Below are 134414 nucleotides of genomic sequence, written 5' to 3' on the forward strand. Positions count from 1 at the left end.
AGTCTTGTAGGTGTGAGGCGTAAACGTCTTGGATTTTACGAAGCTGCGATTTACATTTTCAGCCTGTCTGTTCTCTCTTGCATTTCATCTCAACCTTATAAAAAAGAAAATGTGATTTTATTAATCCACTTCAAGTATTCACCGGGCATTAAATCCACAAAGCACCCTACAGGGTTTTAATTGTGACAGAAGAGCCAGCGACAATTGGGGCCTCCTGCCCACCACTGAGGCTGGCCCACCCTGGCTGCTGGGCACAAATGCTGGTTTTTAAACAGCAATACCCGGCCGGTCATGATAGCCACTTTGTCAGCTGCCTGGAGGGAAGTTGTCAAGTCTGGGACCCCGCTGCTTTATTCCTATAACTCTGTTGTAGAAACACCTCACAAGTGGAATTGTGGTTGCCTCATCCAGAAAATGTGGAAAGGATTAATGTGGCATGTAAAACAAATCACTCTTGAGCTCAGCTGAGAAAGTGGGTATTAAAAGCACTCCAGTCAAAAGGGCTTTTAGTAAAAGGGTTGCTGTGATATACAGTCAGCATATGCTGGGCTGGTAAAGCTGCAGGGTGTTTGGAAATGGTAATGGTCCATGGGTGTAAATTCTTTCAAGACCTCTTAAAGGCACATATGTTTTTTGAGCATGTTCCTCAAACAAGGACCTGTTATGGTTTAGAGTCAATGGCGCTTTTAAACTTTATTGATTGGCTTGTGATATTCCGAGGCCACTTAACCATCTTTCTAGTATTGCTGGACAAGTTGCTTTTAAAAACCTGGAATCTCATACATTCTCCTGCCTATGCAGTTGTGTGCATTCTGAAATTAGCGATCTCTAGAGGTCCAGTCATCACAAGGAAACAGTGACATCTTCCCGGGGTGTGTGTGTCTGTGTGTGCCCTTTTATTGAGCTTTGTTTATTCTTACGCAGATTTAATTATTGGTTGATATACCACTTTTCTGGTCCCCAAAAGCCCTTAAAGATTGCTTACAATAAAAATAAGTAAAAACAGTGAAATACCTTGTCCCCATTTTGCAATGCATAAATACAGGATAAAATTTTGGGAGGTTGTTTTCACTCAGTTATGCATATACCTGCTACTTCTTCTGAAGATTATGGACTCCTTTGAAAGCCACTTTACCTAGACATGTTACAAATGAAGAAGATCAGAATCATTCCAATGCAAATCTTTTTTGAAGCCTAGATTTCACAAGTATGGGACATTGTACAAATTAACCAGGAATATTGATCTGGCGGGGTGGGGAGAGGACTCACACCTTCTGTAAGACAAGGTATTCTATTATTGACTTTGTTTAGACAATTGAACATGGTTTTGATCCTCCCCAGACCCATGGAGCCTTGTGGAGAGACACTTTCATTTGACTGCCTTTCTGGGAAGGTCTAAAACTGCAACCATCAGCTGCTACTTGTCTTTCTTTTCTGAACAACTACTAAGCTCTGTTTTCCTTGCATGCATATGTTTTGCTACTTGAAATTAATAGATCAATCAAACAGCAACAACAGCATCTCTCCAGGGCAACCCATCACCAAATGCACACAGAGGCAAATGTTCACCATACCATGTTGTAAAAACACACACCCAAGCACACATTTAAAAGAAAAAGCTCAGAGCGATGGAGAAGGAGAAGGAGCCAATATGTAGCACTAATAACCTAGCAGGGTAGCAGTAATCAGAAGCAAGATGAAAATGGGATGACGAATGGCCCAGATATTCATCATGTGCAGGAGCGAACCTTATAGTGAGGCTGTGCTGCTCAGCTGACCACCCTCTAGTTGTGTTGCTACTGCATAGTAAAATACAGAGGAGGAGTCGGAGTCAGACAGCAGCAAGATCAGCCTGCTACAAACACACCAGCAGAGCTGATCTGGTAGCCCTCTTTCTCTCCATTCTGGTATGCAAAGAGAAATACCTGATTTAGGTGTACAAACTCAGTGTAAGTTCTCCACCTGTCAGATGGGAACAAGTAGTTGCCTATATAGATCACAGGAAGGTATTGCAGGTAAAGCTGCAAAGGGAACAAGAATAAACTGAAGCCGAATACGGTGATACCTCAGGTTAAGTACTTAATTCGTTCCAGAGGTCCGTTCTTAACCTGAAACTGTTCTTAACCTGAAGCACCACTTTAGCTAATGGAGTCTCCCACTGCTGCTGCGTCACTAGAGCACGATTTCTGTTCTCATCCTGAGGCAAAGTTCTTAACCCGAGGTACTATTTCTGGGTTAGTCAAGTCTGTAACCTGAAGCATATGTAACCTGAAGCATATGTAACCCGAGGTACCACTGTACTGAAAAGACAGAGGGGTTGTGTATTCCAAGTTTTCGAGTTCAGGTGGTGGGAACATGATCCGTGTTTAAAGTCCTAAATAACCCAGCACCCCAACACCACCTCCTTCCCTATAGACCCTCCCAGTTGGTAAGATAAACAGAGAGAGGGTCCTTTTGGTAGTTCCACCTGGTAGTTCCCCCGTGGGGTAGTGGTGGTGACATGGGAGAAGGCATTCTCTGTGGTAGCCCCTAAGTTGTGGTGTTGCCTCACCAGAGAGTTGTGTCCAGCTCCTTCACCATATAGCTTTTGGCCTTTGACACCTGAGATGTGATTTCAGAGCCCACCCTATTCCTGCAGGTGCAATCAGCTTAAACTGTTTTAAATGTCGAATTGTGAATTGTTGTAACCCACCATGGGACCTGCTGGTGAAGATTTAAGAGTAAGGAGCACATTGTGTAGAACCATTTCAGTGAGGTAGTCTACTGGCTTGACCTTCTACTTAGGGACATATGATTGCGTTATCCATACTTTAAAGAAGAGAAGCCATAGTTCAGTGGCACAGCTCATGTGCTGCACAAGGTCACAGGTTTAGTTCCCAGAACCAATAATAATAATAATAATAATAATAACAACAATAATAATTTATTTATACCCTGTCTATCTGGCTAGGTTTCCCCAGCCACTCTGGGCGGCTCCCAACAGAATATGAAAAACACAATAAAACATCAAACATTAAAAACTTCCCTAAACAGAGCTACCTTCAGATATCTTCTAAAAGTCAGGTAGTTGTTTATCTCTTTGACATCTGATGGAAGGGTGCTCCACAGGGCAGGCGCTACTACCGAGAAGGCCCTCTGCCTGGTTAGATCCCTGTCCAAGATCCTGGCCATATTGAACGAGATGGACCAGTGGTCTGAGTAATGATAAGGTTCTTTGAGCATGTTAAATTTGTTTGTGGACTGAAATGATTCAGACTTATCATCTGTTGAGTAGTTCCGTTGTTCTTGAAAACTATGCCTGCTACTTTGTATGTAAACCTAACAATGAATTTAAACATTAAAATGAACATAAAATCAGGGAGCAGCTGCATAGACTTCTCTTGCAGGTAATCACTGCATCTGAACACTGGCTTCACTGAATGGAGCTCATGTTACAATTGCTTTTGAGCTGTACATGCCAGATGTTTGTGTGTGGGTTTTTTGTTTTTTTGTTTTGTTTAAAGAGCATGCAAGAGACCTTGTTGTATTTCAAAGTGGGAAGTGGCTGAAATGGAAATGAAGAACAATGCTGCATCTGGTTGTTAGATTTTATTTGCCATTGCATTCAGCAACTTTGCAATAACATTTCCTTCCACTGTCCCTGCACATTCACCAATAAATCTGTGATTTCTTTCAAAACATTGCTATTGTATCTGGACTCATTCTGGAGTCTTGAAATCAATTAAAAGTACACTGTTGGCTTTGATGGTGTACAGGAAAGAATGGGCACAGGAAACTGGGATGGTGGGTCCCCGCTACCTGCCAGATTCCTACCTGAGTTTCAGCAGGAAAGTAATAAAAATATATACTGTATTTACTGAAAATGTGCATAGATAGTAGGAATGAACACACACAACAAGGACAAGTTTAAGTTTTTATCTGTCCAGAATATATCTCCATGGGTAATCTTGGGAAATAAATCATGGATACATGAGCAGCAATTATGTCAGAGTTGGGGGGCAAAAAAAGAAGAAGAATATATATGTGTGTTTGTGTTTTGAATCACTGTATATAAAATTACTCATGGATTGCTCTTATTTTTGTTAATCCTATAAATCACCAGGACCGTCAAGCAGAAAGGTCATGGTTTCATGATCAAAAACGTACTTAGCTGAGTTAAAACAATCGTGCGGAATCCTGTGTGAATGTTGAATATTTTGGTTTCCCTTTCAGGTTCTGGTTCAGTGCCCCAGACTCTGCCTCTGACTGTAACCATGACTGAAAATATTGTTTCACCCGTTTCAGCAATGACACCATTTGTTACTTCTTTGCTTTACTACAGGGCTGGTAAAAGTCAAGATCAATCAACCGCCTTTAATATTTCCACCATGCAGAGAACTTTGCAGCCAACATGCAAAAAGAGATACAGTTGAAGTGAAGTCACGCTCTGGCATCTTCATAAAATGGAAAGCCGAACATGTAACTTCTGCATACCAGGACCGAAACGCCTAAATTTCGCTGCCAATGCCCTGAAGTTGAGAAGATAATTCATATATATATTTGAATAGACAGGGGACAGGAATATCACCTTGAAACACTGGTTAATTATTATTATTTTAATCACAAGCTGATGTGGAAATGCAAAGAACTGAATTTAAGATAGGAAAAATGAAAAGTTGAGTGAAATTGACAAATATTCCCATTCTTAGCAGCCCCCACATCCTGCTAAATGGGAGATAATTTGCTTCAAGGGGTACCATGAAGGCAGTGGGAGGATAGATACAAGAACTAATGTATTTAAAATTGTGGGGGGGCATTTGGACTCCACTTTGGGTATTAAAATTCAGTGGGCCAGCACAGATGTTGAGTAGCACTAATCAATATGTCATCATTAGATGTATGTGCTATCCCATATATTTTTGCATTTCTGTAGTGAGAAATGGTACATGGAAACGAATATAGGCCCACGGAGAAAAGCATAATATACGGAAAAGAGACAAGCTATATAAGGATGTAGAAGGGGAGACTGAGAGAATGAAAAGAGGAAGCAGGAAATGAAGGCAACATTTGAAAAAGCAAAACTGCCACACCATAATTTATTAGGCAAACCAGGAAATGAATTACAGTTAAAGAATGACAAGAGACATTTCGGAAACTATACATAATAAAAAGTAAATTCTGGACTGATGGATCATGTGCTTCTGGAAATAAAATCACATTGCCATTTTCTCTCGCCAACTCACCAAAATGTTTTGGGTTTTTAAAAAAATGTTTTCCAATTGATAAATATGACTAATAAAAACGGTATGCTGTAGAACTGACTGCATTCAGGCAAACAACAACAACAAACACCTTTTTATTTTTGAAAGGTCAAAAAACCCCTCACGGATTACCTTTCACAAAATTTAAAACAGTCCCACTCTGCCTATAACATGATGGGCTGCATCCAGCTAAGATCTACTGCATCTACTCAGAGGACCCATTGAAATTAATGCACTCAAGTTAGTTAAAAGGTCTACTCAGATTATGACTAACAGTGGGTCATGTTAGCATTTCACTCCTCCGTTGCTGGATGTGTGATTGTTATATCACATGTCTGTGTTTACTGTCTAGTGTGAGAATGGAAACTAGTCTTATCTCTTCCACTCTACTGTACTTTTTTACTTTCTTTCACCTCCTTCGTCTCCAAGAGAGAGAGAGAGATCATTGGTCCTTGATCCAGTGAGCAGTGTATGCATAGCTGGGCATTCTCAAATAGAGGCCAAAGGCAGCTCTAGCCAGCCCTAGACAAGACTCCTACCTGCCCTTGCTCTGCTCTCCCTGGTCACTTTTGCCAGGCTGGAATAACCTTTTTAATGCATCTTGTTTGCCTGAATGGTGGGTGGAGAGATTTGTATGAGTGCAAAAGCCTCTCTATGTGTTAAAACCTCTGGCGGTTGTATGGCTGGAATGTAGCCTATGCAGCAAAGGACAGGTTCATTGCTCTAAACTCTTGGGCCTCTGGCCTTGCCAACTGGGGCATAGGATCCCCAGAAGAGTGTCCATGGAGGAATGTATATGTTTCCCACGCCCAGGGATGGGGGAGAAATTCATTTCAGTTCACACATAAAGGCATAAATCCACACTTTACAAAATAATACACAAAAACCAAATCAGAGCCTTCCAGAATGCGGCAGCTAGACTGGTAACTGGGTGTGGTCGCCGAGACCACATAACACTGGTCTTGAAAGACATACATTGGCTCCCAGTACGTTTCTGAGCACAATTCAAAGTGTTGGTGCTGACCTTTAAAGCCCTAAATGACCTCGGTCCGGTATACCTGACGGAGTGTCTCCACCCCCATCGTTCAGCCCGGACACTGAGATCCAATGCTGAGAGCCTTCTGGGGGTTCCCTCACTATGAGAAGCAAAGTTACAGGGAACCAGGCAGAGGGCCTTCTTGGTAGTGGTGCCCACCCTGTGGAACACCCTTCCACCAGATGTCAAAGGAAAAAACAACTACCAGACTTTTAGAAGACATCTGAAGGCAGCCCTGTTTAGGGAAGCTTTTAATATCTGAAGGATTATTGTATTTTAATCTTGTGTTGGAAGCCACCCAGAGTGGCTGGGGAACCCTAGCCAGATGGGTGTGGTATATTATTATTATTATTATTATTATTATTATTATTATTATTAAATTCACACTTCCCTGAATTTTGCAATTCTCCAGCAACATAATGTGTACAAAAATCTATATATAGTACAACACTAATGGGTTCATATAAATGCATCTGTTGGTGGAAATAGCATACTGCACAAAAACACATTGTGCTGTGGGTAATTGCTTTGCCAAAAAATGCATATATAAGGAAAAATTGAATATAAGCATGTGCATATTAGGAGAAATTTGCACTAAATGCTGGTGAAATTTCACGAGAACTTTTCCCCACAAAAAATAGACTTAGGTAGAATTGTGGAGAGCCAAGCTTAATACTGGGGCAAGTGGAATCAGAGGTATTGAAATGCCTATATTTGCCCATCCCTACTCGCCACAGGCATAAAGAAGCAGGTTTCTGGCCACAGGTTATCCCCTCCAAGCCCCTGTACATATTTCAAGATGTGTTTCTAACACAGCTATGCTATTGCAAATAGGGCCACATTAAAGCACGGGTGGCACTGTGGTGTAAACAACTGAGCTTGCCAATCGGAAGGTCGGTGGTTCAAATCCCTGTGACAGGGTGAGCTCCTGTTGTTCGGTCCCAGCTCCTGCCAATCTAGCAGTTTGAAAGCATGTCAAATTTCCATGCGCTGCTCTAGTTTTGCCAGAAGCGGCTTAGTCATGCTGGCCACATGACCCAGAAAAACTGTCTGCTGACAAACGCCAGCTCCCTCGGCCTGAAAGAGAGATGAGCTCTGCAACCCAGAGTCGTTCGTGACTTGACTTAACTGTCAGGGGTCCTTTACCTTTACCTTTACCTTTTTAAAGCCAGGCAATCCTAAAGCTTAAGATTTCTGTCTTTAAATGTATACTGTGAGAGTGACAACAGTGTTGTTATTGTATCTTCCTGATGAAAGTTGTTGCAGTGTTGGACAAAATCTTTTGCCCCAAAAGCTCATTGCATTGGAATATCATAGAGGGTGGAATTCAATGTTGTTTATCATGTCTATAAAAATGCATGTTAATGAACAGTACACACAAAAACGTGTGTATTCATGAAAATGTACAAAAATGCATCCTATGATGGAAAATAGCTTGCAAAAATGCATATATAATAGGCAAAATTGTTGTAAAACGAATATATATTGGGAGAAATGCACAAAAAGGCATCTGAATGTCCATACAACCTTTAAAAAAAAGCTAAAAATGTGGCGAACGGAATTTAAGATAAGAAAATTGTGAAACTGAGAAATTGATAGTTTGCCCATCCCTTCTTTGAAGTAAGGCTTAACGTTAACAGCTATAACGTTAGCAATAATATTAATTAGACAGTGCCCCCTTCCATGGCTCTTATTCATGATATGCTGTATAGAGCAATAAAATGCACCTAGTGCATATAATAAACATAAAGGTGAACTAATATGGAAATATGGATCCCATGCCAATATTTCTAAAAGTTTTCAACACATTTGTTGTTGTTAATGGTTTATTAGGGTTTCTTTTTTAAAAAAAAATCTTACAACTAACAAGAGTTTCCCCTTCAATTCCCAAAATTCCCTCCTCCCTCTTATTCAAACATATTAATTCCAAAACACTTTAATTCAATGCATACACTTAAAATACTAATAATTTAAGGGAGAAAAAAACACTTCTCAACACTTTTAAAGCTGAATTGGGCAGCAACAAAGATGAAGAACCAGCCAAACATGCTTCACATCTTATCAAATTCCTATTATCATTTGAATGCATCTGACTCCCATAGTTTGTATTCAAATTACAGACCCTTGCAACTTCTGTTTGGCTGGCACCAAATGCTAAATATTAAGGTTCAATCTATATTGGAAACTGAGCTTGAAACGGGTTTATAGCCTGGAGGCAAGTTGTGAATCCCATAAAGCATTGTTAGAGGCACCTGGTTAGTGTTCGGTACACCTGCTTAATGTTCCTCTCCCCTCCCCAAAGTCGCAAACGTCAAACGTCTTGGCAACGTAATGGGGTTTGAATGACAGCCATGCGCTTGAACAGCAGTTATGTTTTTTCACTACCAAATTGGATCATAAATGATGAAAAAGAGGTCAGAAAGGAAGTATGGAGGCAAACAAATTTGAAAGGGGAAACTGCTAATAGCCATAAACCGTGCAAAATCAAAGGGGCCGACAAGTCATTGTGGATTACCTGGCCCATGAATTACTGATCAAGCTGCATTATGATATGGAATTTTCTGGCTCCTTTCATCTGCAGCGCAACACTTTCTAATGGCTCCCAGATTAAAACGCACAGATTTGCCTGAAGAATGCTTTCTTAGAAAGCAACCCCCCATTGCTTTGCATACGTAACATGCTTTATGTGTTGAGTATTTCTTAAATACGAAGGTTAGACAGCTAGGCTGCTTCTTGATTTGATTACAAGGCATGCCGTAAGTGCCATCCTCTTTGACACTTCTGAAATAAACTCAACACAAAATGTTGCATTTCCACGACAAAGCCATTTTGAATGTGCAGTAAAGTCACAGATGATTTGACGTGCCTTCACGGTTATTTCTCACCAAAGGAGAGTGCTGAATGCAAGTAGTCTGTCAACGCCTAGTCACATGTTTTAAGACTGATATACTATCAAGGCCCAATGTGCATATTTACACAAACACACCCCGCACACATATTGAGGCATCACTGGCATGGGACGTAGCCATATCTTTGACCTCACTGGGGTTGTACAGGAAATGGCCGCCTTTTGGCAGCTTCCATGCAGTCAGGTCCGCCATAAAACAAATTATGGAGCACACATATGTGATTAAAAATGAACCATGTGATTGTGGGCCGATCATTCTTTAGTTCACAGAACCTGATCTTTTTTATAAAAAAAAATGGGGACCACACCTGTCAGAGAGGGGAGGTTTAACCAAAAATAGTCACCCGCAATCTGAAATTTGCAACAGAAAAAAAATAACCCACTAATATAAGGGGAATCCCCCCTCCCGTCATTAATTGTTGTATTTTTGCCCGGGTTTGTTTGTTTTTGTTTTTGGTCAGGATAATGGTAGAAGAGGAAACAGTAAAGTCTCTTCTCCCCATGAACTGGAGTCCCAATTCAAAACAGATTCCCACACCCCATGTATGTGCTTACTGCTAAATTTTAAAACCCAGACAATACTGCAGGCAACAAATTGAACATTACATGTAGCAAGGCCTCAAATGCCTAAAGATTGTAACCTTCCCTAGTAAGGGAGACGTTCCAGTCCCCTTTTCTGCGCTCTTCCCAGCCCTTCAACATCCTACTTGAGATGTTGCTAGTGTGAAAAGCTGTAAGATGCTTTATACAAAAAGCTACTAAATCTGGCCTGAAGCCTTATTTCAAAAATAAACCAGGATTTGGGGGTCAAGGGGGGGAGGAGTCTTTACCGATATTCCTATGTGCTGGGGAATGTGCGTTTACTTTTCTTACCTAAATCAGCCAACGAGGGGCACTATTGGATCATGCTACAGAAGTTAACAAAATCTTTCTAATTAGTATTTTGGCAGTACAAATGATGTTGCTGTTAATCTCTTGAGGTGACACTCTTTTATTTTAATTCCAAAACGTACTATTTTGTTGTCATTGTTGTTATTCTCTTTAGTAATACTATTATTAGTATTAGTATTGCTATTAATAATGCTATCATTATTAGAAACTACATGAGAAGACCTAAGATTTCTGTTTGCTTTGAAGAATATCGACACTGTACAATGCCATGCGGCTTTTAGGTTGTCGGTTTTGCATTTGTCAATTGCAAAACACATCGGATATAGCAGTAACTTGACCCAACACAGGTGAAAGATGAATGAGAGATTATTTCTCTTCAGAATAGGGACAGAGAAATCCAATGTTTCTGCCACACCAACAGTCAAACTCCCAGAAGATTTGGAAACTAGAGAGAATATAATGAAACTGGCAAAACACTTTACCCAGGTCCTTGGCAATGCTGCCAATACACACAAATCAGAAAGCAGCATGTCAACACCCAGGGCCAGCCTACTCATGACACAAGGCGAGACAATCGCCTCAGGCAGCGGCATCCACAGGGGCAGCAGATCCTGGTGTAGATCTTCATTTTCCCCCTTTTTCCTATTGCACCAGAGTCACATCTAAGTAAACTGCAGCAGCTCTGGTGCTTTGACTAAGGTGGCTCTGCTTCACCACATCAACCTCTGCTACGGGTCCTCCTTTTTTGCTCTTGTCATTGTTCAAATGCTTGCAGAAGGCAAGCAAAAAGGTAGTTGACACCAAGCAGGAGGAGGCACAGGGTACCCTGAGGATCAGCAGGAAGAAGAAGAAGAGTTTGGATTTGATATCCCGCTTTATCACTACCCGAAGGAGTCTCAAAGCGGCTTACATTCTCCTCTCCCTTCCTCCCCCACAACAAACACTCTGGAGAGACTTCAGAGAGAAGTGTGACTAGCCCAAGGTCACCTAGCAGCTGCATGTGGAGGAGTGGGGAAGTGAACCCGGTTCACCAGATTATGAGTCCACCGCTCTTAACCACTCCACCATGCTGGCTCCTTTGCCAGGCTGTGTGGGCCTCAGGAGGTGTTTAGTAATGATGATTCCTGAAACCAGTGTATCTCTAAGGACCACCAATGCAAGGGACTTGTCAGGATCCAGCTGGCAAATGGATGTTGCCCAAGAGGAGTTCTAAGACAAGAGCAGCAGAAAGGCAATCAAGCCTTCCACACCTTTTGAGTGGTGGCTCTCTGTTCTAAGAGGACGCAAGCTTTTGTGTGTCTTCTTGCTTTGTTTATGACAAGACTTGATCCATCAACCAATGGATATTTTCAGGGTCATGAGTAATGCAACTCATATCACAAGCAGGATGGTTTATAGGTATGGAATTAGTATTATACGAGGGAGTTGAATTACATGCCTAGTGAAATGGAGTGGCTAGAAGATCAGCAGATCCATTGCAATCCTCCAGTTTCATAAATCTATAATGGGGGTGGAGTTTACTTCTACTAGAGTCCACAATACACACACACACACACACACACACACACACACACACACTTTACAGCTCAGACTTAACAGTTCACTGCATGTTGACAGGCTAGACATCAAGCCTAGTTTTCCTAGATCGCTGGTTAAAGGTGAATTGGCAGCCACAACTGGCATGTTGGAACAGCCATTTTCCTGGTGTCACCCTCAAAAGCCGTGATTCTCCCCTCCCCGCAACCTGCAATATTGTAAAGTCCCACTTCTAAAATCATATAAAATGAATGCAACCACCACAAAGAATGGCTCTTTCCTAGCAGAAACCGTGGCCCCACATTGCCTTTGAGCGAGGAACACAATAGAAAAATATAAAAAGGAAGGGGGGCAGGCTAATTTGTCCTTGTTAGCAAAGTTTGGCTGTAAATATACAGAACGAGTTGCAGGGGAAAATGAAACGAGAGAATTTGCAAAGCTGGGGGATGAGATCATCCTCCAACAACAAGCCCCAAATTCATAAGACACTTTTGAATTCATGAGGTGAGAATGACTAGCACAGAGGGCTGTAAAATGCATTTGAAGTGCATGGCTTTTTTTTGGGGGGGGGGAGAGAAATATATACATTTTACAAACTATCTCCCATTAACAGAGATGTGGCTAAGTTGCCCTAGAAGGGGGTTTGGGTGGAAAGATAATATGATAATTGTTTGCATCCGTGAATGTTCTCTATAAATATTAGAGGATCAGAGCAAGCTACAATGTGTTATAGCATCAGAGCACTATTTTGAAAAGGGCTGATCTGGAATACATAAATTCCTATGCGTGTGATTATGCTTAGGACCAAAAGCCGACTAAAGGTAAGTGGCGAAACGGGGTTTGAAATTGATTCTACACATGACATAAAAACAGCACGTGGTGCTCTCCCTCTTCCTTTTAAATGCATAAATTAATGCACTACAACCAAAATGGCAACACTGAATCCTGACAGGACAGCAGTGCATTTGGTTCCTGGGTAAGATGTTGGGAGATCAACAGAAAATCAACAGATTTATGCTCGCCATATCTATTGCCCAGGGTGACTAAGGAAGTTCAGACCCCAAGACGGGCTGAAAACTGTATTGGATGGGATTTCAATGAATAATTTCACATTTATTTATTTATTTAAAAACCACCTCCCAAAAAAGACCTGCAACTGACATACCATCAGGCACCTTGCTCCGAAACAATAGCTGTTCAAGTTGCATAAACCTAGCCAAAGTTTGACAAACTCAGGTGTTTACATTTTATAGTCTGGTTATCTAACTGGTGTAAAATAAAAACAAAAACATAATAATCAAGTTATAACAAAGAGGGCCTTCTTGGTAGCACCTACCCTGTGAAACGTCCACCCATCAGATGTCAAGGAGATAAATAACTATACAACTCTTAGAAGACATATGAAGGCAGCCCTTCATAGGGAAGTTTTTAACGTTTTGTTACGCTTTTATATTTGTTGGAAGCCACACAGAGTGGCTGGGGCAACCCAGTCAGAGAGGCGGGGCACAAATAACAAAATTATTATTAATGTTGTTGTTGTAGTAGTAGTAGTAGTAGTTGAGGTTTTCAAATAAACATTATTATTATTATTCTATTCATTTCTATACCACTTTATATTTTTAAGAAAAGAATCTCAAAGCAGTCTACAACACATGAAAACATCAAAGAGGACAATCCAGAATAAAACATTGCTGAAGAAAGTCACATATAAAATGTACATTCAAAGCAACATAATTAAGAGGAAACTAAAATATTCTCTTCAAGTTTTCAAATAAAACATTGCAAAGGAGGTCAACGACAGAATGCACATTTAGCGCGACAGGGTTAACAGAAAGAAATCTTAAACATTTCAAAAGAAAACATTACTAAAGGAAGTCAAATATAAAAACCACATTTAAAACAGCATAATTAACAAGAGAATAAAATATTGCCATAAGCACAGAATTTGTCTGCCAATGGTGGTTCATGGTGGAAGCTCAGGCTTGATGACCTGGGTCTGCATGAAGAGGCAGCCAAGATGGTCTACTAAACATTAGGAGGAACTTCCTGACTGCATGAATTTCTTGGCGGTGGAATAGACTGCCACCGAAAGTGTGGGGGCTCTTTTTAGGCATGATAGATATAGATATAGATATAGATGATATAGATATAGATATAGATATAGATATAGATATAGATATAGATATAGATATAGATGATAGATGATAGATGATAGATGATAGATGATAGATGATAGATGATATAGATATAGATATAGATATAGATATAGATATAGATATAGATATAGATATAGATATAGATATAGATATAGATAAGCCCTAAAAACAAACAAACAAAAAGTCAAACACAGCATCTCCAAGAGTCAGTTCTTCTTTGAGCAGGGAAAGAAAAATGCAAAAAAAGAGAGAAAACCCAACACAGCCCCCCCACCTTACTTTCCTCTCTACTACACCCCACCCAGCTACTTACCCCCGCCCAATGACCCCTCAGAAACATGTAGTGAGGTGCTGCCACCTTTCTCCCCCCACAACCTTGAACTTACCACAGCTAGTTTTGTTCCCCTTCCTCACAGTTTGCTTCCCTCACTATCCAGGCCTATCCAGGTCTCATTTGAACTCTTCCCTGTGCACCCCCCACTGTTACCTGCCCAGCCCCCATCTCTGCCTCGACGGTGTTGCAGCTAGAAGGGGATGGTGGCCCTGAGTGGCTGCAGCCCGTCCTGACAACACGAGGAGGTACATGCCACCATGCATCCGGCGGGCCGGGCAAGCCGAACCAACATCACTACCTCAACCCCTTGGACAAGGTGGCTGTACCAGCAGCTCCTGCAGACCCTGTCTCGCTATCTCCACTGTCACAACTGAGCCGCCCACGGGGTGCCCCTGGCATGGGGTCTCTTTTTCAACATGCTTGGGACAGCTAGGCTGCTGCATCACCTTCCTCCCTTCTCTGTCTCCTCTCCACCGGCCAAGAAAAGTGACCTCTCGTCACTTCCGCTGCCACCAGGGCACAGCCTCCTCTGGAAACAAAATCCAAAAAAACGGGGGGCGGGGCGGACAGAAAACCGAGAAAACCTGGGTTGTCATACGTTCGTGAAATTCCAGAGATCTCTTAACTTTCAAAAAATCCCCCTGAATGCCATTTTAGGCATCCGATTTCTATACATGTCTGGAATTTTCCAGACGTATGGCAAGCCTAGCTCTTTTTGGCTAGAGGTTTTGAAGCAGAGGCTGGCAGGCCACTGATTTCAGGGATTTCGTAGCAATGAATTTCCGGCATTTGCAGGGACGTGGGATGGGACTCTATGGTCTTTGACTCCCCTTCCAACTCGCAGGCTGCATTCAGATGATGGCACTTTATTCTGCCTTCCTGGTGCTCCCTTACCTGTAATCGTTATGTTTTATGTGATCTTTCACGTGACATAAAAGCCCGTTCTGGAAATCTAGTGGATTGCTTCCAGGGAGAGAAAAAAAAATTCTGTTTGCAAGCCCATTAACTCAGAAAACCACAGGAGTTTTCCTTCATATTTTTTCTATGGTTCTCATGGTTACACCACCATTGCACACGTGACAAAATTTGAGATTAGTCCCAAAATAGGGGGGTGTTTTGCCCTTTAAAATTGAACGCAATATGGTGGCATATCAATAAAAAAGCCACAGTTCTGTAAAGCAACAGGTACAGTGGTACCTTGGTTCTCGAACTTAATTCATTCCAGGATTCCGTTCGACTCCCAAAACCATTCAAAAACCAAGGCATGGCTTCCAATTGGCTGCAGGAGCTTCCTGCACTCAATCAGAAGCCGCGTTGGATGTTCGGCTTCCGAAAAAAATTGCAAACTGGAACACTTACATCCAGGTTTGCGGTGTTTGGGAGCCAAGCCGTTCAGGAGCCAAGCTGTTCGGGAACCAAGGTACCACTGTACTGCAGTGTAAAAGGAAGGTTAGAAATTGGAACAGAACTGCTAGCATTATAGCCAATAAAATGAAATAAACTCTATGTCTGAAAGCTGCCAAAGATTCTGTGAGTAACGCAATGTCATATTCTACGATACTTTGCATTGCTCATGTACACAATATGTAACTCCAAAAAATTATGTTAATAGTGCATTCGGGCTCTCTGTGGGTTTAGTTACCATTACCTGCTCTGCTGTGGATATAGTAGCTGCTCTGTTTGTTTGATGGTATGTTCTAGTATGTACTGTTATTTTATGATTTTGTTGGTTGTTTTTATTGCTATTTAGTTAATTAGTGGACATTCTGATTGTTTTTCAGACAGAACAAAAAACCCCAAACTTCTCAAGGTGGTTTACACACCAGATGTCAACACCTGCATGATAAAATATAATCTTAAAAACATTATAAATATTTATAACAATCCATTTCCTTATTGAGAGCCAGAATAAACCATACAATAATGACAACCCACCTCGTATTCCAGAGCCAGATACTACTCCAGCGAAATAATGCCAAGATTTCGGAGCCAGACCACAATACCAATTCTACAGCCCAAGTCATGGTTACCCTCTACTTGCCATGATAAAAAGATGGGGTTTTTGTTTTTAAAAAAGCATTTAGGAATTGAGGTTTGCCTGATCTCACTCGGGATCTAATTCCACAGCTGTGGAATGTTAGGTTCTACACCCTGCCTTCATATCTGTATAAATCAGCTTTTCAGCCTATATAAACCTGGTGCCTTCCAAATGTTTTGGAAATGAATGCTCTGTTCTGTGCCCTGCCCATATATCTGTATAAATCAACATTCCCCAATCTGGTCCCATTAGGACCAGTAGGGTAGAAGGCAGAAAGTCCAACAGTAGAGAGAGACAGACCCAATGACCTGAAAATGAAACTTTCATAGATTTTTTTTAAAAAAATAAACCACAAAACTCAACTTACTTTTTTACGTGTTGGAGTTTCCCAATATAACTGACTGTATATCATACAAAGAAATAATATATTTCAAACCATATGGACCAGACATATTTCCCTCATCTTAATTGCAAATATTTGGTCTGAGGGCATCCCATTTCAATCAATAGTGGGATGGCTCGGTAGATTATACCAAAGAATAAAAGTTTAAATCCGGATTGAAGAATTGTAACAAGCCTGGAAATTATAACCTTGCAGGCTCTTGATTCCAAAGCTCCAGAGATTCCCCCCCTTTTTTTGTATGCCAGCTCTCCCAATGATCTCTCAGGTGTCATAATAAAGAACTCTGCAGTATAATTATCGCCGAAATATAATTGGACTAATAGATGTGTTAGTCAGTCCAGAAGGACCAATCTCCCCAAAAATAATCACCTGAAAGAATGTAAAGTAACTTTTATGTCAGGTCAATGGAAATGGTCAAATTCTCCCCAGGGAGATGTCTTTTAAAATAATTATATGCTTTTTCCCTTCTTCTGTTTGGTATTTCCTGCAGCACTGGCTGGTTAACACAATAGCACCTTGGCATACTATACAGGGCTGTGGCCCAATTAAATATTTTTAAAACCCAGCAAATTCAGTGTGTGGCAGTTACACCACTGTCAGGAGACTATTGTTCTGCCTCCACACCACTGGGTGATGATCTGGGATCCGTCCTGGCATACACACTAAGTCCTGGCATTTAAAGCACATTATTCCCCTCAAAGAATTATGAGAGCTGTAGCTTATCCTTTACTGACCTACTGTTCCCAGAATCCTTAGCCAAGTACAATTCCTGGGGGAAATAATGCAGCCTCTGGCTCCCAAAAGACTGAAAATGAGCCAGACACCCTTTGGGGTCTGTTGCCACTTATAAAACACTGCTTTAGAAACTCCACTCATCAGTATACATGAAGCTACCTTATATCAAGTCTGGTGATTGGTCCATATAGCTCAGGATTATCATCAAATCATATTCCAGACCCCAAAAAATGGGGTTATGGGTCTTGCTGCTTCCAAATACTTGAGTGTCTGCTTTTCTTCTCATTCATTCTAGGGGGAAAACCCAACACTCTTTTCACTTTGGTTGAATTGCCTCAGGTACTTGAGACTCTTTTGGGGGCTGACTTGGAAAAGAGACTAAATATTGTACACTATGGCAGACAATTCCAGCAGACTGGGTCGTCTTGACAAAGGGTAATGTACAGTACTTGGGGAAGGGGTGGAAATCTGGCCTTGGGCCGCCAAATTGAATCCCTGGACACAGCAAAGGGTAGGGGGAAAAGGGAAAGAGGGGGAAGGGAGGCGTGCACTGCTATGGATCATCCATTAAGCTGTCTGTTGAATCTGCTGTAATGTTAAGCAGACCAAAGAGAGGCTGCTATTCAAAATTATGCAGTCTGAACTCATGCATGCACTCAACCTTGTCCACAGAGTTCTAGTGCTACATAAACCTATTTGCTAAGGCCCATATTTCTCTTTTTTATTTTATGAGTGTGGAGAAAGAGAGGTTGCTACCTTCTCACCTGTGTCCCACTGTGAGCCCGAACGTCTATTGAGAGCAGTCCTGGAGCACATTTAAACACGTGCCACGAAGAAAGGGCCTCAGAGCTTCTGCGTTGTGCTGCTTGATCATACATATGTATGAAATGAGGATTTGACAGTGTAGCAAACCATTGGAGGAAAAATCAAGGAATTCTCAGGAAAGTGGATTTTTCAGTCACCAGCTCCCATCAGCTCCAGCCAGCATGGCCAGTTGTCAAAGATGATGACGATGACAATGACGACGACGACAACAACAACAACAACAGTTTATTATTTATACCCCACTCATCTGGCTGGTGGGAGCTGGAGTCCAAGAGTGTCTTAAGGGTCTGCACAGCTTCCCTATCCCTGCCTTAGACTACTGGTGTGAGCTGTATCAGGTCCGACTATTATATGCAGGGCTTTTTTTCAGCCGGAGCTCACAGGAGCTCAATTCCGGCACCTCTCAGGTAGGTGTCACTGCCATTCTAAGAAAACAAGAGAGAAGTTCATGGTGAGCTTCGGCACCTCTTTTTCTAGGAAAATAACACCAATTATACGTAATGTATTTCTTAGTGGCTGACCCACAATTATAGTTTTCTTTCAGGTATATTATTTAAAGAAGCCAAAGGCCAATTTATATACTTGTAGCTGGGCTAGAAAATCTCCCGATGCCATCCATCAGGACAATCAACCCACAGAAAAAAGTCAGTTAGGGACTGGGCCTGATAAGTGAGCAAAATGGGAGTCTAATATCATCTTTTTGGCACCCTGTTTCCCTGAAACATGGTTCGAGATCTGCCTGCCTGCCTTCTTCTGGGCTCCCCCCTTCCCCTGTGCCCCCACTTCCTTGAGCTAACATCAAGTTATCTTTCTCTTTTGCTCCTCATCTCACTTTGAATGCTAGTTCTCTCAAGCCTGTGTTGGACTTGACAAGAGAGACCCAGGGATGAAGCTCATTAGGTGATCATTGGGCAAGTCACTATCTCTCTGTCTCTCCAACCTACCTCGCATGATTGTGATATGGATAAAATGGCATGAGGAACCCACCCACTCCCAGCTCATTTGAAGAGCAGCGCAGTTTAAATGTTTTATGTCGTATCTTGCAATTTTTAGTTGACTTGCAATCTGCTCCAAAACTCTTCTGTATTTTTTACACGAAGGTTTTGTGTGGTTTTTAAATGTGACTAGTCTACATCGAATGCTGTAAACTGAATCTAAGCTAGATAAATGTAGTCTATGATGATAGGTAGGGGGGGGGGAAGGAACTGAAGGCATCTTGGATGCTTTGAATATGTAGGTTTAGCATAGCAGGGAGTGAGCATGAAAGACGTTTGTTAACACATGTGGAAATACTTAAGCAAAACACAGTTACTGACTAGTGATGGAAAGCACAATTCCTGAACTTTCTGATAAACACCGCCTCTTTCACCAACTTCAACCTCTATACCTATAGTGCTGAGATGGTCAAATTGCAGCCCTTGGCGTGAGGCCTTCAGAGAAATATCATTTCAGACCTTTGGCAAAAGGAATGTGTATCTCCACCAGTGGTATAAAATGCATCCTGTCCTTCTAGGTAGGGAGGGAGAGGGAGAGAGAGGAAAATATGGGGTGGCAGAAGTCAAAGAAGTAATAATAATAATAATAATAATAATAATAATAATAATAATAATAATATATTATTTATACTCCACCCATCTGGCTGGGTTACTCCAGCCACTCTGTGCGACTTCCAACAAAAGATTAAAAATACATTAAAACATCAGTCATAAAAAACTTCCCTAAACAGGGCTGCCATCGGTTGTCTTCTAAACGCCAGATAGTTGTTTATTTCTTTGACATCTGATGGGAGGGCGTTCCACAGGGTGGGCGCCACTACCGAGAAGGCCCTCTGCCTGGTTCCCTGTAACTTCACTTCTCACAGTGAAGGATCTGCCAGAAGGCCCTCGGCACTGGACCTCGGTGTCCGAGCTGAACGATGGGGGTGGAGACTCTCCTTCAGATATACAGGACTGAGGTTGTTTAGGGCTTTAAAGGTCAGCACCAACACTCTGAATTGTGCTCAGAAATGTACTCGGAGCCAATGTCAGTCTTTCAAGACAGGTGTTATGTGGTCTTGGCAGCCGCTTCCAGTCACCAGTCTAGCTGCTGCATTCTGGATTAGTTGGAGTGGACCACAACAAATTTCCCTGAAGGGAAAGTGTCCCTTGACAGACAAATGATTGCCCACTCAACTAATACACATATGAATGTAAGTAACACCAAAAAATGCAAAATATAAGGAGGATTTTTTTTAAAAATGTGTATATTAGGCAAAATTGCATACAAAACTGTATTTATTAGGAGAATTTTGCACTGGTATTCTGATGAATTTTCATAAGGATTTAAAAATAATTATAATAATAATCACAAATTATGGCAGGGAAATGGGAAACTGAGAGAACTGAAATGGATAGATCTGTCAATACCTACTCCAGCTCAAGCTCCTGTCAGTCATATCTACAGGCATAGGACGTGCATACCATGTCAATGCAGCAGTGCAGCAGCACTTATTCATTTTGTCCTCCCAGATCATATCATCTATTTTCTCCTTGTCCTCAACACGCTCCAGAATTCCGCAGCCATTCCTTTTCAACATAGCACTACTTGAAACACAACCCTCGGCTGGTTCTGCCAAAAGCTACACCTGCGAGTCCTCCTGTGTGTCTGTGCTGTAATAGAAACTTGGCAGCGCAAATGTGTTGCTGAGGAAGACCTGCCGCGTCAGTGTGTTGCTTCTCCTGTACCGGTACACAGTGTAGCTCCATGCTGAATGTATCCACAGTCTTTTCCCAAGCGGCACACACACTTTAGAAAATACGTTGTATAAATACCTGTCTTCCTAGCACCATCTGACAGATTTATATGGTTTTCTTCTGGCCCTTTGAGGTAAGAGGACAAAGTTGCAGAAACATAGAAGCAATAGTGTTTATAGAGTTACAGTTTCATAGACTTCCTGAAAGCCAAGATGCAATTATGAGAGGTGCATGCCTCCGGAATGAAGCAGAAACAAAAGGAAGATGCCCTAGTCCAGGTTAGACCAGTGGGCTCAGCATTGTCCACACCAATATTGGAGAACCTTTAGCCCTTCAGATGCTGTTGGACTACAGCTCCCATCATCCGTATCCATTGGCTATGCTGGCAAGGGTTGAAAAGTGGGCTGAAGAAGCCCAATCACATCTGGAAGGCTATAGGTTTCCCATCCTTGACCTAGGGGTAGTTAATATACTGTCCTCCATATGTTGTTAGACTACAACTCCCAGCAACCCTAGCCAGCATGGGGAGTGATCAGGGATGATGGGATTTGTAGTCCATTACCTAGAGTTGACAATGATTGAGCCTGGGATCTTTTGCATGCAAAGGGCATGCTCTGTCACTGAGCTATGGCCCTTTCCCCTTAATAGTACAAAAATCTTCCTACACTTTTCTTTTTTAAAAAATAAGATAAAATCACAGATGCAATGATCCAAACAATGATAAAGTAATCACAAGCTTTGATAAAGTAGCCACAATATTTTCCCCCAGTGCTACATTTACAACGGATCCAGGGATTTCAAGTTGAAAGCAATTAGCTTTGCAGGAAAACAGAGAAAAACACTTTAATCTGTATGCACTCTTTTAACAAGACTATCTGCTTAATTACAGTGCAAAAGAGCCATTTAGACAGGCTGCTTACACAGCACTCCCAACATGGAAAAGAACAGTTGATTGGGCCTTTATTAAAATCTGGTTGGAGGAATATCTGTGTCAACAGAGCATGTAAGATAGCAAAGTCATTCCTAATCTAGCCCACAAGCAGGGGAAATTGAAGGTGGGGAAATTTCCAGCCGACCTGTTTACTGAGCATTCAACCAGACTTGTGTTTGTAGGGAGGCCAGACCACATTCCATCAACGCTGGTGCCATCACACACTTCCCACTGCATTTCCCTGTCACCTCCCTTATCACAAAAGGTTGATCCTTTGGCGGAAGTAGGTTTGTTGGGCCAGATCCCCAAATCAACTGGAAAGGCACAGCCTGAGCTCACCATTATGAGATTGAATCTCATCCCCAAAATCTGGAAGTGCCCAGAGAGGCAGGGGAAAGAATGATGGATGTTGTTTAGGCTTCTGGAGAAATTACCTCAGAAGCAGATGCATAGCTGTCAACTTTTCCCTTTTATTGCGAGGAATCCTATTCAGAATAAGGGAATTTCCCTTTAGAAAAGGGAAACATTGACAGCTATGAGCAGATGGTTCTTTTTCTTCACTCTGGAATCATAATGATAATAATTTTATTATGTATACTGGGTTGCCCCAGTCATTCCAGACACTTCCAACAAACATAAAAACGTAATATAACATCAAACATTAAAAACTTCCCAATACAGGGCTGTCGTCAGATGTCTTCTAAAAGTTGTATAGTTCTTGATCTCCTTGACATCCGATGGGAGGGCTTTCCATGGGAAGGATGCCACTGCCGAGGAGACCCTCTGCCTGGTTCCCTGTAACTTCACTTCTTGTAGTGAGGAAGCCGCCAGAAGGCCCAATGTTTGTGTATAAAGGCGTATGATATGTTTTCTCCCACCCACCCCCATTTAATTCATAGAGACTCCTCAAAATTCTTAACTGTATCTAAATGACAAAAACTCGCCACTGAAAAGTAGCCAGATCTCTTGGTTGCTTTGGTTTGCTTAGGTAGCTTCCACGAGGTGGCACCTGCCTCCAGCTTTGTGTGCTGCAGGATCTTCTTCTGCCTTCTTGGAGTTCCGTGTCTTCTCAGGGGAACCCATATTACAGTTTGAGGAGCACTATGTTAAAGAGGGCATGCGGGTGGTGCTGTGGGTTAAACCACAGAGCCTAGGGCTTGCCGATCAGAAGGTCGCGGTTCGAATCCCCGCGACGGGGTGAGCTCCCGTTGCTCGGTCCCAGCTCCTGCCAACCTAGCAGTTTGAAAGCACGCAAAGTGCAAGTAGATAAATAGCTACCGCTCTGGCGGGAAGGTAAATGGCATTTCCGTGCACTGCTCTGGTTTTGCCAGAAGCGGCTTAGTCATGCTGGCTACATGACCCGGAAGCTGTACGCCGGCTCCCTCGGCCAGTAAAGTGAGATGAGCGCCGCAACTCCAGAGTCGTCCACGACTGGACCTAATGGTCAGAGATCCCTTTATCTTTATGTTAAAGAGACTAAGGTATTATGCTTGGGTAAAGGAAAAACTTTCTTAATGTGAAGAGGCAACTAGTGGACTATCTAGGAGAGCAGCCTACTTATGGCCTATTTGATTCAATATGTTTTATTATTAAGCTGATTGAAGGAAATAGGAGCATGTTGATGGAATCTGCAGATAACACCAAGCTAGGCAGTATTGTTAATGAAGCGAAGGAGCAGGAAATTATGCAGGATGAATTTGGGTGACCTCATGAACTGGAGTAATATAAATGGAATGAAATTCAATAGCACCAAGTGTAAGATCATGCATTTGAAGACAAACAATAAGTATTATTTTTGTAACTGGCTGAAGGTTTCATTCGCTGGAAACAACTAAATAAAGAGATAATGGGGTATTTGGTTGATTACATGATGACAAAGAGCCACCAAGCTGCTGCAGTTGCCAAGAGGGCAAACTCACAACTTGAAAATATCCGTGTGAGGTCTCTAGACAGCCAATACAAGCAGCCCGGTTGAGTCACACTTTGGCCCAACTGGAAGTAAACACAGCAGGCCGAAAAAGGGATACTGTGGTTCTGCCACATGCTCTGTGCATGCCTTATGTCTTTCCTGATACCCACATAGAGAGAAGGGGTCAGGGCCAGCCCAATATATTCTGCTGATTGTGAGAGAAGGCAAAATGGTGTCTTCTCCCAATTTGACTAGCAACTAATTTTTTACTTCCAAACTGGTGATGGGACAGCATCCACTCCCATCCCTGAGGACAGAAGGCTAACTCAGGTGGTGCAGGCCAGGTCCAGTAGCACACAGGCTCTGACTTCCAACAGCTCAGGGGTGGATCCCAGCATCTGCTGTCTGAGGAGGACATTTTGCTCTGCCCAGGGATAGGATGAGCCCTGAGTGGAATGCTGACAAGAAGGGCCTACTCTCCAACACGTCACAATGATAAACCCAGATGCTATCTTCTGCACGAGTCACATGGCCCACATTTTTAGGGGCACAGCACCCCAAAAATGAGTTTTGGGGTGCTGCACAAGATCACAGACCCCCAGCACCTTTTTGGGGGTAAGAGTGTGGCATGAAATTGTCCAAAATGGTTGCCGTGCTCTCTTGGGGGAAAACAGGATGTTCTGTTTTTTCCAGGACAGTTGAGGGTGTCCAACTAAAAGGGAGTTTGGAGGTAAACAATGGTATTGAGAAGCTCAGTTGAAAAGCAATGCCTATATTGCCAAGGGGTATCAACGTAAAAAGCCATTGCCTTCATTATCCATATGCCAGTCCCACCATTATCCTCTTTGTATCCCTACCTGCCTAGCAGAGCGAAAACAACACGGGATATTGTTCCACAAAAGGGCATGAAGTATGATAGTTTTCCACATGGCCTCAGCTTGCTTAAATCTCTCCTGTGATCACAAAAACATAGTGAGGTTCTTGAGTTCTAAGGGGACCTAAACTGATGGTTCCACTGTAGTATTCATTACCTAAGTATTTCTACCATTTCAGAAAAGAACAAGAAGTTTCATTGCTTTGAAAGACCATTTGAGACTTTTTGGTTTGGGGTGGGAGTTGACACCAGTCCAACTAAGGCTGATGGGAGTTGCAGTCCAACAACATCTGAATGGGTCACAGCTTCCCTGGCTTGGTTTTGGGGAATCAGAGCCCCCCCCCCCCAATTTTCCCCCCAGTGCAAGTTACCCTAAGAAAATCACCCCAATTTCCGTAGGGAAACTGCATCTGGAAAATCAGACAGAAAACCTACATCACTGTCTTTACCTGATGACTATTACACTTGACCATTTAGCCATTAAAACAGCTCATGACAATGAATTTTGCAGCATACGCTCTCAGCATAGAAGAAAATAGTAATGAGAGGCTCTCCATTTCAAATAGCAAGTGCAATATTCTCTAGCTCCAAGACACTCGGATGCTTTCTGTTTAGATTGCAGTTTTCCATTCATTTTGTTGGATGAGGATGACTTCAGTAAATAATTCAGAGGAAGATAAAGTTGTGGATTTAGGCAGCTGTTGAGATAGCCTCTCAGATAAAGTCTTGCAGAAATAAGACAAAAAATAACGTAGATCTTTCAAGATGACATCATGTTTTATGCGGACAAGACATGACCACAAATAACCTACAGTAACCTTTCAAATTAGTTTTTTCCTGACTCCATAAAGCAATATTTTATTTGGCAAGCGTTCACTGGCAAGCACTTTTGACAGCTCTATTTGTTTTCTGTAACCAGGAAGATACAACCAGAGCTTTCACGTAGGCTTCCTCCAGTGCGGTGGTTTTTTGCCATTTTTGGTCTCTTTTATTACAGTTTGCTGCTGCTCAATATTTTTCTTTGGAATGTGTATTAAGAGCAAGGATATGAATAAAAGAAAAGCAATCTCTATAACTATGCTGGCTACACTTCCCCAGCTATAACATTGCCGCATCCGAAAAAACACAGTTATGACAGGTTAATACTAGCTGGAGCAGTTTATAGTTTGGATTTATGAAAGGGTGTGCAGCTGCGAACATATAAATGGGAGGAAATCCTTCTTTAGCTGTTGATGCGCTGAATGAAACTAACAATCCAATATGGAACTGTATAATGTGGATCTAGATGAAGTAAATTAGTGGGGTGGGGAGGAAGATTCTTAAAAAGCATTACAAGTCAAAACAGCAACAAAATGTTGCTGTTGGCGATTACAGCTGCTCCACTCCATTCTCCTCCCCTTCCTTCAGTTTATCGATCTGCCCACAACTCCCACTTCCACAAGAAGCAGTCAGTCCCCATTTGGGATGCTCTCCCACTAAAAAAAATAAATCCTGTAGTACTTCAAACTTTCCCTTTTCCCCAAGCCTGTCGCTTTTTTCCTCTTGTGTGTTGGTAGCTATGAAAGTAGCTTGCATGTGAGAAGGGGAATGGGGAATCTGCCCCTGCTGGCATTGTTGGATTGTAGGTAAATTGCAAATAAATAAAACCTAAAAGCCATTCAAAACAAACATCACTGAGCAGGGCCGGATTTAGGTTTGATGAGGCCCTAAGCTACTGAAGGTAATGGAGCCCTTTATATGTCCAGCTGTCATTTGTCAACAATAAATTGTCCCTGTTTTTTGTGTTGGATATAAGCTATATGGTAATTTATGGACCTAATAGGTATCTAAAGCCATTTCCACATAACAAAATATGTATTTTATCAAAGTAATTGTTGAACTGAAATACAGTGGTACCTCAGGTTAAGTACTTAATTCGTTCCGGAGGTCTGTTTTTAACCTGAAACTGTTCTTAACCTGAAGCACCACTTTAGCTAATGGGGCCTCCTGCTGCTGCCGTGCCACCGGAGCACGATTTCTGTTCTCATCCTGAAGCAAAGTTCTTAAACTGAAGCACTATTTCTGGGTTAGCAGAGTCTGTAACCTGAAGCGTAAGTAACCTGAGGTACCACTTTACAAGAAAAAGTATATTAATAGTGGAGCACTGTTGCTGTATTTACAGGTAGGTAGCCGTGCTGGTCTGCCGTAGTCAAAACAAAATAAAAAAATTCCTTCCTTAGAGACCAACTGCGTTAGTTTGTTATTGGTATGAGCTTTTGTGTGCATGCACACTTCTTCAGATACTGTTGCTGTATATATGTTTTATTTTATTTGTTTTTTATCTTATATTTTGGAAATGTACATCCAGTTGTTGTTTTTTCCTTTAAATTTTTTGGGGGCCCCCAAGAGAGTGGGGCCCTAAGCTATAGCTTGTTTAGCTTATACGTAAATCTGGCACTGTCAGTGAGAGAAGAAGAGAAAGGACATAGACATATAGTTTATATATGGATGCTTTGATCTCATGGGGGCATGAAAGAGATAGTTGAAAACCCCATAATAAAGAGAAAAATAGTGTAGACACACATAGGCCTACACATGAGATTTAAAACTGTGCTGAGAGGTAGGATCTGTACAGAAAAATCTCTTCCCCCCCCCCCATGTCTTCACATGAGCAGGTTCTTCTCAGACCTTTGAATGCTGAGTGCAAAGGTTCTGTTCCTTACCGCTCTCACCCTGACCTAGCCACTGTGATCCACACGACGGTCACCTCCAGACTTGATCATTGTAACTCGCTCTACGTGGGGCTGCCCTTGAGACTGACCCAGAAACTCCAGCTGGTGCAGAATGCCGTGGCGAAACTCCTTAAGAGGTCCTTGCCGTGGGATCACATTCACCCGGTGCTATACCAGCTTCACTGGCTCCCGGTGGAGTACAGGATCAGGTTTAAGGTGCTGGTTTTAACCTTTAAAGCCCTATATGGCCTAGGACCCTCATACCTATGGGACCACCTCTCCTGTTATGTCCCATGGAGGACCTTACAGTCTTGAAATAAAAACATCTTGGAGATCCCAGGCCACAGGAAGGTTAGAGCCAGAGCTTTTTGGGCTGTGGCCCCGATCTGGTGGAACGCTCTGTCACAAGAGACTAGGGCCCTGCGGGACTTGACATCTTTCTGCAGGGCCTGCAAGACAGAGCTGTTCTACCAAGCCTTTGGCCAAGGCACAGTCTGACCCCCTCCTTCTGCAGTCCTCGTAGAAGTATAGCCCAATGGTTGCCATTAATTTGATTCTGAATTGATTTTAGAATGTATTTTAATTAACTGACTGTGATTTTATGTAAATTGTGCTATTTTTACTGTTGTTAGCCACTCTGAGCCCAGCTTTGGCTGGGGAGGGCGGGATATAACTAAACTATCATCATCATCATCATCATCATCATCATCATCACCATCATGCATTTAGAAACCTCCATGCAATCAAGGACCCTTATACAGCAAGGACTCTTGATTGTACAGAGGCTTCTACATGCACCCAGAAAAGCGTATAAAGACCCTGATCAATACACAAAGTTCTAAGAGGACGCTTTTGACACAATTTTAACCCTTGTGTATTCAGGTGAATGCCTGAATATCACTACAGTCAAAGAAATCATAATTTACTAGAACAAAATGAACATGGGGCTCATGGCTTGACATCCAATGCCCTTTAAAAATGTGTTGGGGAGGGGGGGTTATTGGGTTGTTCTTTTATTTTATTTTTGTCATGTATTTTGTGTTTTTAAATTGTGCTTTTATGCTGTCAACTGCTCCAAGACCTGCGAGTATATAAATTTAAAAACAAACAAATAAAAACAAAAATTTGACCGAATACACAATGGCAGAGAGCACACAATGCAGATGTATCTTATAATACAATGTAATTGCACAATGCAATACAGTGCAGATGCATCCTTCACATGGATTCAATGCATCATCCTTCACATACCTAAAACTAGCTTTGGATTGGGCAAGAGGAACGTATGTTGGCACCAGAAATGTGTGAGCGCAAGCAGCATAGACATGGTAGCACGGCAGACACAGATTTCGCCTTGCACACTATGCCTGATGAGATAGGCTCTAGCCGCGGTCAAGAGCAGATCCATCCTTGCAAGGTGCGTGTCTATTAACGAATAATGGATTATTTATATGCAGCTAGTATACTGTTCTCGGATATCTGAGCAATATTGCCTTACAACATACAACAGTACAGCCGTCCACATAAAAACAGGAAGCCAGATTTCCCCAAGTAACTCTGATTCACCATGAGAAAAACAGCTGGTTCTCTCCCTTAACGTGCAAGTTTGTAGGGCAGGGATGAAAGGATGTATATGTATGATATCCTCTCTTTAAAATGGGTGTGTGCGCATGTTTTTTTCCCCCCAGTGGAAGTTTTCCAGCACTGATTTCTGCAGGGGCCTGGCCCCAAGATAGTCTGAGTTAAATACAATCTTTTCTTTGCAAAAATGGTTTTGTTTTCAATGAACTGGGGGTTGGGGGGGGCAATTAGTCTAACATGCATATTTTTCTACAACCAAAAAACAGGAGTTATGTATTCCACTTCCAAAGAGATCAGAAAGGGAGGGGGGTTCTCTTAACAATATTCACTGTTTAAAAAACAACAGCAAAACCCAGGGATTTTCTGTCACTGTTTCTCAGCAGTTATGCTACATTTTCCCCTGTAGACTGCTGAGACGTTTGATTTTTTTTAAGGAAAAGTTTTGCTCCACATGATTGCACATCTGCTCAACATGTGTGGCTGGAGCCTGGGTTTTCAGGCTGAATGTCCTGCTAAATGGACAGAGTGGGCAGATCATTCCTTGGAGAGGGGAGAATCTGCCTCTTGTGGATTGCTGCCAAATGCTGCGGTGTAATAAAGAAAAGAAAGCTGCTCATTCAAATTGCTCTGAAATGAACTGTGTCTTCTCCAAAAAATACCATCTGGCTGCGATCCCTCGAGGCCTGGTCATAACACCTAGGTTTGGCAGGCTTTGCCTGATGGCTGCAGGCATCTCCATGCGGCCGGGATGTGTGGAAGTCACAGGACCATTTTAAAAGGTGCAAAGTGGAAGAAGGGTTGTTGTTGTTGTTGTTGTTGTTGTTGTTGTTGTTGTTGTTGTTGTTGTTCCTCTTCTCCCTTTCAAAAGGCTCAGATTATGTCACAATGATTATGGAGGGCACAGGATTAATAAGGGTAGTGTAATAAGGGTGGCGCTGTGGGTAAAACCTCAGTGCCTAGGACTTGCCGATCGCATGGTCGGCAGTTCGAATCCCCACGGCGGGGTGAGCTCCCGTCTTTCAGTCCCAGCTCCTGCCCACCTAGCAGTTCGAAAGCACGTCAAAGTGCAAGTAGATAAATAGGTACCGCTTTATAGCGGGAAGGTAAACGGCGTTTCCGTGTGGTGCGTTGGTGCTGGCTCGCCAGAGCAGCTTCGTCACGCTGGCCACGTGACCCGGAAGTGTCTTCAGACACCGCTGGCCCCCCGGCCTCTTAAGTGAGATGGGCCGGACATGACTGGCCCGTATGGGCAGGGGTACCTTTACCTTTACCTTTAAGCATTGCAACAGAAAACTTCCACCCATGAACTTAGTACAGCCGTACCTTGGAAATTGAACGCCTTGCGAGTCGAATGTTTTGGCTCCCGAACGCCGCAAGCCCGGAAGTGAGTTTGCAACTGTTTCGCGAATGTTCTTTGGAACCTGAGCGTCCGACGCAACTTCCACAGCTTCTGATTGGCTGCAGGAGCTTCCTGCAGCCAATCGGAAGCCGCGCCTTGGTTTCTGAACATTTTGGAAGTCAAACGGACTTCCGGAATGGATTCTGTTCGACTTCCAAGGTACCACTGTAGTTCATCCTAGGGGCCGAGGTCCCTTTGCCCCTCCCAATAAAAAAAATTAGGGGGCTGCCTCCCCAAGTTGATGGACATTACCATTCAAATTGTGTGCATGTGGCGCATCATGGGATCAAACATGCAGGGTGGGGCTTATGAGGGCCCCTTGAATATTTTATTCAAGTTGGCACCCCTGCAGCCTTATGAAGATGGGTTTGAAGGGGTTCAATGCAGAAAACGACACATCTCTCAGTCAGTCTTTCAATGGTTTGGCACATGAGCAGTTCCTTGCAATCCCCATTGGCTTCATATGCTGCCCACCTGTTTTCTGCAGTGATGTGGTGGCATGGTTAAAGGAGGTTATGCAGACGCTGAGGAAGTCACACGGATGCTTCAGAATGTGCCATGCTCTGTCCCAAGCCACCCAGCCCAAACTTCAGTTTAAACATTTTCAGATTATTCATGCCAACTGGCCTTGAGTCCAGCTGAAGTCAAAGGGAACTCACAGAGCTCCAGTGGAGAACCTGTGACCTCACAGATGCTGCTCAGCTGCAACTCCCATCAACCCTCATCATGGCCCATGCTGGTTGGGGCAGATCGGCACTGGAGTCCAAAAACATCTAGATGACCACAATGGAAGGTTTCAGGACCATGGTCTGACTTAGTTGAAGGCAACTTGTGTGGTTCCCAATATCTGAAGGCTTATCTGAATGTTCTCCTATTACAGATAGCTGTGATCAGTGTTAATTACAAATTCATTTCCTGCAGATATTTACAGATATTGAGAAGCAACAGGCTGGTAATAACTAAGGACTCAGCTACATTAGTTAAAAAACAGTGCTTTAAATGCATTATACACATGCAGCGCCAGATGGCGCTGTAGAGCACACAACTTTTCTGTGTGATTTTACATAGAGGGTTTTTTGTTGTTGTTTCGCTATAATGATTTAATTTATGACTTATTTAAAGTGGTTTTTCCCCTCTGTGTGTAGATCCACCCTAACTGTAGGAAACAAGCAAACAGCCATGCACAAGGAATCAGCTTAATCTGCTAAATCTATAGTTATTAAAAGGCAAATGGTATCTTAAACTAAAGCTCCCATCAACTCAATCTACTTACACTCCATGGAGTGTTGGCGCAGTTACAAAAAAATGGGAATCTGGCTCGGTACGTTTTATCTGAAGAACAAGGAGTTCCTCTGCAATAAATAAACAGTGTAAAGAAGAAGAAAAGGACGTGACATAAACACAGCAAAAGGCAGTTCCTTTATTAAAGCCACATCATTGGCTGTTAACACATATACAAGCTGGCAGGAGACATGAACAACTATCCCACCATGTCCCCCGTTATTTATCATGGATGATATTTACGAGAAAGAAAGAGAGAGAGTTCGTGCATAGGCTGTGATACAGAGTCAACAGCTGTCAATGGGGGAGAAGGCCCATGCGATGTTATGTCCTGCGAAAAAGGGAATGTTCCCTGCTTTGATCAACTGTAAGGCCGCTATTAGCATATGCTGAAGGGATTGTACTCACAGTTGAGCAGAGCGTTTTAATCACGCTAGGTACACAACCTCCCTGTTTGCACAAAGTGCAATCTGTGTCCTGGTGGAGTAAAATGGCAAAGTTGTTGTTGAGCTGAGTGGAAGTGGGTTCTTTCTAGCTTCGTGGCTCTTTCCAGCATTAGAAAGAGAGGAAATTGCCCTCTACAGACCATCGAGAGCAATATTGACCAGCAGTGGCTCATGAGGATTTCAGACAGGCTTATTCCCCCATCTCTTTTTGGGGACTGATCCTGGGATCTGACTGCAAAACAGCTGCTTCACCACTTAGCTACGGCCTTTCCCTAACCCAGCAATGCTCAATTTTATAGTTCTAAGATAACTGCAACTTGGCATTTCCTCCACTGTGGAATCTCTTGTTCTTTTCGACATTTTCCACTCCCCAGTTGTGAGAGAAGGTTTCTATGCCCTGTTGCACCCCATAGCACATCCGCCTGGAGAAAGCCAGATGTGCGCTTGTTTAAAAGTCAAGGGGGTTCCATATTTTAAAGGGAATATAACACTTCTATAAAAATGCCACAGTGATTCACCTGAAGACTCAAGTCTTCTGAGTACCCAGCCCTGTTAGTTAAGTTTTATCATTCAGTGTCCATAGCAATCCAAATCTTGGCTGCAAGTTTACTCTTGCCTCTCTGAACTTACTACCTTCTTATCTGTCAACATCTGCCTTAATTGGAGTTAAATAATAATTAGGACACTTTGAACAGGGCCTTTGATTGCTTACCTAAGGCATGACTCCAAACTGATGCTCAAACATTAATTACACTGACAGCAACGGAAAATGCTGAATTAACACTGTCGATATTTTGCAAAGGAGTCCAGTGTGAACCAAGTTATACATCAGGAATGGGGAACCTTTGACCCTCCAGATGTTGCTAGACTCCAATTCCTATAATCCTTAGCCATGGGTCATACTGGTTGGGCAGATGGAATTTGGAGTCCAAAAACATCTGGATGGCCACTAATTCCCCATCCCTACTATACGGAACTGGTCTACAGTTTGTGAGAACCAGAGATGGGGACTGCAGTATTTAGGGGGTTCCCCCCCTCTAATGGAGGCTTTCGTGACCAGGGTCTACATTACTTTGATGAATGTAGAAAAACTCATTCTCCCAGGTCCATGCAGCTGATAACCTTTGATAGTTTAGCTCTTTCACTGCAATAGACAGCAGAGCTAACTTGGGACTGTATTTTATTGCATGCCCATGTCCCAGATTAGAAATTGGTTACATGGATGGGTCTCCAGTGCCCATATGAGACTACTCTACACACAAAATCTGCCCCTGTTGTCTCAACAAGTACATCCTGTTGTGCATGTCAGCATACGAAGTCAAACCTAACATTAGGTGGAATGGGTATGGACCTCCGGATGTTGCTGGACTACAACTCCCATCAACCCTGACTATTGACCATGCTGGCTAGGGCTGCTGGGAGTTGGAGTCCAACAACATCTAGCGAGCCCCAGCTTCTCCCACCATGGAGGTAGCGTGAGATGGCCACCAAAGGCAACAGATGATGGGGGCAGATGCAACTCCCCTCTGCTGTTTCTCTTGAACTTGCATTCCCATCTTCCTGAGCCAGAGCTGCAACAACAGCCTAGTCATGTCTTACCGAGTCAGGTGCTCCTAACACATCAGAGGTGGTGCAGCTACAATAATCCCGCTAACTAAGGGACTAGGCAGAGAGGAAGCCAATGCAGACATGCCACAAACTACTGGTGGGAGGACCATCACTGTTGCACTGGGGTTGGTCTGAGCAGGCAGAGGGCAGGTGCCAGATAGAGTGGTCTTGGGAGTGGAGGAACATCTCGTCCCATTGCCCATGTTGAAGGAAGATTCAACTGCTGGTCTCTTTGGCTTCTCTTTGGAACAACAACCTTTTCTAGCCAGTGGGCCAGATTCTGATTTTCACCACCCCCTGCAGGCTATCACCTGACATCACAATGACATCAGGTGACCCAAAGTAATTTTCAGCTTTTGGAGTTTTAAGTGTGCATCCCAGCAGGCTCCTGCCACTGCCGATTGGCTGATCAGTATTTACATCATGGCTGCTTTTAGCAGGAACATGCTGCCCTATGGAATTCCACGTTGTGGTTCAAATCTCCACTCAGCCATGAAGCTCACCTGCTGAGTGACCTTGGGCCAATCACCATGTCTCAGTTTCACCTACCTCGCAGGGCTCTTATGAGGATAAAATGTTTGTGTGTGGAAGGCAGAACCTCCCCACCCGCCCCAGAGCTCTTTTGGGGGAAGTGTGAGATGAACATGTAATTAATAAATAAATAAATGTAACACCTAGGTCATGGGTAGGCAAACTAAGGCCCGGGGGCTGGATCCGGCCCAATTGCCTTCTAAATCCAGCCCGCGGATGGTCTGGGAATCACTGTGTTTTTACATGAGTAGAATTGTGGGGCATAGGATTTCATTCATATTTTTTTTCAAAATATAGTCCAACCCCCCACAAGGTCTGAGGGACAGTGGCTGAAAAAAGTTGCTGACCCCTGAAGTGGCTTTAAATTAGGGTCTCAAATTCATAGTGAGCATCTATGGGTTAAGATTAAATCCATCCCTAAGACAAAGCAGTGGTGTATAAATTAATATTCCCTATTCAAATGGCATGATCAAACCTGAAAGGAAGGGGGAAATCAAGTTGAAGTGAGACCGCTATGCACAGATGCACCGTGCATCATTAAGCTTGACAAAATCATTTTAGAGGAAACACGAGCTGTTTACAGTGCAAAAGGTACATTTGTATTCCCTTAAACTTCCCTCATTTATTTCTCGCCTCCCCCCCCCCCCCCCCCCCGGATCTCAGTTATTTTCTTTACCTGTTTTGTATGGCTTTATTTTCTCTTCCAGCTAATGCCTGAGCCTTGGTCGGGGAATCCCAAAAGGCAGCCTAACCCTGAGAGAGAGAGAGAGAGAGAGAGAGAGAGAGAGAGAGAGAGAGGAGATGCGGAGCCACAAAATGCAAATAGGTGAAAGAATTAGCTCTGCAGCACAGCTCTAGAGGAGAAGGGGAGAGAGTCCCATACTTTCAAGCCATCATTTATAATACTATGGTCCCTCTGCTGGACAAAGGGAAGGACTGCATTGTTGGCTAATAAGACATTTCCTCCTGCTTCGAAGCACAGGCCCCTGTGACTGGGTGTGCAGCGCAGATGGAACACACAGAGCTCTTTTGATTAAGGAGAATGCATCTCAGATGCTTGGATGCTGCAGTCCTGCAGCCAGTCTCACGGATATGGATCTGGTTCAGACATCCGGCTCAGAGGAAACGTCTTGTACCTAGAGGAGAGAGATAGACCCGGCCTTGAAACACACCACATGAAAACATCTCGGGGACTTAATAAGTGATCTGCAGGATCAGCCCCATCTAGGCCAGCATTCTGTTCTCAGAGTGGACATACATCAGAAGGCCCATAAGGTCTACATGTGATATCTCCCCCTCCCAACCTTGGTTCAAATGTTGGGGGACTCAGGGAAGACCACAAATGTAACTTGAAATGTGTGCATCTCTGACACCACATTCCCATTGCATCTAGTTGGCCACTGTGAGAACAGGATGCTGGACTAGATGGGCCTTTGCTCTGATCCAGCAGGACTCTTATGTTCTTGTATTTACACAAATGACATATTTGCAGACTCTCCAAGTGTCCCTATTTTCCAGGGACAGTCCTGGATTTACAGAAGCCCTCCTGGTTTCTGATTTGACCCCAGAATGTCCCGCTTTTCCTTAGGATGTCCATATTTTCACTGGAGAAATGTTGTAAGGTATGGAGTTATCCAACACCCCTGTAGGCAGCCCTGTGTAGGGGAAGTTTTTTTAAAAAATGTTTAATGTTTTCTTATGTTTTTATATATGTTGGAAGCTGCCCAGAGTGGCTGGGGCAACCCAGTCAGATGGGTGGGGTATAAATAGTAAAGTTGTTGTTGAATAGAACACCCCCATTTTCACTGGCGAAGTGTTGAAGGCTTTATATTTGCATCTGCAAATATGTAAGTGGCATTCCTACAATCTGTGTGATCCTTCCACCCCTTTTAGGAGTGGAAACGCTCGTGCACATGGGGCTAAATCCATACACATTTGGCCCAAGTATGCAAACATGCTTCTGTAGCTCATTCCCAGCTCCCCATCATGCAAAGGATGTCACCTTGGATTCAGTTGTCTGAACTGGCCTTAATTGTCACATTGACATCAGAGAGGCAACAGATGCACATCTTGTCTATAGAGTCAAGACAAGCAAAAAGTGGCTTAAATTCAGGCTAGTTCTACTGCTGCCCCCTGGTTAGCACAGCAGTGGGATGCAATTTGCCCATTCCTAACACAACCTAAGCCACAGGACAGCAAACTTTTTCAGTAGGGGGCTAGTCCACTGTCCCTCAGACCTTGTGTGGTTCTGGACTATATTTTGGAGAAAAGGAAAAAAAGAATGAATTCCTATGCCCCACAAATAACCCAGAGATGCATTTTAAATAAAAGCACACATTCTACTCATGTAAAAACACCAGGCAGGCCCCACAAATAACCCAGAGATGCATTTTAAATATAAGGGCACATTCTACTCATGCAAAAACATGCTGATTTTCAGACTGTCCATGGGCCAGATTCAGAAGGCGATTGGACCGGATCTGGCCCCCGGGCCTTAGTTTGCCTACCCATCACCTAAGCTTTCCAACCTGGGTTTTGCAGCTATCATTGCAAACTTTCTCCTAATTATGACATCTTTTCAAATGAGTCTGTGTCATCCAGATAATGGTGTCCTACAAGCAGAAAGTTGGGCAAAAAAAATCCCACCTGCCTTTGGAGTGAGGAATGAGCTTAACGAAACAATGGAAAGTGCAGACACAGAAATTGAAAATGACTCACACAAACTTGCAGAAGGCAGATAGTAAATCCTGTTCTCTGGCAGAGAATACTAGGATTATCTATATGTATTGCAGTCATCATTTCACAGAATGGCTGGACTTCAGTCACCTTAAGGCATAATTGATGGCGAAGGCAGCACTGGGATCCCTGCTTGCTGCAAGAGATGGGTGATTGTTGCAGTGTAGACAAACTAACATATTTAGTTCAATTACATAACTGACTCCCTCCTTATTAACTTTCAGAAGTCATCTGTAAAAAGACCTGCTCACCCAGGCATTTGATGCCTGGAAGACATTGTTCCCCGCAACTTTAGTTTATTTTCTGTCAGGATACGTGACTGTTTTTTAAAAATATGTTTATATGCCCTTAACCTTTTAAAAAAGTGTTCTCATTTATATTTAATTCTTTTGTTTTACGGGTTTGTGGTTTGCCTACCTGGCTTTCTCTGGGAAGAAGGAAAGGATAGAAATTCCGGCTTGCACCCCATGCTAGTCAGAGCAGACCCACTGAAATGAATGAACCTGGGACTGTGTAAACATTTCTGTTTAGTCTGCACCCAAGGCACTCCCACAGGGATGCAACATGCACACATTAGCCACAATCTACACATATCCTGCTGTTTCTTAGGGAATACTCCATTTTGAAGCTCCCCTCCCGTGAAATGCCCAACTTCAATCAGAATTGAGAAAAAGAACAACCTATCTGCATTTGAAGCCAATAATTTGAAGTGTTGGTGCTGACCTTTAAAGCCCTAAACAGCCTCGGTCCAGTATACCTGAAGGAGCGTCTCCACACCCATCGTTCTACTCGGACACTGAGGTCCAGCGCCAAGGGCCTTCTGACGGTTCCCTCATTGCGAGAAGCCAAGTTACAGAGACCCAGGCAGAGGGCCTTCTCGGTAGTGGTGCCCGCCCTGTGGAACACCCTCCCATCAGATGTCAAAGAAATAAACAACTATCAGACTTTTAGAACATATCTGAAGACAGCCCTGTGTAGGGAAGCTTTTAATATTTGATGAATCATTGTATTTTAATATTCTGCTGGAAGCTGCTCAGAGTGGCTGAGGAAACCCAGCCAGATGGGTGGGGTATAAATAATACATTATTATTATTATTATTATTATTATTATTATTATTATTATTATTATAGAATGTGTACCCAGCCTAAGTTATTCAGGTCCATTAACATCAGTGGGTCTCACTGAATAGCGCTGGCATTGGATACAACCCTTAATAAATAAGTAAAGCTATCATGCCAGTAGCAAACCTTCTGTAGGCCTTGCGACATGTGAGCCCACATTCGGTTGCTGGATTGGACCTGCAGAGAAGTCCCATGGATGCCAATGCCATGCACACAGGGGGCATTTTGAACCCTTTGAACTCGGCATGTGCATCACATTAGTTACGAAAGGTTCCCACATGTACAAATCATAGCCTTTCCATTCGAAGTGTTAGTGATATGTTTATTTTGTTGACTATGTAACTATGTATTTTGTTGACTATGCTCTTCAAGCCAAATGCCCAGAGGGGCTTCCAATAAAATAATTACAATGAGAAACAACAAAGAAAATTAAAAACGAATATCGGAGCAACAGCAACAGAAAGCTGGACTTAAAAACAAAAATCTAAGAGAGCCAGGAAAATAAAGACCTGGTGCCCAAAAGGCGACCAGCTGCACCAGGCGAACTCTCTCTGGAGAAAGGCCAAGGCCAAGCTGCCATGACAAGGACATTCTCACCTATAATTGCCACAGGTGGGAATAGAAACAGGGCGGTCATTTAATGCATCGCCTGCCCCTCAAGAGGAAATGCATAACCCCAAAAGGAGGATAGTGATGTTCTCAAAATGTGCCTGTGCTAACTGAGATGCATTCATGCACACTTTGAAACAATGACCACCATTTTGAATGCAGCCACCATAGTGGGAAGGCCTGGTGTCTTGTATGCTTGCTGGGTCTACTGCCCAGTTGCCAGCTGTTGGTGGACAACTTCAAGGTCATTGTTTTCCATCCTGGTGATTCTCTGCCTTTAAACCAGACTTGGACAAGACAGTCCTTCAGCAGAGGACTTCTTCAGAGGACTGCCCTCTGACAGCACCTTCAAATACAGCTTCTGGCTCAGCTCTAACCATTACCTGTGGCTCAGCCTTGATGCCCTATGAAGAGGGTGACAATCTGTGCCTGCGTCAGATGTATTTCCTTACATACAGCAAAGAAACACAGAGATAGGAAGCAGAAGACACTGAGCATGAGAAGAGACCTTCTGGATCATACAACTGGCCAGCACTCTTGCTACATTAGCCAACTAAATGCCTATGGGAAGGCCACAAGCAGGACAGGGGCTGAAGCAGGAGTGTGCTCCAGTTCATTATGTGCGATAATAATCTTATTTTTCTTTGAGCTTTTGCCGCAAATTACCCAGTGTACTATACAGGGCAATTTGTTCCTATTGTACCACAATGCTGGTAGTTGCAGGTGTGAGTAATTCAACCGCAACCTAAGCAAGTACATAAGATACAAAGTCACAGCACAGTGGATTTACTCCCTTGAAATCCTTGGCACGGAACCATGTTTAATAAAGTGAATTAGGAGGAAAACCACATGTGGTTTTTTTTTAACTGCACTCCCTTAAAAATTGTCCAACTGCAGGGGGCATGAAAGGACCATTGAACAGTTATGTATCTTACTCATAGAATTTTACAGCAGATCTGAAAGTTTTCTAGGTGAATAATGTGCCTTGTGTTCCTTCTCCTTTTTGAAGCTTTCCTAAAGCATTAATAATATTAACCAACATGCACGGAGCCCTGAAGAGCAGCCCACACCTAACTGACAAAATGATGCTAATCTACAGTATTTATGAATACAAATATTAATATTAAAATCCAGTGCTTTTTTCTGGGGGAAGAGGGGGGATAAACATTTTGTGAATCTAGGTGTCAGGAGTGCGTGCAGGAGCCAGGCCCTGTGACCGGTAGGGCTTCACAGGACTGGGGCTTTCCTAAGTTTGTTCTGAAGAGGCAAGGTGCGGCCGCACAGGTGAGGCCGATTGGTAGCTCACAGCACCTGGTGGCAAGAGCCAGGAAGGGATATAAGGTCAGCATTTCCCTTTGGCTCTTTGCCACAGCAACACGCTTCCTGCCTTGCTGTGTTTGGCTTCTTGACTCCTTGCTTCCTGACCCTCAGACCCTTGACTCCTGGTTTCCTGACCCTGGGACCCTTGGCTTCCTGACTCCTGGCTTCCTGACTCCTGTTCCTGTTCCCACCCCGCCATCTTGCCCCTGGTCCCAACGTCCTCTGCCAGGACTTCAACCGCCCATCAACCGGACCGTGACACTAGGTTTCTGGAGGGATAAACATTTTGTGAATCTAGGTTTGGCCTCATTGAGGGGCAGTATTTCAATATGTGTAGGAAAATGAGAGTGCCCCTAAACATTTTTTTAGGGGGGGAAAGCACTGTTAAAATCTAAGGCACAACCCACTGGGGTCATCTGTGTAGGCCCCACTGGATAGACAAATGTGAAACTTCCACTCATCTATCTTAGGCTTACATGGGATAAATTCTGTGTATTATGTCCCAAATGAACATGACTTCTTTGTTAACAAGCAGACAAATGCAGGCAGACCTGTAGATAATGTTCATGGTTTAGGCTGTCAAAACCTCTCTAGGAACTAAGTCACCACCCAGCCCAGCTGAGTGGGACTTTATGGAGGGACATTCCTTGCCTGCTGAGCATGGCAACCGGGGCAGAAGGTGGGGGGGGGGGCAGTAAGTGGACAGATTTCTCCACCACCCTAGAGCTGGCAGAGCTATGGGACTTCAACTGGGCCTAAGGCTGACTCAGCTCTCATTTCAAGACAGTCTGCTGGGTGTCAGCACAACAGTTCCTTCAGCCTACAAATGTGGCGGTTCAGCAATGAGGACAGTGGGCAGCAAAGCCAGGAGGAAAATGGCCCTTTACAAAGAGTTCCTACATAGACCCTTTCACTGTTCCATTCCATGAGCAGCAAAGCATAGAGAAAGCAAACAAGGACAACACTTCTCAGCTCTACCCCATTCTTTCCAAAAAGCCCTTCCATGGGCAGAAGAAATGGAATGACCTCAGCACGTTCCCCCACCCTCAACAAACAACTCAAAGGAGGGGTGATGGTCCTTTCCTCTCCTCTCCAAGATGCTGATCAACTGAGGTGGCCATCCTAAGGCCGCCGCTGGAAGCTCTATGGCCGGTCTGCCACACGCTCACTTGGCTTCTGGACAGAAACTTCCACCAAGACCCCTCTAACGGGGTGCCCTGCATACGCCACCAGTTCAGGACAGGGTGGTGCACCACATCACCCCAAAGCTTGAAGACTAGGATTCCACCCAATGCCTTAACCGCCACTCGTGGTGGCTCTTTAGGATGCCTTGCTGCCAATCCACCAACAGCTGCAACCAACCAGAGATGCCCTCAAACAAATCCGCCACCCAAAACTTGTTCCCTGAAGTGGATAATTCCTAATTTTCGAACAATGTCAGGATGAGGGGGTGGCACGACTACCAAGTTGCTCATTCGTTCAACGCAATGCCTTGTTCCTTGCCACTGTTGCCTTGAAGGAGCTCTGACCAGACAATTATGAGGCCTGGATACTAAGGACTCAGCATTTTGACATCAGCAACCGCTGCCTTGATGAGCTCAACACCCTTCATGGAAACCAAGTCATTTCTGCACAGCTGGAGGTGGGAGGCATGCAAGTCATTGTCTAGGGTGGGGGGGCTCTGATTGGCGTGATTTGAACTCAACTTTTTGGTGGGAAGTCCTGCTCTGTGACCCGGCCAGCCAGGGAAACTGCCAAACAGCAGGCCCTACACAAGTATTCTGGCTGTCAGGGATGTCAGGCAAAGGCGAGGGGCCGCAACCACTGTGCACTTGAGAAAGGGGTGAGAGGCCATTCTGGACAAAATATGACCCTGGGGAACCTGGCTCAAATCAATCCTGGAATAGTCCTAAATTCCTAACCAAAAATCAGAAAATTTTAAGCAGAGGGGGTTGGCATTTCTTTTTTAAAAAATATTTTTATGCCATTTGCACTAGTTTACTGTTCAGCTTGGAGGGTGGAGGGAAGAGAACGCTCGTCTGAGAAATCCACTTGCCAGACACTGTTGCGACTGCTGCCCATTTGGTTTGATTTATTAAGAGCAGGAAATACAATAATTCTAGCTTTGTGCTTTAAACCTTTGTGGGGAGGAGAGACTCCTGCCCCTCGAGTCTCTGGGTGGCAGCTTTCCTGAAGGTACACACAACACACGCCGGATTAATGAAGGATTGTTGTACTTTCAAACAGTGAGAAGGTGGCTTTTGTCTTGTGCACTCAAGGCATTAGGAACCTTTTGTTTTTGCCAGCTTAGGATGATTTCCTTGAGCGGGTGCTAAGCAGCCACTCCCCAAATCCTTTACAGACAGTTGGTTTCCTTCCTCCCTTTTCTTTCCCCTACCAAAGATGAGGGGAGAGAGGAGATTACAATTCCAACCCTTAAGACTTTTTAAAATATTGTTTTTATGGCAACTTTCAGAGAAAAGCCTGTTGGAGGTCTGGAGTGCATTGAGGCTGGCCCAGTAATCCGTTTCTTACATGCAGGAATGGATTTTAAAGGAATTCCTGGCGGGGCAGACTGGGAGTTTCTAAGGATTTCAGTTCTGGTGCACAACACTGCCACAAGCAGCTGCCATGGCGAAGGGTTCTCCCTTTCCACACCAGCTGTTGATCATCTGTACTCCGTTGGCAGGGGAAGGGACATCTGCTCTGAGCCCCACCAAGCAGAGCAGGGAGGTGCCAAAGACCAACAGCCTCAGTTCCTGATCCAGCCAGGCAAGGAAAGGAATCTTGTGCCAGACCACGGTCTTGGGTTAGAACGCAGGAGGGGATTGCTTAAGTCAAGCAGGGTGGGCTTCAAATGGGGGGGGGATGGGCTGGCAAACTGGGACACAAGGAAGCAGACAGGAAAGGAGGGGGTGGAATGGGAAAGCACAACAAATGCAGAGGAGATGCTGAGGAAATGGGGTGGAGACAACGGAGAAATTCTCCTTTTCTTTTGCAACAGCATCTGAGCAACCCAGTCAGCTTTGTTAGAAATGAGGTGGGTGAAAGGAGCTTGGTGTCTTATGCACGCTGTGTGGGCTGGTTGTTGCAGGAACTGGGGCCTAGAGGCACAGATAATGAGTCAAGAAGCAAGCACCCATTTGCGGAAGAACACAACCCCTGGGCTGAGTCTGAAGGCAAGAGCGAGGTCTCTGATTTAAGAAGTGGTAGCTCCTAAGTTCCATCACATCTGGGTTTGGATCATCTAGTTCTCTCCTGCTCAGAAGTCTCTCTCCTGCTTTGGGCTAAAGGATGGGGAAAGCTTCAGGTCAGAATTCCTTCCCACCTGTCACCTGCACCTTTCCAGTATTGCCGGAACTTATTGAAATGGGTGGCTCTCCATTCAGCGGTGCCGTGCCCTGTGGAGAAAGGCAGCTTTGCTTTACGCTTCCTCTCTCCCAGAGCTGGCCCAAGACATTTTACTCTCTAAAGTGTAGAGCAAAATGGCTTTCAACAGGGCTTTCCCCCACCAGGCGGAGGTCACTAGAGCTCAGCTCCGGCACCTCTCAGCGTGGGCACCATTGCTGTTCTAAGGGGGAAGTTCATGGTGAGCTCTGACATCTCTTTTTCACCCCGTTTCATGTACAGAAGCCAGCTGGACTTGCAGTTGAATCTTACCTTGATATTAGCAACTGGATCGAGTCCACTAGCACACCTGAAGGCAACAAACTGAATTAAGAATGTGCAGGACTATTTAGGACACAATGCTCTATTTGCCAAAGGTTGGGAGGAGCAACCGTGAATGAGCGTCTGCTGCCGCCCTCCATAATCTGTTGCTGGAGGCAGTTACCTACCTTTGCCTAATGGTACTGCTAGCCCTGCAGACTTTAGCTTTTGGACTACTATAGCTGACTGCACCCTTTCACTAATTGGAAGTGGCAAGCAGGTCAGCTGCATTGGCCCAAGTCAGAATGTCATGTTAGAGCGCTGCTGGAGGAAAACCATTCCTCACTCTTCCCTTGTGAGTCCAGGGTTTAGTGCCTGCTTAGGGCAAGAGGGAGAGTAGCAAGTCTTAGGCTATCCTGCCACATCTAGTTACAGGATTTTCTTTTTTGAATTAAAGAAAACATGTGTATCTCATGTGGAATTAATACTAGCTTTCCAGTTATGCAGATTCTACAATTGATGTGAGGTGGAGTCCGTCTTCATCCTCTGGCACAGTGGAAATGGACACGCCTAACTTGTGACTGACTCACCGGATCACAAATTTATGAGTGCTCAGTATTAACTTGCTCTGGTAGGTTCCAATTGGATAAGATTAAGACACTTCTAATTGATTTATCATGCAGTTAATTGTTTTCATTTTCTTTTAGGCACACGGCACAGAACCTGCTTCCGCAAACAGGAACATAGAAATGAAAAAAAATATGTATTTGCCAGTCAACTTCTTGCTTCATTGAAATGAGGAGTGCATTTTGTGAAAAAAAATTACCAATGGGGAGGAAATGCCTTTGGGAGAATTGGCCACACCGTTGCAAAACTGTTCACAAAGAAGCAGAGGAAAGAGGCAGGTAGCCAGTGTTTTCTTGCATCAATTTGGTCAAAATAGGGATGTTTATTGGAATATGCATTCCATAAGAAGTAATTCTGCGTGGACCAACAACATCCACCTGCAGATGTGTCTTCCCTCTCAATGTCCTGCACAAGACATTTCCTCCTTCCCTCCCAATCCATTTTTGTAAATACTATAAGCCTGAGGGCAGGGACTGCCTTGCATGTAGTCACTCTGTAAGTCACTCTGGGAACCTTGGGGGGGGGGGGGCTAAAGAGTGGGATTAAAAATAATACCTTTAGTCATACCTGGTTACATTTAACTTATTTAAAGTTGAATAGGGCTGAGAGCATTGGTGCATTCTGTTCCGGCAGGCAACAATATTGCTAGTGCAGTAGCAAGAGGAGCATAGGCACAGCCTAGGGGCCTGGACAAGAGGCATGTATTGCCTCAAGTCACTGCTCTGATGCTTCCCATGTTTCTGCGGTGTTCTTTTTATGAAGTACAGATCTTGTCCACTTTGCTCCTCCCCATTTGCACACAGGAGAGACTATGATCGCTGACTTCGCATTATATCAGAACTGGGTTCATAATTGTTTTGCTCCAGACACACAATTACAGACTGAAATGTTGCGCAATGTGTTTTGCTGCTTCTTCATGCTAGCAGGGAGCCATGTGAGTGATATCAGAGCAATATTGGTAAATGATTAGCTATGGCTTACAGTAGCCTTTGCCAATCTGGCGCTGTCCGGATATCTTGGACTATAGCTCCCATTAGTTGCATGTAGTGGTCATGCTCACAGCAAGAGAAGTTGGGAGGATGCCAGATTGGTACAGGCTGGTTTATTGTGGTGTGAGAAGTTGGCCAATGTGTGTACTTTAAAATTAAAGAAGCACTGTCTAAATATTATCACAAGAGGTCCAAATTCTGGTTGCAGGATGTGGGGAAAAATAGAAGAGACAATACAGTGGTACCTCGGGTTACATACGCTTCAGGTTACATACGCTTCAGGTTACAGACTCTGCTAACCCAGAAATAGTGCTTCAGGTTAAGAACTTTGCTTCAGGATGAGAACAGAAATTGTGCTCTGGCGGCGCGGCAGCAGCAGGAGGCCCCAGTAGCTAAAGTGGTGCTTCAGGTTAAGAACAGTTTCAGGTTAAGTACGGACCTCCGGAACGAATTAAGTACTTAACCCAAGGTACCACTGTATAAGGAAAACTTTTCAGAAGAACTCTAGCATTGTGAGTTTCTGATAAAATCTACTGAGATTTTATGACAAATTCTGTTTCAGGCACAAATAACTTCCCTCTAGGTTTTGGTTTTTTTAAGGGGACATCTATATTTATCATCTGAAACAAAATAATTTATCAATTTAGCAGTAACAAAATGAAATTGCAAGAGATGATGAGAACCAAGGGGAAATAGCAAAAATCAGAGCCGTGTTTTGCCTGGGGGTACTGCTCAAATACAGCATCGAGATGTGTGACTGAAAAATAGAACTTTTATACTTGAGTCTATTGTATTGCATAAATATAAAGGTCAGCGACTCATAGAATATACTATCAGCTGGATCACATCAAGGGTTTATTTCTTTTGCAAGTCTTGGCATCTCTTCTAGTTAATTCAGAGACAAAAGCAAGATGTGGGTTCAGGTAAGTGATCCTTGAAACAAACAAGAGGAAATACCTTTGAATAGCTTTCTTTCAAAGTCATACCAAAAAAAAATATTTTATTCAACAAACCATGTATTTCAAGTCAGGATAAATATCCAATAATACATTTTTAAAAAGAAGAAGCCACTGGGATTAGAACTAAGTAATTCTACTGTCAAAAAAAGAGTATGGAATAATCAGGGGGGTTACTTTAAACAGTAAACATAACCAAACACAATGGTTTGAATGACATAATAATATTCGGTTATGCCTACAGTTGCTTCTCTCTAGTGCAGCGTTGATTTGAATTGCTTATGGAAGATTTGCTTCTTATTGCCTGCTCTTTTCTGTAATCCTGTGTTTGAAGTGCATCTTGTGTCTGCTTGAACTGAGGTATACCAGAGCAAAAGGGCTTTCTCTCAGGATTTCTGGCATGATCGGGCTCCCAACATGCTTCGATCTATTTCTCTTTTAAAAGTAAGTTGTAAGAAGTGGTTTTTAAACATATATGCTGGCTTTTAAGCTCAACCACTGAGCTGAGTCTAGATCCCTTCCTACTAGTCCTCAGCACAAGATAGTATTCCTGACCATTCTGTTTCCCAATGCATAAAAACATTATACCCAAATTAAATACTTTATATAAAAAATGGAAAATGGGGCCAGCTGCTAGCATGATCCTGTATCATACTTTGCAGGACTCTAGTTAAAGAAATCCGCAACTGGAAGGCTGCCTAGATAGAAGTCCAGTTAGAATATAAATAGCCATGAGAAGGGAAAGCAAAGGCCTTGATGTTGCCCATCAAGAGTTGGCACCCAGACAGCACATGTGTCACCTGGCCAGTCTTCCCTACTATGGTGAGATGTACTGTATTTCTGTTTGAATGACTGGGCTGGGTCTAATGCTTCTATTCCACTAGCATAGCAGACTTGTGATGGAACTTCCCCCTTCGCTTCCCTGCAGCACTTTTTGCACACCCTCAAAATCTTTTCCGGAGGGCAAAATCTGGAGTAGATTTTGAGGGTGTGCAGGCAAGAGAGGAAGTCCTCTTGCAAGAGTGGAACTCTATGCCCACAATGTTGGATGCAAGCCATAGCAGTTATTTCTATATTTGTATCTATAGATATTAATTCACATATATAAAAGTTATGTACATCTATTTTTTGTGATGCCTTTTTTTGGCAGTGTGCAAGTTATTATACTACCAACTGCTGCTATTAAATCTGCAGAGCACAATCCAATCGGAAGTTAAAGTTTTTATGGGAGGACACTACTATTTGACCTGCCTGCCTGCCTTGGTATCATTAACTGTTCTTCCCTGATGTCATAGAATGTAGAGACATATTCTTTTAATGCTGTGGGGTTTGAGTGGTACAAAGAAATTTAAACCATTCTGGAGCTTTTTTGCACAAATATTCTAGACAGGAAGCAAGAAGGAGAATAGTCACAGAGCAACAACATGGAATTGAGGGTAGATGTTAAATGCTTAAGATTCAATGATGTAAATTCTATATTTGATAAAAAATGGCAGGTAAAAGGTTACTGAATCTAATAATAATAATAATAATAATAATAATAATAATAATAATAATTCATAGCATTATCCCATAGAACAGGAGCCCTGAAAGGTACCGGTAGGTCAATATTATTATCCCAGTGCTGTAGACAGGACACAGAGACAGTGGCTTGCCTAACACCTCTAGTGAATTCATGGCAGAGTTGAGTTGCAAAATCAAGGACTTTGATTCAAAGTTTCAGTCACGCATACTTTGTTTTGAAATTTCAGTCTATGCCTTAGGGAAATTAACACTACTGTGCTTCTTTGTCACCTACCCAAGCATTGAGAAAGGTTGGGAACAATTGTTCAGTGTAAATGCCTCCTTGCAGAAACTGATGAGGCTCAACAGAAGGAGCACAACTGTACATATCGAACAAAAAAATTGCAAATAAATCTTTGTAAAGTTGTCAAAGGACAAGAGAATAACAAAGATATAGAGCTTCACATCCCATGTTTGTTTGTTTTTACAACTCTCTATCAAACTGCAAGCCTGAAGGCAAGGGCTTTCTTATTGATATTTGTAAGCTCCTTTGGTAATCTTTTGTTGGTTGAATAGCAAAATAAAAATGTTTTAAGTAAAATAATAGTTTATATGGCCGAATCATGCAAGACAGCTCTTCCACCTCCATTTCTGAGTGTTCTCTTCACTATACTTCCTTGAGGGTGCTAAAAATAATCTTGCCAACAATGACATGAGCGTCTGAAATGACCACAAAAAAACGTTTCGATGATTCAATCAGCCTTACTGTAATTGATTATATTTAGCTGCATTACACAAAGCTGCACCCAGGATATGGCCCAAGGGTCATAATGTGAGCACTTTTTATTTCCTTGTCACGCTCAAAGAGGTTGTGCATGAATACCCATGTAAAGCTGTGCACTGCTTATTAACCATTAACCATTATTGTTTTAGTTCCCTTACAGATTTACTGACATACTATATGAAGAGTTGGGTTGAAGAACATAAACATAACTGGGGTTTGCTCATTCATATTTTACGTTAACAAGATACAAGGCTTCCCAGATAAGGAGCAAGAGGCACTAACCACCTACTCGAAGACAAGAGCCCTACACTTAGGTATTTTGAGATGCTCCACCTGGCAGGCTCAAATATTGTGGATACAGTGGTACCTCAGGTTAAGTACTTAATTCGTTCCGGAGGTCCGTTCTTAACCTGAAACTGTTCTTAACCTGAAGCACCACTTTAGTTAATGGGGCCTCCTGCTGCTGCCGCACCGCCGGAGCTCGATTTCTGTTCTTATCCTGAAGGAAAGTTCTTAACCTGAAGCACTATTTCTGGGTTAGCGGAGTCTGTAACCTGAAGCGTATGTAGCCTAAAGCATATGTAACCTGAGGTACCACTGTATTGTTTTCTGTAGCTATCACACATGAAGTGCAAACAATATACTAGCATCTTTAAACACAAAACATATCCTTCTCAACACATTCTGTAGATGTTTAAAGATGTGGGTCATGTCATCCACAACGTATATATTTGTTGCAGGAAACACTGGTGTAGCCACAAAGAGAGTTTCTGCTGCGCAAAGTGTGGATTTGGCCTAAGGTTAAGTGATGACAAGAGATAGAACCAGGAATCGGTCTTTCCTTGCTGGCAGAGGGAGTCTAATGTATGCCTTCAAAATACTTCTTTTCTTCATTGCAAGGGACAGCTCCACACATAAAAAGGGGAACATCTGAAGTCGAGCGAAAAGCCCACTTACGTCTTTATCTGGGATTCAAAGCACAGCAAGGTAGTGCAATGCACACACAATCCAATTAATAAATGTCAGTATGAAATGTTTTGTTCAAATAACACCTATAATTGATTTTCCCTGATTTAAACCAAAAAGTTATTTGAGAGGAGGTGAGGGAAATACTGGTTGCCTTAAACCACAGGGTTGGGTGGTGCTGTTATGCTTGGATCCTCCTTTTGGGTTTCCAACAGGCATCTGGTTGGTCCCTGTGAGAACAGAATGTTGGACTAGATGGGCTCTTCTTATGGCTTTAATTAGCCAGTGTAATAATATAGTAACACATGCTTAGCACTTCCTTGTGGAATAGCTGTATTTAAAGCGCTTCACTCTGGTTAGATCATGTCCACGCAGCTTTGAAGCAATTCACTTCTGCAGTTATATCCCTTTAGAATACAAACAACCTTATTTATTATAATCCTTAGTTCTCGCTGCCCAAAGGCACTCAAGGTAACACATAGCATAACATTCTGAACCTTATAGTAGCTATATTTCAAATAAGACCTCCCTCTTAAATATTTAACTGCCACCCAAAATATACTCTTGGTAGATCCCAACTTAAAAAGGCTGCATTGACCCCTCCTTGTAATATCTGCACATCTCCTTTTCATGCTACTAGAAGCTGTCCGACGTAGGCAGGATTTCTGTCTCTTATTAATGCCATGATAAGAGCAGCAGCTGAATCCATGGTCTCTTGAAGCTTCAAATTGTCCTGAAAGAGAGCAAAAAGATACCCATTATCAGCTGCTTTCATTTCTAGGATGGGAAATCAAAATATGAATTTAAAATATTAATGGAGAAATGGTAGGAATTAGGAAGAAAAAGTAGGAAGCAGATAGGCCCATATCTCAGTGGCACATGACATCCTTTGGCTGCAGATGGCCAGAGATTCAATTTTTGAGATCTACAACTGAAAAAGAATCTGAGGTAGCAGGGCAGAGAAATAACTTTGCACAATACAGTGGAGAGCAGGTTGCAACAAGTAAAGCACATCATTAATATTAAATTTATTTTTAAAAAATAAACTTAGCTGAATATTTCCTGTTCTCTTCATTCAGTTTGCACATTTTTGACTGACAATGGTCAGTGCAAGAGGGTCTCCTCTATTGACAGATCCTTTGAATCCTTTGAATTTACAGATTGTTAAACGTTTTTGCTGTGTTCCCAACATGTTTATGTGCAGAACCTTTAGTTTCTGAATGACTGCTTTATGGCTTGGATTCATTAAACCCAAATAAAAATAGAAACAAGAATCAGACAGTCTTTCTAATATCTAGCTGGACCTGTGAGTGAGCACTTCGTTCCAGTGATATTTTGATAGCCAAGAACCTTTCTTGGAGTTTCTACTGAATTAAACTGGCAGTGCAAACTGACTCAATAAAAGATGTCATGGTCAATCATATTTACAAGTGCTCCTGCCTTTCTTTCCATACAGCTTTCTTTCTATAGTGTTACAATCCTGCTTTTCAATATTCTCATTGAGGGAAGCCAAATATTCAACAACGGGAAACATCACAGACTTAGATACTTGAAAAGTTTAGTCATATTGTAAACCATTAAACACAGAAGGATAGGAAAAACAAAACGAGCAGCCGAGATCTTGTTCTTGTCCCACACCAATTATCTCACATTACCGACCACCCACTGCTGCCTCTATGGTTCTGGCATCCCAAATGTGTGATGCTTATGGAACATGTACAGAAAATTGTTTTACTCATCAGTAAAACCTGCAACAGCAATCCTAGTAATTGATCTTCCCTATGTATCACGTAAATTCTGTGGTAATCTACTTCCCCATCTCCAAAATGTAGACTGTATTGTTGTTGAACCGCAGGATCCATTAACCTAGTACAGTTAATGCTGTATTGAAAAATCTATCTTCCTGGTGTGTAACATTTTTTTACTGTTATTTAAACGGATGATTTACTGCATTAATATACCAACCAAAGAACAAAACATTTACAGCGCCATGTGAATGTAATTTGGAAAACAAAGCATTTTGGAATCTTGCCAGTCATACAGTCTATAAATTCATATTACAAAAGTTTGATTCCACAAAAAGATATGCACCCTCTGCTTTTAAATAAGAAATGCCTTGTAGCTCCAGATGGTTTCGGATGCACACTTACTACATCTGATTCGAGTGGTTTCCCACTATGTGTGGGCGCCCATACCACACACTGATGTCTACTTTTGCTTCAATACTAGTTGGATTATGGTAATACGCTGCCGGAAAGCAGTCTCATATTTGTTTTCTAGTAGAGTTATTGATGATCAGTAACTTGTATTCTATACATTCAGCTATGCCACCGTATGAAGCGAGACCACACATACAATACACAAAACAACATTGCCTAGACAAGTGTGCGGGCCTTGGGAACAGACTGGAGGGGAACAGGCCTTACTCTGGTCTGCCCTCAGCTGCTTTAAGGCATTCTACAATTGGGGTTCCATTGCCAAGAAAGTCCTCCTTCTTGTTGACCAGGGAAAGAAACCGGGCTTCTTTATCCAGCCCTTAGAACCTTTCCCAGGCCCATGCCGCTCCCCAGCTCTGCACCACACCCTCAAGAGCTTTTGCCTGCCTTAAGCATAGCCTACTATACAAATATATAGTACTTATTCTACAGCTAGATGTACCGTAATTATTCCATAGCTAGATGTAATTAACCAAGAAGTGGAAAGGGCAAATCCACAAATGGTCAGCTGCGTCATTCCAAGCACCTCGTCTACATCATCGAGCCACAGCAACTACAAATTGATTAATTGTTTCCAGATACAGTGGGGACAAGGTTGGCATAGATAAGAGCCATTTTATCATCAAAACGTCTACAAGCATGTCACAGAAGTCCCCCAAAGGTTTTAAAATATCACCCAATAGGCCACTAACCCTTCAAAAAAAAACTCTGCTGAACAACTTCCTGAGCAACTGTGAGCAATTCAGTGGGAGGAATCATGTTAACAGCCCAATACAACTCACAATTTCATAGTGAGACAAGGTTTTTAACAGAGGCACCAGCCACGTCAACTGGAAACTCCTAGGGTATTCATGAATTTATGGGATTTATGCTGCCCAGGAAGACTCCCTGAGTGAGTGCTTGAGGGCCCTGCTCCTTCCTGCCACTTACCATCTGGCCTGGGGCGGGGCCTGGGGCCTCATAAGGACTGCGTGCTGCTTGCGGCCTGCTGCCCAGGAAGACTCCCTGAGTGAGTGCTTGAGGGCCCTGCTCCTTCCTGCCACTTACCATCTGGCCTGGGGCGGGGCCTGGGGCCTCATAAGGACTGCGTGCGGCTTGCGGCCTGCTGCCCAGGAAGACTCCCTGAGTGAGTGCTTGAGGGCCCTGCTCCTTCCTGCCACTTACCATCTGGCCTGGGGCGGGGCCTGGGGCCTCATAAGGACTGCGTGCTGCTTGCGGCCTGCTGCCCAGGAAGACTCCCTGAGTGAGTGCTTGAGGGCCCTGCTCTTGCCACCTACCATCTGGCCTGGGGCGGGGCCTGGGGCCTCATAAGGACTGCGTGCGGCTTGCGGCCTGCTGCCCAGGAAGACTCCCTGAGTGAGTGCTTGAGGGCCCTGCTCCTTCCTGCCACTTACCATCTGGCCTGGGGCGGGGCCTGGGGCCTCATAAGGACTGCGTGCGGCTTGCGGCCTGCTGCCCAGGAAGACTCCCTGAGTGAGTGCTTGAGGGCCCTGCTCCTTCCTGCCACTTACCATCTGGCCTGGGGCGGGGCCTGGGGCCTCATAAGGACTGCGTGCTGCTTGCGGCCTGCTGCCCAGGAAGACTCCCTGAGTGAGTGCTTGAGGGCCCTGCTCCTTCCTGCCACTTACCATCTGGCCTGGGGCGGGGCCTGGGGCCTCATAAGGACTGCGTGCGGCTTGCGGCCTGCTGCCCAGGAAGACTCCCTGAGTGAGTGCTTGAGGGCCCTGCTCCTTCCTGCCACTTACCATCTGGCCTGGGGCGGGGCCTGGGGCCTCATAAGGACTGCGTGCGGCTTGCGGCCTGCTGCCCAGGAAGACTCCCTGAGTGAGTGCTTGAGGGCCCTGCTCCTTCCTGCCACTTACCATCTGGCCTGGGGCGGGGCCTAGGGCCTCATAAGGACTGCGTGCGGCTTGCGGCCTGCTGCCCAGGAAGACTCCCTGAGTGAGTGCTTGAGGGCCCTGCTCCTTCCTGCCACTTACCATCTGGCCCAGGGCGGGGCCTGACAGGCCTCACCAGGACAGTTGTTACTGCCGGAGAGGCACAGAGTGTTTTTAAAATGTGTTTTTTTGTTTGTTTTTTAATTCTTTGGATTTTTTGTATGTGCGGGGTGGGGGTGGGATGGATGTTGGTTGGGCTTGGGGAATTATTTTATTATTATTATTTTGATGTTTTTGTAATTTTTACATTTTTCGCTTGTATTGTTTTATTGGTTTTGGTTGTTTGTTTAAGGTGTTATTTTGTTTTTGTTTTTAGGGGGAGGGTTCAGGGCTGCCGGGGAGTGGGCCCCAGCCCATAAAATGGCTGGGGCATGTTCCACAGGGCGGGATGCACTGGGACAACCGATCTCAGTGATCACGGGTAGGAGGAGGAGTTACGCTAAGACCAGACCCTATCATTACAGAGGAGGCAGGTTTAGTCGTTGTCTGAGGACTATCCCTGCCTCCGGGTCTGGTCCTGACCGGATGGATACTAGAATCAGCAAGGGATACCCACATGACCTGAAGGTGCTGCTGTGCAATGCCAGGTCAATGATTCATAAGACCACTGCCATCCATGACTTGATCATGGATGGAGGATTTGACCTGGCTTGTATAACAGAGACCTGGTTGGATGAAGCAGATGGGCCTGTCCTTGCCGCTGCTTGTCCACCAGGTTTCTCTTACGCACAGCAACCCAGGTCATGTGGGCGGGGAGGGGGGGTTGCAGTGATTTTTAGGAAGTCATTAGTTTGCACCAGGCGTTCTGTTGGGAAGACCCAGTTTTCTGAGTGCATGTTCTGGAAGTTGGGCAATAGGGGCAGTACAGGATTCCTTTTGGTGTACTGACCTCCCCGCTGCACCAAGGATTCCCTGCCCGAGCTGCTTCAGGTCGTGGCGGATGTTCTCCTGGAGACACCTAGCTTGGTCGTCCTAGGGGATTTTAACATCCATGCCGACACGACCTTACAAGGGGCCGCTCGGGACTTCGTGGAAAGCATGGCCTCCATGGGGCTGTCCCTGAATAAGTCCGGCCCAACCCATAGCCGTGGACATGCCTTGGACCTGGTGTTTACCTCTATGGATGTTGGTGATCTGACACTAAGTAAAAGCGAAACGAAAGAAGTGCCATGGTCAGATCACTTCCTGGTGCAACTGGACTTCTCTGCGACCCATCCCCTCTGCAGGGAGGTGGGACCAATTCGGATGGTCCGCCCCCGCCACTTAATGGATCCAAATGGTTTCCAGAGAGTGGTAGGGGATGCTTTATCCCATGTTGATGGCCTTTCAGCTGATTCCCTGGTGGCCCGCTGGAATGTGGAGTTAACCAGGGCTATTGACTGTTTGGCTCCGAAGCGCCCTCTCCGATTGCATGGAGCCCGGACAGCCCCGTGGTTTTCCACGGATCTGAGGGCAATGAAACAATCGTTGAGACGGCTAGAGCGCCGGTGGCGCAGAACTCATTCCGAATCTGACCGGACACAGGTTAGAGCTCAACGTCGAGCCTACCAAGTGGCGATAGCGACGGCGAAGAAGAATTTCTTCACCGCCTCTATTGCATCTGCAGAAAACAGCAGCAGGAGACTTTTTCAGGTGGTTCACAATTTAGCGGAACCACCTGCAACATCGGGGCCCAGTACGGGCCACATGTTCTCCTGCAATGATTTTGCAAAGTTTTTTGCAGATAAAATCGCTCAGATTCGGGAAGAAGTAGACTCCACCGTGGGAGCAGGGCCAGGGCGGGAGAGTGCTAGAGTTCTGTCTAGTCAAGTTGAGTGGGATCAATTCCAATCTGTTACCTCCGAGGATGTGGACAGGCTGCTTGGACGAGTGAAACCAACCACCTGTCTCCTGGATCCTTGCCCATCCTGGCTTATAAAAGCTAGCCGGGAAGGACTGGGCAATGGGCTTCGTGGGGTGGTGAATGCTTCCCTCCGTGAGGGAGCCTTCCCAGACCCGCTGAAAGAGGCGGTTATTAAACCGCTTCTTAAAAAACCATCTTTAGATGCGGCCACGATGGCCAACTATCGCCCAGTCTCAAATCTTCCATTCCTGGGCAAGGTGATTGAGCGAGCGGTTGCCGAACAACTCCAGGCACGCCTGGAAGAAGCGGACCATTTGGATCCCTTCCAGTCGGGATTCAGGCCTCATCATGGGACTGAAACTGCCTTGGTCGCACTGGTTGATGATCTCCGGCGGGCTAGGGACAAAGGTGAGAGCTGTTTCCTAGTTCTGCTGGATCTCTCAGCGGCGTTTGATACCATCGACCATAGCATCCTTCTGGACCGTCTTGAGGGGCTGGGAGCTGGGGGCACTGTTATACAGTGGTTCCGCTCCTTCCTCCTGGGCCGTGTTCAGAAAGTGGTGGTGGGGGATGAGTGTTCAGACCCCTGGGCTCTCACTTGTGGGGTGCCTCAGGGTTCTGTCCTCTCCCCCATGCTTTTCAACATTTACATGCAGCCGCTGGGAGAGATCATCAGGAGGTTTGGGCTGGGTGTTCATCAGTATGCGGATGATACCCAGCTCTACCTCTCTTTTAAATCAGAACCAGTGAAGGCGGTGAAGGTCCTGTGTGAGTGTCTGGAGGCGGTTGGAGGATGGATGGCGGCTAACAGATTGAGGTTGAATCCTGACAAGACAGAAGTACTGTTTTTGGGGGACAGGAGGCGGGCAGGTGTGGAGGATTCCCTGGTCCTGAATGGGGTAACTGTGCCCCTGAAGGACCAGGTGCGCAGCCTGGGAGTCATTTTGGACTCACAGCTGTCCATGGAGGCACAGGTCAAATCCGTGTCCAGGGCAGCTGTTTACCAGCTCCATCTGGTACGTAGGCTGAGACCCTATCTGCCTGCGGACTGTCTCGCCAGAGTGGTACATGCTCTGGTTATCTCCCGCTTGGACTACTGCAATGCACTCTACGTGGGGCTACCTTTGAAGGTGACTCGGAAACTACAACTAATCCAGAATGCGGCAGCTAGACTGGTGACTGGGAGCGGCCGCCGAGACCATATAACACCGGTCTTGAAAGACTTGCATTGGCTCCCAGTACGTTTCCGAGCACAATTCAAAGTGTTGGTGCTGACCTTTAAAGCCCTAAACGGCCTCGGTCCAGTATACCTGAAGGAGCGTCTCCACCCCCATCATTCTGCCCGGACGCTGAGGTCCAGCGCCGAGGGCCTTCTGGCGGTTCCCTCATTGCGAGAAGCAAAGCTACAGGGAACCAGGCAGAGGGCCTTCTCGGTAGTGGCGCCCACCCTGTGGAACGCCCTTCCAGCAGATGTCAAAGTGATAAATAACTACCTGACATTCAAGAGACATCTTAAGGCAGCCCTGTTCAGGGAAGTTTTTAACATGTGATATTTTATTGTATTTTTGGTTTTTATGGAAGCCGCCCAGAGTGGCTGGGGAGGCCCAGCCAGATGGGCGGGGTATAAATAATAAATTATTATTATTATTATTACTAAGTCTCCCAGAATGAACAAACTTAATGGGCCCAACTCTTCTGCACAGAGGAATGTTTGCTGTCTGCCTAATTTCATGAGAAAGAGATTTACTAGTCTGGCTCTGACTATGACAATAGGGTCTCACCTTCAAACCACCTGATAGGTGAAAAATACTAGGTTCAGAATGCGCCCTGGATAATGCATAGGCCCAGTAACAACACATACCAGCCCAACTGTTGTCATGAAGCCATGGCAGCCTGAGCTGACCCTGTTGTTGGCTGTCTTGGCATGAATGTTGATCCGATTCTGACTGCAACAGGTTAAGTCAACTTTTAAAAACCATGCTATTTCACTGGCAAACAATAATGGCTGGGAGACAGAAGGCCAAGGGATCATTGCCCACTGTAACTTTTCCCCCTGGGTTCAGCTGAGTTGAACTTCCACTCCAACTGAAATGAAGAATAAGCTTATATTTATATTGGCAGCTGTGTGTAACTATATCAAAAGATGCCCAGATGTTAGTTGCCGCAAAGAACTAACAAGAACGTGAGGTAGTAATCTGTGCAGCACATTTGGCATTTCTTTTGGGTGGTCTCAGTAAAGAATTCTGAAATAAAATCCCATAACCTGTCTAACAGAATCAACAACACACCTGCTTCCAACTGAGGGGGCAGGGAGAGACTGACTGCTATAACTGTATCACGTTTGGGAGGGTGAAACCATTATTAAGATGCACGAACTTCACTTCCTTTTGCTGGTGAGGTGTGGCATCATCACAATGGTTTTCCTCCAAAAGGCCTTGGAAATCTGGATGATGTACTAAAACATACATTGTATTTTGAATACCCATCTTTCAGTACATCTGTATGAGTATAAACAGAAGATTGTCAGTTGGCGACAGAAGAAAAAGGATAGTCTGTGAACTATTTTTATGGCTGCTAGGAGTTACATTTGCGGCTTGGAAGACCCACCACACTCCGGTGTTAAGGAAAACTGGTTAGACATTTTTGTACTACTGGAAAACACCCAACCATTCACCCAGAACATGCCAGGAGGAAAGGCAAAAGAAAACAAAGGAAAATATGCAAAATTACCTTTAAGATGTAGATCACGGACAGGAAGCCTGTGACCCTCCAGACTGATTGAACTATATGAGGTATATGTTTCATATATATGCCTCATTCACTCACATCCATTTATAGCATGTCTAGTCTATTCTAAGAAAGTAAATTAACAATTTGAGGCACTAAAGGTAGACAAATCGTAACAACAACAAAAAGATGATGAATTCTAGAATACAGACAAAATATTTGTGATCAGGAAACCTCTTTACCCAAAAACACAAGAATGCAGAAACTACAATCTTCCAGATACTATTGGACTAGAACTCCTGCCATCCCCGACTACTGTTCATACTGACTGGGGCTGATGGGAGTTGGTGTCTAACAACATATGGAAGGTTGCAGGTTCTCTACCTCTGCAAAAAATATACCCTTGCCATTATTTATGCCCTTACCTTAGAGTATTGTACTTTCACTGAACTGAATGTCTTTGGACAAGATAGTGATGCAGAAAAAAACCCAGAAAGTGCAACTGCCCCATTGTTTCCTGTTTTCAAGCATCTTAACATCTCATCTAAAACAGAATGCATTCAAACAGCATCGGGAATCTGCTTATCTAGAGCAGGAGAAGAATGAAGTGTTCTACTTGTGATGAAGCAGATCAAGAAGAAAGCAACGTTTTCATTTTCTGTTTTCCTATGTCCATCATGCATACACATATTGAGAATACAACCTCCAAATTCAGCTAGAAGTATGTCCAATGCGACTCATACTCAGAAAAGACCCATAATAATTAATGGACATAACTAACTTGTCCATTAATTTCAGCAGGTCTATTCTGGATATTGCCACAAGACATCAAGTAAATTAATAAAAACCAGTATACTAATAAACAGAAAACCAATAAACTAGTGTTCTACTCATTAGGCCTTGGCTGTTAAGATTTGCCACCAACCATACTTAATCAAGAACATCCTTTTTCAATTTTGCATAAAGCTCATCTGAAAAGTGTTTCCTCTTTTGTTTTGTTTTTTAAGAATCTGCTTCTTAAGCTATCTACTTCACATTGTTGTTTCACTGAAATGTTAGTCGTGCAATTTATTTCCAATGCAGACAGCAATTATTGTGTGCAGATTGCTTTCCACCTTCACCCTGTTCTCATGGTTTTGGAGGTTTAATTAAACCAAGATTGTCAGGTTTTTCTGTTTCTGCACTATCCTCTAAATACTAGATTCTCAAATGTCTGGAATGCCATATATCCTAGTTGAATATGTTTTCAATTCCCATTTTGTTTCATGAATTGTACTGCCCAGCATTAATTCGGAGTTTGAAACAAATAATTCTAAGTACAATTATGCTATGCAAAGCCAAGACTTTCTTAGTGACAGTGCTCATCTATACTCTATAACTGAGTGTTGGTCATCATGATTGGAGGTTTTCCTACTGTTAGTTGCTTCAAATCCGTTTTGAGAAGGAGGCCACACAGTTTTGAGAAGGCGTAGCCAGGGATGTGTGCAGCTGCTCCCCCCATCAAGTAAATAAAGAAAAATACTTAACAAACTGACCTATTGCATCACAGATAACTGCCCCCCCCCAAAAAAATAAATAAATCCTGGCTATGCCCATGAAACTACAATGTTTGTTTTTTCAATTCACTAAATAATGCAGATTAAACTTCACATTTTCACTCTGTTAATCAAGTACAGCTATTTTGAATTATTTTAAAACCAAAGCCCAAAGAAATATGAATGAAACGCACAACTTGAAACTCAGTGCCGTCTAAGGTTTACATTAACACATCTGTAGCCTCAGTTGGGAACATAGTCAGTACTTTCTTTTGCTGAAAATTCAAATTAAAACCAATCATGTGCTGAAAAACACTGAATAAAAGAAAAATAGCAGTGAAAATATATCTTCTGCAACAAGGCTGAATTCCCATGCACATATCCCTGAAAGCAAGCATCACTGGGCCTACTTTTGAGTAGATAGGTATAGGATTGTGTTGAAAATGCAAGTAAAACAGCGGGAGAGGAGGAAAAGAGCCAACAAACAAGGGCAATTGGGTAGCAACTAAATTCTAAGATAATCTAGTTGTTTTTGCTTTTCCCCTCATTTCCACTTTTGTTCCTACAAAATTGTTTTGTCTCTTTCACTCAGATTTGTGTTTTTAATTGTGGCGAAGAGTTAAATAAAGATATTTAATTGCTCTGAGGAAAAAAATGTACATTTGTGTTTTCTGTTAAGAGTTCACCCTCAAAACTAGCTAGGCTTCAGCATAATCTAAAAAGAATGCTCTATGTTACTGATTAAAACAGAAAAATGACATGACAATACCCATGAGTAACTGCTTCCCCTCCAATAGTCAGACAGCAATAAAACTTGCTTTCAAGCAGACAGAAAATGCACCAACCAACAACAGTCTGTACTAGACGTATTTGCATAGTACACTACATAGCTCCACTGGTTTCAATTTACATGCCTGAACAGCATCCCCAACTTTGATTCTACTGGATAAGGATTGTTCTTGGCAATCTAAACCATGAGCCCTGGTTTAGAAGCCAAACTGTGGTTTTAGCACAGCATAATAGTAAGAATGACGAGCGTAGAGAAAAGTGACTATCAACTCCTCTCCAGGTACCTGCACATTCACATGGTTCAGGTACACTAAGGTATAAACACAAAGCTTCTGGTGTTTTATGAACCAGGCCATAGTAAAAATAGTAAACTAAAAGCAGTGAACTACTTGAAGCTCCCATTTCACCCATTGCTGTAAATGGGCTCCACACTCCCTTATAGTTGATCTCTATAAGGGAAAAACATGGGGAGGGGTTTGGGAACATAGTGTTATATAGACCTTTCCTGCTTCGCCATTGACTTCCAGCACAGTGTTTGTAGACTGATTTTTTTTTATAAGATGTTTTAATGTTATGTCTTACTATGCATGTGACCTACCTTGGAAGGTCTTAGCCTAGAACTATCTGAAGTTATGGATCCTAAATATTTCCATTATCATTATTATTTGTAATTATTCTGTGTGGGAGTGCTGGGGTATTCTTGCAAAGAAAAGAAAAGAAAAGAAAAGAAAAGAAAAGAAAAGAGCAATGTTGTATATGCACACTCCTTATTTGGCTGTTTTATTTCTTTTCTACTACATTCCATGGTTTGATAGTGAAAGAGAAAAAGACATTGTGTCAATGGTTTCTGACAAACATTAATTTAGTGCTATGGTCTTATGGAACTAAAATGATAAAGTTATCAGAGACAAATAGCCAAAATAATATTTTATGCCATTATGATAGATGCATAAAACAAGGGTTATCTACAACATGTTACAGTAAATTAAAAGCATTCAAGGGTTGTTTCACACACTATGTGTGCAGGGATATTTTAAGAATATACCTAAAAATGTAAACTATAAATGCAAATGCAGGTATCACAAGGGCATACTTCCCAAGGAGCAATGATTGTGCCCTAACATAACCAAATATTGCAGCCTAAAACTACCAAAATAATTATGTTTGGATATTTGTAGTTGTATCCACAATTGCTGAAAAGATTCTGTTACTAATCCCACTTAAAATATTGTTTAAAGAATGTCAAACATTACTGAATCAGAGTAGCTGGGTACAAAAAGAATGTCCTTGAACCCTGAATCCATTAGGTCCAGAGAGAATAGGCAACATAATCCAGGACAAAGTTTTCCATGGACCTAGGATGGGGAAGCTGTGGCTGTTGAACTCCAACTCCCATCAGCCCTAGCTAGCATGTCCATTAATCAGGAATGATGGAAACTGTAATACATTGACATCTGTGAGGCCATAGGTTCTCCATATCAGCCATAAATAGAAGCAACCCAGAAAAGCATCTGCAGGACAAATAGTGCATGGTGACTCCAAGAATGAAGTCAAAGCCCACTCTGGGGACTAAGCATTGAAACACCCATTAGAAATGTGTATTCTGTGATCAAAGCTGGAAAGCAAGAATGGTCACCGTTTAAACAGCATGAACACATTCATGTAGAAAGAAATGTGTTTTTCAGCATTGCATTGTCAGAATGCATGCGCTAGCATGTCTTGTGTCAATATAAAATGTAATAATTTTGGCAATACATTTATAATTATAATCAGGACAAAATGAAGATCTATTGCCTTTTACTGTAATTATATTAATAAAACCACTGCTGACTGATGAAGAAATATGATATTTATGCTCCAGGGATTAAAAATGAGAAATCACTGACGGTCAAAATAGTTGAGCAATCTAGTTTCTGGTGAGGTATTTCACTAGAAAGATAACGTAAGCCCTTCCTGAACTCCGGTTTCTTCTGAGCCCCCTACTTTAGACAGCCTCGTTTCACAGGCAACTGTGTAATTGACTCACTATCTTACAATTATAACATATAACAACAATGGTGACTATAAATAGAACAATTCCATTAAAAAATACAAAATGGTTGTAACTCCAAGAGCAGTTTGGTGCTAAAATCTATTTGACCTCATTGAGCTTTAACTAGCCAGTATATACAGCTGTACTCTTCTTTAAACTGTAACTGAAAACTAGTGTTAGAAAACTGTTTGCAAATTAATATTATTTATACCCTATTTTTCTGTACAAGTACACCTAAAACAGCTTATAAGAGTAGAATGGTATCTGCCACATTTTAAGAGTCATTTTAGAACATTCCACTCTTACATTAAAATAATAATTTAGGGATATCTTGGCTCCCTGGCAACTCCAGACAGGATTGGGAACATCCCATATCTGAAACCCTAGAAAGCTGTGGTCAGTTAATAGAGACAATAAATACTGAGTTAGATGGACCCCTTGATACTATGCAATTTCCTATGTTCCTATTTTAGCCATTGACTTCCCAAATTAATTTCTAAAAAGAAAAAAAATGCACTGCCGCATTCCCCCAGCCCTGTGTATTACAGTTCAGACACCTTGGATCATCTGCAATGAAGAACAAAATGTATTTTATTTCTATTGATGAGCTAGCTGCTGCTGTAAAATTTTTCATGGGGTAAAGCAAATTGAATTAGACAAACTGATACTCTCACAAGATACATATGAAGAGGTATCACATGTATGCTGCCTTGGGTACTAAGATGGAAGGAAGTCAAGATATAACTGTTATACAAAAAAAATGCCCCCCCCCCAAAAAAAAATCAGGCACTGGTTTGTGTGACTTTTTTCAATTTACTGACTTGTCAAGGGACACTGACAAGTATCATTTTTTTCCTTTATTTAGTAAGATATATACACATTGGTACAAATAAAATATGTCTGTGTGTTTGTTTTGTATTTTGCTCATTATGCAGTATGCAAATGGAACCATGCACAACTGAAAACAATTTAACAAAAAGTACAGAGAAACATGGGGGCATTCCACAAAGTAGGTCACATATTTAAAGGCCTTTTAAAAACATTCATTTCTTCGCATCACTTTATTTCATTTTAACCAATACCACATCTCTCTTTTGTAACTCTGCTCTCACTTTCCCTTCTCTTTGTGTGGCATATGCTACTCAAAGAAATATCAACACTGTAAGCTAGACCTCAGAGTACATGGAAGGACACTGTATTGGTGGCTTTATTAGGTTGTAAATGTTTTCCAGCGTTACCTCCTATAATAATCTAAAGCAGAGGTGGATATCCTGTGGCCCTCCAGATGTTGCTGGACTACAACTCCCATTATACCTTACCATGGCCATGCTGGCTGGGGCTGATGGGTGTTTATGAGTTTATTGGTGTCTGGAGAGCCAATGGTTAGGCCCCACCCCAGTCAGAAACTGTGTTTTGTTCTTAATTCTGTTCTTGCCTGCCTGCAAACAGACATAGACAGCCTAGATACAGTTGCCTACATAAGGTTCAATAAACCGAGTTGTGTGGCCCATATCTTGTGCTATATTGGATACAGTTGTGTTTTTCTGAACTTTTGTCATGATCCATCTTGCTGTCCATGAGTTGTTAGCAGCATGAGTAACATTTTAAATTTTACAACGTTGTGTAATATCACATTACCTTTGCTCAGCAGGGAAGTCAAAGAAACACAATCTAATTCAATGGATTCAACCTCATATACCTCATATGTGTTTATTTGGTACACACATCATTCTAGTACACACATCATCCACCCATCATCCAATAAGCTTTATTACTTTTAATAGTAACAACCACCCTTTACCTGGTGGAAATAGCTTCAGGTTCAAGAAGAAACAATTTCAGTGGGACCAGAAGCACATCTATGAGTTAGTTCGCAGATCAGGCCTACATGATTGTCTTGGGGAAAGAAAGTTAGACTGCATATCTTTTTGGAAATGATATGCAAAGTAAATAAATATAATTTAGAGAACTAGAATTAATTGAATGTAACCAAAATTTGCATAAGGAACTGCTGATGTATCAGGAAAATTGCTCACTTCTTATCTTTGTTGAATTTAGTTAATTATAATTATACTACACCATCTTTTTTACTAAATCTACATGTACATCATTATGAAACACCCGCAGCCAGCATATTATTGCCTATCTATTGTAGAAAGCAATAATTATAGCATTTAGCTCCATTCGCCTTGATGTTCTGATACAAGTTACCACTGATTTAACCATTACATTCCAAGTACAAGACGTATTTGAAAGGCCAATTATATTATAATTATTATTTGTTCATATAGCAATTGAATGCAATTTTTAAAAATGTTTTGGCACTTTTATAATTAGTGACATTATTTACACAGCAAACACTTGCTACACTCAAAACAAAGAGCAGTGTAGTTTTTTTACCTTTGGTTATAAAATACATTTCACCGTATGTGATTAATGAAGGAGTGGGTTTAGAATAGCATTTTGGCTTAAACCACAAAAGATGTTTGCTTGAGTGATAGAAGGCTTCTTACATCAATGCAAATTACTGAGAGATCACTAAAGGGAATCAGGGCATGTGTGGAAATGAACCAGAGAAGGTAAAATAATATAGATGGCAGCAGAAATAATTTTAAACTGATTATAAAGAACTTTTGAAGTCTGTATGTGGGATTGTTAAAAAAAATTCTTTCATTAGGAGTTATTCCCCCCCCCCCCCCATGGTATGCTGCTGCTGTTGGCATCCATCTGTATAGGGCCTTATATGTTAGCACCAAAAGCTTGAACTTGGCCCAGTAACAGATGGGCAGCCAGTGCAAAGTCTTGCAAACAAGGGGGTATATGCTGGTGTTGCAGCATGCAGTTTGTCCCTTGGGAATAAGACCCACAGGAATCACCAGGACATACTTCAGAGTTGGGATCTGGCTGCAAGCCCATCTGTAAAACTGATGTAACTGATCTATTCTGAAAAGGAATCAAACTGAGAAGTCACGGCAGAAGTGCTGTCCATTAAAGAGATAATGGAGGGGTATTTAAGTAGCTGAACATATTTGATACCAAGCTATCCACAAAACTCAGTAGCATGGATGGAATATTTTAAATGATTCAGCACCTTAAAAACAAAACAAAACCTGAAATCCAAATATAAGAGATTACAGGCTAATTTCTCACAACAGTTGAGAAGCATGGTGTCTGTAAATTTAATCTTATATCCCAAGTTCTAAAAATGCTAGAAATCCCTTTTTTTTAAAAAAAATCTGACGATTTTGGCTCATTCTGGGAGCACTAAAGAAAACCTTTGCTGGTGCGTGGTGCCTCCAGGGTTGGTAACCCTGCAGTAGCAGAAGATAAATTTAGTCACTCGTCTTTATCACAGCCTTTCAAACCCAGTGAGCTCTGATTTATGACCCTGGCTTGTTCATTAACTAGAGTTCCCTCAGTTCAGACATAACAAGGAATTCCATTTAGTTTAAAACCAGTAGCAAATGTATCCGAACTTCTCACCTGGCACATGCCAGAGAAGGCAAGCACTCATCATGGTTCCTGCACTTACATCAGAACTGGCTCAGTGTACCTCCAGAGGTCTCACCATTGCAGACCTGTTTAGAAGCATGGAAGTTATCCCCTCACTAGCAATCCATTTCTTAGATATGAATCATAACAATCAACACTGAAACATCCATCAGAATCTATATTTTATAAAAACAATGCAAGAAGCACAAAATACATGAAGTCAATTTTGGAATGAGTAATTCAGATGCCCTGTCTTTGACAACTTGTCTCTGATCATGAATCAGTTGACACAGTGTGTACTTTTCACTTGTTTTGGCAAACATGCTGGTTTCCATTAGCAGCATACTCATGTAGTGTTTTCTTTATACACTGCTATGTTTAAAACAGCAAGTCTGTAATAGCTTTCAAAGAGGCCTGATGTATTTGTGGTGAGGTTTTTGTTTTGTTTCATTTCAAGAGCTGGTTATAAGATTCCTGGTCTGTGGCTGGCCTTTTATGTTTGGAATAAAGAACCTTTATTAGCATCTCCTATCAATAAAAAAATCCACAATAATGTGGGTATTGTGGTAGTGCAAACACAGGATATTAACAATTTCCATGGTCTTTTTGAAATATCACTTTGTTTCCGAAAGGCATTATTCCTGCATACAGGTGGAAATTCAAAATGCAATTATCGTGCTGCTGGAAAAATTTAATATTTCCTCAACGAGTGGTTTTATTGCAAGTGCTACATGGTGAGGATTGTACCTGTGATATCACAAACAAAAAGGGCTAGAACCCAGCCTTACCCATGCCATTTATATTTTATAGATTTCTAGGGTTCTGTAACGGACCTAAAGAGGCCGTATCTCTGATTGCAGTATTTAAGTGTGAAACAATCCTAATTGCCTGAAAATATGTTCAATAACTTGGTCCAGATCCTGTTCTAAAGCATAACATTTTTTCACTTTTATGAAGTTGCTTGATTACACATAGTTATTCATCACTCAGCAATTGCAGTATCAATTGATGGTTGGCATTTGCAAAACAGTCTTCAAAGATAAAACTCCAGAGGGAGAGCTTTTATATCATCTCATCACCCTAATTTTCAAAGGAAGCAATTCACATACTGAGTTGCAAGTCATTAAGTGATGAGAAATCAACTACATGCATGTGTGAATCGAGAGTCCAAAGAAACTAAACGCACATCGCCTAGGTTTTGTGTTCTAACTCCATGGACAGTAATTTAATTACACCAAAAAATGAGGGGCGGTAAGATAACAGAATGATTGAATATGGAACACTACTTCCAAATTGAGTGGCTAGAGCAGAGGTTTTCAACCTTTTTGAGTCCACATCTCCCTTGACCAACTGCACTCTTTCTGCAGCTCCCCAGTGGGGAAATGCACTCCGAACCAGTTATGTCACCTCTTGCCTGCAGAGCTGACGGCCCCTCACCCCTTTTTGAACACCCTCCCTTGGAGTGTTCCCTCAGCCTCCTCTCTTCTCCCCTCTCCTTGGCAGTCCTCCAGGCAGACGCCACCACTGCCCCTGGTCTCTGAGCCTCTGCCCCTGCCCCTAAGAGAGGTGCCTCCTCACACTGCCGCGCAGGGGCAAAGGTTGCCTTCAGCCTTAGAAGCCGGAGGCCAGCACCTTATTCACCTTGGCAGGCAGCAGTGACAGCAGAGGGTGGCACTGGGCCTGCATGGTGGAAAGGCTCCCCTTCGACACCGGGCACTCAGTTCCCATCAAACACAAGAAAGGCCAGTGTGGTGCCTGCCTGCCTGCCCAGCATCCCACATGTCTGTCCGTTCCCAATAGAAGGTGCTGGGGTCATGGCTGGCCAGGCTCCTTCACCTACTTGCTTACTTACTCTGAGGCCACCTCAGCTCCTGGAAACCAGCACTCCCTGGCCAGCCCCTGAGCAAACATTTGCCAGGGGAGCTTGTAGCCAGGGCTGTTGCAACAAACAGCCACGCAAGCCTGTGAGAGGCAGAGATGCGAGAGGGCATCAGAGGAAAGAGGGAAGGAAAGAGGGACAGAGGCCAGTGTTGCCTGCAGCATCCCTGACCATCATTCAAGGCACCTTAGGGTGCCACGGCACACTGGTTGAAAACTTAAAAACAGACAAAAATCACATGCAGTAAACTGTGTTATGTACTGAGTTGAATAGGATCCAAAAGGCAGCAGTCTGATTGGGCCTAGAACAATAGGATTCAGAATGCAGCAGTCTGATTGGTCCTAGAACAATAGGGTCCAGAATGCAGCAGTCTGATTGGTCCACAGGAGCCACCCAATACAGCTCCAGGTGGAAGTGAATCCACAACCTGATTGGCCTACAGGTGAATCCCGGAATTAGCCAATCATGTGGGGCCCATTGTGTAAATAATGTATATAAAGCAGACATTCTGGGGAACTTCCATTCCTCCTCACCACTATAAGCCGAATAAAGAGCATGAAATCCACTTTTGACTCCGAGTATATTTCAACAGGTTTGTATCCAGTGATGCCCTTGTGTTCATGAGATAGCTTTTGAGCCAGAGGATATCTCTACTAATGGAAAAGTGAAGGCAATTTTCACCAATTCCCCCTCTGCCCTCCAAATCTACTCTACTGGGATCAGGGACTCTCCTGAACAATGATGGGGTACGACAGACCTTTCTTTTGTTTCTTCCTCCCTCATCTGACCACCCTGCATAACAAAACATGGCAATGTGCAAGAAAAAAGAGGAAATGGCAGAGCAGTTCATAGTGCCACAAGTTTTTTAAAAGCTAGGAGAAAGCAGTTTCATCAGTCACTGACTACAGTTAAATTGCTTTCACCTCTCAAATGTGACTTGCCCTCATCACTCTCAGAATAATTTAGTGCCTACAAGATGTGGGTCACAGCATTGATTTGAATCAGTGGAAACAATTGTGAAAAATAAACCTAAGATTTACTGCTAGTTACGCTTTAAAAGAGAGCTGTTTAAAAATGATCCACAGGTGGTATTTGACACCAAGTAAATTAGCCAAAATGTCTAGAATCTAGAGCTAAGGATGACTTATGTTGGAAGCGTAAAGAAACATCAGGTACATTTTATCATTTATGGTGGTCCTGTAGAATAATAAAAGAATTGGGAGATGGTATATATAATGAACTTAAGAAAATGTTTAGAAGAACATTTCCCAAAATGTTTTTGGGAATAATAGCAACAGAAATATCAAAAAATCAAATTACTCTTTGGATGTATGTGGCCATAGACGCTCGAGTTCTGGTAGCACAAAACTGGACGAAGTACCAACCTGAAAAGAATGGCATCTTAAGCTATTAGAATATATAGAACTGGCCAGCATGACAAATAGATTAAGAAATAAAGATGACAAGAATTTGAAAGAGGGTTGGATATTACATATAGATTATATGGAAAACTATTATAACAACAACAAAAAAAACCTTAACAGACTGACAAAAATACTCAGCAGTAGAGGCTATAATGTGGGATAATATAGGATAATGAAGAGTAGAGTAAGAAAACGCAGTTGAAAAGACAGCAGTTAGGAAACCAAGGAAAAAGTGGAAGGGGAATTAAAGACAAAGTTTAGAAAGTAAAACAAACTGGAGGAATAAGCTATGTTACTAGTAATATTTATTTATATATGTCATATTTATGTTATTTTTCTTATTATCCTTATTATATAATACAGTATGCATTGACGACATGATAAAGCAGAAAAGCAAAGAAAAAAATATTTTTTAAAAAAGAATAATTTAGTGCCTAGAAGTCATTTGATTTTTTTTTTGGAATTTTAATGTTGGAAAGGCAGGATACAAATTAAAAAACTGGTAAATAGGAGAGAGGTGTATTCACATATTACAGTGAAGGATTACAGTGCAATCCTTCTAATATACAATACACAGTGAATATGTAAGTCTTCTGTGCTTTTTCTCTAGCAGGATGCAGCTTAAGAATACCAAAGGCAGAAGCATTGCCAGGATCTGTTCATCTTATTGAGTAAACACAGGTTTACTCAAGCCAGATGCAAGTAATTGCATTCCTTTCGAATTTGTGGTGGAAAATTCAAGAATTTATAGGCTGGCAATTATGGACCGAGTACAATATATTTATTTTACATGTTGTCTGTTGCTGCTACCTAGCAGAAAGAACCCCCTTTCAGAATTAGCACAAAATTATATTTCATGGAATGAAATAGTAAACAGAAGCATTTAGTGGCTAAAGCAAAATTAGGTTTCCAGATAGATTGTAAAAATCAAATATAAGTGGTTCAGACTGTCAAAAATGGAAATTTGATACATTATGAGATTGTTCTTTTCCACCCATATGGTAGGAAAATGTTTCTCACTCTAACTCAAATACAATTGCAGACCAGTATGTATTTCTTCCACAAACTGCATTCATAATTCTGAAGATTAACCCCTTCTAGGAGCAAGCACAGGTGCAAGGGAAACAATCTGTATAAAATGGCAAAACAAACCCTACTTTTCTAAATCTGTACTGAACCACTAAGCAACTTTATGCACATGCATGCCTGCATACAATGGAACTTTCTCAGTGCATTAAACTGATTTCTAAGCATGGGTGATCTGCCACATGTGCAGGTATCAGCTACAGATATTAATAGGAGATGCTTCCAAGTAAATAACATTAGGTTCCGAATGTCAAATTATAACAGTCATTCCAACCTAAAGGATTAAGCAGCACTTAAAATGGAGATTTATGGCCACACCAGAGGTAGATGGGGGCTCTTAACTAGCACCTGAATAACCAGAATTTACAGATTTAGAAAAGTAGGGTTTGTTTTGCCATGCTAATGTGTCTGCTTGGCCTTGCTCACATTCCTCTGCATCATGGCCCAAGTAACTGCCCAAACCACAGTCTGTGACGCATGGTTTGCATGTACTGATAAACAGTGGGCTGGCACTTAACAGCTTTGGGCACAACACCTCTCTTTTCTAGCATAGTCATGATGAGATTGAATAGTTTGCTTCCAGTTTCAATTAACCACAGTTTAGTGTTATGGCCAAGCCCTAAACAGTAGTTGGTTGAAACAATCAGCTTCATAACCAATGGTTAACCATAGTTTGGCTAGGTTTGAACACAAAACTAAGCAGGGGTTAGCCTTAATCTGAAGCAAAGCTTTCCAACATTAATGGAGGAGGAGAGGGAATGGGAAGCGCTTGAGCTAGGATTGTTCTTTATAGTCATAAACAATTTTTTATCATGACATGTAAATGTGGGCACTGAATCATAAGAGTCAGAAACACTCTGAAAGAAGACCTCATTCACACTGTAACAATTCAGTAGAAAAGTACTGTATATTATTGTATAAAAGTATAGGCAGCGACTATTTTGAGTGTCCTGTTGACGCACGACCACTGACATGTGTGCTGCTTTTGGCCTCAGAAGGGGGCAGAATGGGCTTACAATGTCCCAGAATGCAAGTTGCCTGTACTGTATATGTTTCCTAAACCATTAGATATGGGCCTGAGAGATATACATTAAACCATTAAACACTGTAGGCGATGTTGCGACAAATGCCTCACAGGATTGTTGTGAAGAAAAGATGGGATAGGTTCATATACTCCACTTGGAGAAGGATTATTTGCAAAACATTTCTCTCAGTTAATTGATTTATCTTTCTGGAACAAAAAAAATCCTCAATGTTTTCCCAGCCAAAAGCAGAAAAAGTAAGGTAATATTAGAGAAGAATCATCCAGTATTTAAATGCCTGAAGTAGTCACACAAGTAATTTCAAAAATTAACCACAAATTTAAATGCTCTCCCACAAATTGAAAACAAAATACCACCCTTGATGAAACATCGGAATTTTTTAATGACAAACACAGCCCTCGCTTGGAAATGGACTGAGAAAGGGAAACTTTGCCTTTTTAGAATAAGCATTTCAAGCTTTAATGAGATTAGCCTTTCTACAGCTTTAATTTACAAGAACTACTAAATCAGGCATCCAGTTTTTAGTTTGTACTGAAAGAAAAATGTACTCAAAAAGCTTTTACACATCTGCTGTCGGTATTCTTCTTAACCAAGTTTACCTACAGTTAAATGTAAGCCCTGACATCACCCTTTAAATGGCAATTCCTGCAGCAAACGTGTAGCATGAATGGTAGGAACATGCCCTTTAAAAAGCAGTAGAGATTCACAGGGAAACCCAGAGCTCAGCGGGCCCTCTGGCACAAGTACCTAATGATTTAGACTAGATTCACATATGAATTGAACTTCAACCATTCACTGTGAAAGAGAGGGTGGAGAAGCTGCCAAGGTAACAACTGGATTTGTCTGGAAGCATAATTTCTGTGAACTGGTACAGTCACACATCTAGTATGTGCATAGCTGAATTCTGTGAACTACGGCTACAATTTCTGACATTAACAAGCTGACAATATGCCATCTATGTGGAGGTGCCAATTCACATAAACCACACAAATATCATCATATGTCCTGGCTTTGAGCCTCACACCCTGTTCTCTTCCAGCGTAATCACAAAGGGCCTCATGCGTCACTCCCTGACGATATAGCACTCCCTGACGATATTGCTATGTACGTGATCAAGTCAGGCTGATCTTTGATCCTTTTAGGATTTATTCCCTGCTTCTGCACTATTATTTCATCACAGATTTGCCCTCATGCATTTCACAAGAAAATGCAGCAAGTGTCATCAACAGCAATGCAGTTGATTTTATTTGAAAGCATAGATTTTAGTGAAGATCTGTCTTTCTTGGTTTCTTACGCACAGAAAGTGCTGCTGTGACACACGAGATACGTTCTTGGCATTATACATGGAATTATACTTACTTGACACCAAGAATGGCTCCAGGCAATTATTTAAGGACTGACATTTAAAATGACAATTTCCCAATGCAGAGTGTGATATATAAACAGAGCCAGAAGGAACTGTACTCCAGTAGCCCTCATTATACTGGGATTACATGGCTTTCTCAGAAACCTACTTAGGCTTTTAATCACAAATTCCAATCAGAACCATGAAGTTGGAAGGGACCCCATAGGCAATCCCATCCAACCCCAAGCTCAATGTAGGGAATTCAGAATTAGAGCATCCTCAAAAACTGGCTGTCCAGTCTCCGTTTAAAGTCTTTCGGTGAAGAGAGGCCACCCCACTTTGTTCCAGGTAATTGGTTCCATTGTTGAACTGCTCTCACTTTTAAGGTGTTCCTCCTAACGTTCAGACTTCTCCTCCTTCGTAAACCCTTTTTCTTTTGTGTCAAGTCTCTCAGATTGTAAACATAGGGGCAGGGACTTTTTTTATTACTAATATATGTAAACCACATTAAGGGTTCTGCAGAACAACAAAAATGGACGGGAACCTTTCCAACCTAAAAAACAGTTGTATTTTTGTCACCTTTCAGATTTTTTAAAACTTAAAAAAAAAAACCTTAAAAACTTAAAAAAAATCAAGTGGTTGGGTCACAAAAATGCATTCATAAATAGGTAATTCACAGATACTTCACATTCATTTAGCTACATACCTTTCGGTAATGTATACTGAGACCGTATAGCAAAATATTTTTCTTTTCCACTTCCTTTGCAAATTTAGTGAATCTTTGCATTGCACTGATAAAAGACACATTTTCGAAAAAATCCAAGTATACCTAACAAAGGGAGAGAAGAGAAAAACTAATTTTTAAAAAATTAATTAAATTCCCAAGAAACAAATAAAAAGTAAAGAATGGTCCTAACAGTATCTGCAGGCAAAAAAAAAAAAAGGACCTCTGGCAGAGGGAGGTCCTTCCTGGATCACAGTGAAACCTTCTCCTATTCCTGATGCTTTGCTGGTGGTGCTCCACCAGTGGTGGAATGAAAAATGGAGTGGTTTAGAGGCACATCATGAGTGACCAAAGATCCACAGAATCTTAAGCTCTCTTGTTTCACTGACATGCCTCTAAACTGAGCTTGAATCTAGCATAGTTAATGCCCATCAACTGGAGTCAATGGGAGGAAGCAAAAAGGATACACACAACCAGCTTCCACAGGATGGTTCCACAGCCACCTGGACTTAGTAAAGTGTGACAGGTCTGCCACAGATCTTCACACCATCACCATCAGTCGGATTAGTTTGGCCAACAGATGCAAACATAATCAGACTTCCTAGGGAGCAAGCTTGACTGGACACAGTGAAACTTACTTCTGATTTACCATGCAAAAAATTGCAAAGCAGATAGTGTGGGTCTCCGATACTATCAAAGAAAAGTACCATACCAACCCTGCTTACTATTTTAGTACATTGCTTTAAAGGTTATTCTGGTTCAGAAATTTCCCTTTAAAATTTCAGCTGGAGTTAGAGGTGACAAGATACACACCACCAACATGATTAGACAATCCTAATCTGGAAAAGCATGGAATTTTACAACAAGTTGTTGGCATTCATCTGTCTCAAACACTATGTTAGCAGGACCAAAATGACATCCCCAGGGCGCAAGTCTAGGCAGTGTGTATGGAGGTCCTGGCCTGCCCAGATGACAAGACCCTTCTCCCAGTCTTGCTGATGTGGTCCAAAGGAAAGCAGAGCAATATGGTTGGCACCAGCTTGGCTGCAGGAGTTGCTGGAAGGAGGCGTAAAGGGCACCATCCAACATTCTTAAGGGCTCCACTCCAGATTTTTGTAGAGGAATCACAGGTGAGAGCTGAGTGCAGGGTGTGGACCAAAGGTGGACAGACTATCCCAGAAGGAGCACAATATGTCCCCTGCCAGAGGCACTACCCCTCCCCTAAAACCCCATGCACCCTTACAATAAGTATTCAATAAATAATATAGTTTTGACTTGCCTCTACTTGGTATCTATTACATGTTACAGAGGTGACACTGATGCTTAAAAACAGAATCTCATATGTAGTCTGATGTATTAGAAAAGTTACTTTATAATATAATAATGTAATATATTAACCTACCGAGATAAGAACAACAGAGTATAAAAGAGAAGCATTTGTGTTTTCAAGTATTTCTACTAACTGATGTGTTTCTTGGAAGTTAGACAGGTTATCCTAAAAATAAATAAATAAAAAACAGGTTTCCAGTTAAGAAGAATGCTTTCAAGATGCATAATGTACTTATTTAATTACACTATCAACTTCTCTTGCTCAGGGAGGCTGTGGCCTACCTCCCTCAAGCCTATACCCTACTGTAACAAATGAAGCACATGTAATGTAAATAAAAGGATATTATTCCCTAATTTACTACCTTCTCCCCTTCCTTCGGTTGTCTTTTTTGTGTTACTGTAAATCCCTCAGGGGAAGGACCTATCCCCTTGTACTTTATGAAGTTGATCTCCACTGAAGTGGTGCTATATGACCAATAAAATAACAATACATTTGTAGTATTGCAGTAATATTACAACTGGATTCCCCTTTCCTGTGCATTGTAGGGTTACAGAATCTCAGGATTTGTAATGGACAAAAAATAATCTAAGCGAATTTTTCCATAAGTAAAGAAAAGTGCCTTTATGGAGCCACAAACAAATGTAACTTCACTGTAGAAGAGATAAATTCTGCCTTGGCAACACAGCAGGTGCATCAAAGAAATGTGTTGGCAGAGCAAATAGAAGAATGTATTTTTAAATAGCAATCTGTCTAATATGTTAAAAATCATATAAATAACTTCTGATAAAAATCAATAATCTCATACAAACAAGCCAAGTTGCAGCATAATGAAAAAACAGGATTGCCTCATTGGGGGAAAATGTCTTACTGATTACAATTGAGGTAATCACAGAGACACTTTGGGATCAAAAGCAGTAAAGATTTTGTGAAGTGTGTTATACTCTTTCAAATGTACTTAACCGTTTTCCCTAAAGTTATGGCTTTATGAACATAAAGCAGTACATATAGTGGAAATACTGTAAAAAATGAAATTTAAAAGACAATAATTGTTCTAATTTAGGAATAACTTTCTACAATGTATTAAGAATATGAATACAACTTTAAATGGGATGTATCTGGTTGTAAAATATATCAACATTACTCTGCCTGAGTCAACAGTCCAAGTATCAAACTGACAGAACTGATGTCTACATACGACATATGGCTCTGTTAAACTAAAACCTGTCCTTCACAATTGCAGGCCTGAGTTTCATCAGTTTGACAACAGACCATGAAGCTTGTAAGGAAGCCAATTTTATCAAGGACAATGCATCTAAGTGATGCTGTAAAGTTAAAATATGTGCTCGGAGACTGCCTTTGATCTTCCATAATACTTACATTTATGCAAATAAAGTTGTAGCATTGTCCTAGTAATATATTTTGTAGATGACTTTCATTTTTGCAAAGGGAAGTTGATATAGCTTTAACCAGCTGAAAAGGGAAATTAAGATTGTATTAATGAATACTCCCCTAAACAATGTTGTTATCCTGCACATCTTAAACCACAAACCACTGAAGAATCCATGTGTTAACTACCACTTTTAAACTATGTAAGTAACACTTTGTATCATCATACTCATGAACAGAACAAGCATACTCAGGCTCAGCTCCCACAATGGTTTGATGTGAACTAGAAGTGTTCGTTGTGGGAAATTTCTAAACTATGGTTTAATGGAACCAGGCCATAAACTCATTTCATGCCCAGCTACAGGCCTCCTTAGCCAGTCCAAGCAGAACGCTTTTCAAAATACTGGTCTGATCTGATTGCCCTGACTGACTGTAATAAGACCCAAGGAAGGAAGCACTGTATTAAATACCCTGGTACAAGGAGTGATTGACCAGCTGCATGTGTTCTGGGAATCTAAAAGGAAAACCAACTCAGGATGCCAATTCAACCCAAGCTATAATCATCCCTTGGAAAAAAAATTGCCAGAGGCCACTGCATTTAGTGGCATGCTAAAAAAAATACTTGTACATATCTTTCACATTGGAATTCTCCTTATGTTGATGATGTTGAGAATCAAAATCTAGTACTTACTTTCACATCGCTCTTCAGTGTTTCATGAAGGAGAAATCCTACTTGCACGGCATCTTCCTTCATATTAGTGAGAACACAAACTTGTTGTGATATGTTGTCTAATAAAGAAAATTTAAAACGGCGGGGGAAAACAGTTGTTATCATCATAATCATCAATTCTCTAACTTATTTCAGTAAACAATTATTTTAGACAGGGTTTGTTTTTATAGAAAGAGGAATTGTGTTTTCTGCACTTGGAAAAACAGTTTTATGACAAGGGTTATATACGGGTAAATACAGGATTAGATATATCATCAGCTACCATGAAAATACTCCCTCCCCCCAACCTGAGGATTGTTAAATTTAACTTCCTGGCTACTATTACAGATACCATCCCTATCCAACTCAAAGACAGCTCAAGTTTGTGAAAAAAGAACTGACCATAAACAGCCCAGTGTTTTATCCCATGGGTCCCTTTGGGAGGAAGGGTATTCCCTACTCTTTCTTTTTTGTGTTGTTTGGCAAACCATTGCATGTGTAAAAACCATGATCCAAAAGCCACTGTAACTCTGGAATAAAAATGAACTTAATAGTATAATAAGCTTTCTTTGTTCTATTTCTGTTGGTGTAGTTTTGTATCCATTTCTCCCATTGCATCTGTCATCCCATCTATGTTACATGACCAAGCCTTGTGTTCCATGCACCCTCCTACTGCACACGGCACTTAATTACTTCCTCAGTTGCAGCAAACAATCGTTTGCATTTGCCCTCCAAAATCAGGCTTGCAAACACCTTCAAACCATGCTTTTGGTTTGGAAGGCAAGCACCAACCAGTTGGGATGCGAAGAGAATACTATGATTTGCCTCAAGCCAGGAAAGTAACAGAGTGTGCAAGAGGAAGAGTTAGTGTGCTTGTTCCCATATTGCGTAACTATGATTTGGCACTGCATATGAACTGACCTACTGGGTGCAATATTAAGCAGCCAACAGTGCATGCAGGAGCAAAGCATTCACATAATCAAAGGACATTTTAATAGAAGCCCATCACTGAAAAAACAGGCAGACCAGATAACTGATCTGTTCCCCTATAATGACCAGCTACAACAAATAATAATAATTTCAGTGCACTCATTTTTCACCCCATCTGTTCATTGGCTACCTAGGATTACATTCTATGTGAAGAAATACTAATGAACAAAGCCTTAAGTGTATTTAGCATAAAAAACTTAGATATATGATTATCCTTTGTTACACAACTCACTTACGGTAATTCAAGTGGGATTTGAGCACCCACACTCTATTCCTGTGGTGTGGGAACAGAGCAGAAGTTCCCTACACTCCAGTAAAGGAGCAGGGGGAAAGGGTGATACTGTCAATGCAAGTGCAACTAGGGATAAGTTAGATAGCACTGATATAAAAGGAGTATGTTCATTTGAATGGAGGAGCATGTGGCTGCACAATGAGGTAGTACGTCCAAGCAGGGCATAATAAGTGATTTATTCCTTGGGGGCAGCCCCACTGTGAAAATATTAATTTCTAAACATTAATTTCTCATTGCTGCTAGAATTTGGGATCACATAATTCAGTAGTGAAGCAAGTGTGCAAGGCAGAGCTACAGTTCTAAAAATTATAGGTTCATTCTGCACCTATTTCTGAATGCACATTTCAAGGTATCCCTGAAAGGGAGACTGAAGCTTTACATGTTTCAACTGGAGGTTCAAATATATAGTTGCCCTAGGGGAAGAAATCCTTAAAGAGATTTTTTCAGGATGTTTTTGTACTATCCAGGTTCTAACTACTTTTCTAAATGAGTCATCCTAACTGCAGGATGAGGTTTCCCTATTTGCAGACTAATAATATGAGAAGGGGGAGAGAGGCAGACATGCGCCACATTGTCTGCACATCCAGCAAGTTCTTACCTGTTTTACTTCAAGAGCATTAAGAATGCTTTTTTTTATTATTGAACATGTTCTATTATTTTTCCAACATTGGTTGTTAAAGAAAGACAAAGCTAAAAAATGGAACACCATTACACTTTAAGAAATCATTTTATGAAGATAGTGAATCAAATGTTTAACATATTGGAACCACATTGTTTGGTACTTGAATGATCATTATATTTTTCTTACCTACATCAGTGCTCAGTTTTAAAGAATGGAATGTGTCCTTTATCAACAGCTTATATTGCCTACAGCAGAAAACTTTAGCTAAGCTTTCCTAAAGCATTTGGAACTTGTTAGCTATATTTGCATAGGTAGGATTACATTTGTAATACAGATCACCAAATACTGCTCACATAATTAAAAGCAGATGATATACTAATTTCTTTTAAACTCTTTAATGTCATATCTTAATTGTGATTTGATCAATCACACTGGGAAACAACAAGGTATTATTTGCATTTATTTGCAGTTTACTGCTGCTCAAATGTCTAGGGAAATATTACTGAATAACAACTTAATGTTTGCACGGCGCTTTCAGATGGTCATAGTACTTCATATTCTGTATCTTACTGTAATCCTTATAACCACTACCATGTATAATTATCCCCATATTATGAGTAGCTGAGGGGAAATTTGGCTCCCTTAAGACCACCTAGTGGCTTTATGGCAGAGACAAGATTCAACCCAGTGATTTCCTGGGTCATAGCTCAGATTCACAGGAATGGGGAACCTGTGACCTTCCAAATGTTGCAGGACTACAACTCCCACCAGCCCCAGCCAGCATGGCCAATGGTCAAGAAGAAGAAGAGTTTGGATTTGATATCCCGCTTTATCACTACCCAAAGGAGTCTCAAAGCGGCTAACATTCTCCTTTCCCTTCCTCCCCCACAACAAACACTCTGTGAGGTGAGTGGGACTGAGAGACTTCAAAGAAGTGTGACTAGCCCAAGGTCACCCAGCAGCTGCATGTGGAGGAGCGGAGATGCGAACCCGGTTCCCCAGATTATGAGTCTACCACTCTTAACCACTACACCACACTGGCTGGTCAAGGATGACTGGCATTATAGTCCAGGGACTTCTGGAGGTCCACCGGTTTCCCATCCCTGCTATGATAACTCTCCCTAATCCTGGCTCACCAACAGGAATGGGAAAGAAATTTGATTCAGTTTGCATTTAAAGCCAAACCTACCAAATATGCGAACTGAAACATAGCTATCCTTCAAATTTTACACTCACAAAGTTTTGCAGTGCCATTCTCCAGCCAGATACTTGTAAGACTCTAACTTGCTTAGCTTCCCATTAGGTACCATTGGACAGCTCTTATCTTCTAATAATGGATGTACTTAAACCAAGTTAATGTTTAAAAGTTTTATCCACTGTACTGCTATACAAAATAGTCTTAGAAGATTATAAAACTGATCAGCTACTATATTATGCAAAATAAGAGGCCATTAAATCACAAAGTTAATATGATCATACTTCTATAAAGATAATGTTAACCCCGCCTCTCCTAACTGCACCTCCCTTTTTACATTGGATTCCCACATCCTCACTTTTTACATGATTGAAACAAGCTGGGTTTAAACACATGGATATGTCACATTAGCATGGCCCTGGTGTGACATATATGGCATTCTCCTAGTGGTCTCTTATCCAAGTTCTGGCCAAGTTGTGGAGAGCCAAATCTCATCCCCTTTCATTATACTTGATCATACAGTCTGTAAGATAAGATGTATAGTTTGGCTATGTACAATCCTAATTCTATAGGAGAAGCTCACAACCACTGATTCAATCAATAAAACAGTGGAATGCATTTGCATTAACATAGCCTACAGAAATGGGTCAACTTCAAACACTTGCATACCATTGTAAAATCCCATTCCTAAATATATTACATGGAAAGAAGCCCCATTGTGGTCAATTTATATTTAGGGTTGGCATGTAAAATTGCTGCTGTGCAAATATTTACATTTTCATAATTCTCATCAAGGGTTCAGTGAGACTGCAGCTGGGCTAGTTACTGAAGTTGTCACACCTACTGATTTATACACAGCAGCTATACTACCTAAGTTCAGTCATTTCTAAGACAGTTGCCATTATGTGAAATGTCACCTAAGGAGCTATAATAAGTATAGGCATATGCTCGGAAGAACTGAGGAAAGGTGGCTTGAGACGTATACAAATTCCCTTTTATACTATGTACAAATTCCCCTATACACACAAATCTGGAATAATTCAAGCAACCTAGGGAATATGCTATATTAATCTCATCTGTTACTTTATGTGCATTGAAGTCATTCACATAATTTCAAGGGGTGCTCTCCTACTATGCTGTACTCAGTGTAGACCAACTGCAATTAACTGACTTAAGTTAGCATATAATTTCTTAGCAATTAAAAATATATTTAAATGTCATTAACTTCCATAAGATGTTCAGAGGAAACTGAACATTTAACAGCTGGATAACTTTGTTGGAAATATTTGTAGAACAAAAAAAGAAGAAGAATTTGTATTCAAAATTCAATAGTCTTAATAGTCAAGTACCTTTGTGTGAAGACATCGTAGATTACTGACTGGTATAACATTTATAGTACAGAAGCAGAAAAATCTGAGTGACTTAAGAAAATATTTTATAGAGTCATTATTTGAACAGTATGTACTACCCAATTGTACCAAAAGAAGAAGGTAAAGAAGAAAATAGAAAACATAAGATGTGTCTGGATATTTTTAGTTTCTACTGAAGTGACTAGTAGAGTATGTGCCAAGAAATGCTCATTGTAGAGAATAAGAAAATCCATATCACTTCAGACTGGTTTGTTTATGTAAATTAAATTCAGGGTTTTTTTAGTCTTGGCATTGTTAACCAGTTTAAAAACTTGTTAGTCTGAGCTTGCACAGCAGCTGTGGGTGGGCGAAACAAGTCTGCACAACAAATACAATGTTGCTTTGCTTACAGAATATCCCTAAATACATAGGTAAACATACAAGATGAAGTATGGTTTTAGCTCATTGTAACTAGTTCCGTATTTATTTGTAAATCAGTCCTTGACATAGGAAATCCCCATATTTAAGCAGCTACAATTGTTTTAGATACCTAAGTGCACCAGAAATCACACTTTCCTGTGACTCTTCTAAATGAACAAATATATGCAAAATGAGGAGCCAGGATCCAATTTCGCTTCTAATTTTAAGTGAAGTTTGAGTATCTCCTTCACACAGATGATTAACTTTCAATGACGGCCATTCAACTGAAAACCAGAGTAGTAGACTTAAAATTTAAACCACTTGAAGAATCAGGTCCAAATGTTTTCAGAATAAAAGGCCACAGTGTGGCAGAACCATAGTGTATCCACTGACTAATGGCTCCCAGGGCTGGTTTCCCTATGCAGGGAGAGGGAATTGCACAGAACAAGTCCCTACAGACACTGCAGATGAGAAAGCAGCTCAGTCAGGCTCAATTGGTTCTCTTCCACTGTTTCTCTAAGAAGCTACACTGATTACTATCACCATATCCTATGAGGAACAGCAGCAGCTTGTCAGGAGTTTGGAGACAGAAAGAGAGATCTCTTTCTATCCAAACCAGTCAGCTAGGACTTCTTCCTCTTCTTCCTCCTCCTGGCTGCAGACCTTTGTGACCCTTAGACCAGCTCCACAGCACTGCCCCCTGGGAAGTTACTGAATTTTGAACCTAGATTCTCCTACTTGGCTTGCCTTGATTCTCCACGTGGACTGACATCCTGCTTTGACTTTAGCAAGCTGTGTGCTGTATGTAGTCTAACACCCCAAAGACAGGTCCCTCCAAGAGATGGAGCTGGCAATACAGTGCTAGATGGGATTTGATGAGTTGGGACTTGTTGCCAAAGCAGTTGGAATCAAAGCCCTAATGTCGCAGATCTGCCTCAAATAAATGTGGAGTGCAACACTAAATGAGATGTGAGAATCTGTCATGGTGAAGTGTGAAGGTGCAAGGTGATGGCAAGGTGAATGTTTACACTTCTCACTAAGAAAGAATCTGTAAAGGCACTTTTACAGCCTTGAAACAGAAGCCAATACAAGTTGAATCTGTGCAGCAGCAACCATGATGTTTAGTGTCACTAGCCATATGGATCTTTCACACTGCATCTCCCTGCTGGTGCAATGCCCATCCACTGAACAAAGTCCTCACTAATGTCTTGATTATGTACTTCCTGAAGTTCTGTTTTCCCCTTGGATAGGCTTTCATTTGGGTTGAAAGGTCAGCATTGTCTGACTTGAATCAGAGACAGTGCCCAAGGCCTATTTTCCATTTGCCTGGTTCCTTTATGCAACTTTACATGATTAAAGGAATAAGCTAAAGCTATTTATGTGGTTTTATTATTTTACCAGTCAACTTTAATTTCTAGTGCTTTCACACACAAAATGTGGTTTCATCTTGGTGACTATATGAACTGGCAGACTCAAGGACAAGCACATACCCTTAATTAAAGAATCAGCTGCATACAGATCTCGCTTGTAGGTCACCTAAAGGACAGATAAACCTAATTAGTTCTTCCACAAGTTTTTAATCACACACACACACACACAAAGTACCTAAAGACCATTTTCCACACTGAAAGACTGTCGACACATAATATTGTCATTTTATTATTGTTGTTATTTTTAGTAGCCTTCCATCTCAAGGCTACGTACAAAGCACAATGGATGAACTAAAAATCAGTTAAAACACACGCAAACACAAAATATGATTTTAAAAAACACACAGAATGTATGCATAAGGCAGAGACCTATTCATTCAGCTGGGAAAGCTTGTTGGGAGAAAAAGGTCTTCAGTTATTCCCAGAAAGTGCAGATAGTGGGTACCTGTTGTGTCTTGACAGGAATGTTGTTCCACAGAACAGGGACAGCCACACTGAAAGCTCTGCTCCAAGTTACTGTATTATATTTAATTATATCTTAATTATATCTAAATTATATTTAAAAAGCACTAGAAGCCATGAGAAAAAATGTAAATCAGAAGATCTTCCAAATCTGTATTTGTATTAAGCCTTCAAATCTGTTCAGTATTAATTTTATCATTCTTTTAAAAAATGGCTACATTTGGTTTACCCACATATGTCTACCATATTCTTTCTAAGAGTGTTCACCTTTATTCTGTTTTAGTGAAATAGTAAATTTACCATTTGCATAGCTTCATGTCAAGAAGTTCATCTAAATTACTATGATAATTATATTGCTTCCCTTACTATGATAATTACATTATTTCCCAAAATCTAGAGTTAACATCTTTTATTTTAAAAAAACAACAAATCTCTTGCTGTAATACTCTGAATGTATTACTAGTTCTGATCTAAAAAGTACTTTGGAGCAGGAGTGTTCTTTGAACAAGACACCTCATGGAGGAGAGCTCTTATGTCAGTTTTGGTAGTGAAACGAATAGGTTGCTCTGAAGCTCACATGCTTAAAACTGACGCCAGAAAATAAAGAGAAATTACCAAAACAGATTTTATTTATTGTGTGTGTGTGTAGTAACAAATGTCTTATATAAACTGAATATACTGCATAGTGATAAAGAATGATACATATATAAAACAGTTGTTACAGTATGATTTTAGCATAGACATAATAACAAAAATGTGGAAGGATAAGTCCTAGAAATTCCTTTAACACAAGATGTATACACTGTTTTTTAAATTAAAAAAATGTATCTCCATTCATTTATAATTATGCCACATACTTTAATAATATTGTAGTAATCCTTGTTTTTTTAGAGATTAGGGGACAATCCAAATCACCCTACATGGTGGCAAGTGCAGGAGGTGGTGGAGGGAGAAGCCTGTGTCAGCCTAGAGCTGAAGCCGCAACTGGGCCTGAAATAGAACCAAGGCGATCATAGGATGCAGTGAGAGTGGCTTGGGATCCAACAATACTTGGCTGGCCCAGCCCTAGCCCCTCCAGGAAACTTGTTTCGGGCTGCTGTTGACACTTCTGTCCATCCACACATTCAGCAGGTGAAGTGGAGTAGCACATGGACAGAATGACATGCCAGGAAGCTCTATTACCTCTATTCAACATATTAAAATATATATGTTTGATGTATTTAATATAAACACATCAAAATGTGTCGTTTATATAATAGAATATTATATAAAAGAATATTTGAAGAGTATCGTTCTGTATGAGCTAAAAGGGAAGTCTACCAAAGTTGAGCCATTTCCATAAACTTCCTTTCTTGAATCCTGCCTAGATACTTAAAACCAGAGGAGAATGGGTTTGCCTAAGAAAAGCTGGATCAGGCTGATGAGACAGGCATCTCAAGGAACAACCTGCATCTCAGTTCTGCATTGCAGAAGATTTATTACATTCATCTGCGGCAGTGAAAAGCGAGTTGGGCATCTTAAAAGTTCCAACATGGATATACAGCTTGTTATAGTTAAATTGCATTCATGGTTTGTAGCATTTGAGCAGTATTTTTCAGAAGTGCAATAATGTAACTATCATCAACTTTCCAAAGCTTCCCATTTACTAAAGAAAAATGTTGCTCCTACCTTCCATAAGTCAGGGGGCCCTTCAATAAGTTTCGCATTTGTTTTGTTGTATTTTAGTGCCAGATGCAAACATTCTGTTCCGTAATCCAGGTCATAGTCACTGCACTGTAGACAATGTTGAAACAAAAATCATTGTAGCCTACAGAATTTATATACAACATGGCATTTTAAATTACTGTTTCTCAAGCTTTACAAATATACAAAGTCACTATTGTGTACAGATTGACTGAGCACCCTAGTCCAGGTGCAGTCAATGTTTGGCTAACAGACCTAGATCAGTTGCATTTGTGTGATGAAATGTTACTGCCAACATCAGGTTGTGCCACCATGGTAATCACTGCAGAGGTCCAAATAAGCCATCCTGATCCATATAATTTTCTGCTTTATACTGTTATATGCCACATCAGAAGATGACAGCAGTTGCTCAGCTAACAGTATCAATACTGAGATTATCATATCTCTTTCAAATTTGGCCTACATTGCAAGCACACACCATGAACATTCTACTGTGCTGGCAACAGGTGTAACTGTACTTCTCCTAAACATGTATTTTCTAGTATAATGCCTCACAGCAACAGGACAGTGACCTAACATTATGTAACTTTGCCAATTTACTCTCAATAAACTGAAAGTGTTATGTCAAGAAAGGGCTAGATTATTTCCTGAGCCAAGATCTTCTGTAATTCTGTCCTTTGTTAACTGTGCCAGTGGAGAATTGTCAGAGTGCTGTTAAAGCCCTTTCAATTCTGACTATACTATGTAAGCACACTATAGCTCCTAAAATGGTAGAATCCCTCCTGTAATGCATCTGAGACATTCTGGAATACTTCAAAGCAATGCAAATTCACCAGTCGCAATTAGTAGCTTTCCCTCTACACATTCTTAAGTACGGGGGGGGGGGGGGGGGGCGAGTGAAAAACAGAAAAGCAACAGGAAAATGAGCTGTCCATAAATTCCTCAAAATGTTTGTTAAGATCAAAATAACTAGCAAAATTTAAATCAGTATGAGGTAGATTGAGATGGTGAGCAGTTAAGTTTACCTGGAACAAATACAGAATTTCAATACCTCTTTTTTTTAGTGCCAGCAGTAAGTACTGGTTTTCAGGAGTAAGAGAGGGCCAGTATTTTAAAAACTATTTTAAAGGCAGGTGGAATGGGTCCCTCTTTCAGTCTCTCTTTCAGATGGCAATTCCATCATGGGCAAATTTCCAGAAGCCACCTGCCAGTGGGGTGTGTGGGCAGAGGTAAAACTGGTCAGAGCCTTGGCTGTGACTTTTATCATTGTGCAATAAGCTGTATTCCAGCCATGCACAAGTCGGAGGTTTCTATGCACCCACATAGGGTGGTTTCAGGTTTCACCTTCCCCGATCAAAGCAAAGAGAAGACACACTTAGTAGAACAAGCATTTGTCCATTTTGACTGCAGAACCAACTACACAGACTGGTGTAGGTTGTACACACCCAACACATAAACCTTTTCATCCATTTTGTGTGGATATTTGTGTGGAAGTTTAGTATATGTAACATAACATAATTATACAAAATGCTACCATTTGGTGGCAAAAAACCCAAAAATATAATTTATTAAAATGAATATTTACTAATTCACTCCCCAAATAACACATGCAAGTCAGTTGCCTCTTACAGTATGGGGGTGGGGGGTGGGGGGGTGAGGAGAAGAGTAAGTTTCTTTTTTAATTGCCAAAATTCTTACCTGATGATATGCTTGATGGATTATATCAAATAAGAATGCCTGAGGCATTTCACTTGCTCTGTACTTGGCACGATCTAGTGAATGGTCTAAACATCCGTCAGCAGAGGAAGCAATAACAGTGGAGACAAGAGGACAGATTGCTCCTGCTGCCTTGGGAACCAAGAAAAAAAGGGGAGGTTAAACACAGATTTACATGTTTACCTTAGTTAATCTCTGCTTAAAGAACAAGTCCAAGCAAATTTAATATTTTGACTTCCACATACACTGTTGGCCTGATCCAGACAGACATTGAACTCTTCCTGATATATTGCACATCCTATTCTGCATGATGTCGATGAAAGTTGAGCCTAATACTATGGGAATAGACAGCTGCATGCATTATTTTTATCCTGTTGTAGCAAACAGTGAAATTAACACTAAAACCTTTTCCAAAAATGTTTAGCACCAATCTTTCATATTTGTGAAAAACTATCTAAAGCACACACATACCTATCGTATTTTCAGAATCTTCTATTTATGGGAGGCAAAAAACTTACTTCATTATGGAGGCTGAAAAAACAACTGACAAATTATTTTGACTGTTCTGAAATATGGAATGAGTGTAACCATACCATGGTGGATAAATGGCAAAGTATTAATGTGACCACTTCACCAAACCCAGATCTATATTTGAAACCATGACCACGGACATGTGGAGAAACAATCAGATGACCCAAGCCATCAAATTAAATATGACTCAGACTCTAACGGCATTTTTTAAAATAATAATAATAATATTTCCAAATTATTACAAATCAAACCAAATTACCTTAATTTAATTCAATTTCATAAACATGGTTACTGAAATTCTGCTGTGTTGCCTTCATAGGCTTATAAATATCTTAGTTTCAAACGTTTATGGTAAGTAGTGAATGAATTCGTAGGACAAGCAATCAGGTAAGAGTTATGACACAATAGACTAATTTTAGCCCACAATTCTACAACACTACACTGGAATATGTACTGCGTGGTTAAGTATTTTGAACTTTAGGCAGAGACCACTCCTAAGCAACAGTCTTTACATCTGTCTCTTGCTCAATAAACATTGATACAGTGGTGCCTCACAAGACGAAATGAATTCGTTCCGCGAGTTTTGTCGTCTTGCGATTTTTTTCGTCTTGCGAAGCACGGTGTCGGGAAAGTTTTGGAAAAGCTTCAAAAACCTCAAAAAGCTTTAAAAACCTCAAAAAAGGCTACCACACCGCATTCTATGAGTTGCTCCTCGAAGTCAAGTCGCAACTGTATTAACGGTGTTAAGAAAAAGGAAACAAACTTGCAAGACGTTTCCGTCTTGCGAAGCAAGCCCATAGGGAAAATCGTCTTGCGAAGCAGCTCAAAAAACAAAAAACCCTTTCGTCTTGCGAGTTTTTTGTCTTGTGAGGCATTCGTCTTGCGAGGTTCCACTGTAATTCAACTCTGACAGAATTAGTTTCATTTTGTCCATCCTCTCTCTCACACACACCATTTGGTGAATTGTCAGAGCCTCCTGGCTATTCACCCAATTGGTCTTATTTTCAGTTCTCAATTTTCTTCTGGTTGGCTTCAAGTGCCAGCAGTAATCATGGAGATAGTCAGGACTTATGCTTAGGAAAATAAGCATGTCTTAGTTGGGATCCTGTCCTCTACTGCAGCAGAGAAGAAATTGAGACGCGGCAGTTGTCTAGGACTGACCGTTGACAACAATGGTAGCATTATAATACACTTCCTCACTTACAGGCGTAACATTACACCACTGAAGGAAACGGGAGCGTTACCTGAGAAAGCACACAATACTGATTAAGCTCTGCTCTTCCCTTGCCATTCCCTATTCCACCCACTTTTTGTCCCTTGTACTGGTGCCAACGGAAAGGGCAGCAGTGATGTGATATATTGAGACTGAAATCTATCCCAGTGTATCTTCAGGCTGAGCAAATGCACAGGAACTTAGAAGAGAACCTCTCCCTGCCCAGGAGGCATAAATAAACTCAGGGATAGTATTGCTCTGTAAATGAATATGATTAATGTCTTCACATCCTAATTAATCAAACTCTTTCCACATATTACTGCACAGAAAATATTATTTTACACCATTGAAACAACTTCCATTAGTGGGCATTCAAAACCACATGTATTTTCTAAACTAAAGTAGAAGAATTACCTGTGTATTTATGTTTTTAACAGGTAGAAACATGTACTTCTATTCAGACATCTGCGCTCCCACCAATTATATCTCTAGTAATCAACATGCTTCAGCCACATACTGTAATTACCACTTCTGTTAGCAGAACTGTCTTAAAAGAATACTTACCCTAAATTTACAGAATACCACCTTCAAAGATAAAGCAACCACCAGCAATTATGAGATTAAAATATTTCAACTATTTCCAAAAAATATTTTGTTGTATATTTGAACATTAAACTGATACTGTATTAAGCTACTCTTTAGCATTAAACTGATACTGTATTAAGCTACTCTTTTAGCATTAAACTGATTTTAGAAAAACTATTCTAATTTAGTAGCCAACAAAATCCAAGATTACTTCACAGCAACTTAATCACCAAAACTTATGACAACATTCGTCTACCTGTTATTGATGCTTTTGTTATGCTCTTTTGTAAGACCTCAAACCCATCCCATCTTCAAGTAAATGTCAGGGATGCCAACAAAATTTGTCCACACCTGGCTTGGAAAGAAGCTTCTAGGGTTCTTAAAAACCCACCTCCCCACAATTCTTCTCCAGCTCATTTCAGTAGTCAGTTGCACAGCTTCTCCCCATCCCCAGTTTTACTAACTGGAAAGTCACACAAGAACTCAGGGCTTGATAAACGGTGCAGCGTTGACTTGATCAATTTAAGAAATTGAGATTTGGCTTTAGTGCATCAAGGAGTTCCCCTGGCAAGCGAGGGAAAGATTGGGAACCTTTCTTTCCCATGTCAAGGAGAGGTTGTCAAAGGACCTACAAATACTCCTTTATTGGCCTTTGCAAACTAATGTTCAAGAAGGACTAAAAGACAAAATGTGTGGGGACAAAAACTGAGCTGTCTTTCCGGTAACAATACTTTGTGCTTGTTTGGAGTCCAATGTGGCTGGTATCAAGACTCTGGCCCAGGATTTGTCTGTCTATCTTGTACAGTGGTACCTCAGGTTACAGACTCCGCTAACCCAGAAATATTACCTCAGGTTAAGAACTTTGCTTCAGGATGAGAACAGAAATCATGCTCCGGTGGCACAGTGGCAGCAGGAGGCCCCATTAGCTAAAGTGGTGCTTCAGGTTAAGAACAGTTTCAGGTTAAGAACAGACCTCCGGAACGAATTAAGTACTTTACCCGAGGTACCACTGTACAGTAAAAAGGTAAATTTGTGGGCGATAAATAAATAGTCCATGGTATTCGATTGAGACGACAAAACAGGCCTAGACAGAATGGTTACACACTAGAGTGGTTTTGGAATGTTAAAAAAGACAGTACAACCCAGAGTCTTAAATTCCTTAATTTGTAATGCTGAGAATGAACTGTTGAACCTGTGTAAACTACTCTGTGAAAACGGAGAATGATGTCATGAGTCACTGAAGAGAACATTTAACATAATTTTGAATTAAAGAGAAGAGGGCAAATTAGATCCTTAAGGCTGTTTACCCAGCTGGAAGGGGCCAGTTGTAGAACTTGTTGGAATAAGGTCAGCAGGAAGGAAGTTTTAATCTGTTTATTCCGAAATGCAAAATGAATAGATAATCAGAAGCTTAAAGCAAACTTTGAATCAATGACCTGACACCATGGTGCATATTAAGCAGACTTCAAAAACAAAGGTTTAATGTACACATTGTATATTTATAATGCATAATTACAAAATTGGATGTCTACTAAGTAGTAATTTCTATTGAATTCAGTGGGGCTTACTCTCAGGTGGGTGGGGTTAGCATTGCAGTCTTTGTTTCAAAATTTCTTCTTTACACATTCTACTACGTTTCTGAAAATCCTAATCCTAATTTCCAGTTAAAACTGCTTTTCTCTTGGCCGTAAATTTACAGTTATGCATAAAAGGTTACACACACATGTGCCTGCTTCAACTGAGCACAGGCCAAAGTGCATTACGGCACTTAGCATATGGTGATGGCAATGGAGAAAGCTTGCTTCTCAATCATCACTGTGTCCACAGTAGTTGTCCAGCAGAGCTCTTCCAAGTGGTGAATGGGCTTGTGCCATATGACCAAGAGAGCATTGCTATGACACCCTTTAGCAGCCTTGTGTATACTTGCAAGGCACTTTAGGCTAGGGGCAAAATCACTCAGATTTGGACAGTCAGATACCAGTTAGAGCAAGTCCAATGGAAGTGTCCAGAACCCTGTCTGTTCTGTCTCTACTGGATCATTTTGATTATCGTGGTCTGAGGATGTGGACCAGTGCTTAGAGAAGTTCAGCTAATCACCTAATCCCTTGCCCCTTGCCCACACTGGCTTCTTGGAGCTAGCGGAAGGGAATTTGCTGGGTAGTGAATGATTAATGCTTCATTGTAGGAAGGGGAGCAAAAGGAATCACTATCCAACAGGAAGTCTAGGGCTTGAGCTGGAAACTTCATGACTGAAGGCTGGAGTTCAGCCCAGAACTGAAGGGATGTCAACCTCTGTAGTTTGCACCTCTGGATTAGCAAGGTACATATACTAGAAGCCTGACCACCTGCCATAGTGTGGTCAACAAAGCTGTTCTGCCTGCTTCAATTTTCTGGCTTTAGTTCAAGCCCTCTCTCTCACTCTGTTACTTTCCAAATGTGGATTTAAGTGTAGGACGCAAAAATAATAATTGTCCCTTTCTTTAAAATTCTTAAATTGTTTTTATTTTTTAACTACAAAGGGCTATTCACTTGTTATTTCTATCAAAGACACCTCTAATTTCTTGAAATGTCCTGATTCTGTCAAGATACTCTAGAAAAATTACAATCAAATCCTAAATTTAAAAAGCATTCATTTTAAGGAGCAGTAATTATTTCTTTAGAAACAGTGGTTTTCTTAAGCTACATAACTTTATTTCTAAAGATCTTTTCATAATAGATAAGAATTCCTATTCCTATCAAAAACAGATACACAAGCAAACTGGATTCTAGTCAGTAGCTGCATTATTTCCTGAGGATTCAAGGTTCCCAACTTTCTACTGTATTCAGTCTAAATTAACCAATGTTTCCTTTTGGTTTTTACAGCCTAATTTTACCCAACAAAATCCTTTCATGCACAAAGAAGCATTGTTGAATTTTTTTCTGCAGTAACAAGTTTCGGAAACACAAGTCTCCTTAAATACTACCTGCTCCACTGATTCATAAACCTGTTAAAAAGGTGAAAGTACGGAATAAAAATAGGTTTCAGTTCATAAAGTCCATTAGGAAGGGTTTCATTATCTTTTAAAAAGAAACATCTAGGAATTTCGAAGTTGTAAAGGTTTAGAACTCTACAATGAGTATCATTACTGTGCTCTCTGTGCACAATAAGTTATTGGGGAGGGGAGAATCCAAGAAATATTTCTTAGAACATTGGACTTGTCATAATTTAAAAACAGTACCACTTAAAACTGTTTTTCTGCAGCCTGATTTGAGGTAGTCATAATTTTATAGCTGAATGGTGTATAGTGTCCCACAAGTTATGAATCACTGGGAGAGTCCTTTAGACTGCCTTGGGGGAAATAATATTTCACTAATGAGCACTATAATGAAATATCTAAAATTTGAAGGAAGCCAGGAATAGGATCCAGAGGCTGTACCAGACCTCCTCCGTCTCAACCCACAGCTTGTTGGCTTCTTGCCCAACAACAAAGGAAGTCAAGAGAATCAAAACATTACTAGAAGGTTCAAAGCATACCTGAAAATTTAAACACCGAATAACATATACTGCACGAGAAGGATTGCATGAGATCAGTGAGCTTTGGGGAGCAATAGAGCACTCAGGGATTTTGCAGGGGCCCACTCTGCTATGTCAAACAAAACCAAAGCAGAGCAATTTTGCTGTCCCTCTTGCAACTGGTGAAGAAAGGAGGACAGCTTTCCCTAAGTTTTCAATACTGCACAAGAACATTTGCTGCATTTTCTATCCGATAACAAGTTGCTGCAGGTATGTGCAAGCACAGTAGCTCATTTTGTGATAGCGCTAAGGCAAATTAGAAATCAGAAGAAAGGCAGATGCCTTAAGGATGTTGATCATTTAAGTTACAAAGTTGCACTTCTCAATGAAATGACATGCACTAATTGCATTAGGAATGTTTTCAACTAGTCCCTGGAGCCTCCATGTATGGCTTGGAGAGGGGGGCGGTGCAAGACATGAAGCAGCTTAAGAAAAAAGAAGCACACCAGAAAACCTTGCTTCTAAGGAACCTTCAGTCATACAAATAGTATCTAAAAGAACAATGAAATTCACCCACAAGCAATTTTTTTAAAGCCCTTCACTGATACCATATATTAAGTGGTCTTGAAGTCAACCCAGGAGCAAATAGTCCTCGGAGCACTAACTTTCTGAAAAACAGTTACGGGCATAACAACCAGAAAATGCTGGCTCTTATAGAATTCATCTAGTTATTATTCTACATGTTCAGCAAAATGAAGTAGTAGAGTGAACTCTACCATGTCAAGGTTGTTGTGTTTTTAATCTCTCCAAATAGAAAAGGAAGGGAGAAGAACCACCTCATAGATTCTTTTTTACTTTAAGCGAGTGGTTTGTGCATTTCACAGAGGTGATTTTTTTATTTTTATGAAATGCCCCCATCTGTAGCCTGAAACAGTGTACCACCCTAGGACAACCATGATCTAAAGCTAGGGCCCCCCAACATGGCAGCCATTGGGTTATTTGATTGCCTGTTTGGGGGATGTTGATTGCTTTTTTAGTCTGTTTTGTTTCTGGGGAGTTGTAGAGGGTTCTGAGCATCACCAGGAAACTAGTATTTTGTGAGACCCATGACAGTTTCTTATGGTGGTAACCATCAAAGTAGTTCTGCTAGCACAAGGATTCTGCTTGAGTAACATAACTTTCCCTCCTCCCCTTTCCCCATGTGCAAATCTGGGGGGAAACCCCAGAACAGATTTAGATGGGCGCAGGGAGAGGAACAAGAGGTGAAGTTCTGTTTCACAGCCAAAGTCCATGCCCTAGCAGAACTACTTTGTTGGACACCACCCTAAGATTTCTAAACATGCCCTTGGGCTCAAAAAGGTTGAGTATATATCTGATCTAGAGCTTGTTCCAGGGAATAGTGCATTTTATAAACAACTGATAGAAGGGATGACAGAATGGCCATCTTTCACTAGAATGCTGTATAGTGGTAACTGTCCCACAGACTCAGTGGACAACTGCTCAATATTTTTTTTTGCATTTGTCTGCTGCAACCAACATACAGCATTCCTAATTAGGGGATGAAAAATGTCTTCACAAGCTTAGTAAGCATTCTCAGAAACTTCATCCTAAACATATGCACAAGGGTATCTTTATGTGAGGTTGACAAAGCCTATCCTTTTCTTTAATGCAGCACTTATGCAATTGTTCTGGTGTTCTATTGTAATTGCAGGTGCAGCTGGTTTTGAAACAGTGTCTCCAAACTATTTCTCATCTTACATGTCAGTCACCTATACAGCCACAAAATCAGATATCCAACAACAAAATTTCATTCTGAAGTATAACAAAATCTATACACATAAATTTCTTATTGTGCTGCTCTAGGAGCAGCTGTATAGTTAAAACAGCTGTTTCAGAATTCCATTCATAATAAAATCAAGATGATTCATCCTATCACTATGCAACTTGGCATGGCGAATCTACCTGGCAAAGGGTTTAAGCTAGCCACATTACCAAAAAGAAAGAAAGGAGGGAAAGCGAAAAAAGGAAAATGACTGAATTAAAACAATTAATTTTTTATCACTGAAGTGCAGGGGGATTCCGTGTTTTCTACAATTTTTGGGTACCTTCCGTTTTTCCTTTTTAGTTTAAATTATGTAAAAGAAAAGAGATACTACAGGGGCTTCCCTTTCCAAGAGTTAGGTGGGGATTCACTGTGTGTTCCTAAAGTTATGAGATTTCAAAGTTTCCAATTTAAACTAAGTGTAAGTTAATTCAGTACATGCTCATTGCCAGATTGATGTTGCCTAGGTAAAGTTTGCCACCTCATGAGAAGAGAAGATTCCCTGGAAAAGACCCTGATGTTGGGAAGGATTGAGGGCACAAGGAGAAGGGGACGACAGAGGACAAGATGGTTGGACAGTGTTCTCAAAGCTACCAGCATGAGTTTGACCAAACTGCGGGAGGCAGTGGAATACAGGAGTGCCTGGCGTGCTCTGGTCCATGGGGTCATGAAGAGTCGGACACGACTAAACGACTAAACAACAACAACAAAGGTAAAGTTGGGCCCCTCCTCTGCCCTCTGAAAAAAGGTAATCATCAGGCTAAAAGGCTGAACAAAAGCCAGGAGGTAGGTAACATTAGTGCTGTGTCTGTTTTTATACGTGAAACACTGCCGGATGCATGTGAACACCTTAGAGTGCTGTTGCGTGTTTGCCTGTGTGTGCAAGGATGTGCTATGGCTTCACTTGATTTGCAGTTTCTGGCTCAGCTTAGCTTCCTTGAGTGACCTGTTTTACACCTCTTTGTCACATTCTCTCAATGTGCAATCTTTGATAACTGCAGCAGACTACATTCTAGGGCTGCATTAGACACTCTGTCTCACCTTCCACTCCCATAACATGACGATAACAACAGATTACAGTGTATGCCAAGTACACTTCTTAAACTACTAGATATACTGGGAAGATAATGAAAACTAGGAGAAATACTCTTAGAGGACTGATGTAGAGATTACTACTATAAATAAATAAATATTTTCAACATGTCAAATCACAGTATAAATGTTAATGAATATAGAGCCACAATTAAGTTAGATTTTGATGGATGCCTCCCTCCAATGTGATCTATGTCATTCAGTGAATTTCCTTTAAGAAATACAATGAAATTATAAGATCAAGAAAACTTGGGGCTAAGATGCTCACAAACTCATTCATCGAAAGCATGGAAGTTATGGGCATGGCAATTCCATTCCATGTAAGGCCAATATATACTATATACTGTGATCATCTGCAATGGAGCTTCCATTTATCTATGTGATCCTTCAGTCCAAATTCTGTAATTCTGCAGTTTGGCAACTCTGAAGGTGATTTTTCTAGCCCTAGAATACACATACACCTGGTCTAAGTAAAAGTACACAGGCACTGAACACAAACACAACAACATCCTGAATTCTCACTCAACAAAAGCTAGATTCTACACCTAGGTATTCAGGCAGTCAACTCTTTTCAAACTAATCACATTGTTATATCCCTCATCAATATTTATTTTCAAAATGTACAATTTCACATTTAACACTAAAGGTTTATTTGAAAGCATGAAGAAGCATCATTCTCATCTTTCAATTGACTGCCTGTTTCATATGAAATACAAATCCAAAAAACAATAAGGAAAATTCTAACTTTTGAAAACGTGAAAGTTTTTGAGTCACTTTTTACTTATAAACAGCAATAACTGTAAGGAAAGAATCAAACTTAATTCAATACTTGTTGTAATTATAGAGACTCTGTCTCTCAATTCTATCTTTCAAGCTGGACTGACAAGTTCAATTTAAAGAAAACATGCTGCAAGCATTTTTCTTTGTGGTGCAGTTTAAATTGTTGGCAATAAAAAACTTGCTAGGGGCTTTGGAATGCTGCCTTCTTCTGTTTCCACTACTTTCCACAACTTGTACTGGCAACAAAAATAGTGGTTTTTAGAAATGTAAAATTTTAATTATAAATTGCTTCAAAACATAAATGGAATCTAATTGGTTACAAAATTATATTCTAACATTATCAGGAGATTGTTTCATATAATTAATTTATTAAGGCCTAATTTGGAAGTTCTGGAAAGTTGCACATTTTGAATCCTTCAGGCAAATAACAAACTGATTAGTAAATGTAATAAAGTAATTTATTCCACTGACAAGTGGAATTAAGGAGTGCAATATCCTACTTGATCAATTGCCATTTTAAGAACATTAAAACTTCATAGAATTATGCTATCTTTATGGTATGCAGAACCTGAACTCTAAATTAGCATCATCTTCCTTGCATGAGTGATTTAGTATGAAGTTTCAGACAGGTTGTGTGTTTTTTTAATGAAAAAGAAAGGAAAGGAAACCAGGAAGTCTCTACACACACAATGTAAGAGGAAATCATTATTTTTCATAGAAATTTAAATAAGTGTTAAATGTTCTTTAACTCATTTTAGGATATCTTGGAATGCTTAATTTCCAGAGTCTTTCTCTGCATGGATCAGCATAACCAGATCACTGTAGTCCATGCATTGGTAAACTCAAGGTTGGGTTACTGTAATGTGCTCTATGCCCTTTAGCCTAGTCTGGAAGCTCCAGCTGGTACAGAAGGCAGGAGCTAGGCTGCTGGTGAGGTCAGATGGTGAAAGCATGTGACATCTCTCCTAGAAAATTTATACTTGCTGTCTCTATCCTACCTATCCTATCCTACCAGGCCAGGTTCAAGATACTGAAAACCCTTAAAAACTTGGGTCCAGGATACCTTATGAAGTGCCTGAGCTCTTATATCGCAGTTGGATCACTGAGATCATCCAAACTCAAAGCACTGTTAGTTGTCTCTGTGTTACCACCTATTATCTCAGCATTAGAGTTCTGTGATTTTACAGTACTTACCCCATGCTCTTTGGCAGCCATAACTACTTTAAAAAGTATGTCCTCCTCAACAAATGGTCTCACGGCATCATGGATTATTACTACTTCTGGTTTCTGAAGTGGTGAACTGAGAAGGTGGCTCTCTGCAATTTTTTTCAATCCATTGAAGATCGATCTATGACGAGTCATTCCACCTTCAGCTACTGTTGTTCGTTTGTGACCGTATTTTTTTATAATAGACTTCATTACTTCAACGTTCTCCGGAGACACCACCACAACAATATCAGATATCCAGCTGATTCTATAAGGCATTGAATAAAATTATTTAATGCACGTCTAAATATTTGAGTATTTTTTTCTAAATATGTAAAAAAAAATGGTAAAAGTATCTTTCAGAGTTTCTTTAATTTTACTTGTTAGCCATTTAGGAACACTAGCCAAAAAAAGCAAGACACAATTCACATGTTCAGAACAATGGTGAACTACCGGTATGTTTTACCCAACAGAAACTTCTACATTAGATCTTCGAATCATACGTAAATCTTCTCATTTACTCAACTGAATAACCAACTTTGTGACCAGAATTTTCTCACAACTGTAATTATTTGTTAAGACACAAAATATTCTTAGACATATACTATTTACTAGAGGCATAAGAAGATTCTCTCCTATTATGACTGGGGATAGCGTATGGCCTTAGGGAAACCTGTAGTGAATTTGCCAACTATGGCCCCATCTGCACTATACATTTAAAGCAGTATCATACCACTTTAAATATTTAAATCCTTGAACGATTTAATCAACGGTATCTCCAAAAAAAATTACACATCACTGGGGCAGATAGGTGAACTAATGCCAGTGTACTGGAAGAAACAAAGATCACCAGTGTCAAAGCAATGATTCTTCAACATCAACTTAGTTGAACTGGTCATGTTGTTCGGATGCCTGATTACTGTCTTCCTAAGCAACTACTCTATTCCCAACTTAAGAATGGAAAGCGTAATGCTGGTGGTCAACAAAAGAGGTTTAAAGACTCTCTCAAGGCAAATCTAAAAAAAAAAAAATAGTACAGTGGTATCTCGGGTTACATACGGTTCAGGTTACAAACGCTTCAGGTTGCAGACCCCGCTAACCCAGAAATAGTACCTCGGGTTAAGAACTTTGCTTCAGGATGAGAACAGAAATTGTGCTCCAGCGGCGCAGCAGCAGCAGGAAGCCCCATTAGCTAAAGTGGTCTTCAGGTTAAGAATGGACCTCCGGAATGAATTAAGTACTTAACCTGAGGTACCACTGTACTGTTTAAACACCAACAATTGGGAAACACTGGCCTGTGAGTGTTCCAATTGGAGAACAGCCCTTACCAAAGCTGTTGTGAACCTTGAAGATGCACGAACTCAGGGTGATAAGGAGAAATGAGCTAAGAGGAAGGCACATTTGGCAAACCCTCACCGTGATCAACTCCCACCCAGAAAACTATGTCCCCACTGTGGAAGGATGTGTGGATCCAGAATTGGCCTCCACAGTCACTTACAGACTCAGTGTTAAGACTGTTTTCATGGAAGAAAATCTTACACGGCTACGAGTGATCACCAAAGAAGAATGAGATATCACTTTATATAGCCATAGCTTTCCCCCCAACAATTTTTTGGGAACTTAATGTTTGCTACGGGTACTAAGAGGTACCCTATTTCCCTCACACAGCAACAGCTCCCAGGGTGATTTAACAATTAATCCTTCTCCCCAGTGAGTTTACCTTAGTGGAAAGTGTTTTCATTCAGAGAACCCAGTTTCTGCAGAAATCTCCTGCCAGTGCCATAACCCATGCTGTTCCAGAGGGTACCCAACCCTCAGAAACATATTTTTAGGAAGCCTTAGGTGGGTAAAGGGGGTTGGTGAAAACTGGGACCATGCATGAGCTGAAATACTTTTCACCAAGGTAAAACCACCACTGTATAGAGCTGAACTTCTAAGTAGATGTTATTTCTACCAAAATTACACTAAAAGAGAATATTTATAAAAAAGGTTACTTAGTTTTCCTTTAAAATGTATCAAAACCTTTGCATGTTTTCAGATTGCATTCTATTATGAAACAGAAGCTAAATAGAATGTTTTATATTAAGGGGTGATAATTAAGCTTTGGAAAGCAGGTCAAAAGGCAGAGTATAGCACAAACAATAGTTTTATTTTTATTTTTAAACCCAGTACAGTACTACTCAGTGCTCGCTTCACTTATGAAATAGACGGAAGAATACAGTGTGTGGTGCTCATGAAAGAATTCATGAACTAGTTTTATCAAGATGATGAAGCAGATAACTTCATTCAAAGAAGCAAAAAGTAATAGATGGAATCAATTTCTGTCTTTTAGCAGACTTCATCAAGACGTAGATCCAAATATATCACAAAGCTAATCATGGGTCGTAACTCCTTGCAAAGAAAAAAAGATTCTGGAACATAATGGAACTTGCAACTTTGTGCTAAAATGTTTTCCAGATGTCTCTTATTTTAGAAGACGCCAGCTCTCAGAAAAGGTACATCACTTGGTACCCTTTCAGGGGTGGTGGGATATTTGATCTTTCCAGCTAAAGACACCTTTTTAAATTTGACCAGGGACTAGATGGTGCCTGTTTGGGGCAATATGCCATCAAAGAGCTATTGAAAAGGGAAGAAAGTCTGCAATTAGAAGATATTGGAAAGCAAGGAAGCCACAAATGATTGGAGTGGGGGGTCTTTTCATATGTTTTCTAAGAAGGGTACTAGCTGCTGATGAGTCCCAGAGATTGAGGCAGGAGCCAATTAAATTGTTAGCATGACACTGTATAAAGTGCTGCCAAAGCTCAAAGCAAGACACAGTAATCCTCTGGCATCTGTAAAGAATGAAAGCAACCCACCCAGGATGGGGTCAGAGAAGGCTTCTTGGAAAGAGCCAATACAGATGGAAAGAGAGAAGGGACATGCAGGGTGGCACAAGTGGGGGGCTAAGACAGCTAAGAATGAATGAGCATAAGTTAGGGTGCCAAAACAATGCTCATTCATCATGCCAAGGTTTGCATAAATACCAGCATATGCAGAAATTAGTGATAATGGAATATTAGTCAGTGTTAACCACACACACTAGTTTTTCCACCACTACCACCACAGGGTTTTGTTGGAGAGAATGGTGATAAATCTATTCCTCTGGCACCATTGGCATGTAATAGGGAACACTTGCAGGGGTTCATCAGTCAGTTTAAACCAAAATGTTGATTTTGTGTGGGTGACAGCATCACTCCGCTCCCTTCTAAAAACTGTATTTTTAACTCAGCTTCTGTGCTGTATATTTTGTACCTTTAAACAAATTCACATGCAAGTACTCTCTTCTGCCCAAGTGTGAAGGCTTTCTGGAACAGAAAAACACTCCACTCCTGAACTCAGACACCTCTTTACTGATTCACATAAACAGCCATTGTATTAGAAACAATTTCCAGGGCTAAGCCCTGGGAATTTCTGACTCTGTATTCCCATTGCCCACCTTAACACACTGTTTGAAAAACTGCTGAGTACAACCATTCTTCAAATATCCAAGTCCTTTTCCTTTCTGCACATTTGCACATGGCAAAAAGGTCACTGACCGAATCATTCTTCACAGGCAAACACAGGGTAGTGGTGTGCAAAATTACAATTTATGCACCTGCCAAACTATTAAGACAACACATTCAGTCTATGAGGAACAACAAAAGCAAAGAAGGGCAAGCCACAAAGGTTGGTAAGCAACACAAATGGGCCAAAACAGGGGCAGAAAAGAATGTTATTAAAAATGAACATGAGAAGGCAAGATTGAATTCAACAGATGGGGTAGTAAGCATGCACTGCGTTGTTTCAAAACACAATAAACTTAACCTAAGTCAATGTTATTTCAGGCTCGGTCCTGGAATCTATTTTCAGCATGCAGGGCCTCAGTCACATATAAACCAGTTCATTTCCAACATTCCAACAGACTCTCATGCAGAATGTTAAACCTTTTCAGACTCAGAAGCTCCATTAGCCCATAAATGCAGTACAGCACTGATCCTTAATTTACCTCCATATGCAAGTAATGCTGTAATGCCACTGGGCTGATCCACCTTAGTTCAGGATACAATCCAGCTTTGAGTCCTGACCAGCTAGTGAAAGACTATTGCCCTAGTGGGGCTAAGAACCCTGGATTGGATTATGCAGATAAAGAGAAAAGCTATACAAAACAGGGGCAGGCTTGATTCTCAATGGAATACTCTAGAGTCTAGAGTACAGGCGTCCCCTCACTTATGCAGGGGTTATGATCCTGGGCCCCACAAGCATAAGTAAAATTGCATAAAGTGCAGAGCACCCTCTAAAAAGTCTCTAAATGTCTATTTTTTCTGCTCTCCAGTTCCCTCTCTAACCCAGACCAAAATATCTAGAGTTGAAGCTCTGGGAACAGCTGGAGGTTGGAGGACACACAGGAAAGTGGCAGCAGTGGCTGATGCTGTGCTACCCCACGTCAGCTATTAGGTAAACAAAACCCCACTGCGCCACAGGTCTCTTTGGGGCTTCCTCCGCCCTCTTCAGGTTCTGGGGAGGGTCTCCTTGTAAGCTGTGAGGACTCTCCAGCTCTCTCCCACCACTTTCTGGTACAGTATGATTCTATTTATTTATTTATTTATTTATTTATTTATTTATTTATTTCCCAGCACCATGCAAGCAGAACACAGGTACCGTAAGTGGGGAGATGCCTGTAAGTAATCAGTGCCAGGGAACAGATTTAATGCCAATCACAATAATGCATCGAAGTGATAGCCTCCTATTTTATCTATTCACCCATGGCAGTCCAAATTTTATGGTATCCATAACTGAAAGCAGTACTGCCCCATGACTGTATGGCTCCCTGTTTGTACCAACTGGGTATAGGCTTTGACATCAGCATTTCTGACAGTTCGGAAAAATGACAGTTGGAGGAGCTGGAGCAATAAAGGCCTGCCATGAATCGCTGGGAAATACAGGATGGGGATGGTAGCTATTCCAAAATATTAACTGTGGAGTTAAAGAGCACAACCGCATGGAGTCTATTCTTTGTGGGCTCTGACAGTGTCTCTCCAACTTTTCAGGCAGACCTCTTTTTCCAGCCATACCAGGACTTGACAGGGAGAAGGACTTGGGACCCAGTGCATGCAAAATATGTGATCTACCAAAGAGCTATGGCCCAGTTCATCACATTATTTACGTGCTGACAATTACTGATGTAGGGATTTCAGTGCTGTATTTTCCCCACATAATTTTTTCCATTTCATAATTTCATTAGTAACAGTAAATAGATGTCAACTACAAGTAAATATTAGGCAATGCCACTAGCTTCATTTACTAAACACAGTTATGCCAAATTAGATTACTCCCTAGGACATCATAAAAATTTCCAGAGTAAATTACCCTAATTCCAATTCAATTTTTTTAATTAAAAAAAAATACCACATCACTTGCCATTTTTCTTTTCTTCCCATCAAGCCTACAACTTTAGGATTTGGAATTACCTGGAATATGAAATGACCTGGGATATAGACAGCTACATACTCAAGATCATTTACAGACCAAACCTGTGAATATTTTGAAAAAGCCCACTCATTTCAAGCAGCTTAGGTGTACCCAGCTGCGTAGGATCAAATTCCAAAGCTGCAGTTCAAAACACAGTAAGAGCTTCCCTGAACTTAGTGGGACCTCCAAGTCAACATGTACCATGTACGCCACCTTGAGCTCCTTAGAAAAAAGGTGGGGTGTAAGTGTAAAAGATAAATACCGTATTTTTTGCTCTATAAGACTCACTTTTCCCCTCCTAAAAAGTAAGGGGAAATGTGTGTGCGTCTTATGGAGCGAATGCAGGCTGCGCAGCTATCCCAGAAGCCAAAACAGCAAGAGGGATCACTGCTTTCACTGCACAGCAATCCCTCTTGCTGTTCTGGCTTCTGAGATTCAGAATATTTTTTTTCTTGTTTTCCTCCTCCAAAAACTAGGTGCGTCTTGTGATCTGGTGCGTCTTATAGAGTGAAAAATACGGTAAGTACAACACATGCTTAAGCTTCCATTAGTGATCATGAGCACTCAGAACTGCAAATACTTTTTACTAGATGAGGCTCCATAGGACAAGGGGTCCAAGCAGGTGGGGCTTGTGGGCCAACTTCTTGCCTTTGAACATCTCCCTCATCTTAGCAATAAAGCCCTGGAATCAAGGCTGCAAAACTCCTAGTGTTTAATCAGAATAAACACCCCTGTATTCAGCAGGTACAGGTAAGTAAGCACGACTCTGAAAGCGAATTGGGACCGACCCCAACGTTGCCCAAATGCGATATTTTTGCGGGGGGGGCGGGTTTCCCTCATACACCCACACTGCTTCCTTTGCGTTTTACACATTGACAGTTATTATTTCTCTCGGAAGGCGGGGGGGGGGGGGGGCTGAGGTAAGCGTGCCATGCCTGTCAGCCCTGGAGAGCGTGTGCGCATGCGTGGGTGAAGGAAAAAGCCGTTGGCCGCGCTAACGGCTGGCGTTAGGGAAGAGGCGGCGGCGGCTATTTACCTTTCCATGGCTCGCACCGTGTAACTAACGAGCGGCCTCCCCAGCAGAGCGCAGAACTGCTTCGGAGTGCAGCCGCCCAGGCGCTCCCCGCTTCCTCCGGCGGGGAGCACCGCCGCCACAGACACCGGCGGGCGTCGCTCCCGAGGCGCCTCCGAGCCCTTGCCGCCGCAACTGCCCTCCCTGAGGTCAGTCACCGGCAGCTCCATGGTGGAAATCCGAATTGTGGCTCCTTTTCTCCCTTCCCCACCACCCCGGAAGAAAAGGTTGTTGCGCGCGCGCCAGGGACGGAGAAGGGGCTTGTCTCGAGCAGCCGCAGCCGCCCGCCTCACTTTTGACCCCCAAGCCTGGCTGTGAGTCGCAAAAACCATCGGGCGCGCTGTGCCGGCTGCCTGGATAGCTCGCCCCCGTTGAATTGATCTCTTCCCTCACATATTCTCAATAAGCCACCATCCTTTTACTTCTTGATCCTCTCCCGCCCCCGGCATTTTTAAAAAATTAAATTTACTATGTTTTTAAGTGGGTTTGGCTGGCCCTTTAAATAGCCCCTCTTAGAAGGGAGGGAGAGAGGGACGCTTGAGTTCTTTCTGCGCATGCGCCTTGCCCATTTGAAGAAAAAAGGCTGGGATTCAAAGCGGAAGCCACGTGGCTGCCGTCGGCGTGACACTGCCTTCAGTTTAATGCCTGCGACGTTGTGGCTAGACATGGTTATCTTGTAGACTGTCTACGTTAAGGATGTTGCCCTAGTTTTTTGACTACAGTTCGATGCATATGTAATGTTTCAGCACAGAGACCCGTTACTTGTTTTGTGTCACTCTGCAATTCAGTAGCCTGGGTTGCAGGACACGACAAGGCAAGCTATGGCGTGCAAGGAGTGCTCTAGCTACTTTGCTGCTCCCTGGCCATTTGTGCCGCCTCCTCACATGCACTGTCCACATGGGTAGAGAATGTGATGCCCTTCAGATATTGCTGGACTCCAGCTCCCTTCACTTCCAGCCAGAATGGCCAGCGATCAGGGAAGAGGGGAGTTGGAGTCCACCATGGCCCATGGGCATAGCTGAGTAGGCAGCTGACCCCCATCAAGTAAATAAAAATACGTAGCTAACTGACCAATAATGCCTGGCTCCCCCCAAAAAAATCCTGACCATGGCCATGCCATGGATCATGACAACTCCAGTGTCAATGTAAACCATGGCTAGGAAGCCTAGACTACCTTACTGGACTACAACTCATGTCATCTTTGACTATTGGCCAGGCTGACTGGAGCTGATGGGAGTAAATCTTGCAAATTCTGGATACCCTCCACCCCTGAAGTAAACTCTTGTTTCTGACTTTTATTCATCTGAATGACACTTCCAGACTGACATTTAGGGAAGTGGGATAGAGCTAACTATACCTCTTTGTTTCCCATTAAAATGCTCTTGACATATGTAAATAGTCCTTGTGCCCTACAATGAATGGCAGCTGTCTTTAAATATTTCAGTACAATTGCTTATTCACTGTATGCCCAACAATATAAGCTACTGTTGATTTTTTTGAAAGGCCAAGGCAAAATTATAGCTTTGAGAGAGTTCCTGGTTGTCTGCTAAAAGGTGCTCATTGTGTACTGAGATGGAAGTTAAATGCTTCCTTTTCCCAAGTTGCTTATCCAACCAACTGGTGACTGCAAACACTTCTATATATCAGTTGGACCTTTCTTTTTTAAAAGAGCTACTAAAGAAGGTATTTCTTAACCCACAACAATAGCTGCCATTCTATGCACACATAGAACACATTGTGGAGATTAGGATCCCTTCCTTAAGATATAGCATGCTGGACAACACAATCCTATGCATGTCTACTCAGATGTTAGTCCCATTAAGTTCACTGAGGCTTCATCCTAGATAAGTGCTTATAGGGTTGCAACCTGAAATACTTAGTGACCTGGACAGAATCTAGCAAAAATCAGTCATGACTAAATTCCACTGAAAACAATAGAAGAGGATTTAGTTATAGTTAAAAGTGGGACCTGAAACAAAATGCCATTGTATGTCTTCTCACTTTGGGGCCTTACCTGTTGTGCCAAAGGGCTGCCAGCTGACCCCAAATCTGAGCGTTTTATAGCTATATAGGGGTGGGCCATGCAGTTCTGGAGATGGGAATGGCATCCTCCAACCTAATTCTGCCCTTCAGAAAACTACAGTATAAGCTATCAGGGGGAGCATGAGCAGGCTGATTTCTTCTCTTTCTCAGCCCCTCTTTTTCCTTTCTGTTGGTTGTTTTCAATTTACACTCCACATTTCCAGTGGCTCTCAGTAACCAACAAACAAAGCCATGGGAATCCAAGCAACAGTAAAATAGAAGTTATTATTAGCATGTAAAAAAACCTATGCAAGTGTATGTATATGCAATACAAAAGACAAGTTATCCAAGCCACTATGGCTACTGTAGAAACAAAAAGCTCTCCAAATAATGGGGTTGATGGGAATTGGAGTCCAGCTGCATGTGGAGGACCACAGATTCCCCACCCTTATGTCCTCCGGGTTTACTCCTGAAGCTTTTCTCGTGAATAGCTGCAAAGCAGTGGAGGTTTAGTTTTCAGTCTCCTAGAAGTGTAATAATAAGTACAGTGGTACCTCGGGTTACATACGCTTCAGGTTACAGACTCCGCTAACCCAGAAATAGTACCGTGGGTTAAGAACTTTGCTTCAGGATGAGAACAGAAATCGTGCTCTGGCGGCGCAGCGGCAACTGGAGGCCCCATTAGCTAAAGTGGTCTTCAGGTTAAGAACAGTTTCAGGTTAAGAACGGACCTCCGGAACAAATTATTTAACCCGAGGTACCACTGTAATTAATAATTAGTAAAAGTTAATATGCTCTGTATTGTATGGTTATTGTATTCACTAAACATCTAATGAGTCTAAGCAATAAGTATCTGTGGTTTCTCTTGCTGTTACATGTTTGTGCAAAGCACATGTTGGGGAGAGGAGGGAGTATGCACTGAAACCTACTCACTGCTCTCAGTTTTTGAACCAATGGGGTTAGGTCCAGTATTTAAAGATCCCCCACCCCTGTTACATCATTAGAACCAGAACATAAACCTTTGAAACTAGAAAAGAGCAAAAAAAATCAATGTTTGGTCCAGATCCTAGTTATTGCACCCTCACTAAAGGAGACTGTATGGATGATTCACTAAATGATTGTAGGATGACATGTGTACCTGAGCTTACAGCCTCAAATTCTATTTATCTTATATGCTGCTTTATTACAAGAATGATGACTAGACTACTGATCCTAAACTGAATATTTAGTTGCCCACCCACCCCCTCCAGAACCCACCATTCTCAACTGACTCTCAACTGCCTCCCATTCAAACTCCCTTTCAAATCCTCATCCAATCATCACTCACCACCAGAATTCCACAATCTCTCTTTCCCCCGCCCTCCTTGACATTCTCATAATAATTCTGATACAATTAATAATCCTGTTACATTCAATATTTTATACACACTGGTCCCTATAACCATACTGTTAGAAGCACTTGAGCTTCCCATTCCTGGTTCCTAGGAAATTGGGGTGAGCAAACTGCAGGTTCTTCATCCCTGTTTCAAAAAGCAGGTGTCTTCCCCCAAATGATGCTGGGAATTGTAGTTTGTTAGAGGTTCTGGGGATTGTAGGTCTGTGAGAGGGAATCCACAATGGCACAAATCATTTCGGGGGAAGTAATGTGCTTTTTAAAGCATAGCATCATAGAATTGTAAAGTTGGAAAGGACCCCGAGGGTCATCTAGTCCAACCCCCTGCAATGAAGGAATCTCAACTAGATGACCCATGGCTGATGGCCATCCAAGCGCTGCTTAAAAATCTCCAAGGAAGGAGAGTCACTGCTTCAGACCCTAAGGGCCTCTGGAGCAGGAGAAAACAAACTTCCTCCATGTGACAGCCCTTGAGACTAGTTATTGAAAGGGCTGCATGGTGTGGATCTCATATCAGTGTTATGAGAGTGTCAGCAACACATTTCTCTCTCCCCTTTCTCCACACCATGCAGAATTACAATGGTAACCAGAAGGCTAGAGTTTGGAGCCCAGCCAGGGCTGGCTGTGGGCAGGATCTTTGCATTGTCAGGGGTTTGACTAGATGACTCTTGGGATCCCTTCCAACCCTACCATGCTATGATTATATCAAGGAGCTAAAGGACCAAAAAGATGCTTCTGAAACATTTGGGAATCATAGAAACACTCTCCTCACCCGTGGCTTCCAGCAGGAGCTTGCATCTTCCTTAGGAGAGTGGCAGTCCAGAACAAGGGGGAAAGGCTCACAGTTCAGGTAGGTGGAAATGCCAGTTGAGTGGCCTATACCAGGAGTGGCCAACTTCCAAGGGACTGCGATCTACTCACAGAATTAAAAACTGGCAGTGATCTACCCCCATTTTATTGGGGTTCAGGTCACAGTTGTTGAGTTTTTTTAGAGAGGGTGTTCAGGAGGCTGAAGTTGCTTTGCTTATTTAGAGAGGGGAAGTGCCACATTATTAAAGTATTTTGGGGAGAAAGAGAAACAGCAACTCACAAAAGGATCGCTGGGGGGGGGGGGAATGGCCTCGGTTTGTAAACTCTGTCTTCAGTTCTCCAACAATGTGGGGTGAGGGGCGGGGCCGGAAGGGGGCCAGCAATCGACCGTGATCAACAAAAACATCGCAGGGATCTACCAGTAGATCGCGATAGACCAGTTGGACATCCCTGCCCTATACTATAGGAATACTTCCTTCCCGTGTCCCCCACCCTCCTGTGCCAGACTGGTGCTAGCATGGTTGGGAGCCAGGCACCTGCTGATTCCTCCATTTTCTTTGCAGGGAGGGAGCCTTTCCTCAACAGATACTTTGTTCTGGCCAAATACCTGGAGAGATGTGACAACCTCAGGTAGTGGGGCAGAGGGAAGGAAGGGGTCCTTGTGAAACACGTTTGGGGAGTCTGTTGCTTTCAGCAAATGCTTTTCAGAAGCATTGCTCCCTCCAGCGGGAGGCTGAGCATAGCCATCATGGCTAGTTGCCTTTGATAGGCCTCTCCTCCATGCAATTGTCTAGCCCTCTTTGAAAGCCATCCCATCCAAGATGCTCTTGTGGTGCACCCCGCTCCTGTGCTTCCTTGCTCCCACAAGGAGATGACTATTGTGAGATCCTTTGGCTAACATCTATCTGGGCTGGAAAATATTAAAGCATCAGAGGACTGGTGAGCTTCCCTTGAAGCACAACTGATCAAAGGCAGGCAGATCTGTTAGATCTGTTAGATGCTCAAACGACAAATGATGCTATCATACCCCACAAGTGTCTCAGCTGATGGAGAAGAGAGTAATTAAGTGGTCAGTGGGGCTCCAGGTTGTCGTTTCTGGATCCCACCACAGCCCTTCCAAGTTGCCCAAGAAATCAATGTCACAAGAGTTTTTTCCTCGCAGCTCTTCCCCATGATCCCACATGGGGCCTTCTCAGACATATGCTGTGTCTGAACCAGCAGATCCCACCAAACCAAGTAATTGAGGACCCAGTCAGAAAAGGAGTGTGCGCAGTCATACCAGAAATAAACACAACTAGACAGGTACTAGAAGTCACCCCAGAATTGGCCCTACTCAACATCTTCCAGGATAACAGTGCCCACTCACACTATCAAGAGCTCATAACCCACCGACAGCATACAATTCAATATGGCTAACTTAACCCAACAAACCCCCTCAGCCACGCACAAATCCCGCTGCAGCCAGCCAAAGATGATCAACCACACCCTAGGTCACCCTAACCTCTTTCACCATCAAGGAAACAAGAAGTGAATAGAAAGAGAACTTCCCCAAGTGACACTGACAGAAAAACCCCAAGCATACACTAAATAAAAGAGCTTAGGCTTTGCCACCCCAGTCCCCCTGTCCCATCCCCCGACCCCCTTGCAGGGCTGGATTTAGATGAAGACAGACCCTAGGCTACTCCACTTGGCATCAGGTGCACTTCTGTCATTTCTTTGCCGTTCCCTCACTCTTTGTCTCCTTGTTTTGTAGTAAACATTTGGCAAGGTGGCTTTTGCTTGTTTCTCATGCTCATCAAAATCTTCTCTTTAAAAAATCCAGAGGTGAACTGTACAAACTTGCACAAGAACTCAATAACAGGTCTGATTTCTGAAGGGCTTTGCTGACCTTGTGAAAATGACCTAGCACACTTATACCTCTAAGATTCTGATTTTGGCTGTGAACTAGCCCCCCCCCCCAAAAAAAATATTGAAGTTGGGCCCTAGAGTTTCAAATTGGTCCCCACTGGCTGGCCCTGAGTCTCATAGTTGCTGGGCCTGAGTTGCCCTGCCCTCACATGAAGTCTTGGGTTTGCAATTTTGGGAGAGGGGAGACTGTCTGCTGGGGGCAGTTGGTCTGGGGAGGCCCCCTAGATTTAGAGGCCCTAGGCTTCAGCCTACTTAGCCTATACATAAATCCGGCACTGGTCATGCAGTTTGACATTCTCGGCTATGTGTCTCTATTAGTGCCTGACACTTTGTTTTAATCCCTGTACTCCTTAGCAATCATTGGCTCTTAAGCAGGGTCCAGTGTAGCACAGATGTTTATTTCCATATTATTTCTCTCTCACACTGATTTCGCAGCATATAGCTTGGCAGTAATTTCTTTCTGTTACTGTGTAATGCTGTTACCCTCTCTTCATGAGTGATTATAGTGTAACGTCCGAGTGCTACTGAACTGACCAGAAGCCGCTGCACTTGTCACCAGCCTCTTCTGAGGTCTAGGTCAGCTGTTTTGTGCAGCCTTTTGAGTTAGCCGCATGGAACGTACAACAGCTGTTTGTCAATCACTGCTGAGGATTATACTTACAAAAGGAGGTGTTAGGAGAAGCGTGGGGGGACCATTGATTTTCCAAAATTATCTAAAGTAAGACAAGTTACTATTCCAGTTCTGAAAATATAATCCAGGGCATAGGACTCTCACAGAAAATGGAGCCCTCTAAAGAACAGTGACAGTTTCACCCATGTGCATTTCATTACAAATTATCGTAAGTTTATGTGGAAAATCCATTCCCAGGGGGGCAGTGGTGGGCGGGAGGGAAGCCTGGTGGGCTGCTTGGTTGTGCAATGTAAGCAACACATGTTGGGGGCAGGCAATTGGCCGGGAGGCTTATGCTTCAGCGGTGCTTGCATAACCGGCAGCTGAAACAATTAAAACTGTTTATTTTTACTGCATTTATATATCGCCTTTCTGCCAAACCACACAAGATGGTTTATTTTATTATTTTATCATAACTGCTTGCAGTCTAAATGGCATGACATAAGGGAGGCAAGGCGAAAATAAGCAAACTGGGGCATCAGCTCTTTATCCTGTTACATAATGACCAGCTAAAATGGCCACTGCTGGATAGAATTGTGTTGGGTTACTACAATACTTTCCATGTGGGATTGATCCAGTGTTTGCAGCTAGCTTGCTTCTGGGGTAAACTATCAACAGAATATAACCCCTTGTTTGCAGGATCCGCACTAACTCCTAAAACGCTTCTGGGCCACGTTCAAAGTTTTGGTACTCATGTTTAAGACAAGTAGGAACCAGGTTGCATAAGAGACTGCCTTGCCTCTTACATACCCAGTAACTCACTGTATTCTGCAGAAGAATCTCTTCTTGAAGTTCCTAAACTATCAGAAGCCCCTCTGCAACAATTTGGAGCAGGACCTTCAATGTAGCTGCCTCTGTTTTGTGGAAAGCATCCCTGTTGAGATGTGACAGGCACCCATTCTCATTTTGAGAAGTTTTTTCCAGCTGAATGAAAAAGCTTTAAATTTCTGCTTTGGGTATTTATCTGTATTGTTTAACATTTATCTCTAGGCATTTTGTTATATGGTTGTGAATCACCTTGAAATCAAGATGGAAGGAGGTTAATTAATAACAACTTTTGACCCACCAAACAATGCAACCCATAAGCCATGCATTGTGCCACACATATTTTTTGTTACCTGAGTTAGATGACAAGAAAAGTGAATCAAATGCCCAACATTGTGTGACTGATGGGTGCCTTCAGCTTGAGAGTTACATCTTGTTTACATCTGCTGCTTAGCAAGCAACTTCTCAATTGATCTAGAAAAGGGTTGGAGAAGCTTCTTCGGTCTGAGGGCCACATTCCCTCAGGTACAATCTCTGAGGGGACTCGTGCAAGTGATGAGCAGAAACGGTCACAAAGGTAGGAGGAGCAATAGAAGTGACTTTTACCTTTGTTCAATAGTCTACATTCCTGCCACGCAAAAATCAGAGGAGTCTACACATCCTCCACACACATCTCTCCATCCAGGTAAGCAAAAAGAATCATCACAGTTACCAGCACAATCTAGCTAGACAAAAACACCCTAGATTCTAGAAACACTGAATTCTAGACAAATGCTCTGCTTAATCTTAACTTTTCAACAACTTACAGGGCTGAATAATAAATAATTATTAAACATTAAAATTAAATTATACCCAAATGGTTTTCTTTTTATTAAATCCTATTAAATCTGATTTTTTTAGTCTGGAAAAGAAGAGGGGTGAACCAAGAGATGTTTACCTTATCTGCTACTCTTTGAGATCATTATTTTTCTTGCTAAACATCTCTTTGTGTGATTTTTTTAATGGCCCAGTGGATCGAAAACTTAGTAAGTAAGTTTGATCATAGCAGAAATACTTGCGCTTCAGTATGACTGATGTGAATGTGCTACTCTGTTCCTAGTTAGAAATATAGGGAACGTTTGCGCTTTTAAATTTTTTTGCTAAAGAACTGATGTGTCACTGGCGCAATTTAGTTTTGCTTTCAAGTAATGTAAATGTAGTTCACCAAAAGATTTATCACCCTGAGTTAACGATCTTGATAAAATCTTGCTTCTCTTATCTTTTACACTACTGTTTTGGGAAGAGGCCATTGCTCAGTGGCGGAGCTCACACTTCGTTTGCAGAAGGACCCAGGTTCAACGCTTGGAGCTTCCAATTAAAAAGGAATTTAGACAAGTTTAGTAGGGCAAATGGCAGGGGCCCATGTGCCCCAGAGGACTGAGGGTGTTTGCCAGCATCCCTTTCTCCTTTTTCTTATCAGGACGGTGCATTGGCAACAATTCGCACTGTGCAGCAAAGAAAGGGTATAGGTGAGGCTGCAGCCACCCGCTAATCTTCATTTCATCAGAATGCCTCTGGGCTCTACCCTAGCAAAAATGTTCAAAAGAAAAGAAAAAAAGAATGGTCTTCCATTCCTGCCACAACTGGCGTGTGCTCACCCCCAACATGAATTTGACCTTTGAGCATTCCATTCAAATCGTCAGAACTCTTCAGCTAAGGGCTGACTGTTCAAAACAAATCTTGAAAGGCCCAGTTGTTTCCTTGGCCTGCTAACTCATTGCTGAGGGAGAAAACCACCTCAGGGGTGGTTCTCCAGGCTACTCGCAAAGTGAATATGCTTTGCTGGAGACCTCCATCACCTTTTACGTACCGTAATTCCCGAGTTCTTTGTTCCATGAGGGATGGTGTAACGGGGGGGGGGGAGTGGGGTGAGACTGGGCAGAAATGAAATGGGTGCAATCTGCTCAGTTCTCCTTGGAAGAATTTAACAGCTGGAGCAGACCATTTCTGGTCCTAGGGTGCTCATCAGGTATTGTTAGGGAGGGAGGGGATATGGGTATTGTTTCCTAGATTTTCTTCCATTCCCCATGCGCCATTCCACATATTCCCAAACGTCTGCTGATATAAGGCAGCTCTCCATATCCCTATGCCATGGGTCTTGTGAGGGATGGATGCCGACTAACCAACCAAGTGTCTTGCTATATATGTGATCTATATTCCCTTCTTGAGAGCACAAATTGAACAGATACTCATTATGGTATGCCATGATCGACTGTGAGAATCTTAGCACCCTAAGAAGCTTATCCTGGGTCAGATTGCTGGCCCATTCACTGAGCATTGTCTGCAAAGGCTAGCAGAGGATCTCCAGGATTTCAGACATGTATTTTTCTCAGTTCTTCTCAGAGATACCAAGGATCGAAAGCATTAGTTCAACTTCTGAGCCTTGGGGTACATCCTAGGGATACATCCTATGCATAGTCTTAGCTGTGGGGTGGGGAGAAAAGGGGTCGTGGTTTGCGTTTTTCCATTGACTTCAGTGGGAGTATGTAATTTACTTTACCTCTTCCACTGCCTTCTTAGAGGGTGGAGAGAAGCCACAAGCAGCAGGGAGTTCCTCCTTTGTTCATCCCCTGCTGTGCTCCTGCTCCACCCATTCTTCCCCTGCTTATGCTGACAGTATCCTGCCAGAAGAAAGGCTGCTTTGGTGGTAGACTTTGCTGGCATAAGGGTATCTCTGTGCCCGCATAGAGTCTAGTCTATTGTTCCTATCCCCACATAGTGGTACCCCCTTAGGGATGGGATTGCACTATGAATCATCTTTTCAAAACTTCTGGCCCAGTTTCAGCAACCATTTCTGATTTAAGGAATATGTGTAAAAACCCGTATCCTTGCGTGGAAAACAGCCCCTGGCAAAAGTTGTAATACTCCCATTATGAGCCAGGATTATTTATTTATATTCTTTCATAAGGGCTTTGTGTGTGTGTGTGTGTGTGTGTGTGTGTGTGTTAAATTTACAGCAACTCTTACTCACCCTTCGAACATCCTTAATCCTTTTAGAAGTATTCAGTTGGCCACAGTGCTTCTCATCTTCTTTGGAAGTGAGAGAGAGAGAGAGGAAAGGAATGTACTTGATCTGCCAAAAAGAAAAGAGGGAAAAAATCACAGAAGAGGTCCCTTGGTATATAAAGTTTGCAGTAATAAACTTGTTGTTTGAAATAAGATTAGTAAATGAACAATAACTGCAAGTGTCGCCAAGGAGAGGAGAACACCATTAGAAGCAAACCATAACTGTTTCTCCTGTGTATTTTCCCCACCCCCACTCATACATGCAAAACTCGGAGTGTTTTATGGATCTTTTCCTGATTTTATCTTATATGTTGTACTCTGCCTTGCTATATTTTTATGAAAGTGTGGGTTATCCATTCATAAATAAATAAATAGAATAAGACATGAGGTCACCTCCTCCAAAGTGGAAGAGTGTAGTTATACTCCATATCTTGTCAAGTTATATAAGACTTCCATAGGTCTAGGTCCCTGCAAAAGGATGTCTCCAGCTAAGTTTTACTCAGAATAGACCAATGAAAATTAATGGACCTAAGCTAGCCATGTCCATTCATTGTCTATTCTAATTAGGACTAGTGTTGGATACAACTCAATGACCATCTTCCTGTAACTGCCTTAGGAGGAGAACACACTTCAGCCATCAGGGCCCTCTTGGAGCTGTCCAAGGTCCTGTTCTAGTTTGCCCTCTGATTTGACCTGCCTTCACTGGACAATGCCTGCTTCCCCACTGAGCCTCAACCTCCCACAAATCTGAAAAAGCAAAAATTGCAGATTAAAGGTGTTCAGTCCAAACGGGGATTGGGACACAGGGAGAGGGGACCTAATCTGTTTGTTCCTGCTTTGATCAGCTGTTTGGGGAGCTAAAGTGGTCTTCAGATTAAGCACAGTTTCAGGTTAAGAATGGACCTCTGAAACGAATTACTGTAAGTACTTAACCTGAGGTACCACTGTAACTATAATATGACACAAGACCGCCCCGCACCCAAGATGAACTCCAGTAACCATGAAACCAGCCTGATTCCAGCCACCTGCTAAAAAGCGTTCAGGAATATCCTGAATTCACACACGTCTTGGCTTAAAGGTTAGCACATGCAAATTTATTTGTCAAGTACAAGATACTCAACTCCTCAGTGAGATTCAGATCTGAAGCCAGATCGCAGACAAGAGATGGCCAGGTTCAGATAATGGCAAACCACCACAAGTCTTTCACCCTTTTTGTTAAGCAAATGGGAACAGGATTACCAAAGCGAACTAGGCAGGAAATTCTGGAAGGGATTATGGAAACTGCAGGAATCACTCAGTCCACAGCCCTCTCCCATCTATACTGGTGTACCTTGGCAAATTGGTATTTAAAAACCCATTCAATTCAAAGGTCAGTTAGCTCTCATAGCTCCAACAGGACAGAACTTACCCAGTGCTTTCCAGAACTCTAAGGACAGGTATACTTTCCTTCCCCCCTCTCCTAGTGTGAGTCTATGGCAAAATTGTCATGCCCATTCTTCTGTAAGCTTCATAGAATAGTTAGGAAATATTTAACTCTTTAATTAAAGTGCGTATGTATTGTAATTTGCCACCTGCTTCGACTTTAACTCTGCTGTCTTAAGTAGCATTTATATATACAGTCATACCTTGGGTTGAAGTAGCTTCGGGTTGAGTGCTCTGCGGCAACCCGAAAGTAATGGAACGCGTTACTTCCAGGTTTTGCCGCTCATGCATGCGGAGACGCTCAAAATGATGTCATGTGCAGAAGCGGCAAATTGCGACCCGCGCAGACGCAGACGCACAGACACAGGTTGCATTCGCTTCAGGATGTGAACGGGGCTCCGGAATGGATCTCGTTCACATCCAGAGGTACCACTGTATATCTATTCTGTCACGCCTATTTTATATAATAAACCAAGCTTTCTTTATTTTTTTGTGTGAGAGCTTCTTGTGGGCATAAGGTTATGGGTTAACACACACATCGTAACTCCCAGCAAACAATCCTAAAGCTCTCAGAAGTGTGTATATGAGCATGCATGAGTGCTGGCTGCACACATGTGGACACACAAACCTGCAGCCTTTAACCATACATTTTTTCAAGGATTTCATAGACTGGTCATTTTCTTATATTGGTGCATTATGCTATAAAGTCACAGCCTCACAGAACTGCTAGTCTCACCAGGGAATTTTGAAGATCTCCTCTGTAATACCCATCACCCTTGGTTCAGCTACCCTAGCAAATAGTTATCAGGTAGCTGTGGTGAATCTATAGCCTCATCCTATAACCAGATTAGTTACAGTATAAAATGTCTTATTTACTTGATGCACATTGGTGCCCCTGAGTGCATTCTACATTTCAAGAAGTTGCATTCCAAATTCCAGGCATCCCTGCTTCTCATTTCAGGAACTGGAAGATGAGAAGCTTGGTTGATTTTTAAAAACAGAACAGGCTGTTCAGCCATGTGGCAAAGATACTGCCATTTCCCAAATGTGTTAAGAACAAATTTGGAGCATTGCAAGAAGTTAATTGAATTCAGTATTGTGATCAATATGGATATATTCTCCAATTATTAGAGTATGGAATATCTCCATACCAGGGGAAACCAGAGAGGTCTTGAGTTGTTGTTTTTTAAAAAAATGTGCAATGCAATCCTTTACGCAGAAGTAAGTCCCACTGTGCTTAATTTACTTCCTGGTAAGAGTACATAGGATTGCAGAGGTTGATGTAGAGGAGGAATGAGAATGGACAGATCTGTCTGCTTCTGTTTATATCAGGCTCGTCAAGCATGTTTCCACATCAAGCTGCATTTTAAAAACAACAGCAGAAATATGCACATTGTATTTTCTCCATAAAATATGCATTTTTATTCTACCCTAAAATACATATTTTGGTGTGCTTGGTAACCTAAAATGCTTGTTTTATCTGTATTTCAATATTCATTTGTTTGTTTAATGATCAGTTTGTGGTTCTGTATTGAAAAATGGAAAGATGTGCAAAAACCAAAGCTGTTCCAATCTGCTTTGTGTTCTGTATTGAAAAATGGAAAGATGTGCAAAAACCAAAGCTGTTCCAATCTGCACCTTAGGCTGTGAAGTGAATGGAGTCAGCTCACTTTAATACTGCAGACCCAACAAGATCTCCCAGCATCCCTCGGAAGAAATTGACATGGGCAAAACGTGAAACAATTTGAAAAGCTGGATGGCTTTCAAAAAGATGCTCAGGCAAGTCTTGTTGTGGGGCTGATGTTCAAGCAAAGGGAACAAGTCTAGTGACAGACTGTCTGCCTGGCTCATAAATCTGCAGACAAATTTAAGTTTTCACCTGGAGCTACATTTACAAGTATGTCAATGAAATTAAAATCAAAGCCCCTTGCCTGGCCTGCGGGAAAGGAAATGCATCATGAGAAGAGAATGCTTTCCAGCACTCGCGGATCCTTCTAAGTTTCTGAAATCCTCCAAGTTAGCACTGTAGCAACAAGAATCCCAGAGTGGAATGTGTTGAACACGCTCATGATTAATGTGGCAGTTCTTCAGGAAGGATGTAAAGGTCAGGTTGAGGAGGACTCTGGTTATTTATGAGGCAGAAATCTTTTAGGTATTTCCAAGGGTGTTATTCAAGTCAGCATTATTCTGTGACTGAACTTGGATTTGACATTTCTGGGTTTCAAAGACAGTTGAGGAGAAATGCCTAGCAGGTTGTGTGTGGGGCGGCAGTTGAAAGGGGAAACAGAATGAAGATTAAGCTTCTAATCGTTGTTGCAAACATGTCACAAACTTTGTCTCCCAAACTGGGAATCTTTTAAAGATATTGTAGCTCGCTCCTTCCAACCACCATCATATGTTGTTCCTCTGTATTTCCATGGTGCTCTCAAAACAGCAAACATGCCAGAGGAGAATGTATTTCCTTTCATTAAATATAACCCTGATTACTCCTTGGCTCTAGGCATTTTTCATCAGCAGATAACAGCTCACTAATGAGGTTGATATTGCTTTTTCAGCTGACTCATGCCAGCACTGGGATTAATCAGTTAAAAAAAAAAGTGTATCCTTGTTCATAGACATAGTTGGCACTCTATATTTTATAAACCAAATGACAGAAGAATTGTGTTCTTTTCTAGGATACTTTTCTATTATCTGTTCCAGCAGATTATTGTATAATAATAATAATAATAATAATAATAATAATAATAATAATAATAATTTTTTATTTATATCCCGCCCTCCCCAGCCGAAGCCGGGCTCAGGGCAGCTAACAACAATAAAACAGTACAAAAGTACAGCATAAACAACACTCTAAAATCATTCATTATAAAATTAATTTGGCTTTGAATGAGTCTGCTGTTTAAACGGTGGCACCTTTTTCTCTTTTGCAAACTGATTTTGCATTTTAGCGTTACATATTGGCTGGATCCAGACTGATTTAGTCACACTTTAGTCCCATGGATGAATCTGTTTCATTGTTTTCAATGGGACTAAATGACGTCTGATGTAGTCTTAATCCAAACCATTGAATTATTAGATTTTTGGATGGCCTTGCCCTAAAAGGTTGTCAAAAATAAATGAATGGGTGACAAAGTGTATTTACATGATGTAAAATAGATTTATTTAGCCACCAAAAATCATCAGAACATAAGAAGAGCTCTATTGGATCAGACCAAAGGCCAGTCTAGTCCAACCTTCTGTTCTCACAATGGCCAATCTGCTTATGGAAAGCTCACAAACAGGGCACACTGTCTGGTTGCAGCTTCCAGCAACTGGTATTCAGAGGCATATTGCCTCTGGTACTGGAAGTAATATAGTCATCATAAAATATTATGCACTGGTGTTGGTTAGAGCAAGGTGCTGATAATGCCAAGGTTGCAAGTTTGATCCCCGTATGGGACAGCTGCATATTCCTGCATCGCAAGGGGTTGGACTAGATGATCCTCAGGGTCCCTTCCAACTCTACAACTCTATGATTTCTATGAAAGTCTTATCCTCCAGGAAATCATCAGATGAAATGTCTGGTTGGTTAGCAGCCCTTGGGCAGTTCCCACATGTGCCCAAAACTTTGCCCAAGTATCGTGTACAGCTGATTTTACAGATAACTCATTCTGAGTATCTCTGGAACCTGACCATAAAGTTGCCATGTAGTATTTAAGCATTGTTTAATTGCTTGATGTTCCTATGTCAATAAAAAAAAAGGTCTTCCCTAGTTAATTGCAACATGGCTGGAGTGGGGGTGTTAATTTATTTTGCAGGATGTGCTTTCCCCACCTCCTCTGTTTGCAAATGAATGTGGCTTCAAGACCCTACTGGATGGACGGCTTGCTTGCAAAACGAATCATGTTCTTTGGTTCAGCATGAACCAGCACAAGACATTCTATGCACTTGAGGCAGAGCTACCACTGACCACCTCCTTTTGTGTGTGTTTTCCTGCTATGGCAGTAGTCTCAGTGTGCCAAGGCTCTCCAGGGCTTCTCATCTGGCATTGTCTCCCTCCCTGACAAAAGGACCCTAGGAAATGTCGGGTCCTTCCATGTTCAGAAGACCTTGAAGAGCGCCCACACTACTACTGTAGTTTAAGAGTAGTTCAACTTGAAAGGCTGCTGCTGTTCAAGTTTAGACAGTATTGGCCACGGCAAAGTGGCAGTGGTGTAGCCCTTTACCCACAGTGCTTTGCTCTCGAGAAATAACCATTCCTCAGAGCAAGATGCGGCTGACCAGAGAGCCCCGTATGAGTGCTGCTGACTGATTTGCCGTAGGGGCAAAGTGGTGGTCTTGGGTCACAGCCACACAATACATTTAAGAAGTTAAGAAGAGCCCATTGGATAAGGCCAGTGGTGCAGCTAGTCCAGGGTTTCTGAAACTTGGGTCTCCAGCTGTTTTTGGACTACAACTCCCACCATCCCTAGCTAACAGGACCAGTGGCCAGGGATGATGGGGGTTGTAGTCCAAAACAGTTGCAGACCCAAATTTCAGAAACGCTGATCTAGTCCAACATTCTGTTCTCACAGTGGCCAACCAGTTGCCTATTGGAAGCCTCAAAGGAAGGACCTGAGTTCAAGAGTGCTCTTCCCACTTGTGATTCCCAGCACTCAGAGGCATACTGTCTCCGACACGGAGGCATACTGTCTCTGACATGGAGGCAGAGTGTAACCACCATGAATTTACCTAAAGACATCCAAATTGGTGGCCATCATAACTTCATGTGAGAGCACTCTTATACCACTTAAACAGCCATCTCTCCCCCCAACCCAAGAATACATAAGACTGATGCATATCCCTGCCATCCCTGGTCTGCTTTTCCAAAAGAAAGATGTGATTGTTTCTGATCATTCATTTGTATGTTTCCCATATGCTATGACTCTTAGAATTAAAGAACATGCTTAGCCCAGGATTCCCCCCCCCCTTGAAACTGAACTCACAGCTCTTCCACACAAAAGTCCACTTCCTGTTTTCCTCTGACACTTTCTTCATTTCAGAAGCCTAAGTGGGGAGCCTCTCATTTGTTGCTATTTTTTAAACAATTGAGAGTCAGAAAACCTTTCTGATCAGCCACTTACCCTGAGGTCAACTCATAGACAGTGGCGTAGCGTGGGGGGTGCAGGGGGGGCCGGCCGCACCGGGCGCAACATCTGGGGTTAGGGCAAATCCACGGGTTAGGGGGTGCAAATCCACAGGTTAGGGGGCGCAAATCCACGGGTTAGGGGCGCAAATTACTTGCCTTGCCCCGGGTGCTGACAACCCACGCTACGCCGCTGCTCATAGATCCCAATTTACCAGTAGAACACTGCTGTATGCCAAGGCCAGATGATGCCTATGTTATAATACAGTCTTCAACCATCTTAAAAACAATTCCCTTCCCTCAAGCCACTAACTGCACACTACAGTGGCATCACCGAAGGGAGAAAGCTAGGGAAAGCTCTGAGAGTCTGCTTCCTATTCAGCCCTCTGAATACTGGAGGCTGAACATTGGCATTTCTGTGGGTTCCCAGAAAGCACACCCTGCTCTTCCCCTTAGGCAACGGTGATCATGCATGATGTGTGGGGCAGGAGGCGAGTGCTTATATGGTATGAAACTAAATAGATCCACTAGTGCAAGGATTTCTGCTTGTGCCTTTTCCTCTCAATCTCTCTGCACAACCTTCCCAAATCTGCTCCAGAGGGTTGAGGAAAATCCCAGCACAGATTAAGCAGGGGGCAGGGGGGGTCCCTTCGCGCAGCCCAAAGGATTCTTGCAGTAGTGATTCTATTTTCTTGTATACCGCCCAGGGGCAATTTCCTCCATGCCACAATCAATGTCCCCTCTACAAATGTCTGGTGGTGGTTTGAACAATAGCACTGGGTGTGGTGAGGAGGAGCTGCCCTCTACACAGTGGTGTTACTTGAGTTTATTTGGACAGGACCAGGACAGGGAAAGGGCAGTGGCAAGATCGAGGCTGTGTAGGTGCACCAGCAGAGCCCATCTAGTGTTTCCACTGATGTTCACCAACCCTGAACTCACTGCCGCTGTGCCCTGCTTCAGCCCGATCTAGGTAAGCTGCAGCAATGTTGGAAGGTGGCTGAACAGGTCCACCACCCCAGCAGCTATGGGGTGCCAAGCCAGAGTACCCTGATGTGATCTGCCACTCAGAAACAGCCCTTACTCTATGTCACTGATGCACCTTTCTTTTATGTGCTATTAAACAAAGGACAATAACAATGTTGTTGATATGTTTTTATTAAAAATGGATGAAACTGATATGAAGTAAGATCTACTTTTTTTTACCGCACACATAAAAAAATACAAATGCATTTTACAGTGTATTTACACAACATTTCCCACGTTTCAGCTTCCTTGAGTTGAAAACCAAAATGAGAAACTACAAAGGTTAAAATATCTATTTTACATTATCTACAAAATGTATATTCTACTCTGACCAAAAATCATAGGAAAACACTTTGATGCATGTGGGGAGGGGAGTGATAAGACATAAAACAGGCATCTTAAAAAATATAAAACACATCAAAGCTCATTAAATAATTACATTAATAAATAGCTTTTGTTCAAATTTACTTTTGAAGCTGCTGTCATGCGTATTTTGCTTTTGTTTACAAATCTGTGGATACAAAGGTTTGGAAGAAAATGATCAGCACGAACAATGCTTCCCCCCCACTCCCGGTGTGAAATCCAAATCATTCCTTTCCTTTTAAATGAGAGGTGTGAGACATGGATTAAATACTTGATTGAGAACATGTGCCCATAAAAACACAACAGCAGCTCTCTACAATATAAAACATCGCATGTCCATGTCAACAGCTCTTTGTTTCCAGTAAAAAGAAGTTCATTGAGCTGTAGGTCTGGAGCCCATCTTGAAAATATAGATGCTCAAACCCCCCACCCCCCCCCAAGAAAAAGGTCTTTATGCACAGAATGCCCTTTTGAGTTTGGTCAAAGCCACAAGTATATGTACACCCAGCTGTGAAGCAAACAATGACATGATAGAGTTTTCGTTAGGCAGTGATATCTGTAAAGCAGGCAATTCATTGATAAGTTCAGATTTTAAGATGCATGGCTGAGTTCTAACTTGGGGGATGCTTCATGGTTTTGCTGTTCCTTTTCCTCTCTTTATGATGCTGCGCGGGCTTTGTTTGAGATGCTCCTTCAAAGTTATGGCTGGATTCGTTGTGTTGCCTGGTGTACCTCTTGCACTTGCAAGCCGTAACGACAGTTACTTTGTAGGTTCTTGTACTTCCATCTTGACACTGAAGCTGAATCCTTTGGGTGCGGGTCTTGTCGTTGACACATCGCCACTCCTGTGAGCTCCTTCTGCTCCAGTACTTGGAACCATAGCCTCCTCCGATCCAATTAGGCAACACCGGCAAAGGGAGACACTCCCCAGCACACACCAGCTCTTTCAGAGGGTTTATGCTGGTACATTGGCCATCAGAAATGTATTTGGTGGATCTCAGTTCCCGGCATCCAACTTGAACACGACCTGTCAAAGGCACAGAACATGAAGGTCAACGCTCAAATTCCAATGGCCTACATTTATTTCTTGCATCAGAGTAGCTCACAAAGCCTTGGTACCCATGTTCATATGTCCTTCATGTGGCAGAGGGATGGGGCTCCTTCCTGCTGCACTATGTGTAGATGATGTAATATGCAAGCCAGGAAGTCCATGTCAACATTCATCTTTTACATTATTGCTCCTCCCCCTTGCTGCTGCAACCAGCTTCTCCATACGAGTAACTGTTTGTGGATCTGCTCATGCAGGGATTCACAGAGTATTGCAGCAGCTACTTCTGTGATCACAAAATACTCCCCATCACCCAAGCAGCCACTGTAATTTCCCTTGATTCCCTGCAGCACACATTGTACTGCACATATACGCCGGCCACAATAACACTGGCACCAAATCTCTTTTGAGGGTGAGAAATTGTGTCAGCAGGGCTTCCTTGGATGCTGGTATTGTGCATTCAGCTCTTGTTCCACCATCTGAATGGTGGTGGAATGAGTGGGGCATGCTTCTCCTCAGTCACATGGAGACTGGGCAAATGTCTGAACTGGGGCACAGAAAAGGTCAACCCCTGGCAGTCAGTTGACATTTCATGGATGTTGTGGATGATTATTTGGTATAATATTTTCCCACTATAGATGTGTACTTCACCTAGCCCAGTGTTTCCCAAACTTGGGTCTCCAGCTGTTTTTAGACTACAGTTCCAATCATCTATGACCACTGGTCTTGCTAGCTAGGGATGATGGGAGTTGTAGTCCAAAAACTGCTGGAGACCCAAGTTTGGGAAACACTGATCTAACTCAATGGAGGCCAGGTACTGATTATTGGCTTCTACTTCTCCCTCTGGCCCAGGGGTGGAGAACCTGTGACCTTCCAGATGTTGGTGGACTACAGCTCCCATCAGCCTCAGCTAGCCTGGCCAAGAGTCAAGGATGACAAGAGTTGAAGTCCAACAGTGCCTGGAGGGCCCAGGCTCCCCATCCCTGTTCTGGGCCAAAACTGAATGACTAAAGCTGTAATGTAAGAGTGCAGGTCTAAAAGCTAGTGGGATTGCCCCAGAGTAAGTAGGTTGCTAATTGTGGCCTGTTTGTATATTAGCTGCCTCAGCTTCTGATGGTATCAGAAGTAATACTGTGTTAAAAGCTTCCATCCATCTACCTGACTTGCATGAAATCATTGTCCTGGATCTTGATCTAAGATGGATTTGAGCCAAGATGTTAAGTATTTGTTTAGCTAGTGTGAAGATTTATGCGTGTTGTTTTGGGAGTTTAGGAAATTAACATGCTGGATTTAAAAAACAGCAATACAAAAAAGCTCAATGTATGCATACCATCTTCAAGGAAAACTCTAGCTCTGAGGAAGATTCTTAGAAAACTGTATTCTATACATTTTTCTTTGTCAAAATACATAGTTTTCTTCAGGCGACAGTATTACAGTATTGCAACATTGCTTGTCAGTATGCTTACTTAAAACAGGTAATACTGCTAAACCTGAGGCAATATTATTTTATTTTTTGAAAAAGGCAACTGACATTGTACCAAGGCACTGAACCAGCCGCAAATACAGACATGTTTGTGCCTGCTTACATCTGCAGAGATATACCCTCAATGAACTAAGCACAATTCCTTATTTTAATAATTACCCTTTGAAATGAACACACACCATGAATTTCAACACACACCTTTCACTCTTCTGCTTTCTCTTTCTTAAAGAAAGTGGAAACTGTGCAATGTTATTCAAGAGCAATGCAAATAAGCAGAATTATAGTTAATGAGCAAAGAGTCATGCCCATGATATTTCAACTTATGTTTGCTGCTTTGATTTCAAGTAGATTTGAATGACCATTTTAGAAGAAGAAGAAGAAGAAGAAGAAGAAGAAGAAGAAGAAGAAGAAGAAGAAGAAGAAGAAGAAGAAGAAGAAGACATATTGACTTTTTTGCAGTCTCCTCAATATGGAGGGATATTTGTCTGGAAGAGCTTATGGGAAAGGTTTGTCTTATATAGGCACAACAGGCCAACTCAAATTTACCAAACCTTTTTGGGGGGGAGGGTGTTAGGTGTAATCTAACACTCCATGCACACTGGATTTTGCAACCAACTCCGTTTTTCAGGAACCAGCAGGTATTCCTTAAGGCACACTCTGCAAGGACGTTCTTTTGTGCAAGATGGCACCAGTAGGGTTCGCACAAGAGATCTTCTCCAAATTCTAGTAAGGCAAAGCTGAATTTGCTAATGTGCCAACATGCCATGTCCATCAACCAATTCCCTCTCTATGGTGACATTCTGCAGGAAGTCCCCACCCAGGTTTTTTGTGTGCGACTATTTATTACTTGAAGAGACTGCAGCTTCACCGACTATTCCCCACTCACTATTTTAAGAGGAATAGATTTCTGCACACTGTTCCTCACCCAAATAATTTTGATCCAGGTTTGCATCCTGCACCTGGCTCAGGAATGTGAGTGAAAGGAAGTGGTTACCACTTTGCATTGTCTGTCTTCTTCAGTGGTTGCATGCGTACAACTTTAGCTCCCCTCCCACCCCCATAGTGACAGTTCGCTGACAATGAATGCATACCGGGCTGTTCATGTAATCTTGCATTGACAAGATATTTCCTGTGTATTTAAGCTACGCTTAGCAGAAATGCAGGCAAGCCTTTTTTCCTTGTTTTAAAAAACGTGGTCATCAACTTTTTTTTTTTACTCTTTTGGGAGGCAAGGATGTTCTGGTTTATGGCTCAAGTCAACTCGACCACCCACCCCACCCCCCAGAAAAAAACAAAATTTCCCAACTGTGCCCCTCTTTTTTTTTTTTTCCCCAGCCAAAAGCCCAATCAGGGGAGCAGGGCATTTTCAAAGGCAAGTTGGAGCAGAGATCCCGGGTAGGTTGTGAACCTGTTTGTTGACACTGACTAGAGGAGTTAAGCAGGTAAGTGCTAATTCAGGAAGTAAAAAACAAAAATGCTGGAACCAAATCAAAGCTTGGCTGCTGAAAGTAAATGTTAGCTTTGTGAAGGGGCACAGACGAGTGAGCTAGCTGAAAAGCCCGCTGAAAGAGAGAGAGAGAGAGAGAGAGAGAGAGAGAGAGAGAGAGAGAGAGAGAGAGAGACTAGAGGAGAGAAAGCATTGCCTCTCCTGAACTACAGTACTTTGTCCCTTACAAAAACGCTTTATGAGAAATGAAAGGTAATCTCAAGTAGCCCCCGATTTGGAAGGAGAAAATAAATAAATAACCGAAGCACTTCTTTTTCTCTCCATTTAATATTCTGTCTTTTGCTCCCTGTTCAGATCTCATGAGCGCAGGATCCATGAGAGAACTCCCAAATGCAAAAAGCCTGGATCTAATTTGGAATTACTGATAATAAGCCTGTCACGTTTTTGGCACGGGAAGTCATTCATTTTTATTTTTATTTTTATTTTTATTTTTAAAAAGCGTGCTTGGAGACCGCCCCCCCCACCCCTTGAGACGGAGTTCTGCACAAGAACTTCTAAAGGCATCCTTAACGGCAACCAGAATTCGACTTTTGAAACATCGTATGTAAAATAAAATAAAGGGCAGGGACTGTACTTGAGGAGGGAATAACGAAGAGAGCGCATCTGTACAACTCCAAACAGATACTTACTGGTCCGGTCGAATCCCGGGTGTCTGCCTCCATTTCTCGCTTGGTTCAAGGTGCTGTTGTTGCTGGAGCTGGCCGGAATGGGTTTCACCACGTGGGAATAAAGGATCTCGGTGGCATCGTTCTTGAAAGCCCAGCAGCCCTTCAGGAGCAGGCAGGCGAGCAGAATGCCAGAGAGCTGAAGAGCGGAGAGGAGCATGGCTGGCTCAAGCTGTGCGCGCGCCTGTTGAATCCCAGCTCCTGCTGCTGCTGCTGCTTCCTCCGCCGCCTTTTCTGCAACTGTGAAATTCCTCCCAGAGACTCCCTTTATATAGTCCCAGAGGCTTGGCACTCGTGGAAGTGTAAGCTTGGGGAGAGCTTCAGGATGAAAACACAGACAAGGAGAGGGTGGGATCCCCTGGAAGCAGCAAAGGATTCCTTTTTTTTTAACCAGTGGAAGGCTGGAGCAAAGGAGGAGCTTAAGGGGGAAAAGTCACTAATTGCAGGATTCCTAGGCCAGGTTTTTGAGGATGGGGAGAGGGAGGGAGGAATCTAAGAGCTGTTCAGTAGCAACCAGACACTGCAGAGGGGATAAGCTGGTTTGCCGTTTCTGACACTCTGCATACCTGACTCCCCCTCTCACCTGCTGCATACTCACAGTACCTTTAAAGCACATTCGAAGAGAAATCTGGGCACTGTGGTTAAGGGTTGCTGGTGGGAATTGTAACTATGGGAGGGCTAAACTACAGTGCCCAGAATTCTCTGAGGGGGAATGGTGTGCTTTGAACATGTTTGGATTCAAGGTTTCAGGTGAATGCAGCCTGAATCACTGTTGCCAGCAAGGATTTGTCTTCCAAAGACTTTCTACTACTGTATTGGGTGGGTGGGTGGGAGATGGATTTTGTCATTTATGTGAAAGATGCAAAATTGTTCTGCACACTGCGGAAAAGGTTCAGGGCAAGCATACTTTTCTGGAAGGGGGAGAAAAAGGCAGCCCACTATATGTGTCCCGTGAATAATTTAATGATGGCCTAGAGAAGGATTTTAATAATGTAGCTTTGATCAAGGCAAAGCTTTCCTAAAGCAACGTTTGTGTTAGGGGAATCGTCTCTTCTCAATGTGCTAGAAATTCTCTGCTGTACTTCTCTGACACTGCTGACAAAGATAATGTGCATTCTTTGCCCCAAAGGAAGTTTCTTTAGACAGCTTCGGCAGCTCACATGGCCCAAGTTAGCCTCATTAAGCCCAGTGGGAATATTCTAGCATAAGTGGCACATAACTTGGAGCTTTCACTTCATGAATCGTCTACTGCTATTTGAAGGCTGTGAAAGTATATTTTACATAATGAGTAATAATAAGCTGTTCTGCAAAGAGGGGGAAGGAAATCTCTCTTTGACCTGTAGCGTTCTGCTGATGTCTTACTTCCAAATATTAAGCATTCATTTGAGATTCCTCTCTCTGAGATACGGGGCAACTGGTCCTGCAATGACCACATGCAGTGCCAAGCCACTAACCATAGTTTAAGCAAATTAGTCTGGCATGCCTCCACTTTGCTCCTTCCTCCATTGGGGGGGAACAAGCATACAGTATAGCTGATTTAGTGTTATGTCTGACACCCAGTGAGATGTAGTGGTTAGAATGTTGGATGAGGAGGACCTGGGAGATCTGGGTTCTAATCCCCACTTGGCCATGAAGCTCTGGGTGACCTTGTGCCAATCACTCTCTCAACCTAACCTACCTCACAGGGTTGTTGTGGGGATTGAATGAGGAGGGGGAGAACCATGTATGCCACCTTGAGTTCCTTTGGAGGGAAAAAAAGCTGGGGCAGAAATGCAAAAAATAAACAAATAAATAAACCAGCACTCTTAGCTGGCTTTGTTCCAACAACCAATGTTTGTGGTACCCAGATTGTAGCTTGTTTGGCAGAAACACGCTTCACAGCTGGATTCCTGCAAGGCACTCTCTGCACTTGATCTAGGTCAGGGTTTCCCCAACTTGGGTCTCCAGCAGTTTTTTTGGACTACAATTCCCATCATCCCTGGCCACTGGTCCTGCTAGCTAGGGATGATAGGAGTTGTAGTCCAAAAACAGCTAGAGACCCAAGTTTGGGAAACCCTGGCCTAGGTGCTGCAGTTAGTGCAGAATGCTGCAGCGTGATTGCTGACAGGAGCGAAACCTTGTCAACATATAACACTTGTGCTCGGATGTTGCACTGCTTGCAAATTTGCTACTGGGATAAATTCAAGGCATTACTATATAAAGCCCTTAACAACTTTATTTATCTGCAAGTTTATCTACAAGATCACGTTGCCTTATGTCCACCTGACCACTTCAACGTATGGAACTGGTACTGGCCACATAAGGCCCATTCTGCATTTGTAAGAAATCACTTTAGAACTCCCGGCAAGTACATCTATTTCCAAGTAGGTGCACCGACCTGCCATTTCAAGTAGTGCGTATTTTGCATGCACATACTGAACTCGTGCAAACAGAGGCAAAGGACACGTGGTCAGAGCAACACCTCCAGGTGTTGTTGGACTACAACTTCTATCAGTCCCAGCCAACATGATCAATGGTCAGGGATGATGGGAACTGTAGTCCGACAAGTATTTGAAGAACCACCGTGAGCTAGATCTAACACATCACAGGGCACTTCATATGAGTTCCTGTATAGCTTCTTCTATGGAGCAACATTATAGCACATGCTTGCTCTGTTCAACGCTTAACCGGAACCCACAGAATTGGAAAAAAGAAAAACCACCTATACCCAACACATTTGTGCAACCTCAGTTGTTTGATGTACAATTTAATCCAATTCAGACTGATGTAGCTAAATTTAGGTTGAATGCCAAATACTGAATTCTGGCTGGATGTGGCATCCCCAAGGCTTTTACCTTCACCATTTAAGTTAATGAGAACGATGCCACTCATGTCAACGATGGGAGATCGCGCACCACCCAGGTGACAGCTTCTGTGGAAGAGACGGAGGCAAGCAGGAGGTGTTGAAAAGCAGAACCCATAAGTCTCTTGGCAGCTGCGAGTGAGGAGAGCTCAATCCGTACCTGCCTGTGTTATTATAACTGGCCACTCCCTTTTCTGTAATAGCAAGAATGTTGCAGGTTGGAACGGCGGTGTATTAGCAGTTGCTTTTGTGTGGAAAACCTTGATCAGGACTTGGCGGTCCTGTGTCTCGCCACAGCCAGACGATCAGCTCTCCTCTTTTATACCTATCCAATTTAACCCACCTAAAAAAAAAGTAGACATGATGAAATCTATTTTGCTTTTATAAAGCAATTATAAAGTAAGGCTGCCTTGTATTAAGCAATTCATAAAGGCACGCTCAGCTGTATCAGAAAGATATTGTATATAATTATGACTTACCCAAAATATGCTTCTTTTGTTTCTCCATGTGCAGCCTTCTTCCTCTGTACTACGTAATGGGGAACAGAAGAGCCTAGTGGAAGTGAGCGCTTTCTGTCCAATAAACAGCAATGGCAACACACTAGGCATGCTGCCGGTCCCATTTTTGAAGTAGAATCGAGACAATACAGATTTCCCATTGTTCTGCTTTGGATTTCTGCAATGGTGTGGTTGTAAATTCTGAAGTGCTTCTATGCCACACTCATACACGCAGAGAGAGATAGACACAGAGAGAATTTTTGACCAATGCAGACATTATGGCTTCAACATCAAACCAGCTTTTTTTCCCCTCAGCCCCACTTCCCCTGCTTTGCTTTATGTCCAACCTGAAGAACAGCTCTGGTGGACTCACTGCTTTCTGACATTTTGGTTGGACTCATAATAAATGGAATTTTTCAGAACAGAAGTGGCAGTTTAAACCTGAGCCAGTAGTGGTCAGTGAGGAGGAGCAGAAGTGCTAACCTCACCTTTTATCACAGACATTGCTGTGGTTTACTGGGAGGAAGCAAAGTGAGGTTGGCTTGGTGCAAATGCACTGGCAGAACCAATGTGTCTGCACCGTGCTGAGCTCACCACCACTTCTCACCTGCAATTGGATCTGCAATTTCAAAGTGGTGTAGTGGTTAAGAGCGGTAGTCTCGTAATCTGGGGAACCGGGTTCGCGTCTCCACTCCTCCACATGCAGCTGCTGGGTGACCTTGGGCTAGTCACACTTCTCTGAAGTCTATCAGCCCCACTCACCTCACAGAGGAAGGGAAGGAAGGGAAAGGAGAACGTTAGCCACTTTGAGACTCCTTAAAGGGAGTGAAAGGTGGGATATCAAATCCAAACTCTTCTTCTTCTTGCAAGCATGTGAAATTATCCAAGTCAAGCTTATTTCTCACAAGTATTTCCTCTCCAATAAAGTTTTCTCTTTGTTCAATGTTTTCCATATGCTCTGCATACTTTATGGATATTTGCTGCTACAATTCTCTTTGAGGCTCATCAGGAGATTTTTAGATCATTTGATCTGTGAGGTCATCAAAACATGGGCGACAGTTACTAATACGTCATATCCAGAAGATGCAGTCTCTGCAGTGTGTGTGTGTGTGTGTGTGTGTGTGTGTGTGTGTGTGTAATGGATACTTTATGTAGTCCAGATAACCATGAGATCATCTTGGTAAATTGCCTCACCTTTTGTTAAGGTATTCTGCAATCTGGAAGTATTTCTGAGTGACCATCTGGATTCTGGATTCTAAATTGCATTTCTTTTCTGTCTTTGATCAGAAGACTGTCAGCATCTCTCTAATGAAGGCTTTGCCAAACTTATCTGTTCCTTTATGATCTCCTGATAGAATAAGTGTGACATCTTGTCTATCGGCTGCTCCTGTCCCAGTCTACAGCTACTCCTCCTGTTAAAAAGGACTCCTTGATTAATTAGTGGTATTGGCCATAGACAGCATAATGCCTTTGAAGTCTATATTGGCTTCCTTTTTGCCCCCCAGGTAAAATATCGCTATTGATCTATAAAGACCTATCCTCTTGGAGCCCTGCCTGACAGATCTTCTATCCCAGTTGTGTCGCACTGACAGCTGACATTTTTTACTTCCTCAAACGTTCGGGATCTGGAGGTGCATTTTTCTCAGAGCCTCATTGGTCTGTCAAGAGCTGGAAGAGCTGCCAACTGCAGGAGATTCATCACTTTCTTGTCAGGCTGTGGGGAAAGTAATCAGCTCGTATCTCCAGGCGAGATGGATCTCTTTTGTGTTTGCATGTTGAATTTAATATCTGGTGACTGGGCAGTAGAAAAATGGTAAGTTGGCAAAGTGAGGCAGTTTAGAGCAATTATGGTTTGCCTTCGGAGCAGTTAAAGAGCAATTATGACCTAAAAGACGTCCCTAGCTCAGCTATTGGCGCGTAACTCAGTGGGTGGCCTTACACAAGCCACTGGCTCATGCCCTCAGTCCAATCCATAATACATGGATAATCACACTGCCCTAAGGGTTGCTTAGGTAATTTATGGGAAAGAGTTTGAGTACTTAGGGGAAATGCAATAGAAATACTTAACTGATGTACTGAAGAACTCCGTAACTTGAAACAGCTTAAAAATATAAAGTCAAAAGAGTAGCCAAAACAGCAACAGACTGGGCAATATCTGGCCTTGATCTGGCCCATAAACAGGGAGGGCAATGAGAACACACCTGACACCCCCCTGCACCTAATATGCCTACCTCACTTCTTATGTCGCTGGACTTTATGCAGATAAAAGTGGGGAGTGCTGATTTTGTAGGGGGTGTGTGGATCTGACAGGTGGATCAAATCTTTATTGCCCACCACCCCCGCCATGAGCCAAAATTGACATCTGTCCACCTGTCAATCACCTGACCTCGCAACAACACCAGGTGACCCATTTCAGTCTGCATTTTTGCAAGCACCATTGATCAGCTGTTCATTGGGGTTTGCAAAGCACTGTGCATAGGGCTAACGGCCCCAGAGGTTCACTGCCACTGATGTAGATCTGTTGATGTTCAAATGTGGTATGCATGCATTGTGTAGGTTAATTTCCTGACAAAAATCCCATAATCAACAGTGCAGTGCAGTCCAAGCCTAGACATGCCACACATTGGATTTATGTGCCCAGGCCCCACTTTGATGTTACTGCCCTGCATGAGAGTCTGGCACCATAGACGTCTAGGGATGCTGCAGGTGGGATACAAATGGCTGGTGAGCATGGAGGGCCCTCCATGCATATGAGCTAGAGTGAGGAGAAGAAGAAGAATCTGATCTATCCCAATATTGGCTAGCTTTCTCAGAACATCCATCCAAATTCTTAACTCCCTACAATTCCTAGAGACTTACTGGAGTCTTTAGTATCCAAAGAGCATAGGAAGTTGCCTTGTACTGAGTCAGACCATTAGGTCCCTCTACCTCAGTAGCGTCTACACTGACTGGCAGCTGCTCTCCAGAATTTCAGACAAGCCCTACCCGGAGATTCTGGAGGCTGAACCTGGAACCACCTGCATGCAAAATAAATGCTTTACCACTGAGCCATGTATGTCCCTTCCCAAGAGTTTGGGAGTGAGGAGGGGAGAGCAGAGAACACAGTACTCTATTAATGTCTGGTGCTAATTAAAATAATTAAAACTTCCCCTCATGCAGCTGGATCTCGCCAATTGCAGAGAAAGGATTATGGGCTAGAAGACATCGACTTTTTCTGATATAGTACAGCTCTTTCCCATGCCATGAAGTCAAGAAACCTACTATAATATCTCCATAGTATGTTCAGTACAGAGATGTAGAGTTTCACCTGTGAAAAATACATCTTGTTGCTTTGGTGTACGTTTGCTGGGGTACATTTTCTCAATGACTCAAGGGATAAAGGGATCGAAAGGACAATTTTCAGTATATAACTTCTAATTGATTTTACAGTTTGGTAGGATAGTTCATCCGGGTTGCAAGTTTCTGCAGAATTGGTTAACTATGCTTCTCAAGATGCTTATTCTTGCTTTTTGCAACTTCATGAAAAAGCATGCACCTTTTCAGCT

At 42.2% G+C, this 134414-nt stretch overlaps 2 protein-coding genes and 1 long non-coding RNA gene across 5 annotated transcripts; 1 reads left to right on the forward strand and 2 right to left on the reverse strand.

Moving 5' to 3' along the window:
* Nucleotides 1-48443: 48443 nt before the first annotated feature.
* Nucleotides 48444-104846, reverse strand: CRPPA (CDP-L-ribitol pyrophosphorylase A). 3 transcript variants are annotated; one of them, XR_003709084.2, is made up of 11 exons: nt 104267-104846; nt 97732-98011; nt 87004-87153; nt 85291-85395; nt 83221-83266; nt 76845-76942; nt 76145-76237; nt 74840-74932; nt 73420-73542; nt 65928-66022; nt 48444-50098 (listed from the first exon to the last, which is right to left on the reverse strand). XR_003709084.2 is itself a non-coding variant. In XM_028749921.2 (10 exons), the coding sequence occupies exons 1-10, from the start codon at nt 104632-104634 to the stop codon at nt 49994-49996; spliced, it is 1461 nt and encodes a 486-aa protein (XP_028605754.2). In that variant the 5' UTR covers nt 104635-104845; the 3' UTR covers nt 48444-49993. The 3 variants fall into 3 exon arrangements, 2 of the variants coding, with proteins under 2 accessions (XP_028605754.2, XP_077793111.1); XM_028749921.2 differs by lacking the exon at nt 65928-66022 and having other exon boundaries at nt 104267-104845; XM_077936985.1 differs by lacking the exons at nt 65928-66022; nt 76145-76237.
* On the forward strand, nt 104317-118823 carry LOC114607102 (uncharacterized). The gene is made up of 2 exons (XR_013394810.1): nt 104317-104451; nt 117981-118823. It is a non-coding gene; the product is annotated as an uncharacterized LOC114607102 (long non-coding RNA).
* Nucleotides 118824-122578: 3755 nt separating this feature from the next.
* Nucleotides 122579-128010, reverse strand: SOSTDC1 (sclerostin domain containing 1). Its single transcript, XM_028750922.2, has 2 exons — nt 127495-128010; nt 122579-123854 (listed from the first exon to the last, which is right to left on the reverse strand). Exons 1-2 carry the CDS (start codon nt 127688-127690, stop codon nt 123439-123441), a joined length of 612 nt encoding a protein of 203 aa, XP_028606755.2. The 5' UTR covers nt 127691-128010; the 3' UTR covers nt 122579-123438.
* Between the last annotated feature and the right edge of the window lie 6404 nt (nt 128011-134414).

The sequence above is a fragment of the Podarcis muralis genome, chromosome 12, assembly GCF_964188315.1.
Source record: "Podarcis muralis chromosome 12, rPodMur119.hap1.1, whole genome shotgun sequence".
Taxonomy (NCBI): domain Eukaryota; kingdom Metazoa; phylum Chordata; class Lepidosauria; order Squamata; family Lacertidae; genus Podarcis; species Podarcis muralis.

Coding starts and splice junctions, on each gene's coding strand:
- CRPPA (XM_028749921.2), bottom strand. CDS start 104,634: ATGGTTTTTGCGACTCACAGCCAGGCTTGGGGGTCAAAAGTGAGGCGG. Junction 76,943..83,220: donor AGCTGATTCTTTAATTAAGG/GTATGTGCTTGT, acceptor TTTCTTTATTAG/ACAACATATCACAACAAGTT. Junction 76,238..76,844: donor CACTGAAGAGCGATGTGAAA/GTAAGTACTAGA, acceptor TTCCCTTTTCAG/CTGGTTAAAGCTATATCAAC.
- SOSTDC1 (XM_028750922.2), bottom strand. CDS start 127,690: ATGCTCCTCTCCGCTCTTCAGCTCTCTGGCATTCTGCTCGCCTGCCTG. Junction 123,855..127,494: donor CCCGGGATTCGACCGGACCA/GTAAGTATCTGT, acceptor TGCCTTTGACAG/GTCGTGTTCAAGTTGGATGC.